At 40.3% G+C, this 144,179-nt stretch overlaps 2 protein-coding genes across 5 annotated transcripts; both read right to left on the reverse strand.

Annotated features, from left to right (window-relative positions):
* Window positions 1-2,902: 2,902 nt before the first annotated feature.
* On the reverse strand, window positions 2,903-101,214 carry ATF2 (activating transcription factor 2). Of its 4 annotated transcripts, none has more exons than XM_004577040.2 (14): window positions 101,057-101,214; window positions 83,372-83,468; window positions 66,221-66,295; window positions 51,242-51,311; window positions 48,280-48,376; window positions 45,238-45,356; window positions 44,978-45,106; window positions 40,390-40,568; window positions 39,479-39,593; window positions 37,807-37,893; window positions 28,947-29,096; window positions 24,043-24,249; window positions 9,120-9,225; window positions 2,903-5,445 (listed from the first exon to the last, which is right to left on the reverse strand). In XM_004577040.2, the coding sequence occupies exons 3-14, from the start codon at window positions 66,250-66,252 to the stop codon at window positions 5,219-5,221; spliced, it is 1,518 nt and encodes a 505-aa protein (XP_004577097.1). In that variant the 5' UTR covers window positions 66,253-66,295; window positions 83,372-83,468; window positions 101,057-101,214; the 3' UTR covers window positions 2,903-5,218. The 4 variants fall into 4 exon arrangements, with proteins under 4 accessions (XP_004577097.1, XP_058520644.1, XP_058520643.1 ...); XM_058664661.1 differs by lacking the exon at window positions 101,057-101,214 and adding an exon at window positions 100,831-100,853; XM_058664660.1 differs by lacking the exon at window positions 101,057-101,214 and adding an exon at window positions 100,428-100,651.
* Window positions 101,215-111,737: 10,523 nt separating this feature from the next.
* ATP5MC3 (ATP synthase membrane subunit c locus 3) lies at window positions 111,738-114,540 on the reverse strand. Its single transcript, XM_004577039.3, has 4 exons — window positions 114,404-114,540; window positions 113,162-113,239; window positions 112,640-112,833; window positions 111,738-111,997 (listed from the first exon to the last, which is right to left on the reverse strand). The coding sequence occupies exons 1-4, from the start codon at window positions 114,440-114,442 to the stop codon at window positions 111,883-111,885; spliced, it is 426 nt and encodes a 141-aa protein (XP_004577096.1). The 5' UTR covers window positions 114,443-114,540; the 3' UTR covers window positions 111,738-111,882.
* Window positions 114,541-144,179: the final 29,639 nt, after the last annotated feature.

The raw sequence follows: 144,179 nt of genomic DNA on the forward strand, positions 1-144,179 counted from the left end.
TTAATAGATATACTCTAATCCATAAAGAATCGCAGCCAGTTTATCTGAATTGGAGAAGACCTGGGGAGCTTTGTTCGCAGTAAGCTACTCAGGCTACAGATATGGTTATTTATGATGCAGCCGATTGCTTCACAGTGCCGGAAGTTACTTCAGAAACCTCTAGCTGTGCTGAATACATTAGAGATACAGGAGGTATTTTACTAAGAATTCAGCCATTTGGGGAAGTCAGTAAGTATGTGCTGAATAATTTTTTTTTATTGCTCAAATTATGATGAGCTAAGGCGGTTAAATTTCGTTTTCATGAGCTGAAATTAAACCTTAAGATAATGAATTTAAACAAGCACATCTAGAAATGTACAGAGGAACTATCTACCTTTTAAAAATTACATAGACACAAAAAATTACTGGTGGAAGGATAAACAGATGGTAAGGAACTGACATAATGTAAAGGGTTTATTTTTGAAAATTACAACACTGATAAATTTCTTCCTAAACATTATAATGCATTTATTATATAAATTTGTTATATAAACTATATAATGCATTTATCTCCAATCATGAGACACAAATTATAGATAATGCTATCAAGTTAAATGCTTGCTAAATAAATTATATTAGGTCGTTTTGGCTTCATTCTTCTGTTGGGCTAAGAAAAACTCCATCTCTCCTTGATTTAGATTTGTCTGCTTCCACAGAAAGTAAAATGCATTGCAAAATTAAGTAGAAAAAGTCTATTTTCATTTGACCTAATATGGGAAATTTAGAATCACAAAAACTTTGTCAGATAATTGAGGAATGTATTAAAAAGCCATGGCAATTATTTAAGGAATGAAGTATTCAAAGTAAAATTTAATGCAAAATAGAGCAAGCAAAGGGATTGTGCCCATGATGGGGTCAAATAAATTTTCTCAGAAAGCTACTGGGAGACCCTGTACGCCCAAAGGAAAGACACATGCCATCGGCCTATCATGAAAGAACAGAACCCTTCTAGCTTCATTGTTGTAACGTATTTGATGATTTTATAATTAATCTTTGATTTCATTCTTTGAACTGCTATACTAGAATAAAACTGCACTTACCCTCCATTTTTAAAAATAGGTTTCAAATATTGGCCTGTTCTATTTCAGGGTAAGTCCTTAAATTCTAGGAACATTTTCACTGACTGCACTTTTCCTATGGCAATATTTGTAACATACAGCTTACCTTTTAAATAGCAGAACTATTGTTTCCTTCAGAGAGATCTTTTTTTTTTTCCTACATTTTCCTCCCACACAGGATGCTGGTTTTCTAGGATCTTAATGCTTGGCCTCTAATAGCACATGTTTTTTGATTTGTAGTCACTGGTAATCTGCAAAGACCTATGTATTTTTTTTTTTTTGAACCATGAAGAGAATTATGGAAAAAGTTCATTTGAATTTAAATGCTCTTTCATATATACACAGGATTCCAATGAAACAGTAAAAACTCACTTACCTCAAAATTAAGTATTTCGTAGTCAAGTTAATCTAGAGAAAGTCAGATTTAAGAATTATGCCTCCAGAGATGTCTGTTTTAGAACTACTTGTATTAATAACTCTAAGTTCTCTAAGTATTTTGTGAGTATATTGTGCCTGTGTGTATTTATCTAAGATGAAGGCCTAGAGGTAGATGAGATTCCCCCATAATTATATTCTCAAAAAGAAAGTCAGTCATTAATCTCTGCCATCTTGTACATGTGGAATTAGCAAAACTACATTTTTAAAGAGTAAGTGTATACCAGAGTGGGAGAGAGTGTTCTTGTTCTATGAAACAGGTCAAACAGTAACAATGACTTTTTTTTCACGTACCCATTTGTTGAATCTTGTTTGTTATAGAAATGGATCAGGCTTGGTTTCACAAACCTTTTCATCATCACACAATACATCTTTAAGCACATTAGTAGAATGTGCTCATTTACAAAGTAGCTATGGACTTCTTTCCCTTTCCTCAGACTGGTTCCATTTCACAGACATGACTAACACGTACTCCCCAGCAAAACTGCTGTTAAGTCTTTTTTCTCATTTAGCACGTACCACTTAATACACAATTGGTTTATGTATTGATCATGTTCTCCAATACCTCCTCTGCTCATAGGTGGGGATTTGGTTTAGAACACTGGGGTTTATTTCAAGTGTCTGGAACAATGTTGGGTATCTACTAGCACTCCTATGTTCAAACATCATGATGGGAGTTGAGATCAGAAATGTCATGGGATGGGATGGGGTAGGACCTTGAAGCCATTGCCAGGATGCAGCACTCACTGAGTGATGTGTGAAACCAGCCAGGCTTCTGAAGAGAGTGGTGCTATGCCTTGACATGGTCATAGAAGCAGCTGGTGTGGGCCATTGGGGAGGTGACAGAAAGCTGAGACAACCAGAGTAATCTGGGGGATGGGAGAAGGGAGGAAGCCGCCACATGTGCTGAGAAGCGGTTGACATCTAGAGAGTGGGAAGGTGAAGCAACAGTGTTTCTTTATGGGCTGGATGTGAGTTGGGAGACAAACGGGAATCCAGGGCACTGCCAAGGTGGCTGCCTTTAGCACCTGCCAGAACCGTGCTGTTACTAACTGACTTCCGAAAGATTCTGTGTGTGTCGTGAAGCAAAGTGTAGTTCAGTGATGGACATTTCTGCTTAAAATGTTGTGCTAGGCGGCTACATGAGGGCATGTGGGTCTGTGACTGAAATCTGGGAGTGTCTCAGATGGGGGACACGCTGCAGCTGGAGGTGTTTCAAGAGAGATTTAATTTTATCACAAAAACACAAGGAATATTGTATCACAAAAATACAAAGCCTCTCAGTTCAGGTAATAAATACCCTAAAGGGGGAGAAAAGAACAAAAACCAAACAAAGCGTGAAAGAGGTAAGAACAAGCAAATTATAAACATAATTTAAAGATAGAATTTATTCTCTGATGGTTTACTCATGCAAACTGCACATAAAAGAAAATAGTACAGTTTGTGTAACATTGCAAATATAAGGACTCAAAATGCTAGTTACAGAAGTAGTGTGACATCCTGAAAGTCAAAATGGAATTTGTGTTTATACAACTGATAATGATTTTTATTTGCTGAGTACAGATTGATTTACAATGAAAGTTTTGCTAACCTTGGTAAGCTCATTAACCGTTTACATAACTTCTTACATCTATATAGATTTATTTTACAGTTGCAAGAATTCTGTTACCGAAGAATGTTAACTTGCATAAATAATAAAATAAAAGAAATGCATTGAAGGACTCAGGAGACTGAAAAATTGAGGCTTTTCCTAACCTACCCAAACTACAATAAAAAATAGCCTTCTTGCAGAATTCATATTTTGTGCCTTTGAGATCAACTCCTTAGCATAACTACAGCAAAATCATCATGAGAAATTGATTACTTTAAAATTATGAAGTTGGTGAAAAATAAAAAAAAATTAAAAGGATTATCAAGTAACAGTGCTCTCATTTTGAATAAGTCAAACAATAAAATGCCTATTATCTTCATACTTAAAAGTCCTGAAATGTCGTTTGTATAATTTGAATGTTTCCCAGTTTGGAACTTAGGCAGGTGGGCTATTTCCCTGAATTATCAAGGATATTCCATACAGGCTTTTTAAATGTCAGTCTCATTAGGAGATGGCTCTGAGACTTTAGCAAATGGTGTAGTATGGATGCAGAACAAACTACACAACTTATTATAAATGCATCAGATATTTACATAATGGAATCCTGCTTGAATTGTTGCTACTGGGTAGGACTCATAACTATTTTACAAAGTTTTCTTACGCACATCTACTTTATTTTTTGTTTAACAATTTTGTCTATTTTAAAATATTGTACGGTAGTTTGAACGTAACTGCAGAATAAAAATAGATAATGGCACATTAGAAAACTCAGTATCCCACAGATGACTGGATAATGAGAAAAGTGTACCTACAATCATCTCATCAAGAAACAAGCTACACCATGGAATGTTAGTTATCCAAGCCTGCACAGTAATGACATTTTAAACTGCAATCATCTATAGGCCAGCATCACACTGAAGGCATCGTTAAACATTCAAGCAAAGATTGCTGGCATAAACTACTGACAGACACACATACACGCTACAAGCACACCCTTTCTCACACACACACTCACATTCCTCACATTATAATTACATTGTTCTAAAGATAGATACTGATTTTTTTCCACGAGAAACATTATCAAAATTTGCTACTAAAAGATGACAGTGCTTTCACAAGAATAAGTACAAGTTAGCTCGCAAGTACAAGACAATGGGGGTAAACAGTCTTAACTTGTCTAAGTAATAAGTTTAGGCTTCTCTGGCAACCGTATCATACTTGATTTATGCATCAATTCCTCAGTTTGTCACCTGAAATCTGCAAAAACAAAAAAGCCTGGGGAAGAAAAAGCTAATTTCAAAAATTACTAGACATCTGATAACCCTGTATCATACATCATATAATTTCATATTGTTAGCCTCAAAACATAGGTTTAAAATACTGAATTTAAGACTTGAGAAATAGTCATTTCTGAAATGCTTATGACTGAAAAATTTATGCCTACCTTAAATTCTTTAAAAGAAAATGTACTATTAGCAATGATCCTGATTTAGTTTTCAGAATGTGCATGAAAGCACTGTCTTTCATCATGCTTCACTAAAAAAGAGTGTTTGTTCATTCTTTTGTTTAATGTGCAAAATAAAGGGCAAAAAGATGAAAAGCAAATTCTTTCTCTTGCCTAGTTCTTTTTGACTTTGTTCAACATTACCAAGTCAACAGGGACTAGGCAGACCTTTGGTATAAACGATGACAATACCACCATCACAGCTGAGGGATAAAGAGTGGTCAAAAGAAATGGAAGTGGGAAGAGAGCTTCAGTAACACCCCCATTTATAAAAACACCACTAAATTAAAGGTGAAAAGAAACCACAATGAATTATAATACAATTTACACATAGAGCACAGAAAAATTAATAAATCTAACAATATTTATTTAAAAAAAAGCCAAGTCAGTCAGTCTTCTTCCAGAGACTATAAACTGCTGCTCAGTCTGATCATCCACTGCTGCTACACCAACTTTTAGAGCCAAATTTAATTTCAAGTAAAAAAAAAATTTACAACCACAGATTTCACATAAATGGAAAACTGGTCTTTCCTTGATTTCCCTTTGAAGTCACTAATGAGTATCTAAAACTGTCATACTGATGGTTTTTAATCAACTTCCTGAGGGCTGTGCCTGGGAGGAGGGAGCCAGGACAATCTGTGAGAGTGCAGGCTCTGAGCTCTGGTCTGCCATCTGAGTGAGGACTGACGTGGCTACCGCTTCGGCTTTGGAGGTGGAACTGACCCCGTTGGATGTGCTGACCGAACTATGTTGTATTGCTTCTGTATGCGGGCTGCTTGGCACTGAGAGGTCTTCTGAACTATCGTCTTTATCAGCAGCTGAGTGGAAACAGAAAAAAGGATTCGTGTTCTTAAAATATCTGTAGAAAGCTGATCATTTAGACAATTCAGTCTGGCTGAAACTGATGAACTAAAATGTGGCTAAGAAGGCAACTTCACAGAAACCCGCAAGTGTCTTATTGTCTCAGAGAACAGGATGAAGAAATTTGCTAAGTGGTGTTCAGGACACAAATGAGGCAGGAATTTGGGAGATAGCTTCTTACAGACATAATCAAACACTGTGTAAAGACATTTGCTAAAAGCATTGCTTGCTTACACACCATTCTCTTTAAAAGATTTAAAAAAAAAAGGGCTCATAACTACATGCATAAACAGAATGGATTCTTACATACAAATTATATTTTCAAATTATCCCCTCTGCATTCTCCATGACTATATTTATTCTGGCTGACTTCCCATCTACAGGATGATCATAACACCTGATTCTAATGATGCATACATGTGAGAATAAGCAATATTTAGAGTCTAAATGCCACCAGCTGTTATGACTGCATGTATTAATTAGGACTCAAATAAAAGTCCATAAAAATTTCTAGACTTGATAACTGAAAAGATATTCAGAAAAGGGCATTGTAAATATTTATGAAAATAAATCTACCAATATTCATGCCTGAACAACAAATCACTTATATTTTTCTCACTTCATTAGGACAGATTCCAGTCATTTAATTTTTTTGAAAAATTTGGTATGAAAAATACAGGTAAATATTTATAACATATCTATGTTAGGAGTTCCCACACTGATCTAGACACCTGTGAACCCAAGGCCCTAACTGCAGAGAGCACTGCTGGGCACAGGACGGCTTCTTGGAGGCTCCTCTCCAGAGCTCATGACCACTTCCGAAGGCAGTCCCTTGTTTTTCCTTTGCAGATGTACTGTTTAGGTCTGCTCTCAGACTCCTAAGCAATATGAGTTAACTTTGTCTGTTTGTAAGCATCCAAAAGACGGTGGTGTATATTTCATTCATTCTTTGGCACCTGGATTTTTTCACTTGGCATTAAAAATAGTTTTTATTGAGTGTCTAGACTTCATATTTTGCAATATATGTGAGAATGTACACCTGTTAGCTAGTAGTTTTTATGTCTGTTTATAGAAAACAACACAGGCTTTTTAAGACTTAAAACTGAGCAGGACGTTAAAATTGAGAATGTGTAACTGACTTAGTACTGTTAACTGTTACCTACAAAATGTTGTAATATTCATTAATTTCCACTAAATCTTAGTTCTCTTTTATGGATGTTTTGAAAGACTTAGTTGGAATTACAGCTCATCATCATTAACAATTTTTGTGTGCTAGAACATGAGTTTGTGAATTTCTTCACAATATAAACACTGACTTATTCAATCCATCTATATCTACCTTAAGTATTGAACAGAGAAGTCAGATTTATTTCAAATCTTTCAAGCTTAGAAATTACTTGAACATTTCTACAAGTGGGGCTAGCACTGAGGCTTAGTGCATTCATCTGCCATCTGCAGTGCCTGCATCCATGTGGGAGATCTGCAGCCTTACGCAGCCTCGACCACTACAGTCATTTCGGGAGTGAACGAGGGAGACAGTCCTCTCTCCATTTCCTTATCCGCTATTCTGCCTTTCAAGTGAATACATGAAATATATTTTAAAAAAATCCATAAGTTACAATTATCTTTCAAGAGCTAAAGAAAATTAAATTTATGACAGTTAACTCTTTACTTCAGTTAATTTGATTAACTAAATCAGTGGATAGCAACCTAAATGAATCAGTTTTTGAATTCTCACAATCTAGTGTAATATATAACCATTAAAAATTTATTCAAGTAGATTTTAAGATTTATTTATTTTATTACAAAGTCAGATATATAGAGAGGACAGAGAGGAGGAGAGACAGAGAGGAAGATCTTCCGTCCAACGATTCACTCCCCAAGTGAGCCGCAACGGGCTGGTACTGCGCTGATCCAAAGCCGGGAACCAGGAACTTCTTCCAGGTCTCCCACACGGGTGCAGGGTCCCAAAGCTTTGGGCCATCCTCGACTGCTTTCCCAGGCCACAAGCAGGGAGCTGGATGGGAAGTGGAGCTGCCGGGATTAGAACCAGTGCCCATATGGGATCCCGGGGCTTTCAAGGCAAGGACTTTAGCCGCTAGGCCACGCCGCCGGGCCCTCAAGTAGATTTTCATTTTTTAAGCTCATGGTATATAAAATCTCAACATCTACACAACTAAAAATACATTCATAATTCATTTAAGTAAATAGTTGACATTTGCTGAGCATTTACTTCCTAACATAATTAAAACTGTTGGGATTATCTAATAACTTACCAAAGGTTAGAAATAGCAGCTGATTTTGAACAGAATGCAATTAAAAAGTTAATTTACTCTAATTTTATGAAATCATTTGTATGTTTCCTTTTAAACTACTGAATCAAGACAGCATTCCTGCTTAAGAAAATCATGTATGCATAATGCTGCACTCAGTTACTTCTCCAGGGAAGTCTGTTAAGTCAGATGCGAACAATAACGGCCTCCTCCCTGCGGCAATCATTGTTAACACAAATCCCAAACATATTTCCACATGGTTCCAATTTACTCCACAATGTGTTTTACCTTCTTGTCAAAATGACTAGATACCAAATAACTGAGATTTATATACACAAAACTGACAAAAATCAGTGTCCTAAATATATATGGCAATTGAGAGCTGCTAAATCTACTGAATCTCTTAAATTAAAAAATATTGCCATTGCTTACAATGACTACAAGTAAAGATGGTGGCCATTAAGTTTTATGGTGAACACCTGAGGAACTGCTTGTACCCAATACAAACTGTTTCTTCTGAATTACTGACACTGGCAAATTAAAACAAAGTGGATACATATGGCTGAAACAATCTTCACATTTACAAATATCCTGAAATATCACTAAATCATAAAAATGAAAGCTATGGGTTACATATTATGAATGTTGCCTAACGCATTCCCAACTCTTGTTATTTGTTACAAATTTGTGCACGATGGACAAAATTGGCCATTTATTCAAGAGTAACAGCTGGTTCCAACATTGTGCATCTTATCAAAAAGGGACATTACAAAAAGAAAAAAGCAAAATTAATCTCTAAAATGCTGAAAACAGAGGAATCTCATTTTTGGGGGGAAAGCCTTTAGGAAGATGCTTATAAGCAGATAATTTAAACGTTGTTCTGTTTTAGTATTTTTATGACCATGAGGCTCAATATAAAGGTTCACAACAATACAAACACTGCATGATGCTGACAAGTGAAAAGGACAATAGGATCTGACCCTGAACAGGCAGTGCATGTGGTTAAGTGAAGATAGCTGAGCTAAAGAAAGCCCCAGCATCACTAAATGGAGGCTAGAATGAAAGTAATGTTCTGCCATGTCAATCTAACTGTTACTCCAGGAGATAAGATATCATCAGTTACAAACATCAGTTACTTATTTATTAAAGAAATCTGTGATAACATCTATAAAAAAAGCCAGAAAAACAAAACTCAAAAATTTTCTAGGGTTTCAAAAGTATATACTCCCCACCCCATTCCCTAATAACTTTGCAGCAATTCTGACATTTCATCTTGAGTATTGGAACTGCAATTCTAGTCACTGCGGCAGTAACTCAACGCTGCAGCCTAAGGCCATGGGTGATGGAGCATTACTCACCATGATAGCCAGATTTCTTCTGCATGGCGGTTACAGGGCAATCTTTATGAGCCAGAAGCAGCTGCTTCAGCTGTGCCACTTCATTTCTCAGCAGGGTGACTTCGCTCTGCAGAAGAAACAACTCTGTACCTTACCAGCATTAAACCACACATCTCACTGTTTGAAACAAGCACAGATTAAGACAGGAAAACTGGATAGCTGTGGCAGAATAAAAACACGCTATTCAAATGTCTCCTACTGAGCGTACATTTTTATATTATAGCATTTATGCAAAACATATAAATTTTTAAAAAGATAACACAAGTGAAGTTTAAAAACCTTTAAAAAGTTTTTTGTTTGGGCCCGGCGGCCTGGCCTAGCGGCTTAAGTCCTTGCCTTGAAAGCCCCGGGATCCCATATGGGCGCCGGTTCTAAACCCAGCAGCTCCACTTCCCATCCAGCTCCCTGCTTGTGGCCTGGGAAAGCAGTTGAGGACGGCCCAATGCATTGGGACCCTGCACCCGCGTGAGACCTGGAAGAGGTTCCTGGTTCCCGGCTTCGGGTCGGCGCGCACCGGCCCGTTGCGGCTCACTTGGGGAGTGAAACATCGGATGGAAGATCTTCCTCTCTGTCTCTCCTCCTCTCTGTATATCCGGCTTTCCAATAATAATAAATCATTAAAAAAAATTTTTTTTTTGTTTGAGAGCAGTGTGTGTGTGTGTGTGTGTGTGTGTGTGTGTGAGAGAGAGAGAGAGAGAGAGAGAGAGAGAGAGAGAGAGAGAGAGAGAGATATCAAACTCCTCCCCAACTGGTTCACTCCTCAAATGCTCGCCTGGGTGTGGACCAGGCTGAAGCCAGAAGCCAGGATCTAGCAACCTAGGTTTCTTTCATGTATGGCTACTTAAGTTATCACTGTGCCTCCCAGGATTGTGTTGCTTAGAAGCAGAAGTCGGGTGCAGGGCCAGGTATTGAACCCAGGCACTGACTCAGGACATGGGTGTCTTAACTGTTAGGTCAAATGTTCATCCCTATTTTAAAGTTATTACATTACCCTTTGCTGTGGGAGTTCTCATATATCAGTTAACAGATAAAGGTATCTTTATTACACACACATTACATGCTTTTTTAATTATCTAGAAAACTGACATGTCAAGGGAGTCTGATGTCAGGGATGATTAATTCTAATTACTTGATAACAAAAAAAACATTCAAGGATATTAAGCAAGCTTCCAGTTTTCTTAAACTAGGGAAATCTGTAGGAGAAACCACAATCATCCAAGAATCATGGGTAATACCTAAATTTGCAAGCTTTACAATGGCTCAGCTGCCTTTGACTCAGGCAAATATATTTTGTATAAATTTAAATCTGGTAAGTCAGTGGTGGTTTGTCCCATACTTTGTGATAGAGTGAGTACTTCCTCATTTTTAATTTATTAATCTGATAAATTCTATGTGAAGTTTCAAATGGAGCGAGTCCAATTAATTCCCCTGGGTCATCCTCAAATATTCAAAACACATGAATTAGTTATCATCACCAATACTCAAAAGTTAGACTTAATGTAACAGGTTATAACATGAGAAAGTTTATTAACACGTTTATTAATCTGGAATTACCAATAACTATTGAGACTTCACCTATGAACCCAAAAGTATTGAGAAAATATAGCTGAGAGTCATACATAAAAGCTCAGGTACATCAATTTCTATCCTCATAACCAGAAAGCTGAATGTACCAAAGCAGGCTCTTTAAGTCTCCTACAGTGATCATGAACAGAAAAAGAAAAACAAAAACAATAAAAGCTAAGCAATTTAAAGGCAAGTCTGCTGGGCCAAATAGCTCCACATACTTAAAAAATAATGAACTGCAATGCTGTATTAAAGCGTGGAGTAAAAGCTGATGCTCCTAACTCTGAAATCATGAAAGAAAAGGCTAAATTTCACTTAAGAACACTGCTTTGAGATAAGAGTGGGTGGAGAGTGATCAAACTACTAAAGGGACAACATCCTTTTAAAGGATAAGCTGTTATTCAGAAAGCTCATTTCCATGGAATAATGCAGTGGTGTCAATATTATTAATTGTGATTTATTAGTAATATTATTGATGAGAAATTTATTATCTAAGATCCCCCAACTCCATCAGCTTGACTTTAACACTGGTATCTACAAGCATCTCTCTTTAACTTCTCTAAGATGAAATGGGACTCTTAATTTACTTTTAGACAAGTATATTAAATCAGTCATAATCTGGCAATTGTGACCATATTGCTTTTCAGCTTTCATTGCTCTTCCACTGTAATCCAATATTTAACTGTCTTGACCCAATAAAAGATAACTACATACTATTTTCTCTATGTAGAAAACCTTTCTTTTTCAGATTGCTAATTACTTCACTTTTCTTTAAAACTCCACTATGTACAGTACAAAATGTATGGGAAAAGAGCTGAAGCCCCAGTTGTTGTATGTGATAAAATCACTGAAGACAGTTATAAGTTTATTATCTAATCATAAAAACAGTTGCTTTAAGTAATTTAGAGAAGTAAAAAATAAAAGTCTTTGGGGGAAGTGTTGTGTACTACCTAGAGTGTTGGCATTCAGTACTGCAGCACTGCCTGGAGTCCTGGTGGCTTCAATTCTTATCCACCTCCCTGCTAACGTGCCTGAAAGGCAACAGAGGCTGGCCTGAATACTTGGGTCTCTGCCATTTATGTGAGAGACCTGGATGGAGCTCCACGCTCCTGGCTTTGGCCTAGACCAGTTCCATTCAAGGTGGCAATTTGGAGATTGAACAAATGGATAGAAGATCTCTCTTCTTCTATTACTCTTTTTTTTTTAATTAATTGATTAATTTGAAAGAAACTCCTATGCACTCAAATAAAATTGATAATATGTACTCAAATTCTCTCCCTAAAAAGGCTGCCTTGAAACTAAAGAACAGGAAAGGAATTTCTACAAATACATGAGTAGACAAGTCCAGGTCAACCAGAGGTTGAAAACAGGATGCTGGGCCTGGCACGACGGCTCAGTGGTTAAATCCTCACCTTCCAAGTGCCGGGATCCCATATGGGCACTGGTTAATCCTGGCTGCTCCACTTTCCATCCACTTCCCTTCTTACGGCTTGGGAAAGCAGTAGAGGACAGCCCAAAGCCTTGGGACCATGTACCCACATGGGAGACCCAGAAGAGGCTCCTGGTTCCTGATCAGCTCAGCAATGTTGCAGCCACTTGGGGAGTGAACCAGTAAATAGAAGATCTTTCTCTGTTTCTCCTTCTCTCTGTAAATTCACCTTTCCAATGGGGGAAAACAATATTTAAAAAGAAAACAAAATAGGATGTTTATCAGGTAAAGGTTACTCCATGAAATCAGACCAAAGCTGCATGGTCCTAAGTCATTCACGGTAAAAATAATAAAATTCAAGTCAAGAAAGTAATTTAGGAATTTCAACATTCAGATATATAAGTATAATGTATAAAGTAGATAGGTATGACTAGGGTCTGGTGTGGTAGCCTCGTGGCTGAATCCTTGCCTTGCAAGCACCAGGATCCAATATGGGCACTGGTTACTCCTGGCTGATCCATTTCCCATCCAGCTCCCTGCTTGTGGCCTGGGAGAGCAGTCGAGGACGACCAAGATCCTTGGGACCCTGTACCCACTTGGGAGACCTGGAGGAGGCTCCTGACTCCTGGTTTTGGATCGGCCCAGCTCCTGCTGTGGCAGCCACTTGGTGAGTGAACCAGTGGATGGAAGATCTTTCTCTGTTCCTCTATGTAAATCTGCCTTTTCAATAAAAATAAATAAATCTGTTACCATTTAAAATACACTTTATCTTACCCAAAAGGTCAAGAAGTGATTAGTATTTAAACCAGTTGCCTAATTAATGACTGTGTTCTGAAACTCTGTGCAGAAATGTCAGGAGATAGGAAGAAAAGGGGCTGTTACAAGATTCTATACAAAGAACTCAGAATGCAAAAACAAGAAAGATATTTACTCACTGCAGGTATACACAAACTAGTTTACTTGTGCTGAAGGAAATCTGAAGGGAATGTTAAGTCAGATGTAATTTAACATTAATGAAATTTTATTATTTAACATTACCTGAAAAAAATATTTATACCGCTTCTAAAAAGATTATGTTGGTTATTATTATTATTATTTAAATTATTTATTTGAAAGGGTTAGGGAGAAAAGAGAGAGAGAGAGAGAGAGAGAATTTTCCATCTGCTGGTTCACTCTCTAAAAGCCTACAACAGCTAGTTTGGTCCAGGCCAAAGCCAAGAGCAAGGAGTGTCATTTGGGTGTTTGGCATGGGCGGCAGAGGCCAAGCACCATGCCTGCACTTTTCCTAGGCCACAAGCAGGGGGTGGACGAGAAGTGGAGCAGTAGGACACAAACTAGAACCCACAGGGGACACTGAATTCACAGGCTGTGGCTCTACGCGCTGCACTACAATGTGAGTAACTATGTGGATTACTTTAGATGAGAGCTTAACTGGATTCAGTCTTGGAGTTAGTATGCTCACAGACTATCAATTATCTTGCTGGGTGATTCTGAAGATGAAATAAGGGACACAGAAGAACTCTGAAAACATAGAAGTGCAACGTAAACGTAAGCAATTCTTATTTTTGTCAAAGCAAAACATTTTAGAAAAACAGAGCACATACCTAAAAGCAACCATTATCCTGGCCTGAAGTTTAGTGTTAATGACTTTGGCATCAAATATACCATTGCTCTACTTTAACAATATGGGTATCCCAAGGTAAATCATACTTCCTATTTTAGCAGACACTTCCAAAATTTAAAAATACTGGACACTTTCTTCTTCAGGGGAAGTTCTCATTGTTACAGATAAGAATCTTTAAAATACTTAGTCCTTATGAAAGTCACTGATTATCAGGAGTCTCAACACACACATTTCTTCAAAGGTTACTGTGGCTGCAAAACATACTTGGCAACAAACTAGTTCTTTAATTTGTATCTATAACAACAGAGAAAAAAATGACAGAGTCTTACTAGAGCAGTAAGATATTTTGAAAATACTCTGCAAAATCAATGGGAATGACCCTTCTCTTATTCCTCTTACTCTGATTTATTTATTTATTTATGGGATACAGGAGCAAATATATTTCTCTTTTTGTTTCTTATTAAACATTTTATTATTATTAGTATTTTATGATACAGTTCCATAGGCTCCTGGCATTTCCCTTATCCCCTCCCCAATTCCCTCCCCTCCAACCTAGTTCCTCTATATCATTACTAAAGTATAGTTCTTCATACACAGTCATATGTCCATTATTGCGGGTATGGACAATGACAGAGAGTCCAGCAACCTATTGTCAAGATAGAGTGAACAGTTTCATTGTAAGTCCATCTTTGCCTGGAAGTAGAAATGCATACTACATTGTATCCTCACATCTGGATGTTAGTCTCCATTTCACAACTACTGCACATTCCCTTAAATGAAAAGTCGTAATACAAAATCAATAGAAAGAAAAACAGAAATTTACAATGTCTTCCTCAGTTAACTCTGAGGTTGGCATAGGGTTTTCCTCCTTTGCAGGGGAGTTTTCAGTAATATTCATTGTGCCTTTGTCTCTTCTTTTGCTCTTGGTCACTATACTTCTGGTTAGCAGAGTCTTCTTGGGGCAGGTTTCTAAGCTGTGTCACCCACAGGGCTACAATGTGATTTTACTTACTGTGGTTGGCACACAACTTTTTGCTTGCAGCCACTTGTGCCACAACCTCCAGCGAGTTCCAGGTCTGGGTTCTTATGTTAGATTTCCATCGTGGTCTCCACAGCTCCAGCTCCTGGCTCACCACTCTCCACCTCCTGTGATACTGTGCTGAGGCTGCACCGTTGTCTCTGCAACCTTTCTCCCACTTTTGGTTGGAGCAGGTCCCAGGATTAGAGAGACACCAGGTGTCCTATATAGTTAGGTTGGTGGTGGCGCTGATCTTGCCGGAACCTGTTGGATGTTAGGTCTGGGTGCCACATGGACCTATTTTGACCTGGTTGCTGATGGAGTTCTGGCTGCTGGTGGAGTTCAGATGGCCGTTAGCTGAATGCCGCTGGAGTATCAGTCACTGCAACACCACACCGTTGTGTCCGCTGCTTTCCTGTGTCTGTCAGTCTCCAGGGACCCCTCTGCTGTTGTTCTGTCCTTTCCTATTTCCTGGAATGTGTCCTGTCTGCTTCATCCTGATTAAATATTTTTCCATCCGTTTAAACGTGTCCTTACCCTATTCCACCATCTTGATTCTCCGAGCAAATATATTTCTTTAGACAGGTTTAGGATTGGAGAATCATTTTCAGTGTCACAGAGAAAAGAAGGGCATTAATATGCCAAAAAATATTTTGCAAAACATAAACAGTATTTTTATAGTTTTTTTACAGGACCAAAGATGGTTTAAGCTGGTGAAAATCCTATTCTGATTCTTAAAGTACTTGTCTCCGGTCTGTGTCCTTGTTAGTATACAAGTTCAGTAAGCAAAAAAAGATCTCTTTCATTATTACAGCCCATGTGCCTAAAACATGCACTATACACCATAGATGGATGTATGATGACAGAATGAATAATATATAATTATCATTTGCACAGTACTGTCTAGTTATGAACACTGTACTCTGCCCAGTAACTGATCTTGGTAATAGCAGCACTGATTTTATCAGTATGACAGATGGAGGAGGCTCAGAAAGACTTTTAGTAAAGACTAGTACAAACCAGTGCTGGATCTAAAATCCAGGTGAACAGTCCTGAAGTAGAGGCAGTCACTAGTACTGCTCTCCCATTTCTAGAGTTAATTAAAAACTCAGGCATAACAAGGAAAGACAGCTATAAAATATTTCAGGAATTCAAACTGGTGTTGTATAGCATCTTCCATTGTTGCTATTCCTTCCTATTCCATGCAATGGATATGAAAATATTTTTTATACCATGACTAAAAGATTTGGTATTATTTTCTGTAAGTCAATGAACCAATAAACAAAATATTTTCCATATCACTAAATTAGCCTATAGGTGAAAAATTTCATGCATGCATCTTTAAAATTATGCTTCTGGTTCACACATATTTTGCAATGTTAAGTTTCAAAGCTAAAATCCACAATGAATTTCCAAGTTTTACTCACAAAATAATGTTTAATGAATTTTCCTTCGCTCAAAAAGGAAATGTAGTAAATTTGTAATTTAAACACTAAATCCCATAGTGAGTGTAACTGAAAAAGAGGGTTAAGCTGCCACTTGAGACTTGGGCATCCCTCAGGGGTGCCAAGTCCCAGCTTCTTCACCTCTAACCAAGTTCCCTGCTAGTGTGCCTGAGAAAAACATGGTCCTGGCTTTTCCTGGCACAGCCCCAGACACTGCAGCCATCTGGGATTTGAGAGAAGGGAGTTCTTTCTCTCTCTCTCTTTTTGTAACTAGGCCTTTCAAATAAATGAATGAATGAATGAATGAATAAATAAATAAATAAATAAAATGTTTTTTAAAAAGTAAGGGTTTGAACAAATTAAAATGATTTCAAGTAAAAAATGATAAAATTAACAGAACAGTATTTAAAAGTAATTTATAAGCACAGTATTTCATTCTTGGGTTACACTGTCATAAATCACGTCAGTATAAATTCATGAAAATAGTTTAGAATTATTTTAGAAAATTAAAACATGGGGCTGGCATGGCGGCATAGGATTCTAATCTTCCACCTGCAATGCCAGCATCCCATATGGAGCACCAGTTCAATGTTCTGGCTGCTTCACTTTCCACCCACTTCCCTGCTTGTGGCATTGGAAAGCAGCTAAAGAGGGCCCAAAGCCTTGGGACATTGCACTCATGTGGGAGACCCTGAGGGTTCTCCTGGCTTTGGATCGACTCAGTTCCAACCATTGAAGCCATTTGGGGAGTGAACCAGCGGCAGATGGAAGGTCTCTCTCTCTCTCTGTCCATGCACTCAGACCATCTTTTTCCTGAGGCACATTAGCAAGGAGCTGGATTAGAAGTGAAGAAGCCAGAACTTGGGGGCACACATGATGGCTCAACAGGCTAATCCATCTGCAAGTGTTGGCATCCCATATGGGTGCTGGTTCATTCCCTGGCTGCCCCACTTCCCATCCAGCTCCTGTTTATAGACTAAGAAAGCAATAGAGGATGGCTCAAGTCCTTGGGCCCTTGCACCCACATGGGACACAAAAGTAGTTCTTGGCTCCTAGCTTCAGATCAGCTGGCTCAGCTCTGGACATTGCAGCAATTTGGGGTGTGAATCAATGGATGGGAGACCTCTCTTTCTTTATGTCTCTCTGTAATCTGCCTTTCCAATAAAAATAAATATTTTTAAATAAAGAAGCCAATATTCGAACTAGCACCCTTAGGGATGCAGGATTCTGAGGTGGCAGCTGCAGCCCCTGCACCGCAATGCTGGTCCCCTGTTTTTCAGTTATGCTCACTACGGGGGTTAATTTTCAAATTTTAGTCTTATCATATTTCCTTTGTGAAAGAAATGAAAAAAGACAAACTCTTTACTAACAATAGCTCATTAACCATTATTTTTCTCTGTAAATCTGTCTTTAAAATAAAAATAAAAGTCTTTTAAAAAAAAGAAAGTTAAGACATGATCATATTCACTGAACAGGGCAATAACACTGAATAATTAATATTTTCTTGAGAGACATGTATTCAGTAAAAATATGAATAATCACATTTCAACGCGCTAAGCCTATTAGATATAAGTAACCATGGGTGATTATTGATCACTACCATTGATCAGCCAAGGCTTTATGCCTCATGAAGGATTATTAAGGAAATATGGAATCAGTGAATGTTTTCACATAAAACCACAGTTTAATTATTTCTCTAACACATGATTTTCTTTACAAGTCATTTTGTTCATTATAGTTAATTACTTTGCTATAAGTGGATTAAAATTTTTGTAATCTGTTTTATGATAAGCATATTAATTTTCCATCTGAAAAATATTACTTTTAAAACATTTGATTTTATTGGACAAATAGCTAAAAAAAAACAATCAAAAGTAAAAAGATATTCACTTGCAACAACAGAAAGCCATCACTGAAGGACACTTTCTCCCCAAACCTTCCATGCTTTTCACTCACATTACTATTGTTTGCATATTGGTTCATGTCATTCCGAAAATCTTTATCTATACTCAAGCGAATAAATTCTTCTGCATTAAAAATACTGATTTATTTATTTGAAATTGGGCTGAGGGGAAGAGACCTTGCATCCTGTGGTTTACTACCTAAAAGATTAAATGGGCAGGGCCAGGCTAAAGCCAGAAGGCAAAAGCTCTATCTGGGTGTCCATGCTGCCTCCCAGGAGCATGAGAGATGGACGGGAGTGGGACTCTGGGCATCTGAACTGGCACTCTAATACAGCATGCAGCTGACCCAAGTGGCAGTTTAACCTGCCATGCCACAAAACATAATGCAAGGGAGTCATTTCATACCAATTTCTATACTTACATTTACCTAATTGTAAATAATTAATAAAAGGATTAATATGCATGAAATTTAAGAGTGACATTTTGTAAGTTATGAGTTGAAATCACATAACACAAAGAGTTTTCTCAAGGGGACATTTAGTATATGTACAAAGTTACACAGCCACCACCCTCCATCTAAGGGTAAAACTTCAAAATAAAACTCTTTACCTAATAAGCAGTTTCTCCCCATTTTCTCCTCCTTCCCCCAAAACATGAATTTTGATTTGATGGATTTAAGGTACTCAGGATATTTCTTGTAAATAGGTTACACAATATATGATGTTCTGGTTGGGTTTTTACTTAGCGTAACTTGTGGGTATTCATTTATTTGTAACATACTTTATGCCTTTTTATGGTGTGGTTGAGTACTCTTCCAATGCACATACATACCATAATTTTTTTATTCATTCATTCCTGATGAACATTTAGGCTATCTCCAACAACTTCCTTTTAGCCCATAAAAATATACTACTGATAATTTTGCAAATTAAAGATGTTAGCCTTTTTTTGAGAAATATTTTAAATACCATTCCCCTCATAATACATTTCATCTTCCTATAGCTTCAAATGAATTTCTGAAATCACTCCAATTTACAATGATTAAAAATACTGACTCCACTCATTTGTAATGTAAAATATCAACAAAACTCATCTTCAATTTTACAGCTTTGATTTAACTTCCTGAATTTAACTTCAAGTAAGAAGTCTCACACTTTAACAATGATATACCAGCTAACTTCTATCTTGGTGAAAACTCTTGCCTTCCCTTCTTCAACTTAAGAGATTCCCACGGTGGGCCTTTAGCTCGGTGGCTGGGATCCAGCCTGATACCTGTAGTCTGTATTCTTGCTACTTCCTTTCCAATCCAACTTCCTTCTCAGGCATCCCGAGAGTCAGCAGGTGATGACTTGAGGAGTTACGCCCTGGCCACCCATGTGAAGACCTGGATTGAGTTTTGGGTTCCTGGCTTTGACAGACCAACTCAGTCATCTATCACGGGCACCCGGGGAGTGAATCAGTCAACAGACGACTTCTCTCTTTCAAATTCAAGTGGAGGGCTCAGCAGCGTGGCCTGGTGGCTAAGGTCCTCGCCTTGATCCCATATAGTCGCTGGTTCTAATCCCGGAAGCTCCACTTCCTCTCTATCTCTCCTCCTCTCAGTATATCTGACTTTGTAATAAAAATAAATCTTAAAAAAAAAAATTCAAGTGGAAATAAGTAAACAAAAAACTTTGAAGAAATATCTACCCAAATTAGAAAATACAAAAAGGTGCCATTACACAAATAATATTTTGGGTCAAAGGATAAACTATCTAATTTGAAGATCCTGTAAATGATTATTATGTATCTATAGACTTCATAGCTTTTAAACATTTTCACTTCTTAAAGCACAGTAAACCAAATTATAAAGGGAAACATTAATAAATTTGTCTTGCTAATTAAAACTGTATGCAAAATACCTTGAATATTTTCATGGGACTTGCTTATGCAACAAGCCTGAGAGTAGTACCAGGAGGCATCATTAACTTTATTCTACGCAGGATTCAGACATTGCTTTATGTCACACAACTATAAAATAGCCAAGTTGTTAAAGATCTTTCTAGTTAAGAATAAAAACTATAAAAATTAGATCTACCTAAATAAATTCATTACTGTAATATCAGATTATAATAATGCAAATTAAAATGTACATAATAACAGAACTTGTCTCTGAGAACTTGTCTCCTTTGTGGATAGCAGGGGTCCAAGCATTTGGGCTATCTTCTGCAGTTTTTCTCAGGCCATTAGCAGGGAGCTGGATTGGAAGTGAAATAGCTGGGAATCGAACCACTATTGAGAGGGGGTACCAGCATCACAGGCAAGAGCTTTACTCACTACAGCACAACACTGGTCCCTAAATATTCTTAGACAAAAATTTACCAGATGATAATGCTAATATGCATATGCATATTTCCTTTTAAAAAAGATTTAGTTATTTATTTAAAGATTTATTTATTTTTATTGGAAAGTCAGACATACAGAGAGGAGGAGAGACAGAGAGGAAGATCTTTCATCTGCTGATTCTCTCTCCAACTGGCTGCAACCACTGGAGCTGATCAATCCACAGCCAGGAGCCAGGAGCCTCTTCCGGGTCTCCCATGCAGGTACAGGGTCCCAAGGCTTTGAACCATTCTCAACTGTTTTCCCAGGCCACAAACAGGGAACTGGATGGGAAGCTGGGCTGCCAGGATTAGAAATGGCAGCCATATAGGATTCCCACACTTGCAAGGTGAGGACTTTAGCCACTAGGCCACCATGCTGGGCCCATAAGGACATATTAAAAAAAAAAGATTATTTATTTATTTATTGAAAGGTCACCTATAGAGAGAGGAAGATCTTCCGTCCGATGGTTCACTCCCAAATGGGTGCAGGGTCCCAAGGCTTTGGACCGTCCTTCACTGCTTTCCCAGGCCACAGGCAGGGAGCTGGATGGGAAGCGGGGTCACTGGGATTAGAATTGGTGCCCATATGGGATCCTGGTGCGTGTAAGGCGAGGACTTTAGCTGCTAGGCTACCACATCATGCTTCCATATGCATATTTCTTAATAAACTTTGGTATATTTGTGGTTTTTAAAGTTCCTGATATATTCTAGCTATTAATCCTTTGTCAGGTAAATACCTTACAAATATTTTCTCTCATTCTGTTGGTGGTCTCTGCACTCCACAGATTATTTCCTTTGCTGTGCAGAGATTTCAAATTTGATAAGATCCCTTCTGTCTACTTATGCTTTTGTTGCCTGTGTCTTTTAGGTCTTATCCCAAAAAGTTGCTGCCTATATCTATGCTTTTTTTTTTTGCTAAATAGTTATTTATTTATCTATCAGAAATGTAGGTATACAGAGAATGAGAAAGGGAAAGATGGAAGTGGAGGAGTAGAGAAAGAGAAAGAGAGATGTATTTTCCATTTGCTGGTTTATTCTCCACAAGATTGCAACAGTCGGGACTGGGTCAGGCTGTAACCAGGAGTCTGCAGAACTCCCATCCAGGTCTCCTCCCTCATGCGAGGCAGGGGCTTGAACATTGAGGCCATCCTTTGCTGCTTTGCCAGGCATATTAGCAGGGCGCTAGATGAGAAGTGGAGTAGCCAGATGTCCTTATGGGACATTGGTGTTGTAAGCCAGGCCTTAACCTGTTAGCCCCAAAACACCAATGTCTTAGAATGTGTCCCCATTTCCCGTAGCAATTTCGTAGTTTCAGGTCTTACACTAAGTTTTTGATACGCATTGAGTTGATTTTTTTAATATATGGTGAGGGGCAGGGATCTAATTTCATTTTTCTACTTATGCATATCCAACAATTCCAGAACCATTTATTGAAAAAGACAATTCTGTTTCCAATATATGTGTCCAGTACTTTTGTCAAAAATCAGAAGGCTGGGGTAACTATTCATTAGCCATAAAAGAATGAAATGTGTCACAAAAATGGAAGGAACTGGAGGGCATCATGCTAAGTGAAATAAGCCAGATATAGAAACATATGTAATTCCTCACACGGGGAGCAAAACAAAACAAAACAAAACACATCCACAACTGAACATGGTGGTTTCTAGAGACCTGAAGGAGTGAGGTATAGAGCCAGTGTAAATCAGAGTTGGATCAAAGGAGTAAGTCTGTGGTGTTAGTTGGCAAAGCCGGACAGATGATAGTTTGCAGTAACTTACTACGTATTGCATGAACAGATAGAAGAAAGATCATAAGGTAATATTAAAAAAGGGGAAATGCTGATCCCTGCTTTCACCATTACACACTGGATACCTGTATTGCAATATGAAACTGTGGCCCATAAATGTCAATTACTCTTAATAAAAATGTAAAACCTCAATAAAAGGAAAAGATTCCACAAACAAATAAATGAAGAAAAAGTAGCACATACAATAGATTGCTATCCAGGCTTACAAAGAAGAAATTTTGCTACATTCAGCAACATGGACAGATCTTGAGAATGCTATGCCAGTACAATGAGCCTATCACAGACGGGCAGTACTGCATGATCCCACTGGGGTGAGGTCTTTGTAAGAATGTAATTCCCAGAACCAAAGGGTGCAACAGTAGATGCCAGAAGTTGCAGCAGGGAAAACGGAAGTTGCTAATTATGACTATGAGGCTTCATTTAGGTATGAAAAATAAGTTTCAAGTATATGTTATACAACATTGTATTCACAGTCAACAGTAATGTACTGTACACTTGAAAATGTGTTGAAGGTCTTATAGTAAGTGCCCTCACCACACACACACACACAACCTTAAAACCAAAAACCAAAAGCCTAGTATGTAAGACCATATTTGAAGTCTATGTATTGCACTGTTGTATTAACTTTTTCGAAGTAATTAAAACTTTTGCAAGGCAATCTTTTTGTTCTACAGCTGCCATATTGATAAAAACGGAGAGCCAAGACTTTAAAATGATATTTGCCTCTCAAAACGGAAAATTTTAAGTTACAAAATTTATGTTTGCTTAAATGTTACATCTCACTGGTTTTAAAAAAAACTTCTTCCTAAGCATTTAAACAGATACACTGATGACATTTTCAGAGATACAGCTAAGAAGACAGCAGGCCTTTTACAATTATGATTGTATAGACTCATTTTTATTTGAGAAAAGGATAATTCAGGCTATTGATCCATATCAACAATTACAATTCATTAATATCTCTTTTTTAGCAGGTGTTCACCACCAGGACCTTAAAATAGTTTACTGAAGAATATTTCAAATGTTTAAAAAAATTATAGAAAAGAAAGAAAGAAAGAACAGAAGGAAAGAAATATATTTGGTGGTAATACGGTCAGTAGAAATGTACAAAGACTGCATGGAGAGGGTGCCTTCATCTCCAAGGCGCATGAGGTTCTAACAGATGCACCCGAGGCACACTGGCAGGGCAGGAGGGATGACTGGACTGCCACTGGCCATATTGTACCTGTTCTGTGGATAATTAGAGTCCTTCAGTTTCCAAAGCTGTCAATCTGGCACCTCTCACGGGCACTACATTCACTTTGAATAAAACAAAAGAACAAAATTTATAATTTAAGGAATGAAAGAATTTAAAAATAAAACTATTGCTGAAGAAACTTTATAGTTGTGATATAAAGCCAAAACTAACATGAAAATAATGTACAAGTGCTGTTTCTTAGTTTTAAAAATTCTTTGGACTTTATATCACAACATAATAAAGTTTGAGTACTTTTGTGCCTAACAGGTAAAAGTTAACACTTCAAATTCCTTCATCGCATCAATGTTGATTTTTACATTACATCTCAGCATTTCAACAAATTTACAAAACTATGATTTACTACAGATTCTCTTTATATCCAATATTATGTCCTAAAATACCTGGATGATCAACTAGAAAAAATAAGGAAAAGGCTATGTTCACAAATATGAAAAATAAATAAGAATAAACTTTTCATGAATGCACCATACCTGCAGCTGGCCATTTAGTGAGCTCAGGTCTTCTGCTTTCTTCTCTAAAGACTGAACCCAGACTTTCCTTTTTTGTCGGCATCTTGAAGCCGCTGCTCTATTTCTTTCTAGAAACTTTCTCCTTTTCTCATCAGGATCTTCATTAGCTGCTCTTCTTCGACGACCACTTGTATTTTGGGTCTGTGGAGCTGTGTGAGCCGGTGAAGCCTAGAATAAACAAAGTCGGATGCTTGTTACACTCACATTTGTAGTTTGTGACTGAATTAACATAGACAGTAAAAGGCTTTATACGGGGAAGAGTTGCTTCCTTTACATTCTAAGTCGTGTTGAATTCATCAGTATTTTGTGGCAACATGAAAATCACCCTATGTGTCCCGGCGGCATGGCCTAGCAGCTAAAGTCCTCGCCTTGAACGCACCGGGATCCCATAAGGGTGCCGGTTCTAATCCCGGCAGCTCCACTTCCCATCCAGCTCCCTGCTTGTGGCCTGGGAAAGCAGTCGAGGATGGCCCAATGCTTTGGGACCCTGCACCCGCGTGGGAGACCTGGAAGAGATTCCAGGTTCCCAGCTTCGGGTAAGCACAGCACCGGGCCGTTGCAGTCACTTCGGGAGTGAATCATCAGACGGAAGATCTTCCTCTCTGTCTCTCCTCCTCTCTGTAAATCTGACTTTGTAATAAAAATAAATCTTAAAAAAAAAAATCACCCTGTGATTTAACTCGTCTCTTGAAATAAAGACAAGGTATGACAAATTCCCACTGACACAGTATTACAGTGAAAGCATTTTAAAACATGTAACATTTTCAATTACATAGTAATTCCATGGAAAAATTGAAATTACAACACAATTATTATATATGTATATTTTTACTAAGTATATTTAAATTACTTTTTTTTTATTTAAAAGGCAGAGATGGGGGGGGGGGGGAAGAGACAGAAATATTCCATCGGATGGTTCATTCCACAAATGAACTGCAGTGTAAGGAGATGAGCCATTCTGAAGCCAGTAGCTTCTTCTGGGTCTCCCCAAGTGGGTGCAGTGGCCCAAGCACTTGGGTCATCTTTCAATGTTTTATTAGGCACATTAGCAGGGACTGGATGAGAAGCAGAGCTGCCGAAAGTCAAACAGGCACTCACGTGGGATGCAAGTGCTGCTGATGGCAGCTTTATCCACTAGACCCCAATATCAGCCTCTAAAAAATTTTTTAAGTCTTCTTGAAAGGAAGAGATACAGACCGATAGAGCAAACAGCATCTGATGGTTCACTCTCCCATTGCCTATGATGGCTCAAGAGCCAGAATCACAATCTAGGTGTTCCACATGGTTGGCAGTTGAACTATCACTGTTGATTTCTGCACACTGTACTGCTGAAGAGTTAGGATAAGAGCTGAAGCTGGAAATGACCCAGGCACTCTGATGTGGGATGCAGTTATCTTAATGCTAGATCAATGTTGGCTTCCAAACCTATGTTATAACTGACTTTGGTATATCACTTGCTTTAGTGATTGCGACGTACACATGTACAAATTATTTTCTGGGGCCAGCATGGTGGCTTAGCAAGTTAAGTCACTGCCTGAGATGGCCGGAATAGCATACTTGTACCAGTTCAAGACCCGGGGATTCAACTTCCAATCCAGTTCCCTGCTAACGCACTAGGTGAAACAGTGAACCTAGGAGACCCAGAAGCAGCTGTGTGATCTTGGCTTTGGTCTGACACAGCCTTGGCTCTTGTGGCCATCTGGGGAACCAGCAGATGGAAGATTCTCTCTAGCTCTGCTTTTCAAATACATAAAAATTAAACCTTTAAATTTATTTTCCTAATTAAACTCATGACAGGAAACTAGCATGCTTTTTCTATGCTATTTTTGAAATAAAAATATAGCTTACACTAAATCTTAATTCTCTTCAAAAGCTGGCTTCTCTCAAATTAAGGAATGAAAGTGTGTATATAATTAGCTTTACTTAGCTTTTTTTCAATTTCTGTAAGTTAGAGCCAGTGATTCTTTCAATTTTTAAAATAATTATTAACAATCATTTTTCTTGGGCCCGGCGGCATGGCCTAGCGGCTAAAGTCCTCGCCTTGAAAGCCCCGGGATCCCATATGGGCGCCGGTTCTAATCCCGGCAGCTCCACTTCCCATCCAGCTCCCTGCTGTGGCCTGGGAAAGCAGTCGAGGATGGCCCAATGCTTTGGGACCCTGCACCCGCGTGGGAGACCTGGAAGAGGTTCCTGGTTCCCAGCTTCGGATCAGCGCGCACCGGCCATTGCGCCTCACTTGGGGAGTGAATCATCGGATGGAGGATCTTCCTCTCTGTCTCTGCTCCTCTCTGTGTATCTGACTTTGCAGTAAAAATAAATAAATCTTTAAAAAAAAACCAATCATTTTCCTTAGATGTAGAACCTAACAGGAGCTTCAATTTTCAATGTAAGAGATGCCTGATCTCCCAATTGATGAGTCTGGCTATCTCAGATCAGCTAAAGTCAGAAATATCTTTGGTCATAAGCTACACCGCTTGGTGTACAGGACTACAGAATAGTAAGTAGTATCTCAAAACTTCTAATGAAACTCCCAACTGTGCCACAGAACACTTGAATAACAGGCATTTGAGGCTGCTCAGAGGCTTCCACTATTCCCTCCTTCTCATCCCCAGTAATTCGTTCATCCACTTCATTTAGAAAATACTTATAGAACCTATTCTAGAAACATTTAAAGTCCTGCTTTTACCTGGCTCCCATCCAATGCAATACAATAAAAAGTAATAAAAATTAGATCCAAGGGAAACTACAGCTATTAAAGGAAAGTGAAGACTTAATTAAAATAAATTAGGTTAATTTCTTTCCTTTAAAAAAAAAATCCTGGGGCAGATCTGGCAGACAGGGTTAAGCTACCACCTGTAATGCTGTCATCTCTATTGATGCACCAGTAGGGTGTTCTGGCTGCTGTACTTCCTATCCAGCTCCCTGCTAATGCACCTTGGAAAGGCAGCTGAAGATGGATGGCCCAAATCCTTGGGTCACTGTTAACCAAATGGGAGACATGAATCAAGTTCCAGGCTCCTGGCTTCAGCTTGGTTGAGACCTTGCTGTTGTAGCTATTTGGGAGTAACCAGATGATGAAAGATCTTTTTCTCCCTTAGTCTCTCTGCCAGTCTATCTTTAAAGAAATGAATCTTAAAAAAATTCTTAAAAACGTGGAAGTCATACTTAGCTTGCTGATTACACAAAATCCGCCATGGGCTAACTTTAGCCTTTGAACTACATTTTGCTAGCCCTGGAATCACATTAAAATATCTGCATGCGCTGAGCCTCCTCAGAGGTTCAGACGGAGCAGTGGACACCTGGTACCACAACAGAGGATGCAGGACAGAACAAATCAACCAACTACCCCAGCCATGTGTTGGCAGTGAAAATCTGGGCAAAAGGAGACTATAAGGTGAACTATGTCAGCCAGTGCATTCTGGAGTGACTTTTATCGTGCTTGGAATGGCGAGACTGGCAGCAATTCAAAACTGTTGCACTATCAAAACCACTTGAGCAGGACCCTTGGAGCATGCCCCATTCGGGGACCTGGGATGCGTGGGAAGCTGGGTGAGCCTTCTCCCTTTATCTCCTCCCTTATCCCAGACACAGAAAAAAATAATAATAGTGTGGAAACAATGGTCTTACCCACTTTCCCGTAGCCCTTGACTCTTTGTGTCCTAATCAACTATGTAAAGATGATCAAAATAATTACAAATATATATATATATATACACACACACACATATATACATACACATACGCACAAACACACACACTCATCTCCCTTCTCTGGCCTCTACATCAAGCTAGCAACCACAATCACATGATGTTGTATCTTAAGTTTGGTAAAGATAAAATACAGTTATATAAACATTTAAGCTTAGACGGCAATTTAAAACTTGCTGTTTACATGTTTTTTTCATTGCAAAATTATGCTTTTAAAATGCTAATGCTAATACTCTTCAAGCAGGGAATACAGAAGGTCTAAACAGTTCTGAAATATCTAACAGAAATATGGTAACCTTTGCCTGTAAAGATACACTACAGATATACCAATCTTCAGATAGGCAGTTGCAAACCAGAGATAAGTGACAAGGGTTTGTAATATAAACAGCCATCATCAAGAGCTTATCTGCTTCTTTGGTGATGGTTCACAAGTCTGAATTAGAAAAACCACTTGATTTATGTCAGTAATATGAAACCACACACACATGTATGCACATGTGTATGAATTTAAATGTATTTCTCTTAGAGATTTCTTAGTACCTAAAGTAAGAAAAGAATACTACAAATAAGTAAAGAGGAGTAATGTTTTACAATTAAAACATTAAAAGCAGAAACAAAAAACTGCTACAGGATAAAGGTTTGCCTCTTTGTGACACATGAAACAGTAAAAATAGCCTTACACTCTCTTTCTAATGGGCTTCTTAACACGACTACGATATTTACATAATCATGAACACATGGCATTTTAGGAAACAGGAAGATCAATGATAATTTTAATTAGATTCAAAAAGATTCAGAAAAACAAACACTCTTTAGTTGAAAGGGAAAGTTACAGAGGAAGAAACAAAGAGAAATCTTTCATTTGCTAGTTCACTCCCGAAATGGCTACACTGGCCCAAGCTGGGCCAGTCCAAAGTCAGGATCAGATCAACATTTATAAGCACTCAAAGAAACATTCACAGGGTGTCAAACAGTAATAATTGCTTTGTTACTTTTACCTGTTTTTATGTCAATATTTGTACACTGAAATATTTATCCTAAGGCTTCTGATACCCTTTTGGAATAATGACACCAGAAATAGTTTTATCAAAAATATATTAAAAAACCTCTCTCTCTCTCTGGATGATGGAATACTGAGTGATAAACAGTACACATACCGGAGTTTCTGTAGTGGATGTGGCTGGCTGTTGTAAAGACTGTGGTCGTGATTCCTCCGATTGAGTCCTAACCAATCCACTACCATGACCTTTGACGCTATCACCATTGGTAACTGGAGGATGTTGCTGGGTCAGAGCAGCTTTTAATCTCTGAAATACAAACATTATTGAACAAAATAAGAATCAAAAACCAGTTCCCTATTTTGTATCAAAATGCAACTCTCAATGTAGTCTAGTACTACCAGAGGATTCTTACACTTGGCTGTTTATAATCAACTTTAATAGTAAAACAACAACAACATTGTTAACAAGAAATAACCACCTTTGCTCAACTAAAGCAACAAGCATATCATTAGCTTCCCTTCACCTTTTCTCTTTTAGTTCATTCCTGTCCCTCACATCCCAATCTTGTTAGGCTCCATACATATTCTTTTTTTTTTTTAAGATTTATTCATTTTATTACAGCCAGATATACAGAGAGGAGAGACAGAGAGGAAGATCTTCCATCCGATGATTCACTCCCCAAGTGAGCCGCAACGGGCCGGTGCGCGCCGATCCGAAGCCGGGAACCAGGAACCTCTTCCGGGCCTCCCACGCGGGTGCAGTGTCCCAATGCATTGGGCCGTCCTCAACTGCTTTCCCAGGCCATAAGCAGGGAGCTGGATGGGAAGCGGAGCTGCAGGGATTAGAACCGGCGCCCATATGGGATCCCCGGGCGTTCAAGGCGAAGACTTTAGCCGCTAGGCCACGCTGCCGGGCCAGCTCCATCCATATTCTAAGACCTAACCCTCTTTTCCAGATTGTTTGATGCCAATAGTACTTCCATGGACAATGACTCGAGGTTGCATTTTTAGGTCACAGTGCTGCTATAGCTGGGCATTTTGTCTTTAGATCTTCCCTGTTCAAAGATCTAATACCAGGTCTATCCCTTTAATCAGATTCTTATATTCTGTTTTGCTAGTAAACAGAATTCTATCTGACTTTGGGAATATGACAGATAGTGTTATAAAGAGGCTTTACACACTTAGCACTTACCTCCAATAAGATGCAATTAGAATGAAGCTTCTTATCCTATCTCCAAAACTCTCATACATGACTACCTTATCTCCCAACCAGGCAGTCTGTCAAGAATAGAAGTTGTTTTATATCTTCATACATCCCTTTTAGCATTTGGTATATTGATTTGCTATCCAGGTACATAAGAAACATACTTGCTAAAGACAGGAGTGGGTTTTGAGGAGAACTGGAACTTGTAAATTTTAAGATACTTTTACTGTTAGGATCTATAAATAAGAAGTAATCACTACAAACTAATCACACTGTAGCATCTCAGCAGTGGAAGAGATTTCAGGCAGCTGAGCAATCTATGTCTACTACCGCTGAGACTGCTCTTAATAACGGGGATGGTGTTATTGCATCTTGAGACCAAAAGAAGTGCTATTACAAAAATCTGAGTCAGATAATGTTTGTCACATCTTCTTAAGATCCAGCCTCAGGGGCCCGTCAGCGTGGCCTAGCGGCTAAAGTCCTCGCCTTGAAAGCCCCGGGATCCCATATGGGCGCCAGTTCTAATCCCGGCAGCTCCACTTCCCATCCAGCTCCCTGCTTGTGGCCTGGGAAAGCAGTCGAGGACGGCCCAATGCATTGGGACACTACACCCGCGTGGGAGGCCCGGAAGAGGTTCCTGGTTCCTGGCTTCGGATTGGCCCGTACCGGCCCGTTGCGGCTCACTTGGGGAGTGAATCATCGGATGGAAGATCTTCCTCTCTGTCTCTCCTCCTCTCTGTATATCTGGCTATAATAAAAAAAATGAATACATCTTTAAAAAAAAAAAGAGATCCAGCCTCAGGTGTGTAATTGGGAAAAGGGAGGCTACAGAAAAGAAATGATGGTGTAAGAACACACTGCAGTCCTCCTACTGTTTCTCAAACTTCTCAAAAGTAAAAACAAACAAAAAATCTGGAATGTTAAATGCAAAAAATGCCAATTCTTAGCAATCTTGCCTTTCTTCCTTCCTGAGTATTAAAAAAAAAAATGTAGCAGAGAACAGCTTTTGAAAAAGGTCTCCAAACAATTCCAGTATAACTGCTTTCATTTTCATAGCAATTCAACAAACTTTAGAAACAAAAATTCACAATTTTAAAATTTTCCTTCTACATTTATCTTCTATAAATCTTCTATTTGGCTCAGATTGCTTTAAAAAAACATATATAAAACGGCAATAAGAATTTCACCTCAGCTCATAATGCCACCTGAATGCTAGTGGGTAGTTTCTGGGGGGGAAGCCCAAAAATCAGATGAGATTCTACCCTGGTGTATTTTTATAATTGTTCTTATGGGGCATCTTAAGCACTGGTTTGGCCACAGATGTATTTAGCATGTAAAATATGTTAAAGACCACATCATACATTGTATTTCTCACAATACAGACAAGATTGCTAGTTCCTTCCTTCCTGTCTTCTTTTCTAAGGTATCACAGAAAAAGTTGGCAGAACTGAAAGGTGAAGTTATTCTGGTACAAAAAAATGATATGTCGGCATGGTTTGTTCATAATACATAATTCCCATGAACTTTCTGAAGACCCTGTTTCAGTAGCTAGGAGACAGGAAATTAGAAAATCAATAACTGATTAGACAATGTGGAAGCTGATGAATGGAAACTTAAGTTACAGGAATTTTCAAATAAGTAGCTCACTGGCATCAGATTAGAATATTTAGGGAAATGATCAAGAAGAATGTTTTCATACAAAGACAGAAATTCACAGGTCTGGGCATTGTAAACAGAGCCCAGGAGAAGAGTCCAGAGAAGTGGTCAGGCTGCAGAGTTGCATATTTTATAAGTCGACTATTAGAGATCAAAATAGACTAGATGCAGCTTCTCAGCCTCAACACTGCACATAAATACAACTAGAAGCTGAGATGTAAGGCTTTGTAAATTATGTCCTGGTGAAACATTCTTAAGTCCTTAGGTAGAAAACAGAATGGAAGAGCATTTAAAGTTTCAGAATGAAGAGCTTAACTCTTAGAATGAATGAAATACAGTAACTGTACCTAGGGGAGTCTGAAGTACATAAACATCACTCTCTTGAACAGTCGTCAGTGGGGAACATGACTACCTCACAGAGCACTTAACAACAGCACCAGTATTCATTTACTATCCTCCCTTGCCTGCCCAAGGGTATACAGCACTCATCCAGTGAGGCAGTGCTAATGTTTGCTCCATGCTGTTGCTTGCAATGATTACAATGAATCTGACTCTAAAACTGTGCCAGAGTATAAAATGTAAGAAAACGTCTTTAAGGGTTAACTAACATAGCTCCATAGTATAATAATATTTGTAATCTAAAAGATTTTAAAATGAGTTAGGTGAAAAAAGTTGTTATTTTCATTCACAGATTTTATAATTAACATAAGGATATTTGCCCTTGTAAATTTGTTACAGTATCTTGAACAACAATGACATTCTAAAAATTGATACTTTTTTCTCAATAGAGAAATTTAATACAAGGTGAATACTTAGAGAAATTAGTTTTAAAAGGTGCACTTTCCAACACATACAATGAAATCTGCCTATTTTAAATATAAAGGCACGCAACATTTTAAAGAAAACATTACTAAGAAGTATGCTAATACTTTAATATTATTTACAGTTACTGTTTAGTCATGTAAAGTTTAGCTACTATAGTAAAAACTTTTCTTTTCTAGAGATGTAAACGGTGTCAATTCAAGCATGAGTGGTTTGTTATATTGATCAATCTGATATATCCACATTAAGAGGTGATCTGCTAAAAATTAATTTTTCTATATTGTACCCTTGAAAATAATTTTTTCCACATCTGTCAGAACTTGGAAGGAACAAACTACTCCATCATAGTTCAAAGAAAAAAAATTTTTTTGAAAAACAATTTATGAAAAAGTCAGATCCATATTTCATATCTGCCACAAAAGCTCATCGGAGTAATAACCCTCCTTCTCCTGGGTGTTATCCTACCATCTGCTGCTCTATTACTTATCTTTATTTTGCAACTAATTAACAGCATAATCTTCTAAATTCAGCAAGTTAATTATCATTATTGTGGTCTTTGCAGCATCATCAGTCCTCATGAAGTCTTGTCTCCCTACCCCCAGAGAACATATGAAAATGAAGGAGGTTGGAAGAGGGTCTGTTTCTATGGAGTGGGCTCATTAGGTGTTTGCTGATTAGCCTGGCATGCAGAGGCAGGTCAGAAGAATTCTGCTGAACATGAGGTTCCATGCAGGGCCCCAACCAAGTTAATGCGGGTTTCTGAACATTTGCCAAGATGCCCTCTGCTAGCTCTTGGTAGAAACCCTCTGCAGAAAACCTACTGACTGCCCACTGTGTGCAAGGATATTTCTCAGTTTGTCACACAAGTCTTAAAGCAATGATGCCTTACTTTACTGAATCTTGTTGAACAAAATTCCTAGATGATTAACATCTAAAACAATTTGGCAAGGTACGATGTAACTCTGTATAAAACAGCAGGTTATGCAATTTTTCTGTACCATTAAAAAGTACTACATAATTTTGTATCTGTGGGGCCTCATCCCCATTTCTTTATCACATTCTCACTTTTCCAAAGACTGAAAAAACTGTTATTTAAAAAAAAAGCTGAAATATTTTCCTGTAGTGAAACAAAAGTAAACGTCTTATTTCAATATTTGCAGTAAGCAAAAACATGATACATATATAACATTTTCCTGTAAGCACTGGACATGTATAAGTCAGGTAATACTAAAGGCACCATTGGTTATCTCAGCATACAAGATACATTTCTCTTCAGCTCTTCTAATCTGGCATTTCTCTCATATTATTTTTCAACCACTAGTCACTTTAGCATAATTAACAGCTATACTACACAGTACGTCACTAGCAGATTGTGACTGCAAAGGTCAAATAAATTTTTGACAAAGATGAAGAACTCCAAAAGCATCCTGTTTAAAATATTTTCAGAGCTGAAAACCAGTAGCACCACCAGCAATACAAAATCCAACTGAAACAGTAAAAGAAATGATAGGTATGAAGTGGGCTTGGGGGCTGTGGATGGATGAACAGGCAGAAGAAATGCTTAATGATTAACAAGAATCTAGGCAGGGTTGGGGGAATATCCAGCTCACCAGTTGTGTAAGGCCTGTAAAATAATGTGGTCTTGCCCTGCCACAGTAACCACAGGTGGGACCTGAAATTCCCTAAATATATGGCAGGCTTATTTCAAAATTGATACTTTCGTATGGTTCATTAATGCTGTTCCCAACATCCATATGGTCTTTGGCAGAAAACGGGCTCTTTACCCTGATACGATGTGTGAGTTGGGAATCAGGCATTTGGTGAGTTTGTTTCTGGAATTCTGTTACAGGAAAGAACCAAGTTCTAGGATCATTCTTCTGCTCATTAAGAAAGCTCTGTGCATGGGATACAAATCAACATACCTTTCTGCAGTTGGGATGGCAGGCCTTTCCATTTGGAAAGTCCACTGAGACCTTGGAAACTTAATACACTGATGACACTGATGTTCTAACTTCAAACTTACAAATAAACTGTAACTATTTGCATTTTATGCTGTAAAAGTGTCCAAAATAATTTTCACACTAAGAAATAGATTCCACTTGGATTTCCATTTCAAATATTTAATAGATGATTTTAGTTTTAAGCAATTTCAAAGTCTTTTTACTTAATCACAACTGGACACTCTTGTTTATTATGTCAATGAAACAGGCAATCACCTAAGACAGCTTTTTTATATTGGAACGATTCTAATAAGAAAGTTAACTGGATTGTTAAATTTCAGTGGAGCATTCTGTGACTCTCCATGCTAACTGTGGGTCTTTGACCAGTGATTGTTGTTCATACATAAACTTAAAGTTACTGTTTTAAGTTTTTAATATACAAGTATTATAACACATATTCTTCTTAATTGAATTTCCTAGCAGCCTAGAAGAAGAAATTATTCCGGTTAGAGTTCTGTTTGATGGCTTATAGCAATATGGTCTACTGTAGGAATCCAAAGTAATTCCTTGAACTGAATTTGTTTCTTTTGAATTAACATAAGTCTACTCAATATGTAAACATATGATGTTTCTATATTTCTGTTTAATCCATAGTCACTGTATGGCAAATTAAACTGCATTTTCCATTAATCAGTATGTTTAATACAAAGCATAAAAAACATCTCTAGAGAAGCTCTTCTGTTATTGGGTGAAGAAAAGTCACCTTAATATCACCAAAAATCTGATCCGAACACTCAATGAATGATGTAACAAATTTCACCCTTGGGCCTTATTATTATTATCCTTCTTTCTTCCCTCCTTCCTCCCTCCCTCCTTCCCTCCCTTCCTTTTTTTTTTTTAGAGATTTATTTATTTTTATTACAAAGTCAGATATACAGAGAGGAGAGACAGGAAGATCTTCTGTCCAATGATTCACTCCCCAAGTGACTGCAACGGCCAGTGCTGTGCTGATCCGAAGCTGGGAACCTGGAACCTCTACCGGTTCTCTCACGTGGGTGCAGGGTCCCAAATCTTTGGGCCATCCTCGACAGCTTTCCCAGGCCACAAGCAGGATGGGAAGTGGAGCTGCCAGGATTAGAACTGGTGCCCATATGGGATCCTGGCGCGTTCAAGGTGAGGACTTTAGCTGCTAGGCCACGCCGCCGGGCCCCCCTTCCTTATTATTATCTTCCTCTTTCCTTCCTTCCTTCCTTCCTTCCTTCCTTCCTTCCTTCCTTCCTCCTTCCCTCCCTCCCTCCCTTCCTTCCTTCATCTGAAAGACAGAGACCCAGATCTTCCATCTGTTGCTTCACTTCTCTTCTGCCACAACAGCTGGGGCCGTCCTGGCCTAGGCTGAAGCCAGGAGGCTGGAACTCAACCTGAGTCTCCTAGGTGACAAGGACTTGGGTACTTGAGGCATCCCGTTACCTTCTAGGGTGTGCAATAGCAGGAAGCTGGAATTGGAAATGAAGCTAAGAACTGAAGCCAGACACTCTTAATACGAGATTCAGGTGTCCTAAGGGCATCGTCCTCTCTCTATCTGTCCTTCATCTTAAAACTAATTTTCTCTCTTTTCTGTCTCTACTGCTCTGCCTCTAAAGTACATGAAAATAAATAAATAAACATTTAAAAATGTATGTATTTATGTATCTGAAAGAGACTAAGGACAAGAGTTCCCATCTGCCAGTTCATTCTCCAATACCGATCATGGCTGACATGGACTGGGACAGAACTGGAGCCAGGAATCTTTGCAGGCCTCTTTCCTGAGTAGTAGGAATACCAATCATTTGATAATCACCACTATCCTAAATGCTGGCCAAATGCATGCATCTCATCCCCACTCTCTTGGGTTTTTATGTTCTTTTTCACCATGCTTGATAACCAGGGCTGGTGTTGTGGCATACTGGGCAAAGCCAATGCCTCAAATGCCAGCATCCCATGTGGGCAACAGTTCAATTTCTGTCTGCTTTGTTTTCATCCCAGATCCCTGCTAATGGTCTGGGAAAAGCACAGAAGATGATTCAAAAGCTTAGGCCCCTGCCATCCACGTGAGAGCCCCAGATGAGTACCCAGCTCCTGGCTTCGGCCTGCTTCAGTCCCACTGTCGTGGTCACCTGAGGAGTGAACCAGAGGTTGGAAGATCTGTCTCTATCTCTCTCTGGAACTCTGAATTTTAACTAATTAAATAAACCTTTACAGAATCCAAAATGATTTTACACTTCTCAACTACCTGTTCATTTAGAATTCAGGATTAGGAATGCCACCTCACAAATCATATAAAGCCTGAGAAATCATCTGTCTGGCCCTGCCAGGCAACTGCAGGTGGCACTTGGAATCTGATAAAGCTATAGCATAGTAATGTTTAAGTTGATAATTTTGTATAGTCAATGAAAAATGTTATAAACATTCAAATGGTCCTTGCCAGAAAAGGGTTCCCTATGCAACAGATGGTTAGATAAGTTTTCCGATTATTTGCACCAAAGGAGAATAGCTCTAAACATTTTAAAGCCTTGCAATACATAATTTTTCATGTGTAAAAATTAATGTTACCAGTATGGTACCTGGAGAAGAACTAAAACAAACACTGTCTAATAATTACTTATGCACTGACTTCCTAAGGAAATAAAATTGTATTAAGAATTAGCCTGCATTTTATTTCACTGTTACTAGTTTTTAGTAGTAGCTTCAGACATTACACCAAGAAAATCAGGAAGTTTATATGGCTAAGCATGGCCATGGACATGAAAGCTTAATCCATTTACTTTGTAGATGAGGATATATTTCAGAAAAGTTATACTGGATCTTGATTAAAGATGGTGAATAGCAGAAATGGATTAAAATTAAAACACATGTCTTTCAATTCCTACTACAGCTTATTTCTTCAAATAACACTAATTAGTATTTGAAGCACAAAAGAAAAACATGTGATTTTCATTTTATGTACCATGCATAAATGCGTGACAATTTGAATACTATTTGCAAGTTAGAAAAAAAAACCTGTACAACCACTTATTTCAGTACTGTACTGGTGATCAGATCTAGCATCAGCTGTAATACCCCTGGCTTCCAGCAGGAGGAGAAAGAGCTTGTGCAAAAAGTCACAGCAAGAAACCAAGTCAATCAAAAACAGTAACTTTACTCCCAATTTACCTAATTTATTTAACTACCACTAACAAGTGGCACTTACTAACTATACTGACTGGAAGCTTTTCTTCACCAATTTTCTTTCTACAGCACGGCCAGAGTCCATAACTTCTGAAAAATGTGACATAAACTGCATTTTAAACAACTTTTCATGGAAACAAAACCACTTTCGAAACAGGCTCAAGAGAGTTACAGAATAAAAACCTGCTTACCATTTTTGCTTCTGACTGCACTGGCTGGGGAGAGGAAGGACCTGGGATTCCTGGAACACTAGGCACCATGGTGACTGGCCGAACAAGCTACACAAAGGAAATGTAAAGGAGAATTGCTGGAGAATACCTTCAAAATAAGATGTGTATTTCATTGGTACAATGGTTGTTACAACACTTTAAGATTTTATAACAGATCATTATAAGTCTATTTCTGCTTGATTATATATCTACATCACACTCTTTGTGATTTTACATGCTCTTTTATCCTTCAAAAGTCATCAATTTCTCAGGACGTGTGCATCCCACGCTTTCATTTTCTAAATGTGCTTCTTGCTGCTTCCTTTTCAGAGAGTCTCATAATATTTGGTGACTGAAGTTACATTTATCATAGACCTGTCACACTTTCATTTTGATTTCAACAAAGGTTAAACCGTGTGACAATGAGTTATAAAAGCAATTTCCCAGTACACCTTGCTTTTCTAAAATAGATATCCTAGGTCCGGCACAGTGGCATACATAGTAAGCTGAGTCTCCACCTGCAGTGCCAGCATCTCATACAGATATGTTTGTGTTCTGGTTGTTCCACTTTCAATCCAACTCGCTGCTTATGGTCCAAGTCTTCGGGCCCTGCATCCACATGGCAGACCACAGGGCAGACGCCTGTGGCCCAAATTCGGCCTGGCCCAACCCCAAGCACATCAGGAGTGAAGCAGCAGATGGAACATCTTAAGTCTATCATTACAATAAACAATAAATCTTATAAAAACATTTTTTAAAATAGGTTTTCAATGTATTAATATACTGTACACTGAAAACCAAAGTCCAGTAATTTCTCAAATAATTTATCCCTTTTTTATTTGTCTTTCCACTGAAAGAATAGCTATTATATAAACTGTATCTTTCATGTCCAGTTGCTTTCATCACAAGTACATTTAACCAAGTCATCTTAAATATAGCGTAATAAAATTTCTTCCCTCATAAACGAAGAAGCAGACATACTATGAGTCTTTAAAAATCTTTCTAATGATGCATTTTGTAAGCAAAGTCTCTATGAAAAGATGTACTATCTAAATTAACCTCAATGTTAATTTTGGATATTTAGAACACTTGGAAGAATTAGTGAATTCTTAAAATATAAAAATATAGTTTTATTATATTCTTGGAAGTAAAACCTCACCAACAGTGTGGAATGCTATTGTAAGTAGGCTGTTACAAATAAGCTCAGAAAACTATATCATAAATGATTACAATGTAGTGACCAATGATACATATCTACAAGAAAAAAATTATCATTTTATATAATTATATAATATCTAAAGCTTGGAATAAGATTTCCAGGAAGAGAATAATAGATTAAAAAATTGTCATGTTATAAATAATTTAGATGAAAATGTAAATCTGAATTTTGCAAAATTAGTTAATTAAAAATGTGAATAAATAGTGAAAATGTTGATGTAAAAAAAAAAAAGGAAAACAAGATTACTGAACTATGTGCCCTTGAATCATAGAGGCTATTAAACAAATAGCAATGAATAACTACTACTTACCATTAAAACGTACTTTCCTAAATTCAGCTTCATAAGTCAACCAAGTAGCTTCAGTTCTACTTCTAATTACTTAATACAGGCCATTTTCATTATAAAAATTTAAACAGTCTAAACTTGTAACTTACTGGGACTGCAGCTGGAACATGCACATTAGAACTTGTAATTGATGCAGGAATAGCAACAGGCATGGTTTGTCCATTAGGAAGATGTAACAGAAGAGGAAATGGGCCTGGCACAGGACTAAGGAAAACAAAAGAAGGGAAATGAAAGAAAACAGATTCATAGCAACCATCTCTTAAAAACACAGTGATATTTTTACTTCTGTTATTATAGCATTTACAAATAAATTTCATGAGCACTACAACCTGCGAAAACAAAATTACCATTAATTAAATCTTAAACGTATTGTGTGTGTGTATCAGTGTTTAAAAAAAAATGGGGGCAAATTCCAGTTTGCAAGATTAGAAAAATCCTTACCAGAGAGGTCTTGGGAATTAATATTTTTTAAAAGGCTTATTATTATTATTTTTTTAAGATTTATTTACTTTATTACAAAGTCAGATATACAGAGAGGAGGAGAGACAGAGAGGAAGATCTTCTGTCCGATGATTCACTCCCCAAAAGGCTTATTACTTATTTGGAAGGCAGAGGGGTGCAGAGAGGGAGAAGCAGAGGTGGAGACACAAGGATCTTCCATCGATTCATTAACTCCTCAGAGGCCACAGTAGCCAGGGCTAGGGCAGGTCATAGGCAGGAGCCAGGAATCCCATCCTGATCTTTCCACAGGAGTGGCAGGGATCCAAATACTTGGGACACCTTCTGTAGCCTTCCCAGGCACATTAGCAGAAAGCTGGATAGGAAGTGGAGAGTATTCAGGACTTGAATTGCGATACGGATAGTGGTAATTTAATTGGCAGCATCGCCAAACTGCTGGTGGGTCCTAGAAATTTCATTTAAGAACTGAAAGACATGTCATCGTGTGATAATTTCATACTTTTGTCTGAAATAGCAGGAAGACAAAAGAGCCATCACTTACACAATTGGCCTGTTGGAGGACGGTGCCTGTGTGATTACAGTACTAGAGGTTGGTGAAGGTACTGCCTGCTGAATAATTACACTTGAATCAGAACTTGTAAGCAACACATTGGGAACTTGTAATGATGCTGGACGAACAATAGCTGATGTGGGCTGTGCAGTTTGTGCCAATGGTACTTCCTGTTTAAGAGAGAACCAAAGGGTGGCATTTAAAATGACATTCATTTAAAATGTACCTTAGTGAACACAATATAACACACACTTGTGAACACATCCACAGGGTAATGCTTAAGTTCTCAAAGTAAATTACTATCTGAAAAACCTAAAAGGAAGTTTTGGAAATAGCTCTAAAGGTTCAAAGGCAATATTCAATTAATAATAACCCTAATTTTTAAAAAAATTTTTTTATCAAGCACAGCTTGTTTTACTGTAAATTCATAACTATGTTATGTTGGATTATTTGGCAATGATTCTGTGAGAATATTAGTCAAAAAACAAAAATATAATCCATTCCCATGGATTGTAAAACTTAAAATCCAGAAAATACTGCCTAGGTCTCATCTTCACTTTACTGTACATGGAGAAAACAGGTCCAGACAGACTGTACTATGACTAAAACAAATTCAGTGACAGAAATGTTACATTGCTTGCTAATCTGAGGTAGGTTGTTCTTTCTATAGCAAAAACTTCTCAATATCAAAAAATTCAAGTAATAAATCCAGTAATAAAAACAAGAATGAGGACAATCCAAATCATGGAAGCTAGAATTTGTGATGTGGCCAGTAACCTCAAGATAAACTCACTGGAGTTTAACAGATAACTAAACACAGATATTAAGTACCTTATCTGAAATTCCTTAACCAGTTAGTATAAAATCTAGTCTCCTGAGATCTTTTGAATATGCTTTTATGCTACCATTTACTTTTAAATCTTACAAACGATACCAGAAGGATAAACTAGTCCTACTATAGCTTCACTTATTCAACATGTTTGAGAACTTACATCCTTAAGGAACAAGAGATGATAGAGACAGTAAATAGGAAACAAACAAGAAAATAACAGACTAATAAATGTTATAGAATAAATGCAACATGGTAAAACAGTGAAAAGAGAGTTGGTGCAACTGGAGGAAACAGTGAGAGTAGGTATCTCTCACAACAATGGCATTTAAATCAATACTAAAAAAGCATAAAGAATAACACATTCTAGGGTGAAGAACATAAAATAAAAAGCTAGTAATGTTTGATGAACTCAACAGAATGGTACATGTGTAGGCAGATAATCCAGATCACAAAGGGTAAATGCTAAAGAATGAAATTAAAATGGCAAAGGAGATAGAAGTGGGAAGTCCAATTGCCAAGCTAAGTGCTAATACTCCAAGTAAAAAATGATGCTCAAAGTGGTGACACTGAACACAAACTGAAGAGGACAAAATTTGACATATATTTTGCAAGTAGGGCTCATAAATTTTGCTGTTGGTTTTAGTGTGAACAAAAAGAAGGAATTAGGATGCTCTCTCAACCCCTGGCTTGAGGAACTAGGAAGAAAAAGAAAACTTATCAAGTTGAACAAAATGGGAGAATAACTTAGGGCTCTGACGGATGTCTGAAGTTTAAGAAGTCTATGAAACATAGAAGTATCTAGATGGAGTTGATTTATGTTATCAGTACAGACTTCTTTTTTTAAGATTTTCTTTCATTTTTATAAGATTTACAGAGAAAAGGAAAGATGGAGAAAGATCTTCCACTCACTGGTTCACTCCCCAAGTGGCAGCAATGGCTTTGAGACTTAGTTATACCTGTGACAGACTTTGAAAATGCTCCTGCTCAGAAGAAGCCTGTCACCTGGCATGTGTTACAGGAGGTGACTTATCAGATTTACAGAGCAAAGGAAAGACGGAGAGACATCTTCCACTCACTGGTTCACTCCACAAGTGGCAGCAATGGCTAGAGCTTAGCCATTCTGAACTTAGAAGCCAGGAGCCTCCTCTAGATCTCCCACATGGGTACAGGGGTCCAAGGACTGGAGCCTTCCTTTGCTGCTTTCGCACGCTTAAGCAGGAAATGGGACAGGAAATGCAACAGCTGGGCCATGAACTGGCACACATGGGATACTGGCACTGCAGGTGGAGGATTAGTGCCAGTCCCTAGAGATATGTTTTAAATATAGGGTCTGGATGGCATCATTTGGGGACTAGGCTCAGAGTTGATTTTTTACAACTTATCATAGCTATGATCTACCCAGTGAAAGTCCTGAGTGACTGAGGAATATGGAAAAAAGGAACGCCTCCAAAACGATGCAGAAGCAGCCACACTGAAAAACTGGAAGTGTGGAGGGAGTGAAATGTTTTCTAAGAAAGTGGATCTCAAAGATTTAATAGCAATGTTAGTAACTATAACAATGTGGAAAAAATTTTATGTTCAAACCCAACAGAATTAAATATATGAAGATAATGATAACATAGGGTACAGGTATTAAGCATGTATGCAATAGCCAGGATTTATTCAGGCAGAAGCTAAAAGCTATGGACTCATTTACTTAAACCATCATCTGCTGCCTCCTAGGTGCCTTAGCAGGAAGCTGGATTGGAAGCAAAGTAGCTGGTACTCAAACCAGGTACTCCATGTCGGGGTGGATCCCAAGTGCTGGTTTAACCTGATGTGCCACAATACCTGCCACCTCATTTGTTTCTATTGTTCAAGTGTTTATATGAGCATGCTTTTAAAATCAGAAGAATAAAATGAAAAAAAAAACCTTAAAAAAAAAACCCTGTAAGATCAAATTCCTAGGTGAGAAGTTACTTCAGACAGCAGGCATTGCTATCATCACAGGAAATAACAGTTCCATGTGTGTTACTCCACCTAAAGACTTCTCAATGGGATAAGATGTGAAGGGTGATGTCAGTGATATTAAGGATTTTGATATGGTGCCTGGGCTAATGTGTGTGTACTGTAACAGAAAAGTTAAAAAGCAAACAAGAATAAATAGAAACAAAAGCCTTATAGAATAAGGATATAGAGAATATTTATACAATTGCACACTATGTGTTTCACATTAACTGTTATTAGAAACAGTAAAAAAGTTAAAAAAAAAAAAATCCCGAAATTTATGAAGTAAAAAAAACTATAGTAGATCAGGCTGATTTACTGAAGAAACAGGTAATTCTACATACCTTTTATATGTACACTATGCCACCAACAGCCTATGTGTAGAGGTTGCTGAACGCACATTCTATGATATTCACACATTAAAAAAAACATCAACTGAACATGTCCCATTTGTTCAATGACACAAAACTACAACTGTTTTTCCTCATAAGTAACTGCCCAGCCATGGTGGGTGGAGTCCAAAAAATTACGGCTTTAGGAAAAACTTATATAAGAATATCATCTCTTTTTATGCCCCATTATCTCCTCATTTGTAAACACATGGTACTCCTAAATTAGTGTACTTTCTATGTGCTCATGAACAAAAAGCTAAACAAGGAGTACCCATAACCACAACTGTAGCCCAGGTGGTCCCAGGTTAGAGGGTCCTCCAGATGGTATCATCATCTCAGTTGCTGCTACCCAATATCCACGGATGAGAATAACTAGTCCTTTTCCCTTTGAAATCCTAAATAATCACTGTTCATATAACTTACTAGTTAATTACGCTGCTGATATGAAATTCTTGGATACCAGCAGTCTTCAAAAAAAACTCATGAAGAAGGTATGTTATGGAAAAAATCAAACACATTCATATTGAACTATTCATCAAAATAAATTTCTCCATAAACTTAAGTAATTTCATCTAAAAGTAACTAACCAGCAAATTCAGAAAAACTAAGTGACACATTTACATTCCCCTTTCAAAACAAATTTTACCTAACATAACTATTCTCCCCTACAATTTCTTTCTTTTTTTTTTTTTTTTTAAGATTTATTTATTTTTATTACAAAGTCAGATACACAGAGAGGAGGAGAGACAGAGAGGAAGATCCTCCATCCAATGATTCACTCCCCAAGTGAGCGCAATGGCCGGTGCTGCACCAAGCCAAAGCCGGGTACCAGGAACTTCCTCCAGGTCTCCCACGCAGGTGCAAGGTCCCAAGGCTTTGGGGCTGTTCTCGACTGCTTTCCCAGGCCACAAGCAGGGAGCTGGATGGGAAGTGGAGCTGCCAGGATTAGAACCGGCGCCCATATGAGATCCCGGCACGTTCAAGGTGAGGACTTTAGCCGCTAGACCACGCTGCCGGGCCCTACAATTTCTTTGTAAGTTGATTATTTATAACACGGTGGGTAACAGCCAGGCTGTGGACCACATAAGGCCTGTGAAATCATTTCATTCAGCCCTGCCAAGGCAAACACTAGTGAGACCTGAAAATCAGTAAGTCTACAGAAGACTAGTGTGTAAATTGATAATTTTGTATGATCCACAAATATTATAAATATCCAAATGGCAGAAAAAAGGTTTCCCACTCCTGAAAAGAGAGAATCTTTCCCTGAAATAGTTGGCTATTTACAGGCTTTTACACATTAAGTACTAAATTTTACTTGGGTACCAACTTTTCCCCCTTAGTTTCTATTTCTATTACAAACATCACTCACCTTTTCATCGCTGGTTGTTGACTCTGGGTGAGGTAAAGGACTATCCTGGTGAGTTGTTTCTACAACAGAAGGCTCCTCAATTTTACTTCTTATGATGGGTGTTGCAAGAGGAGATAAATCTAGAGGCATCTAAAATGTAAACAATAAAGAAATAAATTCAAACACAGCCAATCACTAAGCCTACGGTAACAAAGTCTGAAGTATATGCTAGCATTACTTCTACCAAAAGTACTTTCTAAATTCCATGATTAACAACATACTTTTTTAATGTCATCTTCTGAAGCTTTCTTGAATTCATTCTCAAATGGACTTGCCAACTCATTAAATAAACCAACTTCTTCACAGTTTTTCAAGAATCTTGTAGGTGTTGGGGTCTGATCTGAAATAAATGTTAACAAATAATCACATAGATTTAAATATTGTCCATATCAAGAAGCTAAAATACAATAACAAATTAGCACGACTGGTTCAGTCACAGCTGTTAATGCTCTCTTTGCAATGACCTCTTCCCTTTAAAGCAAACAAAAATCTGTTAAATTTTTGTTGTGTTTCCAGGTATTTCTTCCAACTTCGAGAACACAAAGTATGAAAGAAGTCCTCTTTTGCTCTTTGTCCACCTCTCCAGACCCTCCCTCTGAGTAGAATGGCAAACCATCTTCTCAAGAGATAAACTGCTATTGTCTGTAACAGTGATAAGAACTTTTTTCAAAACTTGGCATTAAAAATTACTGTCTCAATACATGTAATTGGGGAATACTTGACTAGGAGTATGCATATTCACTTTAACTTGGCACTTTTGCTAGCTGCTCATAATACATCATGAAAGCAAGCTTAAATTAAAACATATCTGTAGTAGGTAGATTAAAATATAAGTTAGAAAAAGAAAGTGAAAGCCTTAAAAACAAAATAAACCTCTCCATATTAGTATTTACTAGATCTATTGTTCAATTTTGATGCATTTTAAAAGCTTGGCCTGAGTTATACAGAATGTCTAAGTAACATTTTAGTTAATTTTTAGGCAATAAAAGAATAATTACCTACATTTTTGGAACTTAAAATATTTAAGCTGTACTTCAAATTGCAGCTTATGTGTGTCTATGTATTGTTTACAGAACAAATGTCAGTTAAAAACAATGTTCAAAGAAAGAAAAACTTAAGAATTTGGCTTTAGTTGTATTATTTCCAAAGCTGTTTGTTTATACTGACTAGAGTGGTAGCATATTCAAACTCTGTTTTCTCTACTTTAGGGCATCAATTTTATAGGTTAAGAATCTAGCTTAATCTCCTCCCCTTCCAAAGAAAGAAAGAAAGAGATAGAAAGAGAAGAAAGAAAAAAAGAAAGATAGAAGAGAAATAGAAAGAAAGAGAGAAAAGAAAAGAGAAAAAAAAGAAAAAGGTATTCTACTAAAGATTATCTCTTCAGGTTTAGAAAAGAATACTCATGAGCTCATTTATGACATCAAAATGAGCATTCTTGTTAACTATTGTGTCATGCAGTGGTAACTACTAGTTTACCTTTGACCCTAACATATACAGAGTATTAACATTGTTACTACATGAAAATATAATAGCCACCAATGGGACTCATTTTCCTATTCAGTCGACAGACCTCAGGCCTGGCTTGATCACTAATCATCACATCAGAAGTGCTGCCCATCAGTTTGTCTTTAGCCTGCATCCTACTCCTATCTCCAAAATCATATTACATTAAGGACCCTAAGTACATATATCAGCTTACGTACCTCATGACTGAATTGGTATGTCAAACATAAATTTGACCCATCTCAAACTCAAAGGGTCTCTAAGCTCTTTAGCAAGCTTACGTTAAACAGAATGAAGTCTTAAAATATGTAAGCACAAATCACTTTTATTAATGACTACTGGAACTGTCAAACTTAAAGAAAGACCAACATAGACACACTGTGCTACATGCAGATTGTATATGGCTACTGATCAAACATCCTGCACATATCATGTAATAAATGCTAGTCAACATGTTAGTAAAAATCATCACATGCTGTGTTTGAATGTACTATGTTTTCTATTCCAATTCATATTATAAATTATATATTTATATAAATAGTAAAATAATGTCTAGAAAGCAAATTCAAGATATTTTTGAGTTAAAATATTATACACAACAGGCACTGAGATTCAGAGAAAGGAGACCTACATGTCTAAGAAGGTGAATTTCTCTTGTTATTTTTTGTTGTTCTAGTTCTTATTATCTGATACACAGAACTGCAAAGAAATGCATTATTCATTCTTCTGTGCTTCCTTTCATTTATGAAACTATCTTTCCAACATAAATTATTTTTGATAAATTATGTACTTTTTGTTACTCCCAATTTCATTACAAAAGTTTTGATACTGAAAGTACAGGAAAAACCAACCAATATCTGCTGTGCTATCTATCCCAGCTATTGGATATGACAATTTGATGCATGCACTTACAGTTTAAAAGTACTAGTATTAGTAATTCCAGACTCACAAAGAGTGTAACTTAAGTTTTACAGGAGAAAAGAGAACTTAGAGTTAATTTCAGTATTTATGAAATGTAAATTTATGATTATGATAGAAAAATGTCTAAAATCTATAAAATTTTCTATAGCAATCCTTATTTATAAGAAATATAAATGTACTAAAATTATACATATTTTATATACATGTACATAGATGTGTGTATAAATACTTACGTAGACTGTAATGCAGCATGAAATGACAATAAACCAATGCATGAACTGTTTTTCTTTTCACATATTATGAAGAATAATTGTCTACTTGGCCAATACTGCATATATGTGGGGCCAACATGCACAAAAAAGCACCAAGTGAATTTAGGACACCTTTCATAGTGTGCTACTAAGACAGATATTTTGCATGAAAAGAAACAAAATCCTAATGCAAAAGTAGGTCTTGCTCTCTACCAGAACTTCATCTTTTTCTCTCTTCACACAGCCTTGTAAACCAGGTACAAGACAGCTAAAAGAAACAATGACTAGATATATCAGTTCAATTATCAGCAAGCTGTAAATTTTATAGATGGTATGAATGTTCTCAGAGTTCTAATTAACTTCCATGAAGCTGATACTGAAAGCTACATGAAAACCACATAGAAAGGTGAAATGAATGGTCAGAAGGAAACATGAAAATGTAATGGGTAAAATACATGTTGTCAACATTTACTGAAAATGAAGTCACTGGGGTATCACCAGACTAGAGTATTTACAGAGAATACACAAAAATTGTGCACATTCCAGGTGAAATATGTATATAAGCTATTAATAAAAGTATATACTAACCAGCCACAATGACACTGTCATTACGTGCTGGACCAAATTTCAGTGTCATCTCATGTTTATGTTTATGGACAGCCAAATGATCCTCGTTGGTAAAACGCTGTGGCAAAAAGTTTTAAAATATAGTTAAGATTTTCAATTGGACCAAATAAGTAAAATGATAAGGAAATTCATTTCCACAACATGTAAAACCACCATTAACAGTGAAATAGCCGTTTCTAAACTATAAAAGAATTTGTTGTTAGTATATACATATCAGATTTCAAATACTTGCAGAGAAACCCAAGAATATACAACACCATTAGGTCACATAATTGATTTAAAAACACACCACTAGCATTAAGTCCTTAACTGTAATGCAACTGGAAGGTAATTTACCTCAAAAGTAAGAAAGAGAGAGAAGAGAGGAAAGGGAGAAACAGGGAAAGAATGGAAAGGAGGCAGGCTGGTAGGGAGAAAGCAAATATCATTATATTCTTGGAATTGTATCTATGAACTATATTGAACCTGTTAAAAATGAAAAAAGTAAAACTAAAAATTTTCTAAAAAATATTAAATTTTTATCACATAGTATTAGAAATATTCCATGACACAATGACTTTAGAAGAAAGTACTCTATTTACTTAAATTAAGGCTACTTACCACCTCACTAAAAGAAAATCTTTTTAGAATTCTTTTTTTTAATCCAATAAATGACAATCAAATCACTTCATTTTAAAATAAAATTTTTAACTTAAAGCCAAAATAGTTTTCCACCAAAGTTCTTATAAGAAAACAAAACTATCATTCTTAAAATATTTAATTATTTACAAGACTGGTAGAGAGGGAGAGAGAGGAAGTGAGCTCCCATTTGCTGGTTCATTTCCCAAATGGCCACAACAACTAGAGTTATGTCAGGTGGCTGTCAAGAGTTAGGACTCCATCCAGAGTGTCACCTTATCAGAAAAACCTTTCTTGACCAATTTGTTGCTAACAGCACCAATCCAGGTAACTTCTGCTTTTACATTGCTCGACAACATTAGACAACAAGTAAATTACCATAACGTGATACAAGTACACCCTTACCAGTATGACTATAAATTAAAGCTACCAGAACAGTCTTGAGAAAAAAAGAGAACTGAACTGGAGAACATACCCCACCTGCCTGGAATGCTAACTGCAGAGTAATCAAGACCATGTGGTAATGACATAAAAGTTGACAGACTTATGAGTGCTAGGGAATACAAAGCCTAGAAACACATCTACGTCTGCACAAGAGCCAAAGTAATTCAATGGAAAAAGAAAAGTCTTTTCAACAAGGATGCTAGAACATCTGAAAAAATACAGTAAAAAAAGTCTGTTTCAACACCAATGTCATTGCAGAAATGAAAATTCAAGATGAGACAAACCTAAATGAAAAAGCAAGCTTTTAGTAAAAATAAAAGAAATATCTTTGTGACTTAAATGTATACAAAAGTTTATGTCACAAAAGCAATAATCATAAAGGAAAAACCTAATATGCTATATTTCATTAAAATTAGAAATATCTATTCACAAAAACGCACATAAAGATCATCTATAATTCAAAATTAAAAGACAATCCAATCTTCAAAAAATAAAAAACAAGCAAAAGATCTGAAAAAACACCTCATAAAAGACAAGATACTAAATGGGCAACGAACATAGGAAAAAGTGATCATCTTTTCATTAGCCATTAAATACAAATTAAAATTGCAATGAGGTGTCAGCCTACCATACAGAAAATGGTTCAAATTTAAAAGGCTGTCAAGACCAGATCCTGACAAGGATGTGGCATAAGACTTAAATTATTGGTAAGATGTAAAGTGGTATATCCATTTTGTAAAGCAGTTTGATAATTTCCTAAGAGGTTAAACATGTATCTACTACACGATTCCATCACTAATTACACTCCTTAGTAACCAATCCAATAGAAATGCAAGCCTACAACCATAAAAAACCCTGTACATGAATATTCATACCAGCTTTGATTGTAATACCAAAAACTGGAAATAAATCAAATATCCATTAACTTACATTTGGATAAACAAATTATGGAATACAGAAATATTACTCTAACAAAAAGCTTTTATCTACTGATCACATAACAAGGAGGAATCTCAAATCATGTAATGTGAAAGGAGACACATAAATGTACACACTGTATGGTTCTACTTAGATAGCATTCTGGAAAATGAAAACAAAGATACAGTGACAGAAAGTAAATCAGTGATATCCAGATTTGTAAGGGGTGAAAAAAAATCACAACTGGCAGGAGGAAGCTTCTGGGATGATACATGGGTGTAGGTTTTATGAGCATATATATGTTAAAATGTAATGCATTGTATAATATAAGCATATGCAGTTTATTATGTATCAATTATATCTTGATTAAAATATCAAGTAAAAAAATAACCAATGAGCACTGCATTGCTTATGATTCATTGCCTTATGAGTTCGTTGTGATTTTAGTACACATTAAATACATTTGATCTCTTGCTTAGTGTTTAAAATTATTTTAAGATTAGAACTATAAATAGCAGATTAATAGCTTGTCTGTGTACAAAACTGAAATGCTACTTTCTGAAACTGCTTCCATGCTCGTTCTGTATTAAAGATGATGTATTAAAGACTTAAGAACATGATTACATTAGTGATAGTGTCAGACAAGTATCAGCTCACTTCGTAAGAATTCAGTCAGTGAAACGTTCATCCTGGATTTTTGTCCAGTGTCTTCACTTTTCTGGTGCAACAGATAATATCCCTGGCTCCCCACATGAGACAGAACTTTCTAAAATTCAAATGTGCCAATGGGGAAAAAGGAAGATTATCTTATCCACTTTTTCAGATTTTTTTATCCTAACTCTAAAGTTATACAAAATATTGCCAAAAAATGACAGAGTATTTTATTATCAATGTTTCAATAAATGAAAATGCATAACATGATTTAAAATAATTTATATATTACCTGGCCACACCCAGGGGCAGTGCATAGAAAGGGTTTGTCATCACTCATATTCCACAGGTCCTTGTATAGTCTGGAACAGAACACACAGATATGGCCACATACTTATTGCTCACATTATTTAGCAGAGGATACTTTTAGTTATAGAACAAGATTAGATTTCCATAAAGTCTATTAAACAACTTACATATATGAATATAAAGGAAAGTACTTCTGCTTATATTTTAACATCTTCCACTTATTTTGAATTGTGAAATATATGCAAGTTGTAGATTTTGCATATGCACAACAAAGATTAGGAACACTGGTCTGAAGCTTCTTAAAGTACTTGGAGTGTCAGCGCAAAATATGGTGAAAGAGTGTTTATGATATGAAAATACAATAAAATGAATAAATTTCATTCACTGCAAAAAAAGTCAAATGAGCAAGTACTACATAGTTTTGTAAAGATCATATTGTATAAGGACATCTTTTTTAAAAATTAATGAGTACAGTTTTTTAATATTTTATTAATATTTTATTATATTTTTGACAATCTTTACATAGTGTATAAAGACATCTTAAGAGTGCTTAGTGTTAGTAAAATATTTTCATTCATTAGTTTAATATTTCTCTCTAGATATCTCATCAAACAAAAGGCACATGTCTGCAAATTTTTATATCCCTTTTAAATTCCCTGTCTTTCCTATGTGTATCATGGAATATTCGAAGGGAAAACAAAACAAAAGAGAAATACATCTCAGCCTCAGAGAGTCGCTCCTCTCAGTCTAGAGAGCTGGTTTCCAAGACCTCCTGAGGATACTGAAATCCAGGGATGTCCACCTCTCTCATAGAAACTGACACAGTAACTGAATATAATCTTTTAAATCCTCTTGTGTACTTTATATCACATCTATATTACTTATAATAATAAAATACAGGGCCTGGCACAGTAGCCTAGTACCTAAATCCTTGCCTTGCATGTGCCAGGTTCCCATATGGGCGTCGATTCATATCTTGGCTGCTCCAATTCCCTTCCAGCTCTCCGCTTGTAGCCTGGGAAAGCATCTGAGGACGGCCCAAGGCTGAGCGACCCTGCACCCACGTGGGAGAACTGGAAGAAGCTGTTGGCTCCAGACTGGCTCAGCTCTAGCTGTTGTGGTCACTTGGGGAGTGAACCAGCGGATGGAAGATCTTTCTGATTCTCCCTCTCTGTAAATCTGCCTTCCCAATAAAACAAAACAAAAACAAAACAAGCCAACAACAACACACACAAAGGAAAGGTACCATGGCATAGTACGTTAAGCTTCTACATTCAGCATTGGCATCCCATATTGGATGCTGGTTCTACTCCTGGCTGCTCTTCTTCCTATCCAGCTCCCTGCTAATGTGCCTGGGAGAGCAGAGGAAGATGTTCCAAGTCATCGAGCCCCTGCACCTATGTTGGAGACCCAGAAGAAAGTCCAGGCTCCTGGCTCCAGCCTGGGTCATCTCCAGCCACTGAGGTGGTCATTCAGACAATGAACCCAGTGGATTGAAGATCTCTCTCTGTAAATCTGCTTTGCAAATAAAAATAATTTTTAAAAAACAAGCAAAACAACCAAAATGCAAATGCTATGTATACAGATGTGATACAGCTTAATAACAGTGTGTATATGTCCAGTACAAATGATATTTTTAAGAATGTTTCCATTTCATTATGAATTTGTCATATCAACAGATCTAAGCTCCAAGATACAGAAAGTAGGCTGTATTAACATAATGAATATTATATCTCTAATTCTGGTCTTTTTCTAAATCCTAAGATTCCAACTCTGTTGGTGATGTAGCTGGAATCAAAACTAATCGCCTGAATATGGGGGGAATCAGGAGCAATCCTAACAACCTCTTAACAGGAGGTCATATGCACAAAGTGGAGCAGGAGGACAGGAGGAGGCTTGTATCCCAACCCTGAAAACTCCCAGATCCTCACCAAGGACTACCTGTATGAGCACTAAGGACTACATCCCAACTGCCAAGGAGACCACGGGGAATTGGAGTGCCTTCAGAGGCCGAGAACTCTGAGGTCACCCACCCCCATTTGGATCTACCACATGGGATGGAAGAAGTCCCAATCCTGCCTTGCAGGATCCAAGGTCATCAGAATGACAACCAGGAGCACTAAGCAGTCTGCAGAAACAGAACAGTAAACTTCCTTCGGGACTAGGGAGGGGAGCTTTCTCTGGTCCTTGCCTGGTTCTGACTTTGGGTCCCCACCCTCTCTTGCAATGACCATCAGGATCGCTCCACAAACCCCAAACAAACAAACAAACAAACAAAAAATCTAGAATAGATAGAGAACAACAAGGAAAGCTTAGAAACAAACAGGAAACGGTCAGCGTGGATTCACTTATACCTTACTAGGTGGGACACAAAGATTAGTTACTCCTCACTAGGGTATTGAAGATTTCTCTGCACACCACTCCTAAAACTATTCACCTAAACTGTTGACATATGTCTTGTTATAGAGTTAGACTACCCGAAAAACAGCCAGGTTCAGCAAAATCATGCCTCAACGCTATAAACTGCTAAATACTAAAATGAAAATAGACACGAGACAGCTGAATAGTAATCTATAGCCATTTTAAGGTGGATAGAACCCGGTTGTATATAAACTAATAATTGAAATGTCAATGTAGAAGTCACAGGATGTGGTTCAGAACTTACATTCTTTTTCTTTTTTTTTCTTTTTACATATTGGCTACTCAATAACATGTCAACTAATTCTATAACATTATAAATTGTTATTGATGTAATGTTGGGACTTTTAATTGATTGGGATGATACTCTGCCGGCTCTACCTTTAGACTAGAGATGGTCTCCCCAAGAAACCGTTGAACTTATCTGGACAATAAGATGATGGACTTTATGCTTGGTAAATGCTTACAATGAAAGAATCTCGGGCCTGGCAAGTTGGCCTAGCAGCTAAAGTCCTCGTCTTGAACGCCCGGGATCCCATATGGGTGCCGGTTCTGATCCTGGCAGCTCCACTTCCCAACCAGCTCCCTGCTTGTGGCCTGGGAAAGCAGTCAAGGACGGCCCAATGCTTTGGGACACTGCACCTGCATGGGAGACCCGGAGGAGGTTCCTGGTTCCCGGCTTCGGATCGGCGCGCACCGGCCATTGTGGCTCACTTGGGGGGGGTGAATCATCGGACGGAGGATCTCCCTCTCTGTCTTTCCTCCTCTCTCTGTATATCTGACTTTGTAATAAAAATAAATAAATCTTTAAAAAAAAAAAAAAAAAGAATCTCAACTGAATTTGAACTGTGGTAATGCAACAAGGTGGAGGAATCCACCATGGGGGGAGGGTATGGGGAGGGGTTGGGGGAATCCCAGAGCCTATGAAACTGTCACATAATGCAATGTAATCAGTAAAAAACCAAACAAAAAAAACTAATCGCCTGAGATACAGGTCAAAGTTTTTGCCAATATTGTCACACTGCTTTTTCCTAATACATCAGAGGTTTGATACACCTTTTTTTTCTAAAAAACCCACACTGGTCCACAATAGTTATTGAGTTTTGAACATGTAACAAAGATCAATAGCACAAAAGGCTTCCAGGAAGTCTGAATTAACACCATATATATTGGGAACTCAGATTCCTGTCCTCAGAACAACCAAATTTAAAATACCAAGTCCTCTTAGTCCATCTCACCAGAGAACTGAGGTCATAGAGCAAACAAACTTCAGGAGAAAAGTGGAGACGGAGCAGAAGCCTGCTGCTGGAGCCCTTATTCACATGAATACTTCAGCTTTAATTCAGACTGACTGACAGAGGTCAGGGAAGACTCTTTTTGGGAGCTCCTGGGGTGCAGAACCAGAGTAAGGCACGAGCAGAAACACTTTCCTGTTTTACCTAAGGAGTCCTAGGGCCTCAGAACCAAGACTGGAGGAAAAAAAAATCTTGCTTCCAGCAACAGGAAAAAACATTTTAAAATAGTCTACACCATTTGTGTTCTACTTAAACACAGGGCTATTTTACAACAGCCTATTTAGCCTGGGGAAAAATACCCGACTCCAATATGCCCCCCCATTCACCTTAATGGCAGTAGGCAATGACCGCAGGAAGCTTCCCTTTTCCCCATGCCTTAGTCACCCCGACAAACAAATTACTGGTCTTATCACAGTAGCCACAAGGCTGCAAAGCTCAGACCTCATTCAAGAAGGTGCTTTTCTAGACAGACACAGAAACAACACAGCGAAAGAAACCAGGACACCGAAGGGTATTTTAGATTCAGACACCCACAGCTACAGGAAATAGTAAACACAGCCTAACTCCTAGCCGGAAAAAACTCAGGCAGAGGCCTATTTACCTCAGTTCCTTTTACTTGAAGCACCATGTACAGCTTTCAACAAAACAATTACAAGTCATGCTAAGAAGGCAAAAAAAACAAAGAAAATAAAAGCTCCAGCAGGGTAGAGATTTTGGACTTACTGGACTAAAATTTTAAAATAACTATAAATACTATGCAAAGACAAAAATGAGCAACATAAGTGATACAGGTAAAGAGAAAAATTCCCAAAAAGAATAAAAAGAGGATGCTAGAGGTAACAACTGTCACAGAAATAAGCATGGCTCTGATAGCACACGGGACACAACAGAGCAAATAACCAACATCAAGGTTGGCTTCTGAAGCTAAAGTGCAGAGAAAAAAGATCAGAACAGAGAGGCGAGCCGAGGGCTGTGGGAGAGGACGTCTAGCTCGGATCCCGAACCCAGTCCGCCATGTGCCCATGGCTCATGGCGGGCTGGGCCCGGACATGCCTGGGTGCGGGGCCTGCTTCCTTCTGGGGTGAGTACGCCGAGGGGGGAGGCCTCCGTGACTGGGCATGTCCGGGGCCCACCCGCCACCCTCATTGGGTGGTGAACGGGATTGGGGAGGGGCGCAACCTCGGGCCTGCAGGATTACACCTCCGGCTGCCAGAGGCGAGCCGAGGGCTGCGGGAGAGGACGTCTAGCTCGGATCCCGAACCCAGTCCGCCATGTGCCCATGGCTCATGGCGGGCTGGGCCCGGGTGGCCAGTGTGCCATTTGGCGCCAGGCTGAGCCTGCTGGCCGCCCGGCCGGGGAGCTCTGGGGTATTGGACGTCTGAATCGCTGCTGAGATAGCTCTAGAGTGACCCCACTGTTTCTGGGATCTGAGTCAATCCTAAAGATTCCCAATACCAGCAACTCTTCCTTTGAAGAACTTCCAATCCCTTAATAATGCTGAGCTTTGAACACCTATCAAGTAAAAGATAAGCTCCGGCTTGTCTAGCAGGCTGGCACCTAATGGTCCTTGGAGCAACCACGTGCAGGTGCGTGATTTACGGCTAGGAACGGTCCCAATCTGGGATGCCACAGCTGGGATGAGGTTCCCACCAAGGGGTGTATGTGCTGGAATGGGGGCTGCGTTCTATCTAGAAAACAGTTGCAGTCACCCGAGACACTAGTGTGGGCTGGGATTGGATGCACCAGGCCGGTTCAGATCCCAGTACCATCTGGTGTTATGGAGAAACAGGGTAGATGTGGGACTGACTAGGCTGGGTCTCAATCCCCTTCTGAGCCATGTGTGAGCTGTATGTGGGTATGGACGAGCCATGGCCGGGCTGAAACATCCAACAACAAGAGTCAGAATGGGGTGAAAGCCAGCCAGGAAAAGCCACTGTTCCTGCTAGGACAGGAGGTGAACTGGGTAGGGTTGGCTCAAGGACCCCCTGGCAAGCGCAAAATCTGGCATTGGGAGGGGTTCTGATGGAGGAGCCCGGGCAACTCCTCTGGCAGGACACAGTCCCTGCAGGTAAGCGCAAGAAGCATGATAGGAAACAGCCCAGAATAGGCCATGGAAAGTTTCCCACTGGCACACATTCGGCATGGGTCAGGAGCAGACCAGGCTGAATCAGTTCATGTCATCCTCTGGCAAATCCGATCACCAGAACAGAGTGCGGAATGGGCCGGGTTCGGTTGCGACAAAACCAGTACACATTATGGAATGCCAGGGCGTGGTTGCCTGTACTGGATATGAATGCAGCACCCATCCAGCACACGTGAGATCCAGGAAGGGAGGGGCAAAGCTGGCGGGGGGTTAAGGGGCTGGCCCCCTCGCTGGACAGCCACTCCCACTGGAGAGCGTGGGCTGGGATAGAGACAGACACGACTAAGCAAGGCTACATCACCTGTGCGCTGCATGTGGACTAGATCAGGGCCACAGCTTCAGCTGGCAGAAGCTGGCACTGGGGACTAATTCTGTCAAGTCAAATCACAGGACCACCTAAAGAGTGCATAAACCGGGACAGAGAGACCTGGGAGGGAAAAAGTGGGTTCCCCCTTCTTGGGTCACTATTCCCGTGGGAGGGCATGAAAACTAGGACGGGGGCTGGGATGGCTAGATAGAGAGGTACTCAACAATATCTGTGAGGGCTGGATGGTTGAGTTGGTTAGATAAAACTAAGCTTTAATACCCATTGACAAGTACCAGAGCCAAATGGGATGGGGGACAGATTGGTCTTCTGCTACACATACTGGCAAACCAGGATAGGGGGCGGTCTGGTGGGGGTTATTGTGGGTCGCCCCAACTAGGCTGCAGCTCCCACTGGTTGATGTAAGGGCCGAACCAGACTGGACTGCAACACCCATTGGTTCCAGTGCAACTCGGGACTGAAAACAGAACCAACTCAGCAATTGCAACCACCAGCTGATCAGGGTGATGGACTGTGCCGGGCCCTGTGCTTGCTAGAACACACAAGAAACTAATCTGGGAATACCTCAAAGTATCTTTGGAGATCTCCCCACTTGAACTGCTGGACTCAGAATTCTAACCAAGAAAAGACAGAAGACAGAATGGGACAATCATTCATCTCAGCTACATGTTGGCAGCGAAATATGGGACAAATGGAGACTTCATGATGGACCATATCAATCAGTGGACCACCTCATCGAGCGAAACTGGCAGTGACTCATAACTGGAGAACTATTAACTCCACTTGAGCATATATCTCAGAGCATGCCCCACATCAGGGACTCGGGGTGGGCGGGAAACCAGGTGGGGCTTCTCCCTCAATATCCCCCTTTACCTCAGATACATGATGGAAACAATATGGACATAATAGCATTGCCCACCTCCCTATCCCCCTGAACCTTTTTTTTTCTTTTTCTTGTTTTTCCTTCAACTATAGTTAACTATGTAAAGATTGTCAACAACAATACAATAAAATGGATAAAAAAAAAAAAAAGATCAGAACAAAATATTCAAACTTTTCAGGATAGTGATGAAAGGCAGGACTTGTAATCAAAATGTAAGAAAGAGCAAAAAAGAAAAGGGGAACAAAGAAATATATTAAGTAGCAAGACCTGTTCAGAATTAATGAAAGATACCACCCCACGGATCCTGGAAGCTCAGAGAACGAGAAGAAATATACATAATCCGTACCTAGAATCATCATTTTCAAACTGAAGAAAAATCAAAGACAAAATCCAGAAGCCAGATTAAAAACCAAAGAAAGTAGAAACAGTGTGAAAGGAAGTTCTGTTCTTAACTATCTTTTGTTCACCAAATATAAATTCAACTGTGAGAATTCATAATACACCTCATCTTAGAAAACTTAACTACATATAAAATGACTCCAATGAACATTTAATACTTTTTGATTCTGTAAGGTTTTCATTATTACACTGTAGAGAATAAACCCTAAAATACACGTTATAACTGATATTCATGACTTTTGAACCTCTAAAGGTAGCTTGCAATACATATGGTAGAGCAACTATCATTAATTTTCCCTTTGTACTGAAGATTTTTTCTCCTTAGTAATAAAAGTATTATAGATGCATGGAATCTTGACAGATCAAACTGAGTGTTGTTTAAAAATTACGACTTCAAATGGTAAACAACACTTTAAAAAAGATATATTTATTTGAAAGGTAGAGTTACAGAAACAGAGAGAGAGAGAGAGAGAGAGAGAGAGAGAGAGAGAAGAATCTTCCCCACTTGGTGACTGTCTAAATATCCCCAAGAGCCAGGGCTGAGGCAGCCCAAAGCAAGGAACCAGCAGTTTCTTCCAGGCGTTCCATATTGGGGTGGAGGCGGCCAGGCACTTCAGTCATCTTCTGGTGCTTTCTCAGGCACATCTGCAGACAGCTGGCTCAGAAGAGCAGCTGGGACTTTGAACTAGTGCATATATATGATGACTACACTGCAGGAGTGGCTTAGCACAGTTCTCCACATGCTGGCCCCCAAATGGACAATTATTCTGTATAACTTCAGTGAGGTGAAAATGTCAATATTCTTTAATTTTTTTGACAGCTGTACTAAACACCTTGGTGAATTAACTCCACTCTCAAACTCTCCCATCTGAGAGAGGTACAGGTAGTTTACACAATGCCTGAGAAAGCCGAGCCATCCGCTCCACCACACCTGCCCATCTCTTCTTTCTGATATACAAGCCGTCAGCTAAGAAAATTTGAATGACTGCACACATAATGATGACCCTGACCCAGCCCTTTTGGTTGAAGTAGTTACAAACCCTCTCAAATTCAGGGCATGTTTATGCATTTCTTCTTCTGAGACCTGCCTATTAAAGTCCTCCCCCACCTCTATTTCTTTACTAGACTGGTTATTCTTTTTATTTATTGAGTTTTGAGTTGCTGATATACTGTGGATACTAATCACTTGTCAACTAATTTAGCTTGCAAATATTTTTTCCCATTCTGTCAGCTGTCTCTTCACTCTAGTTCCTTTGATGTTGCAAAGCTTCTGAGTTTGACCTAATGCCAGGTGTGTACTTTCACTTTTTCCTGTGCTTTATGGGTGAGAGGCCTCATCCAACAAGTCATCACCTACACCAATGTCTTGAAGTGTTTCCCCTATATTTTCTTCCACATGAAAAAGGCTTTTCAATTAGTAAGTCAATCAGAATTTCTGTAATAAATCATCTTGGACATGAATATTTATCACTCCAATATTTTCTTCGGGAAAATCACATTTGTTTCTCATTGTAATAACCATGCCAGGTATAAAGTTTATGATGACTTAATAAAAAAGAGCTGCAACTTGTTCATTCTGCTCTACTGTAAAATTGGCACTAATTCTTTAAATGTTGGAGGAATTCCGTAGAGAAAATGAGACTGGGTTTTCTCTGTGAAGAGGTTTTAGTATCTTCAGTATCTCTTAACAAAACCCAAGGTTAGAATTTTTTTATCCATTTTTATTCTCTAGGAAATTATTAATTACACTTACAATTTGATGTCTTTTAGGTTGTCTAGTTCTGTGATGACGTATTCTTTTAAATCTTTAATACTGCTAATTTTCTTTTAATCACTCTTGCTAAGGGCGTTTATGCACTTCATTGTTTAACATCTTGTTTACTTTTCTCATTTATTCACTGAACTTTGGCTTTCTAGATCAACAATTCCATTTAAAACATCAAAAGCAAATACCTAAGAATAAATCTAATGAAAAATACACCCCATATATTAAAAAATTTAAAACATTTGCATAAAATAATTAAAAATGGCTAAATAAATGCATAATGCAATATATTCATGAACTGGAAAACTTGATGCCAACATGCTAATTCTATCCAAATCCATCTATTACAGATAAAGTATAATCCCAATCAAAATCCCAGCAGGTTTTCTATATATACAGAAACTGATTCTCAAATTTACTGGAAATGCAAAACTCAGAATAAGCCAGACAATCCTTAAAAACAGTTACCAACGGTCCGGCACAGTAGCAAAGCACCTAAAGTCCTCGCCTTGCATGCCCTCTGGGATCCCATATGGGTACCGGTTCTAATCCCATCAGCCCTGCTTCCCATCCAGCTCCCTGCTTGTAGCCTAGGAAAGCAGTCGAGGGTGGCGGAAAGCCTTGGGACCCTGCACCCATGTGGGAGACCCGGAAGAAGCTCCTGGCTCCTGGCTCTGGATCAGTGTAACTCTGGCCATTGAAGCCACTTGGGGAGTGAATCAATGGATGGAAGATCTTCCTCTCTGTCTCTCCTCCTCTCTGTATATCTGCCTTTCCAATAAAAATAAATCTTAAAAAAAAGACAAAATAACAGTTACCAAGCTAAAGGACCTATAAAACATAGACTTCTTACTATAAAGCTATAGTAATTAAGATGTATGAGTTTAATAACAGTTAAAGCAATGGAACGGGATGGGATCCAGAAATGAACTCTATAGTATGGTCATCTGATTTATACAAAGACTTGACTATAGCTTTTCAACAGTTAGTCCTAAAATTTTTATAAAGAAACCGTATTTTACTCCTAATTGCGTAATGAAATTACACAAATTCCCTTTACAAGTGGCTTATAAATTCTTTAGGTCAGTGTTTCACAGAGCATATTATATTGGGATATAAATATATACTATAGAAAAAAAATACATAGCGTCAAATATATCTGGGAAGAGCTAAGTATATGGGTGTCACTTTTGCAGAACTTGTTCAGAGTCTCTAATGCGAATCAGAAACTATCTCTAAGTGACAAAAGTGCCTTGATGACAATCTCATATCATATATAAAATTGTTACAGTGGATCGCAGATCCAAAAGTAAAAGGCAATGAAAGAATTTCCAGCAGAAAATTTGAAAAACAATTAGTGTGATTTTGGAGTAGGAAAATGATTCTTAAACAGGATGCAAAAGGCAATGTTCCATAGAAAAGATAGGACAGATTTTACTGTAGGTAGTGCATTTTATTTTGTGACGATTATACCCAATTAAAAAGCAAAAAAGAGCAAAATGATTTATGCAACCAAAAACTAACAAATAAGAAAAATTACAAAGTTAATCTTACCTAAGGTATACTTTGTTCCAGGACTTTTTTTTTAAGTATCTTTTTGATTTGAGAAGGGCATAAGCTATCGCTTCTCGACCTTTTGGCTAAGATCAAGTGTGAGAAGGGCATAAGCTAAATAAAGCAGAAAAAACCCTAATATATATATATTATTTTTATATAGTGGCTGCCTCTCACAGCACTCTACAAAGAATTAAAAAAAATAAAAAGAGGCCTGGCTCACAGTGTTTCTATTTCTTTCTGCCTTTCAAAAAGAAATTATTTTTTTTTAAGATTTATTCTTTTTAATTGGAAAGACAGATATACAGAGAGGAGGAGAGACAGAGAGGAAGATCTTCCATCCATTGATTCACTCCCCAAGTGCGGCTACAATGGCTGGAGCTGAGCCAATCCAAAGCCAGGAGCCAGGAGCTCTTCTGGGTCTCCCACATGGGCGCAGGGTCCCAAGGCTTTCAGCCACCCTCGACTGCTTTCCCAGGCCACAAGCAGGGAGCTGGATGGGAAGCAGGGCTGATAGGATTAGAACCGGCAAACATATGGGATCCCAGAGTGTGCAGGGTGAGGACTTTAGCCTCTAGGCCACTCCTGCCAGGCCCCCAAAATAAATTGTTTTAAAATGAAAGAAAATTGAGGGATCGAAGGAATGCTGAAAGAAAGGCAAGGAGAGCCCAGCATTACAGCCTAGTGGCTAACTATTCATCTCGCATCTGCTGTGCAATACAACAGTGCTCATGAAGCTCCAGGATCCAATACTATATTCTGAATGTCTGTATCAACTTTTTTCCATGCCACCTGGGTAAGACCACACCGTACTTGTTTTTATTTGCCTAGCTATTCTCACCATCAATTTCCACCATGTTGATGCAAATGACAAGAGTTCATACTTTTTAGGGCTGAACAGTATTCACTTCTGTATACATATTACAGTTTCTTCATGACTATTTATTTTTATTTCTTGGCTGTTAAGAATGATGTGGCAATAAACATGCGAATATAGAAGCCTCTTAGATTGATCTGATTTCATTTCCCTTGGACATATACCCAAAAGTGGAATGGACAGATCATAAGGCAGGTCTATGAGGAACCTACATACTGTTTTCCATAACAGCTGTACTAATTTATGTTCTCATCAACAGATTGCAAGGGTTTCCCTCTTCTCCATATACTTGCTAGCACTTACCTTTTGTCTTGTTGATAACAACGAACATCTGTAGTGAGGTGATACCTCACTATGGCTTTGATTTGCAATTGTCTGATGAAGTTGAGCATTTTTTTTTTACTTCTGTTGGCCTATCACTAATAACAGAGTTATTAAAACAATTCAAAATTTTTGACTATTAAGATTGCGCATTTTAATTTATGTCTTCTTTTTGGAAGTAGCTGTTTAGATGTACTGATCATTCAAAAATTGGATTATTTGAAATTTTTCTGCTATTGACTTTTTAAGGTTCCTCACATATTTTGGTTAACTTGTCAGATACGTAGCTAGAAAATATTTCTGCCACTCTACAGATATTCTCTTCACAGATGGTTTCCTTTGCTGTGCAGATGCTCTTCAGTTGGATGAAATTTTAGTTGTCTATTTTTGCTTTAATTTCTTGTGCTTTTGGAGTTTAGCCTTGAAATGCCTGGCCAATCCAAAGTCCTGAAGTGGTTCCATGTTATCTAAACATTTCAGTTTTATGTCTTACATTTGGGTCTTTAATCCACTTTGAATTGATTTTTGCATATGGTAAAATTAAGTATTTCATGTTTTGTTCCAGATCTTGCAGATAAAGTTCAGCTTTTCCACATTTACTGTGTTATTGTGGCTTATTTCATATTTCCTTCATTATGCTGAGGCATGTACCTTCTGATCTAATTCACTCAAAATTTTCATCATATGGGCCTGGCGGCGTGGCCTGGCAGCTAAAGTCCTCGCCTTGAACGCCCGGGATCCCATATGGGCACCGGTTCTAATCCCGGCAGCTCCACTTCTCATCCAGCTCCCTGCTTGTGGCCTGGGAAAGCAGTCGAGGACGGCCCAAAGCTTTGGGACCCTGCACCCACATGGGAGACCTGGAAGAGGTTCCTGGCTCCTGGCTTCGGATCGACGCAGTACTGGCCATTGCAGTCACTTGGGGAGTGAATCATTGGACGGAAGATCTTCCTCTCTGTCTCTCCTCCTCTCTATATATTTGACTTTGTAATATAAATAAATTTTTTTAAAAAATTCATCATAAAGTAACATAAGGGTTTTTCTATATCTGTTGAGATGATGATTTTTGTCCCTCCTGCTGTTCATGTGGAACATCATGTTTATTGATTTCATAATTCTTGCATGTTCATTTGATTAAGGTAATTTTTTAATGTGCTGTTGGATTCAATTGGATGGTATTTTGTTAAAGATTTTACATTTATGTTATTCAAAGATCTTGGCTGGTAGCTTTTTACTTTGTTTTTAGAGTGGTATTTATTTCATAGATTTATTTATATAGATAATGATTGCTATAAACTTCCCTCTTGGTACTGCTTTTGCTGCATCCCAACTATTTTATTTCCATTTTTGTTTGAAGAGATTTAAAAATTTCCTTCTTACTGATTTCCTTGACCCACTGCTTGTTCGCGGATAAGCTATTTATCTCCCTCATATTTATATAACTTCCAAAGTTTGGGGTATTGATTTCCATTTCTATTGTACTATGGTCAGAAAAGATATCAATATGATCTCATTTTTAAAATTTATTGAGGTTTGTGTTGTAGCCTATCATATGGTCCCAGAAAACGGTTCATGTGTTGGGTTTTAGTAGTCATGCTCTGAGCCCAATATATAGTTTTGTGGTTCCTTTGTTTTTCATCCAAAATTAGAGGAATGGCGATAAAGGCAGCCCCTTGGCCATTTGAGCTAGCACTAAGCTGCATCACAGTTTAGTGGGCTTTAAAAAGTCCTAAGGGCGAGAAAGGGAGGAAGAGATGGATACCAGGTAAAAGCGAGATACCACTGCAAGTTTTTGGTTCTGGGACAAGTCTGGAGGTTCTGTCTGTGAACACTGGCCTAGGGGTACTGACATTCGGGCTTTATCAGGTACTGGATCTTACTGTGGCAAGTCCAACTCTTGAGTTTTAAGGTAAAAGTTCAAGTTTCTAATCTTGCCCTACTTTCTAGTCACAGGAATTCAGCTTTGCCAACTGCCAGAGGAGACTGGTAGTAAGTAGAATTGGCAGTGATTGGCTATGGAGGGTCCAAAAGCTCAGGCCTTGGTACAGGAGTCATGGTGCCATGTCTATCATGGAGGAACTGGGCCTGGATTTCAAGTCTAAGGTCTATACTCCACTTCCTCGCCCAAACCCCATGCAAGAGGTGAGGTTTCTCCTTTCATGCTATATGTCTTGAGGCTGAGGGAGGTGTGACATGGGTAATTCTTTCTTTGCAGCTTTCTTCAGTGTTTCTCTTCTTAACATTATGCTAAAAACAGACACTGTGATTGCTCACCTGGTTTATTCACCTATTTGGAAGGTGACTTAATGCATGAACAGTTGCTTAATTTTCTCTGTGGGGGAAGAAGATTGCTAGAGCATCTTGGTCAACTGATATGTTGGTCTTCTGGTAAGAACTGATTTTTGAAACCACTAGGAGAAAAGGTGATGGGAATTTTAAGATGGTTGGATCAGGCTAACAGTATCTGAACTTGTAGGTCAGTAATTAATTAACAACACTATACATGGGACAGACATGCAAGAAAAATCAGTGAAATATTTCTTGGCATGTGTGTATTTGTGTGTGTGTGTGAGACAGAGACAGAGAGAGAGAGAGAGAGAGAGAGAGAGAGAGAGAGAGAGAAATCTGCATGTAATGAAGTCTATTTTCCAACTACAAGAAAACATGAGTGCAGAAGATAAACACCATGGTATCACCACAGAAGCAGTGAAATTCAATATGCAGAAAAACCTATGACAAACTACTTGATCTTTTTAGCAAATAAATACCATGGGAGGAAAACGGAAGAGCTAAAATGTGGAGAAAATGCTTTAAAGAAACTTTTAATTAACAGGATAACCAAATGTAATAAGGATAATCACTGTTTCTGATTTGAACATAACAAGCACAGAAAGATAACTGGTTTCATAAATGTGGGAAAAAACAGATATATGAAAGAATTAATTTTAAAAAATGTTAAAAATTCCAAACATTTTCACATACCTGGCAGAATTGACATGTAACTTGAATTTCATAAGTTGAACAGCTTATCACATCCTCTTTTTCATGGCAAGCATACTGAAAAATGAAGTAGTTTCACATTGTTAAAAATATTTTGGAAACATGGCTTGAATAGAAAATAAAAGTGCTCAAAGTATTTACTGTAACATTATTGTTACCAAAAAACCTAGTTACTATGAAGAATTTTTTTTAGCTTTGTAGGGGCCAGTACCATAGAGTAACAGAATAAGGCTTCACCTATGGTGCTGGCATCACATAACGGGGCTGGTTGGGTCCCAGTTGCTCCTCTTTCAGTATCACTCTTTGCTTATGGCCTGGGAAAGTAGCAGAGGATGGCTCAAATACCTGGACCCCTGGACCCATGGGGGAGATTTGAAAGAAGTTCCAGTCTCAGCTCTGATCATTACAGACTTCTGAGGAGTGAATCACTGGATGGAAAATCTTTCTGTCTCTCCTCTCTGTAAACTGCCTTTCTAATGAAAATAAAAAATAAATCTTCATTTTAAAAAAAAGACTTATTTATTTTTATTGTTAAGTCAGATACACAGAAAGGAGAAGAGACAGACAGGAAGACCTTAAGTCTGATGATTCACTCCCCAAGTGACCACAACAGCTGGAACTGTGCCAATCCGAAGCCAGGAGCTTCTTCCAGATCTCCCATGTGGGTGCAGGGACCCAAGGCTTTAGGCCATCTTCGACTGCTTTCCCAAGCCACAGCAGGGAGCTGGATGAGAAGTGGAGCAACCAGGACATGAATCGGCACATGCAAGGTGAGGACTTAAGCCAGTAGGCTACCATGCTGGGTCACTAAACTTTCATTTTTAAAAAAGGAATACAGAAGTATAAATACCAGGAGTATAAAGGTAGTACCAGGACCAATCAGAATGCTCTAGACAAGATTTCTGAGTTAACCTTTGATATCTTTCTTTCTAATCTCTTCTGCTATCTATCATTTACAACTGTCTTGCTCCTCAACAAACAAGTTCCTTAGTTTCATAAGGCTTTATTTCCTAGTCAATTAATAAAAGTTTCCATTCCCTTGCCACTACAGCCTAATATCTAGCTGAGGTGGCTGTGCATCATCTGTTAAGTCATCTTGAGATATAAACAAAAGCAAATATTCTGGGAGGCCTCACTGTTACCTTGTGGCCAATCTACTTGAATCTCTCTTTTGACAGCAAAATTTGAAATATGCCACTAGATTTCTGCAAGGGAGTTTATTTCATTTTAAAATTTTATTTTGAATTTTATGCTACAATTCCATATGGTCTGGGATTTCTCTCCCTGCCCCAAGTTCCCACCGCCCAACTGATTTTCCCCATATTGCTACAATGGTATAGTCCTTCAGAAGCAGTCATGATTCCAGCAGTCAGTATGCCCTGACACTGCTAGTACCAACAATGTCAGACAGTCCAGCATCCCAATGTCTAGATGTGTCCAACAGTTTCATTGGGAGTAGGGATGCATATTGCATTGTATCTTCACATCTGGATATGGAGGTCTCTACTGCACCAACAAGGGAGATTTTTAAGCTATAAATTGTTGGGGAAATCAATGATTACAGAGACAGAACTATTAACATTTCACTATGAAGTTCATGAAAAGTTTATAATATCTTACTTTAAATTTTCTGTTAATTTTTTGAAGCCTCCTCATATAAATCATATCAATGTCTAGGCAAGCATCAACAACCTGTACTTGCAGAAAAATCACTTTTATGAATAGTATTCAGGAGGGCTTTAAGTAAAGTTTAAAAAAATCAGCTTTCACTTTCCTTGCCCTCATGTTCTAGTGTCACTGAAGTTCCTTGTCTTCTATCAACAAACATTTGGGAATCTACTCTGCTGAACCTATGCTGGATCCCGGGGATGGGGAGGTCCATTCAAACAGATCTTGCCTCCATGGCACTTCCAGGATAGTAATGGTGCCCATTTGCTGGCCAGGCACACAACTCTGACTTCTGTAATTTGTAACAAATTAAGAATGCAACTCAGTTAATAATAAATTGATCTCTGAGTGCTTTAAGGACAAATGTGATCATTTACTTGGCAAAACTGACCAGATTTGGCCTGTTAGGGTTTATATTCACACCTAACAAGCAAAAATCTGAATTACCCCTCCTTTGAAACTCTGCATCCTACTGGGTACTACCTCCCATTTAAGAATGTCAGGCTGCTTGTCACTGTGAAAATGACCCTTAGCTTGCATGCTATCTTCATACTGAGGTTCGCCATCTTCCAGATGAATGTCTCACTCACTCACGCTAGAGCATTAAAGCCCAACTCAAATTACGCTTCCTTTGTGATACCTTCACCATAACCCAAATGAAAAATATCTTAGACTACTTGGTCTATGTTATGCTTTCAGATAGTACTATTATTTTCTGAAACATAACCTACTACATAATCTGTGCGGTTCTCTCACACCTACACACTGCCTACCTACTCCTTGAAGAGTCACAACAGAGCAAGAAGAATGTGAATTTTTGAGTCAGAACTGGCTGGAAGCCTGGTTGTGACATTCACAAGATTAAGCGGCCCTGAACAAGTTTCTATATGATTTTGAGCTTCAGGTCTTCCTACAATGAAATAAGGGTAATATCACTTACTGTACTAAATTGATATAAGCAGTAAAAACAGCGTATGTATGAAGCAGGCATTTAGCACCACAGCACGCAACTGCTGCTCGGTATACCTGCATGCCATGAGTGAATGGTTTGAGTCCTGGTTTCACTTCAATTCCAGCATCCTTCTAACGTACACCTTGACACAGCAGATGATGGCTAAAGTACTTGGTCACTGTCATCCATATGGGAGGAAGGGCCAGAATTCTAGGCTCCTGCCCTAGCCTGGACTCAGCTATCACGAACATTAAGGAGGGATGCAGTAGGTGGAAGATCTCTGTCTCTGTCTCTCTGCTTTTCAAACGAAACTTAAAAACAAGGACAATTTAATAATTTTAAATGGTCTATGTAAAGTGACTAGCAGACTATTTGGCACACTAATAGTTTTCTATTTGTCCGTATAGCCCTGCAGTATCTTACCACAAAGAGCAAGCATAAGGCAAATACTGAATTAACCCACAAGGAACTATAACTTGTAATTTATTTCTTATAAAAGTGTAAATTCTGTACCTTACTTCAAAAAGGCTGCCAGACACTATGATCTAAAGGAAAATATTAAATATCTTTCAATCAGAAAAGCTACTATCGAATGACTTGTTAAAGAGATAGTTGACTAAATTTGATCATCTGAAGTTCAAATATTATAAAGGCTCCAAAACATGACTTTTCTCAGCAAACTGTAAATACTTGCATTCCAAGCCTTGCACTGGTTTAAGAGGTTGGAGAATAGCTATAGCAGCTATAAAGTATAGAATCAAGCCTATACCAAGATTCTTTTAATAGTTACAAGGTGCTGAGATCCTCACAGATGAGATAAAAACGGAACACTAGCCTTGTAACTTACAAAAACAGAGTAAATGTCATTTGTATAGACGGTAGCAGCACCTGGAGAAGCCTGGCAGTATTTAACAGCTTCATTTACATCTGAGAGCATACTGCTTTGAGAGCCCAAGTGTTTACTCCATCACTATGAAGTTTAGTAAATAGGAATAAATACACCACAGTTACTTAAGGGTAAATGAAACATTGCACTAAAACCCAGTTCAATAACTTGTTTATGTTAAGTATTTAAATGACAGTTGCCATGATTCTTTAAAATATAAAGATGTACTAAAGCTGGCTTAGATGATCAAGAAAGATTAACCAAGCTTCTAATTAATTTTTACTCATTTTAAGAGGCTTTTATTCTCCAGAGTAGTACTAATCAGAAAGCCATTTATCCAAATTTGGATACTGAAAATAGACAGTAACAATTTCAAATAAAAATATTTCATAGTTACTCTGAATAATCATTCCATACTCAATAGTCATCAACATTTTTCTAAATGATTTATGTACCTGTATATTTGGCCTTTGAAAATGCCATGAAGTGTGCTTTATTATTCCCATTTTCCTGATGCACAGATTGTAAGAGATGGATAAAATATAATAACTTTATTGCAGAGCTAGGAATTCACTATATTAAAGTATATACCACCACAGTAAATTATGAAATATATTCATTCATGAGCATAGAGTAAAATGAGGATCTACACAAAATGCCCACAAGGTAAGCTAAAATTAAAGTGACTTGCTGGTGAGTGTGAGAATAATTAAAGAAGACAATAAAAGAAAATAATATGCAGTATAATAATCCATTATGTAATCATTACATAATTTGCATCCTGTAAGTTTCAGTTATATGATTACTGAGACAGACCCTATAAAATATAAGGGATTCTCTCTGCTTGTTTCTGTTTATGATTTTCATAATACATATCAAAAATAGGAAAACTACATTTTGCATTGTAAGGTTAAAAAAACCCATAATCTTACTGTAGTAGAACAACTTCTAAATCTGAAAAAAACTCAAGGGATGACAGCAGCCAATCTCCTTGATCCCTTTATTAAAACATGAAGTACATGTGAGTTCTGTAAGACAAGACAGAAGGTCCATTTGGCTGGAGTGTCAATTTTTTTTTTTTTTTAAGATTTATTCGTTTTATTACAGCCAGATATACACAGAGGAGGAGAGACAGAGAGGAAGATCTTCCGTCCGATGATTCACTCCCTAAGTGAGCCGCAACGGGCCGGTGCACGCTGATCCGATGCCGGGAACCAGGAACCTCTTCCAGGTCTCCCACGCGGGTGCAGTGTCCCAATGCATTGGGCCGTCCTCGACTGCTTTCCCAGGCCACAAACAGGGAGCTGGATGGGAAGTGGAGCTGCCGGGATTAGAACCGGCGCCCATATGGGATCCCGGGGCTTTCAAGGCAAGGACTTTAGCCGCTAGGCCACGGCCGCCGGGCCTGGAGTGTCAATTTTTCATGTCATTTTGAACTCTGCCATTCAAATGATTTAGTAGATAAAAAGTAGCTACTTTTCTTATACCTCTTTCAAAAACAAGACAATAATTCATTTCACAGAAAGTACTTCTGAGAAGCAAAAATACGAAAGAGCACTGTGTCAATTTCTTATGATTAAATTCAGAAATCTGTTTTTTTCTTTAAGATTTATTGGAAAGGCAGATACACCAACAGAAGAAGAGACAGAGAGAAAGATCTTCCATCCCCTGGTTCACTCCAAGTGGCTGCAACGGCTGGAGATGAACCAATCAAAAGCCAAGATCCAGAAGCCAGAAGCTTCTTCTGGGTATCCCACATGGGTGGAGGGTCCCAAGGCCTTGAGCCATCCTCTATTGCTTTCCCAAGCCACAAGCAGGGAGCTGGATGGGAAGTGGAGCAGCCGGTACACAAACCGGTGCCCACATGGGATCTTGGCAGATGCAAGGCAAGGATTTAGCTTCTAGGCCATTGCACCGGACCCTGGAAATTTCTAAATTTTTAAATGTGTATTTGATTTTCTAACTTGTTGGTTATTGAACTATGAATGTTGCAAATCCTTACTGTCAAGCATATATGTGAGTTTCAAACCCAATTTCTGAAACTCAGTAACATTAAAGATTACAGATAATATAAAGCATTCTCAAACATTCCCAACACAAATAATTCACTTTATGAATTTTTATTTTAACACAAGGATAGAGACAGAAAGGGAGAGAGTGACCAGTCAGCTGTTGGTTTACTTCCCAATTGCCCACAACAGTTAGTATGGATCCAAGGCCTAAACCAAGAGACAGGAGCTGAACCTCATGTGGGTGGCAGAATGACCTTAATCATCGCTGTCACTTGCCATGGTCTGCATTAGCAGCAAGCCGGATGGAGTCAGGAACCTGACAGAGTCAGGTACCAAACACAGGAACTCTGACAGGGATGTGTGGGTGTGTGTGGGGGGGATGGCGGGTGTCTCAACCAGCATCTTAACTGCCTGCTCCTACATTGTGAAATTTGGAAAATGTCTGATTGCCTGTTTTGTACCCCAAAGCATGTGAAAAAAAGGGAGATGGCCTCTACCCTTAAAATCAGTCTAGCAGACAAATAACTAAAAATAAGTTACATACATATAACAATAAACACAGGTGCCATGGGAGAATAAGGAGAGTAGTGCAACTGGTCATTTCTTGTACACAACATATTCTCATTTTCCTGAAAACCTGATGTGCCATCAGTAAAGGGCAATCCCACATATTTATGCCCCTAATATACAAGCCTCAGATAAATTGGGAAAAACAACTAAGTCAATCAGACTACTTCTTAGGAAATCTGTAAAATGGTAAAGAATCCAACAGAGTTAGGCACTAGAGACTCAAACTCATACAAAGAAAGGACTGGTGATCATTTGGTATTTTGTTCATACTAACAAAGTGAAAGCTGAACAGAACATGTGTGCGTGCACACACACACACACACATATCAAGAAACCATACAGTCAAAGTAAATTCTGCAGTGTCCAGCTATGCCTTCTGTGACTGGTCCTCTGACAGTCTCCAATATTATATCTGAGGTCCTCTAAAAAGGGAAAAAACAAAACAGGAATTTTTCTGAAAGAGTTGCTGCATCTCAACTACCAAGCTAATCCTGGAGAGGGCTTTGGAAAAAGACAGGGATCCTGCCTCAGCTACATCTTCTCAAAAGAGGCATCAGTCACTCAGGGATGACCTTTTAGGAAGAGAAGACGGCACCCCAATGAGGCACAATAAACCCAAGCACAAGGAGGGATATTCTGATGGCGGATACATGGCATATAAGGTTGAGGGAAGAGAAGCAAACCAAACTTGAAGGGACTGCAAGATCAGGTAAATGTTTAGATTCTACTCTCAGTCCACTGCCACCCACCCCTCTCATTCCCCACCCCAGGATTATGAACTGTGGCCCTGGCTCATAAGAAAAGTTTCTCATGATTTGAAATTTGGGGGGAGGGTGAAAGGCAAAGGAAGAATGCAACAGAGACTATATGTGGCCCTCACATATCCTAACATACTCCTATTTACAATCAGGTGCCCTTTAAAGAGAAGGGTTACTACATCCTGTTTGAAAAAGGGAAAGATTTCTGATAGGTGAAATAGATAATCAGATAAGCATATTTTCCCAAGATCACTAACCCACATGTAGAAGATGGGTTAAAGCTGGAAACACCATACCCCCAAAAAACCAAGCCCCAAACACTATTAATTCAAGAGAATGAGGATGATCTGAACTCAAGCAGTGTCTCTCCAACATGAGAACAAAGGAGCAGAGAGGAAAAAAAGCCCTCTTGGGAAGAAGAAGTCTCTAATCTTTAACCTTTTCCAGACCCCTGCAAGCAGTAACAACAGCCTCCCACCCAGTCTTACTATCCTATCTCTGGCATATTCTCTGGCTACCCCACAGGCTTCTTGCCCTCTTTTTTTTTTTTTAGATGTATTTATTTGAAAGGCAGAGTAAGAGAAGACAGAGAGATAGCTGTCCTCCATAAGCAGCACAATGGTAACCTGGCACCCTAGCCCATTTAGCACTTCATACCATTAGGATCCTGTACCACTCAGGACCTTCACCTCCATTCACTGGGATCTGTAAGGTTTCTGCGACACAAGTGGTTGACATGCCCACCACTTCTAAGTGTTGTACATGCATTGGGGATATTGTTCAGGATTATGCCTACACCCAGCCTGCTCACAGTGGCAGTGCTGCTACTGCAGCTTTGGTACTGCATAACAGCACCACCTGGAAGGACCTGTCCTGCAGCTTCAGGTCCACCAACGCTGGGATTCTGATCACCTCATGCAGATACAGCGAGATTTTGGGTGTCTATGTGTCCCACTCATCCCAGCACCAGCCAATCACCTGACTTACAGCCATTAGATGGCAGAGGTTGTTTTTGTGCACCCTACCATTCTAGCATCCACATAGGTCCCAAAGCTTCAGGCTCTCCACAGAAACTGAGCAGTACTGTGTACATCTGCCCATCCAGGTTGACCCTAAGGCTTTGGGACTTTGCTCAGGCATTAGTAGTGTGGTCCACAAGCTAGGGAATCAAGCGACCCTCCTGGGTCCAACAGGTACCTTTGAACCGTTCCTTACCATGCACACAATTTTGCAACTCACTACACTGAAAGACAGGACAGTGTCTAATTGGAACAGAAGCCATAGTAGCTCATCAACCCAACATCAGATTTATCTTTATTTTTTAAAAAAAGGCTAAAATATAAGAAAGTGTCTCCCCTCCCTTTTTAAGGATTTCTTTATTTGAAAGAGTTACAGAGAAAAACAGACAAAGGTCTTCCACCTGCTGGTTCACTCCCCCAGACAGCTGCAGCAGCAAGGGCTGGCCCAGGCTGTAGCTGGCAGTTTCTGCTAGGTCTCTCACATGGAGGAAGGGACTCAAACACTTGGGAAATCCTCTGCTTCCTTCCTAAGCCATTAGCAAGAGGCTAGGTTAGAAGGGAAGTAGCTGGGAATTGAAACAGTCCATACAGGTCGCCAGCACTGCAGCTGGTGGCTTTGCTCACTATATTACAACACTGCTGCCAAAAGTCACTCTAAAAAGCAACCCAGGCGGCACTTCTTTGACTTACTGGTTAAGATGCCCACATCACATTGCAGAGGGCTGGGATTTAAGTCCTGGCTGTGCTCCTATTTTAATGCCAGCCAGAGGCAGAGAGTGATGATTCAGGTAGTTGGATCACTATCACCCACATGGAAGACCCAGAATCAATTCTGGCATTGTGACCCAAAAGGTCAAATGGCTATTGGGATGCCCACATCTTCTCTTAGAGTGCCTGGCTTGAATAAAGTCTCTACCTCTGATCCAGCTTCCTGCTAATGTACCCCACAGGCAGATGATAGCAGAGGTACCTGGATTTCTGCCTCCCACAATGGGACATTGGGACGGAGCTCCTGGCTTCTGGTTGTTGCAGGCTTTAGAGAATGAACCAGCAGATGAAATTCTCTCTCTCTCTGACACTCTGCCAAACAATCAAGTAAATAAAATACGGGTTGACTGACTAAATTAAAAAAATCCTGTGGTGGGGCCAGGGTGGTGGCACAGGAGGCGAATCTCCCACCTGCAAGTGCCGGCATCCCATATGGATGCCCGTTCATAGACAGGTGGCTTCACTTCCAATCAAGCTCCCTGCTTGTGGCCTGGGAAAACAATGGAAAACACCCAGCACCTTGGCCCCCTTACCCACATGAGGGGATAGGAAAAAGCTCCTGGTTCCCAGCTTCAGATCAGCTCAGCTCTGGCCTTTGCAACCAGCTGGGGGGTGAACCAGCAGATGGAATACTTCTCTTTGTCTCTCTTCTCACTGTAAAAATCTGCCTTTCAAAAATAAATAAATAAATAAATAAATATTCTCAAAAAATAGATCTGCTGACATATCGCTTACAAGAAACTCACTTTTCTTCTAAAGACATCAACTGCCTGCCTCCAAAGTATTCAATTTTATAGAACAAACATTGTTAGATCTAAATGGAGATACGCCCTGCAAAACAAAAGTGTGAGGATTTCCAGTACTCCTGTCTCATTAATGGACAGATTATTCCAACAAAAACACAAAAGAAATATAAACTGTCCTACAAACTAACTAGATCTAACAGGTAATTATACAACATTTAATCCAACAGCTGTAGAATATACCTACTTTCCATTAACACGTGAAACATTCTCTAGACCATACACTATGTTAAAGAAGTAGTCTGACAAAAAAATTGAATTAAATCATATATTTTTTCCTGATAGTATTCGGAATGATATTGGAATAATATCACAAACACAAGGAACTCAAGAAATGAGACAAATACAAGGAAACTGAACAACACGTTTCTGAGTAAACAATGAGTTGTTAAAAAAATCAAATACGAACTTCAAAAATTCCTTGAAACTAATGAAATGGAAATGTACTCAAACTTGCGAGATACAGCAGAAACAGTACTAAGTGGGAAAGTTAACAACCAGACGCTCTAAGCTGTCACATGGAAACAGCAAAAACAGAAACAGAACAAACAGCCTAACACTCTACCCAGGAACTCAGAAAGTAAGAACAAACCATAAGCAAGAAAAGGTATCCTCATAGTCAACAGAAGGAAAGATAAAAAATCACAGTGGAAATAATGAAATGGGAACTAAGGAACAACAGAAAAGAATAATGAAATAAAGAGTAGGCTTTCTAAAGACAAACTGAATTAATATACTTTTAGCCTAGGTTAAAAAAAAAAAGAAAACGTGAATAAAATCAGAGATGAAAACAGAGATATTACAATCGACACCAAGGACATACAAAGGATCATTAGGGACTATTATGAACATCTACTATATATTAACAAAGAGAAAAACTTAGAAGAAATGGATAAATTTATTGACACATTTAACCTAAACAAAATTGAATCATGAAGACACACAAAACCCTAATAGCACAACTAACAAAAGTGAGTCAATAAACTTCCAATTGAGAAAAGCACAGGATGGATGACTTCACTGCCCAATCCTTTTAAAGCTTTTTTTCTTCATTGCCCACAGTTTTTTTTAAAAAATTCTTATTCATCGTTCTCAAGATATCAAAATATAACAAAACAAAACAAAACAAAACACAAACAAAAACATCCTGAAAAAGAGGGAACCCTTCCAATCTCACTCTACAAAGGCCCTGTTGTCTTGATTCCAAAATCAGACAAGGATACAAAAAAGAAATCTAATGGACACAAATACAAAATTCTTCAACCGGGCCTGGCATGATGGCGGTTAAAGTCCTGGCCTTGGACACACTGGGATCCCATATGGGCGCCAGTTCCAGTCCTGGTGGCCCTGCTTCCCATCCAGCTCCCCGGTTGGGGCCTGGGAAAGCAGGAGAGAATGGCCCAAAGCTTTGGGACCCTGCACCCACGTGGGAGACCCAGAAGAGGCTCCTGGCTTCGGATCGGTTCAGCACCAGCCATTGCAGCCACTTAGGGAGTGAGCCATCAGACGGAGGATCGTCCTCTCTGTCTCTCCTCCTCTCTGTATATCTGCCTTTCCAATAAAAAATAAAATAAATCTTTTTTAAAAAATCTTCAACACGCTATTAGCAAACTGAATTTAACAACACATCCAAAAATAATTCATCCTGATCAGTGGGATTTATACCAGGGATACATGCACAGCTCAACAAGTAGAAGCCAATAAATATACTATATAAACACAATGAAGGATAAAAATCATGTGATCATCTCAATGGTTGAATAAAAAGTATTCAATAAAATTTTACACTTACCCATAAAAAAAACCTTGAACAAATTAGTATAGGCGAAAGTTACCTCCACACAATAAAGGCTACACATGACAAAGCCACAGACAACCTTTTTTTAAAAAATATTTATTTATTTTTATTGCAAAGTCAGATATACAGAGAGGAGAGACAGAGAGGAAGATCTCCCGTCCAATGATTCACTCCCCACGTAGCTGCAATAGCCAGAGTTGTGTCGATCCAAAGCCAGGAGCCAGGAGCTTCTTCTGGTTCTCCCATGTGGGTGCAGGGTCCCAAGGCTTTGGGCTATCCTTGACCGCCTTCCCAGGTCACAAGCAGGGAGCCGGATGGGAAGCGGGGCTGCTGGGAATAGAACTGGTACCTGTATGGGATCCTGACACGTGCAAAATGAGGACTTTAGCTTCTAGGCTACTGCGCCAGGCCCCACAGAAAACCTTATATTGAATGGAGAAAACTGAAAGAATTACCTTTAAGATGTGCAACTTGAGAAGGATTATCACTGCTCTTAATTAAAGCAGTAATGCTGCAACTTTTAACAATATTAGGCATGAGTAGGAAATACAAAGCATCCAAGTTGGAAACGAAGAAGTCAAACTACCCTGCTGACAGACTATTTGGTTCTATTCAAACAGAAATGAAAAGACTACAAAAACAGATCAAAAAATTCACTAGTTGCAGAATACAAAATAAATTCTCAAAAACCAGAAGCATTTTTACATGCAAATAACAAATTTGCTGAGAAAGTTATACAACCAACTCTATATGTGGCTGGCATTGGGATGCAGCAAGATAAATCATTTGCAATTCCACTTGGGAGTGCTGGTTCGAGTCCTGACTGCTCTGCTCTCAATGCAGCTTTCAGCTGATGTGTCTAGCAAAGCAGCAGACTATGGCCCAAGTACTGAGCCCTGCACCCATTTGGCTCCTGGTTTTGGCCTCCCCAACTCTGGGCTGTAGCAACTATCTGATAAGTCAATCAACAAATCAAACATATTTGTCTCTGGCTTCTGCTACTCTACCATCCAAATATATTTTTAAAAACCAAAAGAGCAATCCCCTTCACAGTCACTACCAAAAAGTACCTTGGAATAAATTTAACTGGGATATAAGAGACTCCTAGAAGGAAAACTACGAAAACATTTGTCTTGGAAATTAAATAAAATGGAAATAACTTCCATATTCATGACTTGGTAGAACATTTTTACAAACATCTATTACTCTAAGTGACTTACAGATTCAAGACAATTCCCATAAAAGTATCAGCGATATTCGCATACACTAGGAAAAAAATCCTGTAATTCCAATGGAAACAAGATGAAACTTGCATAGTTAGAGCAATTTTAAACTAACAAATCAACGAAAAGCAGGGCAAGCATTTTCTACAGTGGTCGGGACACAATTTGGGATGCTGCATCCTATATTGGAGTAACTGAGTTTGTGTTCCAGCTCTGCTCCGTATTGGGGTTCCTGGTTAAGCCTACTGCAGGTTCCTTCCTCCACACATCAAAGAATTCAAAGCAGCAGGCACAGAGATGTACAGGAGAGCAGGGTTTGCTTGGAGTAAAAGTGCAGGCTCAAGAACTAAGTCATTCGTGAATAAAACAGACAAAAAGGCCAAAGGTCCCAAAGAAACACCTTTCTCTAAGGAAAAACTTCCAACAATTGAAAAAGCATCCATGGAGGGAAAAGCCTTGACGAAAAAGAAAAAAGCCCCCCACAAAGATAAAGCCTGGTCATGCGGGAGGAAAAAGGCCTGATTACAATAAAGTCTCAATCCCATATAGAAAGCTCTATCAACAAACTTAGGCCTACCTTTCAGACCCTCCAGAGAGGCATTCGGGGTGATGTCCTGGGTGAAGCTCTGTTTAATATTCAAAGAGGACAGTGGGCTCAAGCACCACCTACTTCAATCACACTGCTGAAGACTGAAGAAATGTCATAGTGTCATGTGTGGTGGGAGTGGGCATGCCCCCAGGGTAATTTTGTTATAATGACCCACATTGAGGGTACACATGCCACAGCTCTGTAGGCTCTTGCCAGCAAGAGCTGGCCAATTCCCATTGTGGAACTTGCTACTGGCAAAATGGTGGGGCTTATTGGTGCATGGGAACACACGAGCAGGCCTGGCCTGTGCATAGGACAAGAAGGAAGTCTGCATGTGTAGTCCCAGGCAGAACGTGACAGGGGCTAGGGCAAGCTGGCTGCAGCCTGTGTGAAGGTGACCCATACGAGCTGTCAACCTGTCAAGCCATCACATTGTCTGTGGGGCTCAATCATGAATCCTCACCACGCATGATTTGGCCAGGGCTGTCAAATTCTGCTAGAATTATCAGGCAATGACCCACGGTTACTCACTGACCCAGCCTGCAGGGTCAGGTGGCAAGCAGCTGTCAGACTTGTGCTCCGACAGGTGTTAAACTCCAGCGAGGTGTCTTCCTTTAGCTATGTACATTCCCACAACACTAGCAGGCAGAGGGTGACGGTTCCAGAAGTTGGGTCCTTGCTACCTGTCTGTGAAACCTGGATTGAGTCTTGACTCCTGGCTCTGACCAGGCCCAATTCCGGCAACTGTGGGCATTTAGGAGTGAACCAACAGAAATCCAGTCTTTCTCTGTCTCTCCAGTAACAAAAAGAACAACCAAACCAGGGAATTTTTTTTTTTAGTTATAAAGCAGGAGGCATCACAGTAGCATAAACAAAAATAGCATGGTACTGGCTTATAACAGGTAAAGGAACCAAAGAGGCAGGACAGATAACTCAAAAAATAAATCCCTGTATCTACAGTCAATACATCTTTGACAAAGGAGTTAAAAACTTATCCTGGAGAAAAAGATCTTTTCATGCTGGCAAAAGTAAATACTTCTATGCAAAAGACTAAAAAAAAGATCCTCAGAGATATTCCCCTCCTTACTTTAAAACAACAACCTCTACCACCACCATCAACCAGAATGAATTACATACTAGCAGAAAATACAGGAGAAAACACTGGATTTATACCAAACTAAGATGCTTCTGCACAGCAAAACCAAAAAGAGTGAAGACCCAACCAACAAGATGGGGTTAAATATTTGAAATTTTTCATTTGAGAAAATATTAATACTCAGAATGAATAAGGAACTGAAAAAATTCAACAGCAAAACAACCAATCCAACCATAGAATAACAAAAGAATTTGAATATATCGTTCACAAGATTATAAAAAGTTAACTAAGACATGAAAAAAAGCAAAATATTATTAGTCATCAGGGAAATGCAAATCAAAATCACAATGCAGTATCATCCCACTCCAATTAGAATGGCAATTAACACAATGACAAAAATAACAAATGCTGGCAATGATGTGGAGAAAGGAAACCTTTATATAATACTGGTAGGAACGCAAATTAGTACAACCATTACGGAGAACAGTATGGAGTTTCCTCAAAGAACATGAAAATAGATCTACCTTATGACTTAGCAATCCCTTTCCTGGGTATATATCCTAAGAAAACTAAAACAACATACCAAAGAGATACAAACTCCCAATTCATTGCAGCATTTCTCAAAATAGCCAAGATATGCAATCAACTTATATGTATACACATGCATAAAAAATGTGGCAAATACACACAATGGAATAATACTCTACCATTAAAAAAGAATAAAACTGGGCTAACAGACCAATCCTGTGGTACTGGCAGCCTTTATTGATCACTTCCCAGCTGCTGCACTTCTAATCCAACTCCCTGATTATGGCCTAGGAAAGCAGTGAAGGATGGCCCAAGGCCTCGGGCTCCTGAACACACATGGAAGATCTAGAAATTCCCGGCTCCTGGTTTTGGATCAGACCAGCTCTGGCCATCAAGACTATTTGGGAGGTGATCCAGTGGATGCAAGGCCTCTGTCTCTAACTTCGACTTTCAAGGAAAAATAAGTACATCTTAAACAAAAAGAATAAAATGCTGATGTTTGCAGCAGAACGAATGGAACTGGAGATTGTTACAGTAAGTGATAAACCAGACACAGAACAATAAACACTGCCGGTGTCTTCTCTTTTTAGTGTGTGAGGCACATTATCTAAACTTAAAACAGTGATTACTAGAGGCCAGGAAGGGTAGGGCAGGGGACTGGAGAACGCTAGACAGTAGGTTCCAAGTGGGATGGGTGAAGGTAAGTGGTTTTGGAGTTTTGCAGCACAGTGGAGTAACTAAAGCTCACTATAATGTATTCTATTTAGTATAAAGAACTGGAATAATAGGACCCGCTGAGTTTCAAACACAGAGAAAAGACAGGCAAATGGAAAAGCTGGTTGCTAAATATGGTTGATCTATGCTGAATCTATGGATTAAAATGTTGCATTGGCACACAAATGTGAAAGTATTAAATGCTAATCTGACATTTGTAAATAAAATAAATTTAAATAGAGAAATTTTAACTTTACATATATATACATTTCAATTATTTCCTGACTTAAGAAAAGACAGTAATTGTGCACATATGCAGTTTCTCTTCTGACCTGAATCTTCAGATTTAGGTACAACAGTACTGGCCAATTTGCTTGTGTATCTTAATATACCTACCAAAGTCTATAGTGAGGTCCCCATGTTTTCACAGATTTTACATGCTAGATCACATTTATTAAGTTGACAGCTTCCTTCCGTATTCAGAAGCAGTATATGCAAAGTATAAATGACTGAGACCAAAAAGCACTGTGCTTCCAGTTGGTTTTATTTTTTCCAAGATTTATTTTTTTAATTATTTGAAAGGCAGAGTTACAGAGCAAGAAAGAATCTTCCACTCTCTGGTTCACATCCCAAATGGCCGCAATGGCCATGATTGGGCCAAGCTGAAGCCAGGAGCTTCCTCTGGGTCTTCCATATAGGCATAGGGGCCCAAATACTTGTGGCATTCTCTGCTACTTTGTCAGGCACATTAGCAGGTAGCTAGATTGGAAGCAGGGCAGCTAAACTCAAACTGGCACCCATATGGGATGCTGGGGTTGCAGATGGTAGTCTAACTTGATATACCACAATGCTGGTCTCTGTACTTTGCATTTCTAACATCAAAATGTGGTTAGAACACAAATTCTCGGGCCCGGTGGCGTGGCCTAGCAGCTAAAGTCCTCGCCTTCAACGCCCGGGGATCCCATATGGGCGCCGGTTCTAATCCCGGCAGCTCCACTTCCCATCCAGCTCCCTGCTTGTGGCTTGGGAAAGCAGTCAAGGATGGCCCAATGCATTGGGACACTGCACCCGCGTGGCAGACCCGGAAGAGGTTCCTGGTTCCTGGCTTCGGATCGGCGCGCATCGGTCATTGTGGCTCACTTGGGGAGTGAATCATTGGATGGAAGATCTTCCTCTCTGTCTCTCCTCCTCTCTGTATATCTGACTTTGTAATAAAATAAATAAATCTTTAAAAAAAAACCACAAATTCTCCGTATAGCTATATAACTTTCAATTGATGTTTCTAGTCAGTATGAGAGGATCATGGTCATAAACTTAGCAGATATTATTCAAAAGTAAAAAAATCTGACATTTTGGTTAGCTTGTACAGTCTTAGACTACATAAATTTTTGCTCAAAATATTTTTGAAATCAAGAAAGCATCTTACAAATTAACTTGTTACTATTCCTATACAACACTAAGAAAATTTGGACCATTATGTGGTGAATCCTTTGCTAAACAAGGTTCTCTTCTCAGATCAGTTTAGAAATCTCTAGTTTACACAAAATGAAACACTTTAACATAAGATTTCCATACGCTTTTATATGCTGAGATGCATTCTATCTTCAAGAAGACATTTATAAAATTTGCTGATCATCAAAATCTGAAAAATTACAATCTGAAAACAACTACTGAATTCAGTAATGACTGAGAAACAGCCACAAAATAAAAAGGTATTTTATATTATTAAGCTACTATAAAAACCCTTACCTTTCTCGTTGGTGGGCCATGAGCTTGATTCACTCGGCTGCCAGGAATCTCTCAGCTCTTATTAAGTTAGTGGTTTTCAAGTTTCCATCTAGTATTCCTAAGGAAAAGGAGACAAAAAGCAGTGAACATTAACCTGCAAGATGTAAAGAAGCAGCCACATACAGTTACCAAAAGGAAATACTGTGAATGCTTCCTTTATTGTTAAAATGCATGTGAATTTTGTTTTCACGCTAAATATTAAAAAAACCCTGTACTTTCTCTATTTCAAAGACAGACACCGAGACAGAACATGCAAACTGGCATGTGCTTCCATCATCTGGTTCACTCTTCAAATACCTGTAATGGCTGATACTAGACTGACCTGAAGCCAACCACTTGAGCCATTACCACTGCTTCACAGGGGCCGTATTAGCTCAAAGCTGGATTCAGGGGCCAAACCCAGACACTGGATTCAAGCACATTATAACACCTTGATTGATATAACTGTCCTTCATTCTATATTTTTTAAAATATAAAGGTTTCCCTCAAAATCTTCAAAATTTTAGGAAGTAGGACAATGGAACCTTGGTGAAAAGAGGAAAATGTAACTTTTCACCAAAATAAATTGGTGCTGATGGTGAATAAAAGATGGATAGGTTGTGCTGAATATGAGCACCAAAATTTTTATAATGGAGATTAATGTTTTTGCTTGTACCGCTGTTGCATCAAAACATCTATGGTATTTTTTTCTATAGCTGAATGTTGGATCAGATTCAACTACTGGTGACACATAGCTCAAAATAACAATGGCTTAAATGATTCATAAGCTTATTTCTCTCATGTAAACACAGCAAGTCCAGAACTATGATAAGAAACTCAGTCTTTTGATTTTGTTGCTTCATCATCCTCAATCTATGGTTTTCCCTCTGTGGTTTAAAACAACTCATGTTTTAGTCACATCTGCTCACTAGACAGCAAGAACAGAAAGGGAAGAGGAGCACATAGCCTCCCCTTGGCTTCAGATATTGTCCAGAAAATTTCTCTTTACATTTCACAGGCCAGACCTTAGTCACACAGCCAAAGCTAGCAAGCAGAGAAGATAGGAAAGAAATTGTTTGTGTCACTGGCTTAAGTATGAATTGGAATATCCACCAACAAGGAAAAAAAAGAGAAGGAATGCTGGTGGAGAATGAATTATTTCTGTCATCATACTCAATTCATTCTAAAATATAAAATGGCCAGATACGTCAAAGACATGCCTTGGCATTATGCTGAATGGAGCTGCCAAATGCAGAAGATCTTGCCAGTGGTACAGCAAGACCAGTGTTTGTAAGAACTTCTGTAAACATGCCAGTCCGTAGACAAAGAGGGAGAAGAGAAAAAAAAAAAATCGGAAGATGATGACAATGTATTAGAGGAAAGAAAAAGCCTAAATCATTATTTGGGTGGGTAAATTTACACAAGCAGTACACCAAACTCAGAAATGATTACACAGAGCCATCCTGTCCTCATTTTCCAAGGCGAGATGGAGAATCTGGCAAAAATCTCAGCTACCTATTGCATTAGGAAGGGTGCTACTCCTGGGAGCATGTGGGAAAGCCCACTTTCCTTTACCCTTACCCCTGGAATGCACGCCACTAACGTCACGTGTGCACTTGGGAGAGTTCCCTCTTACACACACTGCTGGAAAGAAAAGTTATACTTTAAGTTCCATAAGGTTGGATGAAACATTCTGCAAATATTTAGAACTGATATAAACACCAAAATTAGAAAGACTCTCATTTCAAAGTTGATAATAAAAGTCAGTTGCATACACAGAATATTCCTTAGAAGAAAAAGAACTTGAATAGGACATTTAGCTATGTAAATGTAAAATAGGGACTACAAGTGAAAAAGTAACTCAAAGGACAAATTGCTATGGGAGCTAATGCAAATGTTCATATTTTCCAAGTTAAAGGTAAATTTCTACAAATCATTTTTTGGGGAGAAATGTCTTTTGTTTTACATATGGCTTTGGGTTTTCCTTTTTGTATAAAGACATTGTGTCCTTATTTTTAATTTCAGCAGTTGCTTACCAAAGCTTAGAAAATCACCCTAACATACTGCAAGACAGATATCTTCTATTAGTATTTCAAGCAAAAGGGAACAAGATTAAGCTTCTGCTTAGCCTGCGTAGAGTACGTCTTACCTACACATGCAATGTTTATGGTATCTGGGCTTTGAAAACCTTGAAAATAATGTCCTTATTCTTGTACTTGAAAGGCAGAGATTTAAGGATCCGGTCCTCTACCACAGTCACACTACCTACTGCACATATATTCCTTACATTTGGGTACAACCGACTTGAGCAGGGCTCTCCAAACAAAGGAAGACACTGCTAACTCCAAATACCCATCTAACAGCCACACAGCATGGCAGGAAATAGGGCCAAAAAGGTAGGCACGAGTGAGAGAAAGGAATTCAGTTTCTCCTGGGCATGAACTCAAAATGAGTTTAACAAACCCAAGGGCAATCCTGGGTGGTGGAGAAAAGCTGACTTCTGGTGTTGTGGGAGAAAAAGTGCTAGACAGAAAGAGGGGGCAGTCTTCCAGGGTGGCAGTCTTCAAACCAGGTACACATCACAAAGGCTTTCCAAACCATACATGAGCATCCAGGTCTTCATCTTTTCCTAAAAAATGATCTGTTTACTTTTCCTGAGTCTTCATTTTCCTACTTTTCAACAGAAGCTCATCTCTTGGGGCCAGCATTATGGCACAGCAAGTTAAGCTTCAGCCTGTAGTGCCAACATCCCATATGGGTGCCAGTTTGAGTCCTGGCTGATCTACTTCTGATTCAGCTCCCTGGTAATGTGCCTGGGAGAGCAGCAGCAGAGGGTGCAAGTGCTTGGACCCTTGCATCCTTGTGGACACAGAGGCAGCTTTGGGCCAGCCATCTGGAGAGGGATACAGCAGATGGATGATCTCCTTCCCTCCAACTCTGCCTTTCAAATAATAAATGAAGAAATCATTAAAAAAAAAAAAAGTCCACCTTTCTCATCCATTCCAAACCATAAGAGAATACACTGCCCTTTGGGGATGGCACGAAGGCACATTGGCAGAAGTGCTTGGGACTCTGCACCCATGTGGGAGACCAGGAAGAAGCCCCTGGCTCCCAGCTTTGGAAAAATTCAGCTCTGGCTACTGTGGCTGTTTGGGGAGTCAACCAGTGGATGGAAGAACTTTCTCCCTCTGTTTCTCCTTCTCTGTAAAATCTGCCTTTAAAAAAAAAAAAAAAAAGATGCAATGCCCCAGGTTATTCAAATTTCCCAACAAATGATGGCCTATCTCCCATCTCCCCCTTCCCCCCAGAAATGGGAAGAAATGTAAAGCTTGGAAACAATGATCACCTCCATTCTCCCTAACTTTAGATTCTTCCCACCCTGATCGACTATGTAAACATCCTCTAGAAAAAAAGAAAGAAGTTTTCCAACAAATGAATAATTTAAAACAGCAGTATCTTTGAAGCCTTCAGTGATCAAGGCACCATGAACCAAAATTTTGGCATGTCTTTCCCAATCCTCTCTTTTTTGTTACGAGTTACTTTATTTGAAAGGCAAAGTAAGAGAGAGAGGGAGAAACAGAGATCTTCCATTTGCTGATTTATTCCCCAAAAGACCACAAAGGCTAAACTGAACAAAGTGAAGTCAGTAGCCAGGAGTTTCACCTGGGTCTCCCACACGGGTGAAAGGCCCCAAGCATTTGGGCCATCTTCTGCTGTTTTCCCAGGCACATCAACAGGAAGCTGGATTGGAAGTAGAAAAGTAGGATTTGAATTGGTGCCCATATTGAATGCCAGCATCACAGGCCTTTCCTGATATGCCAGAATGTCAAGCCCCTTTTCCGGCTTTTTAAAAAAAGTTTATTTATTTTTATTGGCAAGTCAGATTTACAGAGAGAGGGGAGACAGAGAGAAAGATCTTTTGTCTGCTGGTCCACACCAGAGTGGCTGCAATGGCTGGAGCTGAGCTGATCCGAAGCCAGGAGCCAGGAGCTTCTTCTGGGTCTCCCATGTGAGTACAGGGTCCCAAGGGTCCCAAACTGTCAGGACACAAGCAGGGAGCTGGATGGGAAGTGGAGCAGCAGGGACACAAACCAGCTCCCATATAATATCCTGACACATGCAAGGTGAGGATTTTAGCCTCCCAATCTTAAATATCTCTGCTCTTTAACATAAACACACAGCTTTAAGAATGCCACTCTGCCCTGTTGAGAAATACTCTGAATTCAAATATATTGTACCGTGTGAATGCAAAAACAATAATTCTCAATAATTTCTCTCATTATGGAACTATTAGCCTTAAAAACAAAAATGTATTACCTTGGCAGAGTTACAAGAGACCAAAAAAAAAAAGCCAAGAAGAAATTTTGAAAAGATTGGTATAATGGTTTAAGCTGCTTCGTACAATGCTTCATACGGTTACTGGTTCAAGCCCCACATGCCCCATTTCCAGTCCAGCTAACGTGTCTGCAAAATCAGCAGATGGTCCAAGTGCTTCGACTCCTGCAACCGTGTCAGAGACCCAGAAGAAGCGCCTGGCCCCAATTAGGGCTGGCCCAACCCCAGCCATTTAGGGAGCAAACTAGCAGATGGAAGATCTCTCCCCTTCTCTTTTTCAAATACACACACACACACACACACACACAGAGAATATTTTTTAAAAGCTAAGTTTATACTTATTACAAAGAAGTATAATAAATTAAATATATTTTAAAGCAAAGTACAACTAGATTCAAGTAGGGAGAAAATAAACATATTAAGAAAAAGAACAATAAGCATTGCTAACTATAAAAGGTGAGTTTTTAGAAGCTAACAATAGTACTGGATATTATGAGATTGGATGATTGTTTCCACTAAGTCTATGTGCTTGAGGAACAGTTCTCATTTTTTTTCTTTCTATTGTTGAATTCTTTACCTAGTGGAGGGTTACCTGCAATTGTTCAGGGAACTGAAAGTATGTCATTGTAAAAACTAAAAAGATTTTAAAAAGAAGCAGAGGGAGAGATTTCACTTTCTCTCAATCTGTATCACAAAATATATGATATACTTTCACCTTATAAAATTTTTGAGAAAACATAGTGAAGTAACCATATTTACTTATAAGAGTGATGTCAATAATCAGAAAAACTAAAAATTAAAACTTTTCAACTATTAAACCTTACAATAAAAAAATATGGGAATAAAGTTAGGAATGTGCAAGAGTACAGTTTATCAAATTTCTTTTTGGGAGAATGTGAGGATAGTAGACAAAATGGTTTCCTAAACATGTCCAGGCCCTAGCCCCTGCAGTCTGTGAACAGGTTCAATTACATGGCACAAAGGAATATGCAGATATAAAAGGACTGAAGACCCTGAAACAGGGAGCTAACCAGGTGGGCTTAACCTAAAATGAGCTTTCCAGGAGAGAACTTTTCCATCTAGAATCAGATTTATCCAGAAAGCCAGCCTGAAAGCATGACAAGGGCCTGATCTGTCATTACTAGAGTGGTTGACCTGGAGCAAAACCAGCCCTTGGCTGCTAACAAGGATAGGAGAAAAACCTTAAAAGGCCAGAGATTATACAGCCTAAACCTCAAAGAACCTGGAAGCGGGTTCTTTCCCAGAATCATCAAGGAACGCAGCTCAGCCAAAACACTATCGTGGCATGGCAAAATCTGAAGCAGAGGACTTGCTGCGCATACCTGCATGTCTCACTCACAAAAACTGTGAGGTAATAATTTGTGGTAAGAAGTTAAGCATGTAGGCACCAGGGTGCCTGCAGTGGCCTTCTCATGGGAGCCTGGGGTGCAGGATTGCGGGGGAGACAAAGCGATGGTGACGGCAGGGCTGTACAGGCACCTAGGGGCTCACATCCAGGCAGGCAGAGCAAGCCTGGGGGTTTTCCAAATGCATGGTCTAGGGCACGGTGGGGGTAGGGGAGGGGAGAGCCCTAGGTTAGCATGCTGGTGGACTTGGCTTGCGGAACTCTGAAAGGGCATGGATCTTGGGTGTGTGAGGGGTAAGGTCCTAGGCCAGCACACATGCCACGAGTTTGGGGTCACTAGAGGGCAGATAGAGATCCAGGACAGCACACCACTCTACCAGATCAGGATTCAGAAGGCTGGGCTGAGAAACTCATGTGCTTCTGAACGCAGGGTCTGTGCATTGATCAGGGAAAGGGACGATGGAAGTGTTGGAGAGAAAACCACTGAGGGAGTGTGTTGCAGGTGAGGAGTGACTTCTGAGGGACTTCCATCAACAAGGCCACTGTACTTGCAGGTAATCGAGGGGGCTGAGACTGAGCAGTTTGGAGGGGGGAAGCTGGAGGGCCTTTATGGGTCAGACCAATGCACCAGCCCATATAGGAAATCTGAGCTGGGCTAGTAAGCATGGCTCACTGGCAATAACCACACTCTGGTCCACACTAAAGCTAGGGCTGGGGAGCCAACATGGCAGGGCTAGATCATAGTAATTGCCAGTGTGAGTTGGACCCGGGAACAAGCAATGTTAGGCTGCACCATGACAATAACCAGCACACAAGAGAACCAGGTCTGGAGGCAAAATCTGTATGGGATTTGTGGGGCCACCCCAGTGGAACCATAATTTCTGCTGGTTTGCTTAAGAGCTGGGGTGGTGATGGGGTGAAATAGGCATGACCATGGAACCTTCTGACACTCACAGGTACTGGGGTTTGAATCAGTCTGGGATGGCCCAGGTTGCAGCACTTCTAGGTGCACCCAAGAGTAGGGTGTAGAATAGGCCAGGCTACAACATCCATCAGCTCACACAAAGGCCAGAATGGAGGGTGCAGATTATGCCAGGTAAGGCCTACTACCCAACAGAACATGTAAGATTTGGATCTGGGTCTGGGAATGAGCCTGGAGGACCAGAGGTCCCACTAGTGAGCCATGTGATTCAGACCTGGGTGTTGGTCAGGCCAGGAAAGGTAGCTCCATTGATTGCAAAGTGTGTGGGTTGGTTCTGGAGTGGGGGTGGACCAGGCAGGGCCAGGCCAAACTTAGCCCACTGACAGGTGCAGGAGCCAGGCTGGAGTATGGGTCACACTTACTGTTTTGCATGAGCCAGGAATGGGAGCAGACTAGGTAGGGCTGGGGTGCAGCACCCACCAACATGTATTAGGACTGGTGTTGGGGCAGGACACCATAGCATTCAAAGGCCAAGATGGGGAGTGGGCTATGCCAAACCGGGTCAGAACAACCAGTGGCACACATAAGATCTGTGGCTGGGAACAGGCCTCATTGTGGAGCTAAGGAACCATCCCAACTGGGTTGAGGTTCCCACCTGTGAGCATGAGAGTTGGTATGGGGGAGGCAATCTGGGCTGGACATGAATGTTGTTCTAAGGCATGCGTGTGTTCTGGGTCTGGGGTGTGCCAGACTGGGTTTGACTCGTGAGAGCCAGAGTTGAAGTAAGACACGCTGGGTGTGGGTTGGTCATGCAAGGTTGCTGTTCCTGCCAGGACAGGAGGTGGACTAATTCAGTCTGGGCAAAAGACCCACCCATATGCGTTAAGATCTGCCATTGGGAGAAGACCTGATAGAGGAGTTTGGGGAACTGCTCCATCAGGACGCAGTCATTGCAGGTGAGCACAAGAACCAAGACTGAGAGTAGCCCAAATCAGGCCAGCTTACAGTGCTCACTGGCATACGTGTGGCTCAGGTCTGGCAGCAGGCCAGGCTGAGCCAGTTCATAACAACCCATTGGCAAACCTGAGAACAAGGATGGGATGCTGGACAGGTCAGATCAGACCACAACACCAGTTCAGATTAAGGCCAGGACTGGAGGCTGGCTGGGCTGGGCTAGGCTGCAACATGCACTAGTATGAACTGGAACTGGGGGAAAAGTGGGTCAGGCCAGGCCAGGCTATAGTTAGTACCCACTGGCAAATGCTGAGGTGAGGCAGGCCATGCTAGACTGGGCTGCAGCATCATCCAGCATATGTGAGATTCAGGGATGGGGATTATGAGCTGAACAGGCGGCTGCAGCGCCCTGCGGCTGGGCCACTGCTCCCACTGGTGACCGTTGAGAACTAGAACTACAGACCAGACCAGACCAGGTAGGGCTACAACACCTGTTGGACTGCAGGTGAACAGGGTTAGGGGGAAAGCCTGGGATAATTGATTGTACCCACTGGTGCATGGGTGAGGCAGAGTAACTGCAACATGAACTAGCAAGTGCTGGAACTGAGGGAAATCCTATCAAGCTGGACTGCTGAACCTCCTGGAGAGTGCAAACCTGGGATTGGGAGTGGGCCCAATAGGGAGGCTGTGGGCACCTCTCTGATGGGTTGCAACTCCCACTGGTGAGCATGACAACCAGGGCAGATGGTGGGACTGGCTAGGGAGGCAATGGCACCCGCTGGCATGAGTGTAGACTAGATAGTAGGGCTGGCTGTGTTGAGTTAGGATTCAATGCCCATTAACATGCAGGAGAGCTGAATAGGATGTAGGACAGACTGGACCAGTCTGCTGCACATTCTGGCATCACAGGAACCAGGGCTTGGGGGCAGGCTGGGGGGATACTGGGGTTGCTCTGACTAGGCTGCAGTTTCTGCTGATGTACGTGATGGTGGAGTGTGTGGTGGGCAGGGTTGGGCTGGACCACAGCATTCATAAGTGATGGGACTGGAGGCAGAACTGACCCAACAATTGCAAATACCAGTGTGCATGTAGGTGGATGTGGGTGACAGACTGAGCCAGACCCCATACTGGAAAGCACAAACAAGAGTCAGGCCTGGAATCACTTCAGACAAGGTTTCTTTGGTGATTCCCTCAATGAACTGCTAGACTCAGAACTGCAACTATGGGGAGAATTGCAGGATCTCTGTGTGGTCTGACCATGAACTGTGTGTCAGAACTGGGCCTCTTAAGTGAGTAAGATGGAGCAGTGGATGGCATGCCCAGATGGAGAATACGGCAGTCCATTGAGGCCTGTAGAGGACATCTGGTACCAGCACAAAGGACAGAACAAATTGCTCAACTACCCCAGCCAAACGTTGACAGCAAACATCTGGGTGAATGCAGATCTGGGACTGTACCAGCAAATCGACCTTGAAGGACTGGTGAGACTGACAGCATTTCAGAACTACCTAAGACACCTGAGCAGAACCCTCAGTGCATGCTCCACATCGGGGACCCTGGGTTGATATTGGGTGGCCATTCGATATCTTCAGGTACTGAGGCTGTTGGGAGGCTGGGTGCAGCTTCTCCTCTTATTTTCCCCCTTCCTCCAGATAAAGGAAGAAGAAAAAGGAAATTTGAAAACAATGGTTTCACTCACTTTTCCCTAATCCTCAACCCTTCCCACCCTAATCAACTATGTAAACAACTTCAAAAATAAAATCAAAAGTACGTGGTAATTTGTAAGGCAGGAATTGAAAACATAGTGAGCAAAGTCCTTGTAAGCTACTAGGAGGATGGGCCTCCACTGCAGCAACACCTGACAGCTTTCTCCATGCTATAATTTACTTATTTATTGGCCAAGTGTCACAAAGTCCTGATCTTAAAGCTCACGTTGGGAACAGCAATATGATTATGATAAACCTAAATCCAGTAGTTTGAAAACCTGTAGCTACCCATTAGTAGGACTTCATTCCCTTTTCAGGGTTAAAGGAGCTTTGAGTTCATACATTATGAAAAACTGAGTGGTATATTCCACTATGAAACACAAACAATGTAGAAAACAATACCCATTTCTGGGTTGTCAAAAATGAATACATGTAAATACAAGGTATATTGCATGGCTTTTAAAATAACATTAACTTTGCAAGTTTCATTACATATCACCTTGACTTTACATGCTTAATAACCTAATCTTATGATCTCCCCTATTTTAAAGTTCAGACTGAGAACCATAAATTTAGTTTAACTTTTAGGTAGTGTTTTTCATTAATCTCTAATCCACAGATTTGATATTACCCATAATTTTGACATTTACGTTCATCCATGAAGAGAAATTAAACTACTCAGAAGAAAAATATAATCCTATCTCTGATGAGCAATGCAGCAGTTTTGATTTTTTCCCAACTCACAATATACATGACAGATGTCCTTCACACATATCACAATGCCTTCAGACTACACTAAGGCTTTGATCAAATCCCACAAAGCTGACAGGAAATGTAAGAGCATCACAGATTACTGGAGACTTCATTCTGAGCAATCAACAGTGAAATCAGTCCAGTATCTTAAAAAAAATATTCTTTAATAACAATTATCCAATTTTAAGTTAAGTTTTATTTTAAAACTTTCATTTTATTCCTTAGCAATATAAGGTACAAAATTTTCTTGCGCTACTGTGTGAAGTTACAATAGACTAGATTAATAAATACAAAGAACTTACAGCTTAGCATTAATGCATACGAAAGCGCTAGTGCAAATTTTACTGGTAATATTTTAGATTTGGTAATGGGATCAATTATGTTACAAAATAGCCATTGCATTGTTACTCAAGTCAGATTAAAAATTATTCTTGTAACAGTGAAAAGAAATTCACAGGTCATCAAGAATTATAGTAATTTATAGTTAGCACAACTCTCAAGAGCACAACATGTAGAAGGCACAAAACTTGTATATATATATATATACTTTTTTTTTTTTTCCCATTACAACACTAGTAAATTCACCCCTCTCCTCAAGGTATGTCAAAATCTAAGTGAAAAGGGCTGATCGTGTTAATGGGTAAGGTCACAGCCTGCAGCCTGGCATCCCATATGAGCGCAGATTCCAGTCCCAGTTGCTCCACTAATGAACCAGCTCCCTGCTAAATGTACCTGGGAAAGTAGTGGAGAATGGCCAAGTGCATAGGAAACCTGAAAGAAGCTCCAGCCCGTGTGGCCATTTGGGGAAGAAACCAACAGATGGAAGATCTTTGTCCTGCCACTCCCTCTCTCTAACTCATTCAAATACATAAATCATAAATAAAAATTTAAATGAAAGTTATATTACTAAAGGAATAACCTTCAATCCAGTGACACTTCACTTACTTACAAACAGATGCAGTTATACTAGTTGAGTAATTAGAAAAAAACTGAATTGTGGGTGTTCAAAAAAATTAATTTTTAATTGCTCACACGGCAGAGGTGTTACAGGCAGGGTATAGGGTGGTTGGAAAGGGGGTAAAGAGACAGGGAGCTCCCATCTATCAGTTCATACCCCAAATACCTGTTATGGCCAGGGCCAGGGCCAGGGCCAGGGCCAAAGCTGGGAGTCAGGAATGCAGTTCAGTTCCTCCACACAGGCGGCAGGAACCTGCTGCCCTGAGCATAACCCCTCCTCCCAGGTTTTGCACTGGTGGGCTGCTGGAACCAGGAACTAGCAACTGAATGCAGGCACTCCCGATGTGGGAGTTGGGTGCCTCAACCACTGTGATAACCACCCACTCCACAATGGTGATATTTTAACTTATTTTATTTTAATTTATTTAAAATTTTAATTAAATTTAATTTAAATTTTAATTTATTTAATTACCATTATGAGGAAGAAACGAAAAATCTCACAAGAATATTTATAGTGGAAATGTTATAGCAAAAAAGAAAACTAAACTTTATGGAAATCAGTGTGTCAACATTTCTTAACAAAGTATAGATAAGCTATATAAATTTGATAAAGAAAAATCTGGCTTAGGCCAATGTGTATATGATGTGGTGTAAAACAAAAATGAGAAAATCTCTCGAGTGGAATGAAAATGTTGAGGTGGATAATTCTGCCACAAATTATAAATCCTTAGGGAAAACTCAACTTTTACCAAAGCTCCCAAGAAGCTGGTTGCCAGACTGTCTTGCGGCCACATCCCAAGCACGCCTGGAGAGGGTGTCTGTCCCAGACTATTGTTACTACTTTTGAATGCCAACAACAATAATCACTATTCTTTACCCTGGGTCCTCATTAAGTTCCTGGCTCTAATAGCATTGTATATACATTATTTAAATGTTCACAACACAGCTGAGTTAAATATCAGTCTCCTTAAAGATAAGGAAACTAAAGCACAGAAACGTTCTATAATTTGCTTAAGTTACCACAGCTAATAATTAAGTAGCAGTCTCACAACAGTCTGGCTCCTAATAACCACCCTTTAGCATTGATTACGTGCTATGTGCCAGAGGAAGTTACTGAGGAAACAAAAACCCGTTCAATTTGGCTATAACACATTCTCATTGAAGGGTTATTGATCAGGAAATTAGTTTGTCATTATGATTTAAGAATGCATAATTACAAATACAGAAATCCTATAAAAACTATAGTTCAGAAAGTAGCTCTTAAACAATAAAAAGTAGCAGATATTCAACGTGCCAACCACACAAAACTTAAGGAAGATTGTTAGTAGACTGTCAAATTTTTCAATAAAGCTTAAGAGAAACAAGGTAAGTGAAATTACAATTTGTTCCAAAAGATCAGGAGCAGGTAACTTCAGAATGATCAAGTCAACTAAGTAACCTTAATACTGCTAAATGGAGGCCAGCTTGTGGCACAGCATGTTAAATCACTGCCTACTACATCAGCATCTCAACTCTTATCAGACCACCAATTAGTGTCCTGGCTGTTTTGCTTCCTATCCAGTTCCCTGTTAATGAGCCTGGGAGAGCAGTAGAAGATGGCCCAAGTACGTGGGCCCATCACTCCTGTGGAACATCTGAAGTTCTAAGCTCCTGGCTTAGGCCTTGGCCGTGGCATTTAGGGAGAGAAACAGCAGATAGAAAAATCTGCCACTCATACAAATAAATAAAAAAATTTTTTTTAAATCCTGCAAAATAACACAACTTGTTACTATTAGTATTTCTCAATGAAGAAATCACATTTTATTAATAATCACAACTTTCAAGTTGGAAAAATTATAGAATATATAGTGAATTAATACTTTTATAACAGTATAAATTTGCTCAACATTTTGAAGAGGTCAAAATTTGGCCACCATAGAAACATTTTTAAGCCCTTGGGATTACTATTTATTAGTATTTAACCCACCTGGGACTAGTATTCTATGGGAACAAATAAGACATGCGCACAGAAATGTCCAAATCAATGCTACAGTAGTCAAAAACAGGAAATAATTATGTTGCTGTTGGGCATGTAAAACTGCAGTCTTGGATAGTGGCTTCGTTAGCTATAGAGAACTATCAAATATTACAAAGGTTATAGAACATGGGAAAACACAATGCTGCAAAACAACACATGTATAACCTCATGAAAATAACACGTGTAATAGAAGGAAGTACAAATAACAAAACACTTGCTGTTAGTATGGCACTACTGCAGCTGATTTCTACCACTTTCTAAAGTGTTCAAACAAGTGCAAAAAATATACTAGCCCAAACCTTAACTGGGAAAAACAAAGCTTTTTGTTTTTCAAAAACTGTAGACCAAAGCAGTAAAGCCAGAATGATGATGACTTAGGTTCCATTAGGCAAACTAAAGAACATTTAGAGAACATACTTATAAGTTTAAGGTCAATGTTATTAAGGCAAAAAAAAAAAAAAACACAAGCAAGTTTGAGGCTCACTATCTTGAACATACAGAGTGCAGACTTGATTAGGCCAAGACCCCAAGCACTTCATGAGTATCCCTTCTTGTAAATATTTTAAATCAAAATTTATTGTAATTGCTAAAATGTCAAGGAGGAAAAGACAAACAAATGCTAAAGGTATTTAAAAATGAATACACTAGTTTCAAGATAGCCAAAAATGAGAGATCTAAGACATATTTATATTTACTTTTTATGAAAAATTTTTATAATTATTGGTGACTAATAATTCATAAGTTTCCTGAATATAGAATGATATGCAATTTTTTAATCTTGAGAAACAGAAAAAAGAAAATAAATAAATGGGGGGGTTCTCCCTTGGTATTATAAATAGGTGAATATGATCCTTACTATGCAAATATTAAATTGCATTAAGTGGGGCTTGGTGCAGTAGCCTGGTGACTAAAGTCCTCACCTTGCAAACACCAGGATCCCATGTGGGCACTGGTTCTAATCCCCAGCAACCCTGTGTCCCATCCAGCTCCCTGCTTGTGGCCTGGGAAAGCAGTCAAGGATGGCCCAAAGCCTTGGGACCCTGCACCCACATGAGAGAACTCTGAGGAGGCTCCTGGTTTTGGATAGGCTCAGCCCCAGCCGTTGTGGCCACTTGGGGATGGAAGATCTTCCTCTCTGTCTTTCCTCCTCTCTGTGTATCTGACTTTGCAATAAAAATAAATATTTTTAGAAAATTGCATAAAGTGGGGTCAATGAGGTGGTAGAGCTAGCTAACCCTCTATTTGCAGCACTGGCATCCCACATGGGCACCAGCTCTAGTCCCAGCTGCTCAACTTGCATTCCAGCTTCCTGCTTATAGCCTGGGAAAGCAGCAAAGAATGGCTCAAGTGCTTAGCTCTCTGTACCCACAGGGGAGATCAAGAAGAAGCTTTCGGCTTCAAACTAGCTCAGCTTTGGTCGTTATTGCCATTTAGGGTCGACCATTGAATGGAAGATCTCTGTTTCTCCCTCACTTTCTGTAGCTCCTTCACATAAATAAATATTTTAAAAAATTGTATAAAGAGAATATGCAGCACTTAACTTTTTGGCCTCCAAGAACAAGAAAGAATACTAAATTACTGACTTAATGCAAAGTTGTTTCTTTTAAATATATTTAAATTATAAACAATAGTATAATCAACATTACATACATTAATTTTTATAAGGATGAGTTGATACTCAAATATTGTCATTCACTGGGTTTTAAACAGGGAGGTTCTGGTTAAATATCTGGTTGTAAAGAAGACTTCAACTACTTAATTTTCACTAAGGCAATTCAGTAAGAAAAACAAAGAAATAGACACCAGCTTATACATCAGAATGGAAGGAAGAACCTGAAGACAAAATAAGTGAAATACATGTAGCAAGGACAGTGGAATCTTGATTTGATCTAACAATTTATCAGCAGAGAACACCTAAATCATTAAACACCCAAGTTTTCCAAAATTCAAAATTTTTGAGAGGCAGAGATGTAAAGTGAGCTCTCACCTGCTGATTTACTCCCCAAATGCCTGCAACAGCTGGGACTGGACCACACTCAAGTTAGGAGCTGGGAACTCCTCCCAAGTCTCCTGTCTTCACTCATGAGTGGCAAGAGTCAACTATTTTGACAATAATCTATTGTCTTGCCTGCTCCCAAAACACAAAAATTCAGGTAAAAATACAGGTGATTTCTTCTGGCTGATGTTAAAGTTAACAGATGTTTGATAGAAAGCATATCTTTCAAAAATTTTATTTGAGAGTCAAAGAGCCAGAGAACATTCTCATCCACTGCTTCACTCCCCAAACGGCCACAAGGGTGAGGGGTGGGGAGGGTCAAAAAGGAGTTAACACTAGGAGCCAGCAACTCCATTCAATTCTCCCACAAGCAGACAGAAGCCCACCTACTTAGCCAAGTAGCAAAGGTACAATCTACCAAAGGTAGAATCTGGAGTTTACAATTGAACCCAAGTAATCTGTTGTAACATATGGGCCTAAATGGTGCCTTAACTATTTGGCCAAAATGCCCAGCATATATCATTTTTAAAAGAAAGTCGCATAACTTCAAAATCCTGAAAACCAATGAAAAGGACTCCCTTAATTTTTTGCTAAGGGGTTGAGGTATAGCCACTTCTACTCTTCGGTTTAAAAATAAAGACAGGTGGATATCTACCTCACTGGTTAACCCAGGTGCTGTGAATCCCATACCATGATTCACAGCACCTGGGTTTGATAACTGGCGCCAGCTTCTAATTCCAGCTAATGTGTACCCTAGAACGCAGGGGAAGGTGGCTAAAGTAGCGGGGTCCCTGCTACCCATATGGGATAACTAGACTGACTTCTAGACTTCCAACCTCTTCCTGACCCAGTCCAGGATACTGCAGGGATTTGGGGAGTGAACCAGCAGACGGAAGCCCTATCTCCCTAATAAACACAAACTCCAAAAGAAAAAGTTTATGCAGCAATTTCTACATTGTTTTTGATAATACCCCCAATACAAAACATATTATAATAAGGTATTCGAAAAAAAAGGATTTACATGAATCTCAACCAGATCTACAAAAGTATTGCTTATCTTAAACAGAGAAAAAGTCACTGAAAACTCCTATTTTACTGACAATTCTAATTTTAAAATCTGAAGCTCTAAATTAGAAAAACACATTTCAAATAATTTTTTAAAAGTTATCAGCCGCAACACCCTCTCAGAGCAAGATTAAACAAGTCTAGGGAAGGCAGCATACACATCATCACAGATGTATTTTACAAAGACTAGCATTGTTCAATTACTGATAAAGATTCAGGAGCTAATTGTTTTTGACCTGAGAAGGGTGTATTTTTTTAACATCCTGTGCATAATGTTCCCATCATTTTGTTTAAGTGTTTACAGTGGGCTCTTCAAATTAATGAAACAAATTTAAATACAAGATAAAATTACAACCGTTTTTCTATTTCAGAGCACTTAACCCTGCAGAGTTATTTTTTAACAAGCTTTTATTTAAAAAAAAAATCTTACTTTCACAATTTGATACAATAGGCCTGGACATTTTGGCTATTAAAGATTATGTTTCTCATGGTTATTACTGACAACAGCAATGCCAGTGGTTATTAGTGGTTATGAATTTCTTTAAATAAGAAGTTCGCTCAGAGGACAGTTTTTTTTGATTGCAAATACATACTTTAAGTGTATACACGTGTGACTGCCTCTCAATCCAGTAACTTTCATTATTATCATTTATCAATTAGCCAATAGGTGTGCGGTCCATCAGAAGCAATTCCTTTTACCATACTACACTCCCCGATAAGTAAAGGTAGTGTTACACTATTTGGGAGCACAAATCGTCCCCATCTCCTCCAGGGACGCGCGCGCGCGCACACACACACACACACACACACACACACCCTCGTGTAGCCCTGCTTCCTAGAATATTGATTTTTAAAAGGCACTGATTTCCCTACAGAAGATCTGCAGTCCACACTGGTAAGCCTAAAATGGGGGGAGGGGAGGGAACTATCAGAATCAAGCTGCACCCACACCTTGACCCCACCCCACCTGGAGAAAGGGGGAGGGGTGCAGCGAATGTGCGGGTGGCGGAAAGGACAGAGTAGGGCCGAGACTAGCAGCTCCCAGGTCTTCCTAGCCGTTCAGGTTCCGCCCAACACAACGACCCTGGACCCTATTTGCGGTGTCGCCTCCTCCTCTCCCTCTCTGCCACCATCACCAACCCACGGTCCTCCACCGCCTGAGTCCCTGGGTGGAGCGAGGCCAAAGTGGGCCCTCTTTCTGCTCCATCTCCCCGCGTCCTCATCGGATCCGACACCTCGGGGACCACCGGCCCGAGCCGGGAAGGGGAAGCAGCATCGGAGGGAGGGGTCTAAGGGGAGTCGTTATCCCTTTCCTCCTCGTCAAGGAAAGCGCGCGCGAGGGAGGGACCGGAACAACGAACGCTAGTTACCTAACGGTCCGGCCCGGCGGGTCAGGCTCCTGCCGCCGCCGCGCGCCGCCGGCCGAGCGGGCAGCGCCGCCTCCGTCGCCCACGGGGCCGGGGACCGCGACGGCGGCGCCTGAGGGGATGGGAGGCGGGGGGTGGGGACTGGCTGAACGACGTCGCCATGTTAGCGCTTTTCTTTCCCTTTCCCCACAGTCTCCAGCCCTGAGGCCCTCTCTCCATCTCCACTCACCTCTCCAGGTCACTGGCTCATGATCTTTTTGGTGGCCCAGCAGCCCCGCGAGCAGCCGTGTTTACAAACTACCCCGGAGGAAAGGGCTGAACCGCACTTTAAAGGCCACGGGCTCCCACAGGCTTCCGTCCTCTCTCGCGAGATCAGACTGACAACCCTTCTCTCCGCCCCACTCCCGGCATCCCCCTTTTCTTCTCGCGTCCCTGCTCGCCACGCAACACGCCCCTTCTTGGCTTCCTCGAGAGGCAGCGCCTCCGGGTCAGGTGATTCCGTCAAGTTTAAGGAAAGGGGCGGGGCGGGGGCGGGGAGGGCCGGAAAGGAGGGGCGGGAACACAAGACCACCCGGGCGCTGAGGATTGGAGAAAGCGCCTTAAGGGCGGGATCGGAGAGCCTCCGGAGCGTCGTCGTGGTAACCCCGGAGCTGCGACGGGCCGTGCTGGCCGCCCTGCTGGAAGCGGGAGCCGGGAGCAGGTGGCAGAGGGCGCGGCAAGGTGTCAGGCTTGGCCTGCGAGACGGCTAGTGGCTGGAAAGCAAGCAGGACGAGGTGTTCTAGGTGTTCGAGTCCAGCTCCAAGCGCTCACTCTGTTTCCGCTGCTGTCATTTCCTGGTCCCTGGTAAGGGAGGTGGGAAATGAAGGGGAGGTGCGCCTCTAACCCACCTCCCGGCCATCCTGAAACCTGGGAGGGGGAAGCTTCGGTTAGACTGAGGTCTGGCAGAGGCAGAGATCGCCGATAATAAAACGAGTAGGTTCTGAAGGGAAAAAGAAAAAAGCCTTTACCCCGAATGGGTTTTCTTTGAATGTTACTAGGCCATAACCTATAACTGGTTTTTCCTAGCTCCTGGTTTCGGTATGGCATTAGCATGTAATTACGTTTAAAGTCATTTACCAAAAGAAAATACATTGTCTGTTACTGTATCACCATCATTTAAAAGTATGCAATGATTTGTGTGTAAGAGCATACATATTACAGTATTCCATTTTATGCATTTTCCGGTGCAGATAAAACGGTTTCAGTTTGAACAAATCACTTTAACCCTTTACAACTGCAACAATCCCTTACTCATGTTTCCTAAAGGTCCAAAGCACACCAAATTAGAAAATGACACAGCAGCCGCACCCTTTGCCTACAATGCTGTCTCTAGATGCTTGGGTCTTGGTAAGGTCAAAGAAATGTCAAGTTGTTTGTTTTTAAGTAGGTATAGAAAGATCATTTGATCAGTTTAACATGAGAACAAAAGAAACCATCTTTACAACTCTGTAATTGGGCTCGGCAGCGTGGCCTAGTGGCTAAGGTCCTCGCCTTGATCCCATATGGCTGCTGGTTCTAATCCCGGCAGCTCCACTTCCTCTCTATCTCTCCTCCTCTCAGTATATCTGACTTTGTAATGAAAATAAAATAAATCTTTAAAAAAAAAAAAAAAAAAAAAAAAAAGAATGGGTGTCTTTGGGCCCGGCGGCTTGGTCTAGCGGCTAAAGTCCTCGCCTTGGAGGCCCATGTGGGCGCCGGTTCTGGTCCCGGCAGCTCCACTTCCCATCCAGCTCCCTGCTTGTGGCCTGGGAAAGCAGTCGAGGACGGCCCAATGCATTGGGACACTGCACCCGCGTGGGAGACCCGGAGGAGGTTCCGGGTTCCCGGCTTCGGATCGGCGCGCATCGGCCCGTTGCGGCTCACTTGGGGAGTGGATCATCGGATGGAGGATCTTCCTCTCTGTCTCTCCTCCTCTGTGTATATCTGGCTGTAATAAAAATGAATAAATCTTTAAAAAAAAAAAAACTCTGTAATTGATACAGGTACACTCCTAAGAACTCAGAAGGAAGGGAAATAATTCTTACTATTACTTTTTGATTCTTATACAATGTAAAGCTTTTAGTGTTAACTGTAGGGATGTTGGTTGTTAAATTAGGCACAAATTAAAAAGTATGATATAACGCTTCTGTGAAAATTTGCATCATCTACTAAATGAGCTTTTCTCAGTGCCTAGTTTTTAAAATATATATAGATATAGGTTTCTAAGCTGCAGCAAAATAATGACTCCACACCATATATTCGTTTCTGGTCCACATACTTGTAGAAGAGGCAACTCATTCTTACAAAATCAGTTGTGAACTACCCATGAAGCCTGAAAGAAACCGTATTATTAATGAATCAATTGATTGGAAAGAATTATTTATTGGAAAGTTAGAGATCTTCCATCTACTTGTTTACTCCCCAAGGGGCCGCAATGGTCAGGGCTGAGCCAGGCGAAAGGCAGGAGCCAGGCCAAAGGCAGGAGCCAGGAGCTTCATCCAAATCTTCCTTGGGGGCAGGAGATGTTCTGCTGCTTTTCCCAGGCCATTCATGGGAGCTGGATTGGAATTAGAGTAGCCAAGACTTCTCTATGGATGAACTGGTGGTATCCATATGGGATACTGGCCTCATAGGTATTAGCTTTGCTCACTGTGCCACAATGCTGGCACCAAAAATCAAACAGTTAACAATTTAGTTCTTAAGTTAAAATGAGGGTAGGGTACCATCCCAATATCATGTTTGTCACATTATATTAGTGTCAATTTAATGATGATAAAACAACAAAACCTTAGCAATTCAGATTGTTGATGAAAATGATATTGGACATAATGTGTTATTGACAATCACAAACTGTTAGGTGTAGAAAACATTGATTAACATGGTACTCTCCTTTATCCCCAAAACATCTAATGCAAGAAAAAGAAATATCACTCAATTAGAGCAGATTTTAAAATTTCCTCTCCTTGTTCCTGCTTCTTCACTCTGTTGTCAAGTATGTGATAATGTCATGCTCTACCTAGACTGGATGGAAACACTTGCAACATGGATCATGCCACAGCTGAGAGCTGAAAACACAATCCAGGTCACCCTGTGGGTGACAGGAATTGTCTGAGCTGTGGCTCAGCGCCTGCGTCTGCATTAGCAGATGCCAACATCAGATATCAAAGTCAGGTACTCAGATGTGGGATGAGCGTCTTAACTACCAGGTTAAATGCCAAGCCCACTAAAGTGCTGGTTATGAAAAATCCCAGGAATCAGCAGTCAGTTCTAAATGCTTTCAGAGCCTTGCAAATGCCTCCATATGTGGTCTTTTCACCTTGCTTAGAAGCATGATAGAGTTGTTAATCCATTAATCTGTACTGCTCATAAATATTCTAGAATTCTGCACCATGTGCAAGCTAGGGCAAAGAGAAAGAATGAAAATTTTAAATAATAACTTTCCCTTTTTCTTGATATTTTCATCTTTTTGAAAGGCAGTGTGAAAAAAAACAGAGGTAGAGAGATATTCTACCAGTTTAGTCACTCCCTAAATACCAGCAACAGTCAGGGCTGGGTCAGGCTGAAGCCAGGAGCCAGGAGCTCCATCCAGGTCTCCCGGCTGGGTGGCAGGGGCGCAGGCACACAGCCGTCATCTGCCTCCCAGGATACGTTAGCACAGAGCTGGCACTCAGAGCTGGGATGTGAGCTTCCCAGACAGCTTAATGTGCTGCACCCCGCTGCCCATTCCAGAATTCATTATTCAAACATAGTTTCTGAGGTGGCATTTGGTGTAGCAAATAAGACGCCCACCTTTAGAGGCCCAGCTTCAGCTGCTACAAGCATCTGGTGAAATCAACAGTTGGGCGCTCTGTCTGCCTCTTATAGAAGTAATACATTTTAAAAAGACACCTACCTCACCCGTGGGATGCACCCTGTGTGAAGTCACAGAGCCAGCAGCACGGGAGGGGCAGGTGGGGCCTCACGCGTGCACCTGGCTGCAGCTCCAGGGGCCCTAGCCTCTCCCTGGCTGCGCAGCATGGGGCCCACCCACCCTCTGGTGCCTCGGCTCCCACTGTGAGGGACACCCCCGGCCCCACCGCGCAGGGCCTCACCAGCCCGAAGTCAGCCTGCTGAGCCGTGTTTAGGGCATGTATTCCTGTCCCACACACCAGTGTTTAAAGAGAAAAAAGTGACCTTTCATTTTTTTTTCTTGAGACTTGAGTGAGCAAACTGCATACTACTGATTTTCCTAAGAACAGACTGATGGCTGCGGAGTGGGGCAGGTGGCTGCTTGCTGGGCCAGTGGCAGTGCTGGGTCTGGCCATGCCCCGAGACCCAGGGCCACCCACCTGTCTGCCATGGACACTAGCCCCTTTCTACCTTCTGTTGAACCACTACGATTTGGGGAGAGAAACAAATAGAGCTTTTTGATAGTGCGGTAAACAATGATCTGAACTATTTTAGTAACAGAGTACTGGGCCTGGTTGTGATAGTGTCTACTTTGATGAGCTAGAGAAATAAAGGCCTCCTGGCTCGCAAAAAAAAAAAAAAAAGACACCTACCTCCTACATTTTGGAGTACCTGGTTTGCTTCCTGGCTCAGCTGTTGATTCCTGCTCCCTGCTAATGGGCTCTTGGAGGCAATAGTAATGGTTTAATAATTAGGTTCCTGCTGCCCACATGAAGACCCAGATTGAGTTTCCAGCTCTGTGGCCCTGACCCAGGCCAATGCATTGCAGACAACTGAGCCGTGGACGAGTAGAGGAAGCTGTCATTGTCTCACAAATAATTTTAAAAAATGAAAAAGCAAACAAAGGTTCTGCTTGTCTATAGCTAAAACTCAGAATATAATAACAGGGCATCACCTATGTCTTCCTTGCACAGCCTTTCCTGGGCTGAGGGGAACGAACCTCTTCATTTTTCTCTTCAAGATACAGCCTAATTCAATGGACGAATTGGGATTTTATCAGTGGGCTCAAGAGATAGGGGTGTGTGTGTGTGTGTGTGTGTGTGTGGGCTTGGGGAAGCAGGGCATAATTATAGCCAATTGAATCCTAGGGATGACATTTTGCAGCACAGCCTCAAGACATTTTAATTGATTTTCTTGGCAACTTCTGTCTCATGGCAGATCTTCTTGGCCCACTGACAGCCCAAGGTTTTCCTGAACATTTCTGAATGGCTCATGTTAAAGTTACCTCCTCAGTACCTGTCCTCATTGTGCAAATTTCTATTCAGAATATTTCAAGTATAGAGAAGTCCAGCCCAAATCCTTGGGTTATCAAAAGAATGTATAATGTATATAATCAATCATGGGGCAAAAACTAAAGATCTGTATTTATCTTCACAGCATTCCCATGAGTTTAAGCTAGCTTCAGTACAACCATCCTAGAGGGAAAACAGAATTTAACATTGTTTTTATGTTAGCTCTCACCTAAATCTATAGTGATCACCATAATTATATTCTGCTCTCCACATACCACCAAGTTATCAGTAAGAGTGAGTGAAACCCTTTCTGGTATAGCATTCTCTGGCATTCCAGTATCTACCCTTTTATGCTTCCCGTAACCAGTCTATTTTGCCAAGCTGATGCCTACATGGTATCCAAAGCCATGGATTTCTTATGCCAGAAGCCAGATCATGTCTGGGGGTGGTCCCATGGGTCCTCTTGGGTCCTTGGACTATGTTCGTTCCAGTTACCTTCCTACTGCAGTTAGGTCAAGTGTCAACTGATAGCTTTGTCTCTTTGCTCTTAGAGTATCAATATGTATTAGGCATAAACATACCAGGCACTGTTCTTGGCTCTGGAGTTACCACTACAAATAAGGCAGAGTCCCTTAAGGAGGATCTTATGGGAGGAGGGGTGAGGAGACACATTACATCTATCAAGAAGCAGATCATTTACCTACTAGCAAGTACTGTGGAGAAACCAGCATGAGAACAGAAAGTACTGAAAGTTTGTGTTGTTTGATAGAGAGCTCTGGAGGGGTGGGCAGTTCTGTGAGCTGTCCCGAGAAGATAATGCTGAGTTTCCAGTAGCTGGAGACTCGGTCAACCTATGTAGCTACTTGAGGAAGCAAATCCTGGGACTCAACTACAAGAGGAGATCCTGGCATCTCCATGGCTGGGCGGTGCTGACTGAAAGCCATTGCTAAAGCAACAGCCACTGCCAGCAACTTCTGATCCTCTGGGTGCCTGTGAAGACCAGTTGTACGGTGCTAGCTCTTGCTAACAGGAGCAACCGCGAGAGCCCTGGGATTTATGAGTCTGTCTTGCTTGCTGGCAATATTTATGATCCCTCGAGGAGGAAGACCTCAGTTACTAAACATCCCTGAGGAGATAACGTTACTTACTTGCGTCATTCAGGAGAAAATACACATTCTTGTCTGGAACCTGGACCAGTTTTTAGAGATTATAAACAGATTGTTGGCTGAAAGTATGTGACCTAAAGTGATGGGGTGGGGGAAGGGGTATAAAGGTGGGCAGAAAAAAGAGAGGAGTATACATAAATTCATGCCATCTGCTTCTTAAAAGTCTGTACAAGCAAAGGTATTAAATAAATCCTGCACAATGGGTAAGCTTTGGCTACTAGTAGCTATACCAAAGCAAGTCAAAAGCACAGTGTTGCTTTTGGTAGAGAATCCAAATACCACATTTGTGGCAGCAGGAGAGGATGGTATTACATGTGGCAGAGATTCGTCCTCAATGTGAAGAATTGGGCAAGTAACTGGCAGGCCATGTGTTTGAGCCCCAAGTCCATCGTATGAGGAGCAGACATGAAAACACCTTACCTTCCAAGATTTTGAACTCCAGAATTCTTTACATTTCTTATCTCTTGAATCTTACAGAACTGGATGTTCCACTTGAGACCCCTGAGCCCTTGAGTCATCTTATAGCCCAATGTGTCACCCTGCTGTCTTCATGTGTTCCTTATCCTGCTTGGGGTTCTTAGTCATTTCGTTGAACACTGTGCCTGTTTACCATCCGCCCAGTGTCCTCTCAACATTTTCTAGTGCCAATGACAGGCCCCCCAAATCTCTATCATTCTATGCATCAGTTCATACTAATGAGCTCTCCAGCATTGCTGGAGTCACAAAACTAGGTTGGTGGTTTTGTGTACAGAGGTCCTTACTGTTCCTCTGTACATCATTTATTTGCCATCTGTTAAGAACTCATCACATCACCCAAATTTGCCTTTTCCTTGTCATTCCTAAAAGTCATATTAAAATAATTAAAACATAGGTTTTGTAACAAAAAGGTCTGGAGTTTGGTCCCAACTACCACTTACTGGCCTGTGACTTTGGGAACTGCTAAACCCTCCTTAGGCCTATTTTTCTTGAGTTTGAAAATGAGAAAAAATCCTAATTTTGCAGGGTTATAGTAAGGGCTAAATGACTGTTTTAAGGTATCTTGAAAAATTGATGCAAATTGTGAAAAAAAAAAAAACTATATACAGATTTCAAAACTTTGTTGTTCCCTAAACTTTTCAGCTGTTTTCCCAAGAATTCTAGATGTTAGAATTACTTGAGACACAGAGCTCTCATGTGCTGGTTCTTCTCCCCACATGCCCACCGTGGCCTGCGCGTGATCTCACCCAGAAGGTGGGAGTGCAATCCAGGTCTCCCACGTAGGTGGCTGGTACCAAATTACCTGAGGCATCATTGCTGCCACTCCATTGGCAAGAAACTGGAGTCTGGAGCTGGAGCTGGGAAGCAAACCCAGGTACCATGATGTGGCCAAGTCGGCTCTTCCCTCTAGCAGACTGCACTTACTATTTTATCTCCTCTCCTCTATTCAGTTCCCAAGATCAAGTTCTTTGGCAGACTTTGGCAGACTGGATTTGATTGCTGGCTCGAACTCCTGATCCCAGCTTCCCCTGGGAGGCAGTGATAATGGGTTAAGGATTTGGGTACTGTCTCCCATGTGACTGCATTCCTGGCTCCCAGCTTCAACCCCAGCCACTGCAGGCATTTGGGAGTAAATTGGCAGGCATGAGCTTCTTCCCATTGGTCTGTTTCTGCCTTTTAAATAAGAGTTAAAACACACAATATGCTCATTACACCATCCTCGGCTTGGCCCTCATTACTTCTTAGGAAAGCTGTGCCAACCACTGGTCACTGCTGAGCCCCAGCCTATCCCACACTGCTCTCCAACTAACCTTTACAGAATAGCTCTGAACTTTGAATGGCTGCCTGTGGCTCCAGTCTACCTTTGCTGCCTTACCTCGCACTACAATAGCATGCTTCTCACGCTGCCCACTTGGCAAAATACTCTTCTGGCCTGTCATTACACCAGTTCCTCAAAGTTTCAATTTTTCACAGGCATCCTTCACTGAAAAGTGCCTCTGCCCTGAATGAGCATTGTGGAATTCACCACTTCACTCTGAACTTTATTTGCAAACATGTCATATTCGTAGCTAGAAGATAAGCTTCTCTTTAGTTCAAAGACTGACTTCATCCTCCAGCTTACTATTTTTTGTTATTCTCAGAGGCATTAAAATTAAGTCTTAAGGGAATGAAAACCTGAAATAACTTTGGGAATCACATTCCAAGTAAATAGAGTTGAACTGGCACTTTACCACTGTAGAATGCTTTTGTCTGCCAGTTTATTTCCCATTTGATGTGAAAGTAACATCTTTATCAGCCTCCATTTGGAAATTTAAGCAGTTAGCAAAAGCATTTACTATCAGTATTTGTTTCCAAAGCTCATAAATGAAAGATGGTACTCCCTATAAAAATGATGCACAACAAATTTTTCTCTTGAGTTGATGTATTCCAGTGACACATTTTCAATGTCAGAAAAATTTTTGTTACTAGAAATAAAACTTGGAAAGATATATTCCATGATATTGAACCTTCTTTTGATGCTGTTATTTTCTTTCCCCTCCTGGTTTGCAGTCATACCAGTTGCACTTACAGTTGTTGTTTCTTGTTCAGTAACCTGAAGACCATGCAGCAGTTTTAAATATAAACATTCTTTTCATTTTCAGATATTCCCTAGCTGGGCATCTCTTGTAAAAACCTGTTCCAGAATTAATGTTTCAGGCCTTTTAACCACCAAGCCAGCACCAATGAGTCATCAATAACTTATGACTGATTTTATTTAATATTAACTTGAAAGAGACTAGTTAACCTAGGTATTCTAAATGATTTTGCTGAGATTTTGTACTAGATACTGTTACAAAGTACAGTACTTTTAAACTGTAGTAAAAACAGGTGGAATTTGCCACTTAAATCATACTAAAGCATATACAACTCTGATAATTATTAGTACATTTACAATGTCATACATCCATTACCACTGTCTAATTACCAATCTTTCATCATCCCAAAACACCACCTACACATGAAGCAGTCACTCTTCCCTTCCTTGCTTGCTGATAACCAACTGGTATTTTTTTTCTATAATCCATATAAATGGAACATAAAATACATGGCCATTTATATCTGGCTGCTTTCATGTAGGGTTCACTCGAACACTCACCAACATTTAACATGTCAATCATCTCATTCCTTTTTATGGCTGAATAATATTCCGCCATATGGACATACCACATGGTGTTTATCCATTCATTAATTGATGAACATTAGGCTATTTTCACTTTTTGGTTGTTGTGGTTAGTGAACCTGTGAACATTTGAGAACCAGGTTTTGCTTGAACAACTGCCAACTCTTTTGGCACATAACCAGACCTGATATTACTGGTCATGTAACAGTAGTGCTGTTTAAGAAAAGTCTAGGTTCCAGGAATTTACATAATAAAGCAAATAAAAGCTCAGAGTGGTTCTAACTCTAGCTTTTGGGAGTCTCATTTTACTTCATAAAATGTAGCAAGTTTTTGTGTAAGTTAGTCATTTTCTCATGTAAGCATAAAAATTACCTGGGAAGCCTTTTTAAAAATGCAGACTTCTAAATCCAGTGCCAAAGATATAATTCAGTAGTTTTGGATGCTGAGCAATTGTATTTTAAACAAGCATCCTGGTTCAATCTGATGAACATGGTCTTCCCACTTGAGAAATTCTGAACAGCTCTCTCACAGCTGAAATCAAATTAGGCAGAAGACATTAAAGGAATAAACTGCAACTTCCCTGTCTTCTTAATCTTCAAATAAACCCTGAAACTTAAAATGGGAAAATAATATGATACAGTATATTGGCCAGGAGAAAAATTCAGTCTTTGTATAGGAAACATTTTTTTGTATTTTACTAGAAGTGAGACCAAGAAGAGACATGTAATGTTAGAAGTAAAATTCCACAAAATTACCATTCTGAAGACTCCTACCATAAAATGTCAACATTAATAATTAAATATTGCTTTGGCATCTGTTGGGTTTTTAAAAGCTTTCAATCCAGCTTATTCTTTGATAATCATTTTTAAAATAAGAATTCTGTTCCAGTATGAAACTAGCTGCTAACTAAATTGAATCCTTTCTTTGAAGAGGCATCATATATTCACAGCTGTTAACATGAGATTTACTGAGCAACATTCCTCTCAGATCTACAGCTTTAGACTCGGGGGCAGGTGAGGGTGGGTCCTAAAAAGCCAACAGGCGTTATTTCTAGATCTAGCTATTTAAAGGCAGCTAAGTTAATCCTGGAAGATGGTTCTGCTTTCAAATATTTTAACTCATTTTGGCCCTAAAAAAAAAAAATCTTGAGCAATTTAGGAATCTTGGTTTAATTAATCGTATTTAACATAAGCTTCAGTTATTTCTCCTTTACATAAATCAACAAAAGCCCTGTTAACTACAATGTGAAGAATACTCTACAAAAAATAATTTCCATAGAAATGACAGTGAGGCCTTTCTCATCACTGGGGGCAGCTGCTGCAGCTTCTTCTGCATTAGACAGCCGCAGCCTGAATGCATGTTCTTCATTATGATGATCTAGATTTAGGGAAGTACAAATCACAGCAAAAATTAAAGTTTTCATCTTTAATGAAATGACTTTGGAAATAACGCACATTTCCATGACACCAACACTACAGTTTTCGGAGTCACATTAAAGATACACAGAATTACATCCGTAATTAATATGAATGCCAACATTTCAAGCAGTAATTTGTTACATGGCAAACAAAATCAAGAAAGCAACCATCAAACAAAAGAGACCCATGGCTTCAGACAAGGCAAATCCCAGGATAGCATATGAGAACAGCTGCTGCTTCAGCGAAGGGTTTCTAGAAGAAACACAATACAGGACTGTTACTCTGAAAATAGTGGTCTTCACATGTTTGGTCAATGTCAGAGAATCAGGGGGCTTCTACGGGCATCTGTAAATTGGAAAGCCTTTAGAAGATTTACCGGGACCCTTTTTGCTGCTGTCTCTGCTATTCCTATCTCCCTAACACCAACCACGTGACACAAGGCTATGGCACTGTCTCCAGGTGTCATTTTAAGTGGTTAGCTTAGATTCATTAGAAGGGGTTCTGACAGCCTTCTTATCCCTATGAAAAATATGTTCTAAACCTTCTAAGACAGTTTAGAAATAAGACCTTAAATCAGATACAATTGCTGCTTTCCAAGAATTTGCTCTATTAATCATTCCCAATACACGTAAGCAGTTAAAGGCTGCAGATCCTGAACTCAGACTGCATTAAAGTTCATTTCCTGCCACTCACCAGCTACAACTCTAGGCAGGTGGTTTAACCCCTACAACGCTGGTCTTTAGAGTTGTTAGGGTTAAGCAAGATGATGCACAGAAAGCCCTCATAATGGAATGCAAGACAGAGCAACACTTAACAAATTTGCTACTATTATCTCGCTAGCTTTCTAAGTTTCCAGCTTTTTCTACATTAACTTACTGGGAGGAGAATGATTACCTGGCATAACCAATGATGAGGCTGCCAAAAACTGTTCCAATACCAGCACCAGAACCAGCCACTCCTACTGTTGCAGCCCCTGCACCAATAAATTTGGCAGCAGTATCAATGTCTCTGCTGATTGCACTGGTCTGAAACTCCCTTCGGATTAGTTGAGACACACCATTCTGGGCCCCATTAAACACTGTAGAGCCCTAGGGAACAGGAAATAAAGGCAAAGGTCAACTCAGCATTCACACTTGTCAGTGATTTCAATTACGGTCAAAATGATAATTACTTATTTTTGTAGCTGAATGTGAATAGGGAGTGGAATGGGTATAACAGGAAAGAAAAAAAAATCAAGAGCTTATTAATTCCAACCCCAAAGTTGAAAATCAATAAACAGTATGTATGCTTTTCAGTGGAGCAGGTTTTTCAACAATCATGGCTATCATAATCTTAAATATAGGCAACTCAAACACTATCTCATGAAAACCATAGATTGAGTATAGCTATCTCATTTCTACTGTTACCACCTCTTACCTCTCCAGTCCTGGCCTCTGGCCGGGACAACACTGATGCAGAAATTGGTCTGTATGCAACTCTGGATCCAATTCGGATCTAGTAAGGAAAAAAAAAATGGTTCCAAGTTCAAGAATACAGGTGAGACTTCACTGACTTCCAAAGAATTAGAGACCTTCCTGTACTGGCTCTTCCCTTGGCTGTCATTCTCAATGTATGGAATTTTAAGAAAATGTCATGCTAATGAAACTGTCAAACCTGCTACATAACTAATTTGTAATACAAAAAGCCAAGGAACAAAATTGGTCCCCTAACAAGCATTATCCTTAACATTTTAATTATTCTACTGCCATAATTCAGGCCAGAAACAAAAGCAATAAACACCCCAACTTCTTTGGTGGGTTCAGGAGGATCAGCAAGCATTCCTGGGAGGGTCACACTTGTCATTTAAAATAGCTCAACAGTTTATAGCAGCCCTCACCACCTCCCAGCTATTCCTGCATATCCATTAAACATAAAGTTTTAAAAGGGGTTTAATCAATTGCACACCAGCTTAATAACTGAAGAAATACTTTGGCCATAAGGACAGATTCCGCTCTGGCTTCCCTGCCCTTGACTGTCCACTACAGTAAGGTCACAGAATAACCCTTTCAGAAGCAAGTCCTGATTCTCTTAAAGACAAATCCTGCAGACGAACACGTCACCGAAAAGCCTGCAAAATGATTAAGGAGGGGGGAAAAAAGTCTGTATCCCACCGCTGAGCAGACAGTGGGCTCCCCCTCCCCCACGCGATTCCTCCGCCCACACATGGCGAGGCGAAGGCCCTCCCTCTTGCAGCAGCCAGTTTGACCTACAGCTAAGCACCGGAGTGCACTACTGCAGACAACTAGGCCTCCCCGGCCCCCCTGCAGCCTCAGCGGGACCCTAACCCTCTCGTGGCCCCTAACCCGACAGCAACCCGCGGAGACGGGGCATGGGCTGGGGCTGGGGCCGGGGCATGGGAGGATTTGACCTACACAGAGCAGGAGCGGGGCCTGACAGCTAGGCCTCAGCTGCCCCGCACCGCTCTGGCAGTGGGGCAAACGGCGGTGTGAGACAATCCAGGACTCGGAGAACAGGAAAGGGCATTGGGCTAAAGGGCGAGGGCCCGCGGATCCCCGGGAAGACGGTGCACCCGCCAGCAGGTTGCCCCAGTCAACCACGCGGACACTGCAGGCCGGGAGGCCCGGCCCTCAGGTGCCAGGGCCAGCCCGGGCTACGCACCAGAGCAGGGGTGCAGGCGAGCTTGGCGCAGGCGAACATCTTACAGTCTTCGGGGCGGCGCGGCAGGAGGATGTGGGTGATAGGCGACGTGGGATCCTCTCTGCGGGAGGCAAAGAGGCTTAAGGTCAAGTGCCCTCCAGGGTCCTGTCCTTCCCACCCGGGCCCCAAGGGTTCCCGTGCACGCCGTCACCTCGGGCCCCGTGCCCGCTGAGGTGGCAGCAGAATGAATGGGTCCCTCCTGAGCGCTGCTCCGCCCCGGCCAGGCCGGACTCCCGCGCCTTCGCTTACCTTCCCCGGCACAGGCGGCGGCGGCGGCGGCAGAGGTCGAAGGAGTGGGGCTAAGCGCGCAGGCGCACACCGGCTCTTATCCGCGCCCCAGCACCCGGATGGAGAAGGCGGGGTATCGGACGCGCAGGGGGAGACGCTCAAGGTCACTTTGGAGTAACTTTATTGGTAAACGGCGCCGGAAGGACTAGGACGGCCGTCCGGTGTTGGTGGGCGGGGGAGCTGAAAAGTGTAAGACCAAATTCCTCGGCAGAAAGGACTGCAGAACCTCTTTGGCTTTTGGTTTTTCCTGGCTTAAGGACGGTGGATCTTCTGCTTAGGATGACAACCTGTGAAACTCGGCCTTTACTTCTGTTTAGGGACGCCTTTCCCGGTCCTCCCCTGTAGAATAGAACTGGAGTGCTGGGGTAGGAGAGAGCTCAAGGGGGTGTAGCTCACCACTCCAGGAGAAATTAGGGTCCGCAACAACAGGAAGTTGTATTCCTCCCAAATAACCCGCGATAGGATCCCAGAAGTCCGACTAACCCTTCAGGTGAGAGGGGCCCGCCCTAGAAGTACTGGGACACAGGGTTGAGAAAGTTAAGACAGAGCTTTGTGACTTTGGACACGAAAGTGCTTTCCTATAAAGTGAGGGTGTGTGCAGTGTTTATCTTCCAACCCTGTGATTGTTAGAATTAAGGGATTAAAGGAAAGGAAAGAAAAGAAAAGAAAAAAGAAAAGAAAAAGGTGGGGCTTGCAGTGTATTTTTTTTGTAAAATTTGGAACGCAAACATATTTTCAAATTTTACTCAGCCTTTTAAATTTGAGATTGTAAATGTTCTGTATTTTTGTTTTTCTGTGACACAATCACAAGATTTGGCTCAAAAAAAGGATATCACAGAAGAACACATGCAATGCCAATACCTGTTTTTACCAACTTTGGAGAAAAAAGTTTAAGGTTTATTTTGTTTTTTATTTAAAAGGCAGAGTTACTGAGAGAAAGATACTATGTTAGTTCAAGCCCCCAAAGGGTTGCAATGTCCAGTCTCAAAGCCGGAGCCAGGAGCTTCCTCCAGGTCTTCCATATGGGGGCCATCTTCTGCTGCTTTCCCAGGCACATTAACAGGAAGCTGGATCAGAAATGGAGTAGCATATGGGATGCTGGCATTGCAGGGGCTGACTTAACCCATTAGCCACCATACAGGCCCTCAAAATGTTTTCTTAAAAGGAATGTAGAAAGTAGCTGTTAATAAACCTGTTTTCATCTTAGCTCCTTGAAAATTTCATTTAATCTAGTAGTTTTCACAAATTTCATTTAGTTGTTCTGACAAATGTCTACTACTTCCAGTAACATAAGTCATCATAAGAGGTTAAATTTTTAGGATGTCCAGCCCAGGAGATGGCTGGGGACCAAGCTCGATCCTACACTGCCAAGAGCCCTGGCACGAGACATCAGTCTAGAAGATCAGCCTTGAACTAGTTATCTCAAGAGGGCACTAACAGAAACCCCGCAGAGGATGCTCTTAGAACTGAAAATTGAAAAATTAGGAAAACCTTGTCACTGACTCAACCTCAAGTGCAAATTGTTCAAAAATTACATGACTTTAATCATTTTAGGCTCAATCTTTAGCCCCTGCCTCTCCTTCCCCCACCTCCAATAGAGAAAATTCACATGAATAAGAGAGCGCAAGTGCTAAATTCTAACCTGCAGTTATGTGGTGGCTAAGTGGAACAAGCAATAAAGCCTTGGGCTTCAACAATAGATTTTTTTAAGAGAAAAAGTTATTTTAAGTGGATTTGAGTGCAGAGGTGGTTTAAATGACTTTCCTATTTATTCAGCACTGAATTAGTGGAAGCCACAGTTGAAGAGGAAGTGAAAAAAAAAGCTGGACTATCTAGCAGGGTTGTTTCCAGATGGCACATGATCCAGTTGCCTCTGCTAAGGAAGATGTTGAATCTCGATCTCTAACTCCAAGTCCTGCCTGTTCTGTCCTGTTGAGGGCTCTCACTGTGGCCATGCTGCCATAGTACTATTCTAGATAGATTGGCTTAGTTTTTGTTTGCTTTTATATCCTAAGACTTTTTATTAACAGCAGGTGGGGAGTAGATCTTTTTTCCTTTTTTTTTTTTTGCCAGTAAAGATTGTTTATTTAAAAGGCAGAATTATCGAGAAAAAGAAAGAAACCTTCCTTCTGTTGTTTTGTTCCCCAGATGGCCAGCACTGCCAGAGCTGGGCCAGGCTGAAGCCAGTAGCCCAGAACTCTTATCCAGGTCTCCCACAGGACCCCAAACATCTGGACCAGTTCCTGCTGCTTTCCAAGACACATTAGCAGGCAGCTGGCTAGGAAGTAGAACATCCAGGACTCAAAACAGCGATCAAATGAGATCAAATAGGATGCTGGTGTTGCAGATGGTGAATTATGATGCTATTCCTGGGAAATGGATCTTGGATCTTGGAGTGACATCCATGTTGGTTTGAGGGGAACATTTGCATAGAGAAAACTTAAAGTAAAAAAAAACAAAAAAAACACCTTCTATGAGGACATAAAGAACAAGGGCCCTGAAATTATTTATCTCTGTATATCCATGGACTCTTGTGTGAGGAGGAGGCAGTCTAATAAGTTATGATACATCATAATTTGACAATAAATCACAAGCCTGCATAATAGCATGGTGAAGAAAGGAATGGGGTTAGTGAAGAGAACCATGCTGGAGAGAACTTCCAAATATAGCCCTGCTTGCCCTTTCACACTGTGATTTCAACACTCATCAAGCAGTAGACTCTACTTCACCTCTTACTTCTAGGCTGGCCCTATGACTTGCGTTGATTGAGACAATGCGTTGGGAATGAAGCAGTGTGGTTTCTGGGCCTAGATCCCAAGAGACCTTGCAGCTCGCTTTCTTTGGAGAAGCCAGTCAACATATTTAGACATGGGTCACATGGCTCACAGATAGAAAAGAAGAGCCTGTGAAAGATAGCAGAGGCCATCTTGGATTTTCTAGTTTCAGTCAAGCCTTCCCTGTCTCCAGCAAGGGGAATACAATTGAACCATCACCTTGGCCCATATTCCTGATTCAAAGCGAAGAATCATCAAAGCGTTGTTGAGCTGTTATATTTCAGGATTGCTTGTTGTGAATACATAGTTAAAACAGGAAATGTGGAGACAACAGCACTTAAATATGGGAAATGTGTGTTTTCAAAGTGTAGCCCTTAGCAGAGCAGATAGAAGCCTGTGTCTTCCTGGCTCCCCTTGCTTCAAGTACTAAGGCAGAGTTATGCTGAACTTTGTAATGCTAATTAATCTAGCTACAGGGAAAGGTTTTTTTTAAACTGATGAATTTTGATTTATTTAAAAAATTAAAAAGTTCATTTTCATTTTATTTGAAAGGCAGAGTGGTAAATCTACTATTTGCTGGTTGGCGTGCCAAAAACCTGCAACAACCAGGGCTAGGGAAGGCCAAAGCTGTGAGTCTGGAATTACATCTTCTTGTTTAGGGACCCAAGTATTTGAAACATCATTGGATGCCTCCCAGCATGTGTGCATTAGCAGGAAGCTGGATCCAAAGTGGCGTAGCTGGGATGCATGCCAAATGCTCTGATATGGGGTACAGGCATCACAAGCTCTGACCCCCAAATTTAAATTTTCATAGCCTGTGAAATTTCCACCATCCTTTGCATACCACTGTGGTAAGAAAACATAAGTTACTTGTTAGAGTGAAACAAATTTTAAAATATTATGCTCTCTGTTAGAACATTTCATTTTTCTTACACAAATTTTTATTTCTTACCATGGACTTCAGTTTTGGTATCGGTTTGTCTTTTTAATAAAGTCTCCAGGAGTAGGCAGTTGTGGTCCTGCATTCCTGATTGGAGAGCCTGGGCTCATAAGACTGCAGCTTCCCGTTACTCTACACCCTGGGAGGGGGCAGTGATGATAGCTGAAGTAATTGGGTTCCTGCCACTGGCACGGGAGGCCTTGGATTGAGTTTGCATTGGCGCCATTGCAGGCATTTGGGTAGTGAAGCCCAGAGGATGCAAACACTCTTTCTCATCACTCTCACAAGCAAGCATATAATATAAAAAATAATTGCTTAAAAATCCCTAAGCCTGTGCTAATTTTTTTAGATTTATTTTATTTTATTTATTGGAAAGTCAGATATACAGAGAGAAGGAGAGGCAAAGAGGAAGATTTCCATCTGTTGATTCACTCCCCAAGTGCCTGCAATGGCTGGAGCTGAGCTGAGCTGAAGCAAGGAGCCAGAGGCCAGGAGCCAGGAGCTTCTTCTGGGTCTCCCATGTAGAGGGTAGGGTCCCAAGGCTTTGTGTCTCCCTCCACTGCTTTTCCAGGCCACAGGCAGGGAGCTGGATGGGAAGCAGGGCCGCTGAGGCAAAAACCAGTTCTCCGGGATGAAGAGCAGCCACCTAATATCAACCCAGGATCCCCAGGGTGGTGCATATTCCAAGGGTTCTGCTTAAGTTGTTTCAGTAGTTCTGAAATGCTGTCAATCTTGCTGATCCAAGGATGAGAAATCCTTCTAATGTCCATTGGCTGACATAGTCAGCCTTAGAATCTCCATTCACCGAGATATTGTCTGTCATCGCTTGGCTGGAGTAGTTAACCAATTTGTTCTGCCCTCCTTCCTCTGCTATAGTACCAGATGTCATGTAAAGGCCCCAGTGGGCTGCCATAGCCTCTGTGTGCATCTGGGCTCCTTTTTTTCCATTGATGAGGCCAGGTTCTGACGCATGCACTCTACAGTCACAGGACCGGTCCTAGATGTCAACCCTCAGGTCCCTGCATGCCCTCACCTGTACCATCCCCCAGACCCACTGCAACCCCACAGTCAAGTGCCCATAGGAACGCTGTTGGGTGCACCAGTGGGCTTTGCCCAGCACGACTGGCATCCCAGGCCACCCACCCCAGGCCCTGCTGGACTCCCACACCTGGGGCTCATGGACACACTGCACAGTCCATTCACTGCGCAGTCCATCCACAGTGTAGGTGGGCCAAAGGCCCCAGGCAGGTGACTTGGGCTCCACCTCCAGGGCTGACAAACTTGACAGCCACCCCATCCCCCGCACTTCGCGTTAGGAAAAAAAAGAATAAGGCAACTACTAGCACACTGCTATGGTTAACACAGATTTGACATTAACCAGGCCCAGGATGCCCACCAGTTATTAGCTGCTTCTCCCCCTGCAGTGTAACACTTGCCTAGATATGATACAACCTAGGCCAGTGCCCAAAGATGGGATAAAAATTTGTAACATTTTAATAAAGTTTTATGTGAATAAACTTATCTTGAATATATATTATTTAAATAAAGTTTATAACATAAAATTTATGTAGTTTATAAAATACAAAATCATAGTTTATATAACATAAAATGTTAATTTTAATAAATTTCTAAAAAGTGTATAATTCCATTAAAATTCATATAAAATTTATTAAAATATGATTTCTGTAAGTATACAGGAATTTTAAAATTTTTACATAAAATTTTATCAGTTTCTCATAAAATCTATATAAATGTATGTTTCACATGTTTTATATATTACATGTAAATATATACATTTATATAAACATTTCTATAAGATGCATATACATTTAAATAGAATTTTTAAAATTATTAAAAATTTAACAAAATATATAAATGTATGTAAAACAGATATAAACTTAAAAAACTTATTTAAAATTTTTATAAATTTAATTTTAAATTTTTATAAAATTTGTATACAATTTTAATGAAATTTTATAAAATTCTAATAGTTTTTAAAAATTGTATATTAAGGACCCGGCAAGTTGGCCTAGCGGCTAAAGTACTCACCTTGAACGCCCCGGGATCCCATATGGGCGCCAGTTCTAATCCCGGCAGCTCCACTTCCCATCCAGCTCCCTGCTTGTGGCCTGGGAAAGCAGTCGAGGATGGCACAATGCATTGGGACACTGCACCCGCGTGGGAGACCTGGAGGAGGTTCCTGGCTCCTGGCTTCGGATCGGCGCATCAGCCCGTTGCGGTTCACTTGGGGAGTGAATCATCGGATGGAAGATCTTCCTCTCTGTCTCTACTCCTCTCTCTGTATATCTGACTTTGTAATAAAAATAAATCTTTAAAAAAAATTGTATATTAAATGTTTTACATTTAAAATTTATATGATATTTTAATAAAGTATATACAATTTAAATGTATCTTAAATATATAATACAAAATGTGTGACATTTCTACAATGTAGTTTTAAATATCTAAAAAATTTTTAAAAATTTAAATAAATTATTTCAAATAAAAAGTGAAGTCAAAATTCTGTTTTATTATGACTTTTATAAAATATTTGAAATTTCATACAAATTTTAGATAAATTTTGGTATTTTACATAAATCATAGCTTTATATAAATTTTATAAATTTCATATAAATTTTATTTTAAAATTTTAACAAAATTTTAAAATTCACATACTCAATTTACATAAAATTCATACAAAAATTTAATTTTTATGAAATTTATGTGCAAGTTTACTAAAATTTATATTGATAATATAAAATGCATATATTTAATTTAAATATAATTTTATTAACATTTAAAAAATTTTATGGATTCTATGTGTATATAAACCTTACAGTTTCTATTTTTAATTTCTATAATTTCTATAATTTAATATTCTACAATCCAGTTTGTTATATTCCCCAAATGTATTATAGCCTCTTTTTGCTATATCCTTATTATTTCAAAGAGGAGGACATAGAATAATCATGTAAAACTAGTGCCGGTGGGCCTGGCACAGTGCCTAGTGGCTAAAGTCTTTGTCTTGCATGTGCCAGGATCTCATATGGACGCTGGTCCGTGTCCTGGAAGCTCTACTTCCTTTCCAGCTCCCTGAGTGTGGCCTGGAAAAGCAGTCAAGGGCAGCCCAAAAATCTTGGTACCCTGCACCTGTGTGGGAGACCTCAAAAAAGCTCCTGGCTTTGGATTGGCTTGGCGCTGGCTATTGCGGCTGTTTGGGGAGTTAACCAGCCGATGGAAGATCTTCCTTTTTGTCTTTCCTTCCGTGTAGGTCTGACTGAAAAAGAACATTTGCTTTCTACAACAGAGTAGCTGGTTTCAATTCCTCCGTCTGTCTCCTGACTCTGTCTTCCTACCAATTCAGACTCTGAGAGACAATGGTGACAGCCCAAATGTTTTAATTCCTGTCACTGAATTGAGAGAGCTGGAATGAGCTCCCAGCTCCTGACGGGCTCCAGCCGTGCCTGGGCCCTTGGGAAGTGAACCAGGGGATGGGCACTCTCTCTGCCTCTCATATGAATAAATACTTAAAAAGAAAAAAAGTAAAAAATGACACCCTGAATTTCCAACAAACTTGTTTGAGTAGTATTTTAACTTCAGAAATCTTATATCCCCAACCTTTTATGGAAATTTAAAACATATTCAAAAGTAAGGTGAACAGTACAACAGATCCCTACCTGTGTCTCAGCCTCAACAACGATCAGTCTTGCGTCGTCTCTTCTTCGTCTCATCAACTCTTTTCCTCACCACTACATGTTATTTTGAACAAATTCCAGAAATCATATTTAAATAGGTGCTTAAGCATGATCTCCTAAGAACTCTTTTTCTGAAAATACAACCACAATACCATAATCACACAAAAATATTTAGTAATTCCTTACTAGCATCAAACATCCCTGCTTGTCTCATAGTATTTTTTTTTAATAGTTGGCTTGTTAAAATGAAGGATCTAAACATGTCTACATATAATAATCAGGCATGTACCTTTTAAGCCTCTTTCAACTTACCCGTTTTTTCCCCTGTTTTAGATTTATTAGTTGAAGAAACTGGATTATCTATCTTATAGTTTCCCCACATTCTAGATTTTGCTAATTTTCATCCTCATGATGTCATTTGACATATCATTTGATCCCTGCATTTCCTAAAAAGTGGTAATTAGGGATATAGATTTCATCAGATCTGAGTTTTTACTTTCATTAAACAGATATTGCAGGCAGTGCTGGTGGGCACTTCCTGTGTGTATCACTTTGGAGGCATATCTGGTTTCTAATTTTCCTGTTGCTAATACTGATCGGTGTGGTCATCCTGATTTCGATGTTATGAAGTTCCCCATAACTTTGGCATTTAGTGATTCTCATGGTCATTGATGATGATTGCTTAGATCCATTATTTCACTGAAATTGAAAAATGATAGTATCTTCCCATAATTTCCTCTTCATTTGTTGGCTGGAATTACTTTCTATTTATTTATTTTTTAATTAGTTACATTACATTATGTGACACAGTTTCATAGGTTCTGAGATTCCCTCAACCCCTCCCGGTACCCTCCCCCCATGGTGGATTCCTCCACCTTGGTGCAGTATTGCAGTTCAAATGCTGACTGGAATTACTTTCACACAAAAATCCCCTCATTATTTTTGTTAACCCATATTATGATTAGGACAGAAAAAGCAGGATAATTGGATTTTTTCACTTGCCAGTTTTTGGAATATTGGGTCCTAAATGTTAAACCATCAGGAAATGAGTATGGACTGATTTAGCTCATAGAGTAAAAGTAGGCAATATATCCTTAAGGAAATTTGGATGATTTTCTGCCTTTGAAAGAAAATTGGACTGGGCAAGCTCTATATCTCTTCAGAATGCTTAACAGTCCATAATTTTTTCTTGCTCCTTAAAAACATTTATGCTTTCAATATTAATTTTCAAAGATAATTATTTTAACATGCTTTGCCAAAGAATGTGCAACAATATCCTGAGTTGGTCTCAAAGTTCTGCATGCTAGTATTTGTTTAGGAATTACTTCAGTATTAAAAAAATGCCAAAATTTTAATTTTAGGTAAAAACCCCCAATTTTAAACTTGACACTTTAAATAACAGAAAACTATAGTATGTAGAACTCTTTTTCACCCTTTTCCTTGATTCATTAGTTTATACCTTTTTTTTTTGCAGCTCCTTCTTTCGCTGTGTACACTCTCTCATACACACAGACATGCAAACACATATGTATGGTAATGTCTGTATACACTGACATCTGGGAGCATGTGTCTATAAACAAAAGCACAGCTGTATTATCCACATTAAGATTTTTTCTCAGCCATTTGAAATTACTTCTTTAACATTTCTGTGCTTGTTTGTCAGAACAAGATTCTCTTGCATTGCCACCATGAAGTTATCATATTTGATAAATCTAACACTGATGTAAGACTTTTATCCTATTTATAGTCCATATTCAGATTCATTAATTGTCCTACTTTTTAAAAATTTTCAGTAAAGTATATATATATATTTTTTAAAGATTTTATTATTATTATTGGAAAGCCGGATATACAGAGAGGAGGAGAGACAGACAGGAAGATCTTCCATCCGATGTTTCACTCCCCAAGTGAGCCGCAACGGGCCGGTACGCGCCGATCCGAAGCCAGGAACCAGGAACCTCTTCTGGGTCTCCCACGCGGGTGCAGGGTCCCAAAGCTTTGGGCCGTCCTCGACTGCTTTCCCAGGCCACAAGCAGGGAGCTGGATGGGAAGTGGAGCTGCCGGGATTAGAACCGGCGCCCGTATGGGATCCCGGGGCTTTCAAGGCGAGGACTTTAGCCGCTAGGCCACGCCGCCGGGCCCAGTAAAGTATATTTAAACATTCATAGGAGAATCTTTTCAAATGTGACTGATCTGATACATTATCAGCTGCTACTTCCCTAAAGCACTTCTTACTATCAAGAACGCTCTTCTGCACAAATGCAATGGGATATTTTCTATTATTTCCCTTTCTCCAGTTACCAATTTTTTAAAAATTTTATTTTTGCTGATATTTCCATAGTTGATTAGGGTGGGAAGGTTTGAGGATTAGGGGACAGTGGGTGAGGCCACTGCTTATCAGACTCTCAAAGGAGTTAAAGGGAAAGCAACTTTATAAGAAAATGGAAATCATATGGCATAGGAGATTATATATTAGGAATGCATGACATGTATGAAAATTCCACAACTTAAAAGCAATAATAACAGATTCCAAAATGGACAAAGAAATACACAGACATGTCTACAAAGAAAACCAAATGGCTAATTAGCACAGGAAGATTCTCAGCATGATTTATCATTAGTTGAATGAAAATGGCAACCATAATGAGATACCATTTTATATCCATTGCAAAGTTCTTCATAAAAAATGTTCACAAAGAGACACTGAAATTAGGCATTACTGATGTTAAGTGTAAAATGATGAAACTACTATTAAAAATGGTACTCAAGGGGCAAGTGCCGTTCCTCACAGTGTGGTGGCTGTGGGGAGTGCCCCTGCCGGGTCGGACCCAATGCTGGGGGCTCACGCCAAAGACACTGCCGCAAGGCAGTGAACGAGTCCTCGGCCTCCGCCAGGGCGGCCAGGGCACCATGTGGTGCCAGGCTCTGCCTGCTGGCCACCCGGCCAGGGAGCTCTGGGGTATTGATTGTCTGAATCACTGCTTAGGTAGCTACTTGAGTCAAGGACGCTAAGTCACACTGTCTAAGGCAGAGGCCAGGGCAAGTGAGGGACTGAGATAAGCTGAGTCAGAGCAACCACTGGCAGGCGCATGATCTACGGCTAGGAACAGGCCCAGTTGGGGAGGCTTGTGGACACCCTAACTGGGTTGAGGTTCCCACCAAGGGGCGCGTGTGCTGGAATGGGGGCTGCATTCTATCTAGGAAACAGTTGTAGTCACCCGAGGCACTAGTGTGGGCTGGGATTGGATGCACCAGGCCAGTTCAGACCCCAACACCATCTGGTGTCATGGAGAACCAGAGGGTAGATGTGGGACTGACTAGGCTGGGTCTCACTCCTCTTCTGAGCCATGTGTGAGCTGTATGTGGGTATGGACGAGCCATGGCCGGGCTGAAACATCCAACAACAAGAACCAGAATGGGGTGAAGGCCAGCCAGGAAAAGCCACTGTTCCTGCTAGGACAGGAGGTGAACTGGGTAGGGTTGGCTCAAGGACCCCCTGGCATGCGCAAAACCTGCCATTGGGAGGGGTTCTGATGGAGGAGCCCGGGCAACTCCTCTGGCAGGACACAGTCCCTGCAGGTAAGCGCAAGAAGCATGATAGGAAACAGCCCAGAATAGGCCATGGAAAGTTTCCCACTGACACACATTCAGCATGGGTCAGGAGCAGACCAGGCTGAATCAGTTCATGTCATCCACTGGCAAATCCGAACACCAGAACAGAGTGTGGGATGAGCCGGGTTTGGTCGCGACAAAACAAGTACACATTCTGGAATGCCAGGGCGTGGTTGCCTGTACTGGATATGAATGCAGCACCCAACCAGCACACGTGAGATCCAGGAAGGGAGGGGCAGATCCAGCAGGGGGATTGAGGGGCTGGTCCCCTTGCTGGACAGCCACTCCCACTGGAGAGCGTGGGCTGGGATAGAGACAGACCAGACTAGGCAAGGCTACATCACCTGTGCGCTGCATGTGGACTAGACCAGGGAAAAGCCAGGCTGGGCTGATTATTCCTGCTGGTGCAAGAATAAATTAGAGTGGGTGAGGAATGTATGGGCATAGCCGCAGAGGCTGGCGCTGGGGACTGATTCTATCAAGTCAAATCACAGAACCACCTAAAGAGTGCATAAACCGGGACAGAGAGACCTGGGAGGGAAAAAGTGGGTTCCCCCTTCTTGGGTCACTATTCCCGTGGGAGGGCCTGAAAACTAGGACGGGAGCTGGGATGGCTAGATAGAGAGGCACTCAACAACACCCGTGAGGGCTGGATGGTTGAGTTGGTTAGATAGAACTAAGCTTTAATACCCATTGACAAGTACAAGAGCCAAATGGGATGGGGGACAGACTGGTCTTCTGCTACACATACTGGCAAACCAGGGTAGGGGGCGGGCTTGGTGGGGGTTATTGTGGGTCGCCCCAACTAGGCTGCAGCTCCCACTGGTTGATGTAAGGGCCGAACCAAACTGGACTGCAACACCCATTGGTTCCAGTGCAACTCGGGACTGAAAACAGAACCAACCCAGCAATTGAAACCACCAGCTGATCGGGGTGATCAGCTGGACTGTGCTGGGCCCTGTGCTTGCTAGAACATACAAGAAACTAGTCTGGGAATACCTCAAAGTTTCTTTGAAGATCTCCCCAATCGAACTGCTGGACTCAGAACTCTAATCAAGAAAAGACAGAGGACAGAGAAGATCAATCATTCATCTCAGCTATATGTTGGCAGCGAAATATGGGGCAAACGGAGAGTTTATGATGGACCAAATCAATCAGTGGACGACCTCATCGAGCGAAACTGGCAGCGATTCATAACCGGAGAACTATTAACACCACTCGAGCACATATCTCAGAGCATGCCCCACATCCGGGACTCAGGGTGGGCGGGAAACCGGGTGGGGCTTCTCCCTCAATATCCCCCTTTACCTCAGATACATGATGGAAACAATATGGACATAATGGTATTACCCACTTCCCTATCCCCCTGAACCTTTTTTTCTTTTTCTTTTTCTTTCTTTAACTGTAATTAACTATGTAAAGATTGTCAACAACAACACAATAAAATAGATAAAAAAAAATGGTATTCAAGGACTGCACGTGCTGTTAACCTTCTGACAGAGTTTAGAACTGGCACAGGGCATTACCTGGAAGAAGCAGGGAACAAGTAAGTGTTTTCATGATCTGCCTCTGTTTTCTTTTAAAGCTGTCAGTATCTGTGGACTGAACTGTGGCATGACCTGGGTGTTCCACTTCCAATCCAGTTTCTTGCTTTGGCCTGAAGGTGTGTTTGTGTTCTCTAGCCTTGCAAGCATGCTGGCTTCAGGGCTATGCCACTTTCCAGCTTCTAAGCAGTTGGGTGTCCTCCACAGGGCTGCTGCGGTGAAAGAAGCTCACAGGGCAGCAATGGCTGAGCCACCTGGGGCCTGTCTCATGAGCAAAACCAGAAATGTGGGTAAGGTGGCACCAGAAAAGATCCCCCCAAAAGGTATTTATAGATTTTTTTCAACTAATACAGGATCTAGTCCAAAATAACATATTACATTTAGTTTTTGTGTCTCTTTAGTCTATGACATTGAGAACATTTTTTTCTTTATTTTTCATGACATTAACATTTTCAAAGAGTACAGGACAACTTCATTCTTTTCCATTGCTATAGTCAACACATTGCTCAGTTTTAGTTGTAAATAATAGAAACTGTCTCAGCTAATTTAAGTAGGAAGAAATTATTGAAAGAGAATAGGGAACCCTTAGAATTTTATTATATCAATGTATCTATACACACACACATATATATACTAAATAGAATTATTTTTAAAAATACATACAAATAATATTATTTAGCATTTGTAATATGCTGGACATTATATTTGTTGTATTACATATATTGTCTTAACCAACACATAATTCTGTATTTTCTTTCTGGAACTCCTAAATTCATTTTTTAACCATGAGACAACTATGGATTAGGGAGGTTAGGTGGATTGCCCAGGGTCACACAGCTAATAAGGGACTGAGTTAATGTTCAAAGTCAAGTTTTGTCTGCTTCTAAAGTGTATCCTTTTTCTTCTTAGCCTCTTACTTAATAGCATGACTTGGAAAAGTTGCCCTGTTAGATATTTGTTAGAAGATTAACAATCGGTGATCATCCAAAACATTAAGAATTTTTTCAGTTGGAATTATGATCCAATAAAAGATATTGCCAATAGCATCCACACTTTTCAGCAGACATGACCTAATGCTGGAGTTGAATGGAAAATGTTCAACATGCACATCAAAATGTACCCACTTGGGGGCACCCACAATGCAGCTTTTCTGCTTGTTCTGTCTGGCAGCTTCAAGCCCTGAAGAATTAGAGGTGGGCTGGCTGATGAGTTCAGTCTGTTCTGTTGGACTCAGACAGCCAGATCTGATGTCTCAAGAAATAGCTTCCCTAAATCTCCAAATCTGGGGAATATCTTAGTTTGTTGCCCACACAATAAACTATGATGTGCAGCATAAAACATTAATAATTAGTATATTTGCTGTAAGCCAAATGATGTAGATATATTGTTGGGATTTAATGACCAAGGACTAAAAATAATTTGCTGATTAAAAATGATATGTGAGTCCCGAGGATTGTTAGGATTTATGCTATGCCAAAATTAGGAACATGATACTTGTAATTAACCAGCAGCAGTAAAAATAAGTGCTATAAAATCAAGCTAAATATTTTCAATTGCTCTTGCATGTGTCCTTACCTGGAACATGCTCTGTGCATGGGTTGGTGGTCCTCCCAGTAGGGAAGGCCTCTGAAAATGTGGCAGCTGATGTTGCTACCAGGTCAGTCAGCTCCATCTCACAGGGAAGATTCTCCCGAGTAACACTGACATCCAAGATGCCACTGATCCAGAATGTAACTGGAGATGGCCACATTTTGTGTTACATAAAGCCCCCCCCCCCTCCATTTGGCTGATTGGAGGAGAGGGAGCCAAAATGCAGACTAGAGAGCAGTGGATGGAGTGGCCAGACTCAGAGGGACAAGCTGAACCAATCATTTGTTCACTAATGAGAATCTGATTTGTGGGCAGATGTTTGAATTAGCAGTTAAGATACTGCATCCCATATCTGAGTGCCTGGGTTTGATCCCAGCTTCCTGCTAACATGGACTATGGGAAAGCAATGATAGCTCCACTAGTTGGGTCCCTGCCACACGCACAGTATTGCTGGAGACAACTGAATCAGAGGTCTTTGTCTTTGCACAAAAAAACAAAAAACAAACAAACAAAAAAACTTCAGACCTGAAACAGAAGCAGTAGGCAAGGTGGCAGCATTTAGTGAGGTAAGTATACCAGATAGGTCAGACAGGCATCTCAGCATAGAACGTAGAGTCCAGGCTGCATTCAGACTGGAGTTGTCATCAATATATATGAGTCCACCGGTTCTCCTCCCATCTCTCTCATCTGCGATATTGCTAAATGGAGACCTTTCTGGAAATGGTATTCATGAAGTTCCTCCGGGTACTAAATCAGCATAATGTGTTTGGAACCTAGTAGCATCTCTCATACCATACTTACAAAATGGGGAAGACTCCCTTAGGCTGCCCCAGGGAAAGGGCTGGGACCCAGCTAACAAAGTTCTTAGGTTTGGACAAGACTTTTGATGTGCAAATGTTGGTCTGTTTCTAAAGCATGTCTCTTGATTTCTTCCCTCTATCACAAGAAATTCTCATTTTTGTTCTTTAGCCCCTCATATACATGTAGGCTAAAATATAACTTCTTACCTACCAACCAGAGACTTGGACTAAGTTCCTGGCTTTTCGTTTTAGCTTGGCCCAGCCCACACTGTTGTGGGCATTTGGGGAGGGAAGCAATGGATAGAGAGCTCTGTGTGTGTATGTGTGTGTGTGTGTGTGTGTGTGTGTGTACGCGTGTATGTGCAAATGCACATCTCTAACTAAAAAAAGAGAGTCTGATTTGGGAAATAGAATATGAGGTGAGTGATAGCAGGCACTGCTATAAGAGGAGGCACAGAAGTGGCATCAAATAGAGGCCAGAGCAAGGCCAGCTTATGAGGAAGCTAAGCTTGGAAGAAGTGCACCAAACATCCGGCAGCTAGGATAAGAAAGGGAAAAAGTAGAGTATCATCATCCAGAATTTGGTGGAAGATGACCCAGAAAGACACACCAAGAGGAGCAGGAACAGAGAACCTGAGTCCTGTGTCTGTTGGAGCACCTAGGAGTATATTTACAGTTGCTGCTCTGCTAGATGCTTGGGTATAGTCCCAGTTTCTATCCCTGTCCTAGTCCCTGCTCACTGAGTGCCACGAGAGCTAGTTCCATCATAAGTCATATATATATACAGTCATTACTTACTTGTGGAGACTTGAGGGAATACTTTGCCCCTTCCAACCAAATTAATCAACTAGAATAGGCCTAATGTGGGAGAACACCAGCACCGCTTCCTATTCTCAGAGTTCTTTCATTAAAAAAATGTGGAAAACCATATATAACACAAAAATAAAACACTTATTCATTGTTGTGAAATGATCAGCACCACCCACCTCTAGAACTTTTTCATTTTCCCAAACTGAAATGTCATACCCATTAAAGAGTAAGTCGTTGCTTTATGCAACCCCTGGTAATCATTATTCTACTTTTTAAAAATTTTTACTTTTATTACTTTAAATTTTTTATTACTTTTTCTTTATTACTAAAGATTTATTAATTTTCCCCATGACACTGACTTACATGCACAGGAGATTATTCCTCTCATCATTCTGCTTTTGATCTCTATGAAGAGTACGCTTTGGCTGAATAATATTGATATAAAATGGTTCAGCTGTATTTACACAATAAGCCTATAAGTTACAAAGTTACTGCTTGGAGTTTGGGAGGTGCAGGAGTTACTCAATACAATCTAAAAAATACAGACTATTTATGGCATGCCATCAATTGCAGAAAGAATATGCATCAGATAGGAAACCAGATTTGAATGGGAAGTCCCAAGGGGATCTGGTATAGTCTGTGGTCTTTTGCCATATTCTAACAAAGGGATTGATTTGTCCAAAAGAACACTCCTTTATGTACAAGGCAAAATGATTCTAATCTGCAGGAGATTGGTATTGGGGAAGAAGGGAAGCCAAGGAAATTGTGGATTAAGGTCTATGTGACTGCAATGGAATTGCTATAATAATGTGGTTCCTTTAAGCTGTACTTTGCAAAGATTCTTCTAAGTATTTCTGAAGTATTACAGAATGTATGTGGGTTCTTCCAAAAGTTTGTGAAAAATGAAGTTGAAAGAAAAGTTTATTTTAGTTCAAAATATTTTCAAAACCATGCATATAATGGGTCCTCAAAAAGTTCACAGAAAATAGATACTATGAAAAAAACCTGTGGATTTCAAACATTCTTTTTTGCACTAAAATAAATTCAGCTTAATTCAATTTTCCATGGATTTTTTTGGGAGGAACCCACGTCTAATTTGCCAATAATCATCCCTGGTCCTCAACAGTGGGTCTATAAAGATATCAAAGTAAACATTAGTGGCTGTTGTAGCATAGCGGTTAAACCACTGCCTGCGATGCTGGCATCCCATAGAAGCACCACTTTGGCTGCTCTACTTCTGACCCATCTTCCTGCTAATGAACCTGGAAAAGCATCAGAAGATGGTCCAAGTCTTTGGGCCCCTGCACCCACATGTGAGATCCTGGTCTCCTGGTTTCAGTCTGGCCTTGTCATTGCTGTTGTGGCTGAGGAATAAACCAGCTGGCGGGAGACCGCTATCTCTGTCATTCTCTCTGTCTCTTTCTGTGACTCTCTCTCACTCTAACTCTACCTTTCAAATATGTAAATCTTTAAAAAAATATAATTCATGGAGAAATAGCTTGCGGAATTGATATAACAAGTTACCAAGGAAGTTAAACCAAAGAACAAAATCCAGATGAAAGTTTCAATTAAGGAGAGCTGAGACACTGTAATGAGTTTCTCTGAGTAGTGGCTGTGAATCAGAATGTAATAATGGTTCAAGACACAACAAGACCCTAGAAGTGTGGAGATCAGGCAAGTGGTCCAGGTCCTGCGGAAACAGATTGACCAACGTTAGATGGATGTAAGGAGTTCATTCAAGCAAGCAAATTCAAGGTAGGAACAGGCTTGAGTAAACCAGAACTGGTGTTAAAAGCCCACTGGTTGGGCCATCAATGTGATACCATGAGTTAAGTCAGCCCCTGCAACACCAGCATCCCATATCAGAGAGCCAGTTTGAACCTGAGTTGCACTGCATCCAATCTAGCTAATATACTTGCACCCATCCATGTTGGAGACCTGAATTAAGTTTCAAGGTCCTGACTAACTTTATTCAGTCCTGGCTGTTGTAGCCATTTAGGGAATAAACCAGTTGATTTGGGATATCTTTCTCCTGCTCGTTTTTTCTTCTCTCTTTCTCTCCGTTGCCCTATGGTTAAATACATAAATTAAGTCTTAAAAAGAATAAAACCCTCTAGGGCTTTGTGTCTAAGTGTGCTTCTTGTTCCTTCCAGCCAAAGCTGATGAAAGGAGAGAGAAGCAGCCCCTAAAACACAGCCAGGCTTTTTTTGGTTTTTAAGCCTAACAGTTGAATGAGACAGAAGTGGGGGCTGACCATATGCACTGCTTACTGCTTTATCTCACAGGGCAACAAGTACTGGGACAATCAACATCTTGTAAGAGCTGGGCAAGTTCCATAGCTTTATTTGCTAATATCCCTTTTCAGACAACTCCAAGGAAGGTTTGATAGGCTTTATTCTGAGAACATGCAACATCTCTATATCAGAGACAACAGCTGTGCCCTGGACATGTACTTCTGCATTCTGTCTTTTTTTTTAAGAATTATTTTATTTTTGTTGGAAAGTCAGCTATACAGAGAGGGAAGAGACAGAGAGGAAGATCTTCTGTCCAATGAATCACTCCCTAAGTGGCCACAACGACTGGAACTGAGCCAGGAACCTGGAGCCTCCTCCGGGGCTCCCACGCGGGTGAAGTGTCCCAAAGCTTTGGACAATCCTTGACTTCCTTCCCAGGCCATCAGCAGGGAGCTGGATGGGAAGCGGGGCTGCCAGGATTAGAACTGGTGTCCATATGGGATCCCAATGTTTGTAAGGTGAGGACTTAAGCTGCTAGGCTACCACACCGGGCCCCACTTCTGCATTCTGAACAAGGCACTGTACTGATGACTGACCTGGGCACAGTGCAGTACGACTGACCATTAAAGAGTCATGCTATTTTACCTCCCTGTGATGCAAAGCCCCAATTCGTCTTTGATGAAGGATTTGCTAACCCAGCTTCTAGGAGTTTTACTGGTAAAGAGCCTCCACCTGCCAGTCCCATCCAGGGATAATGGCTTCACCTTGGCCACATCCTTCCATGGCAGCTAATATGCAATGACTTGTTAATAGGGAATACAAAGCTTGTACCATTTCTACCCAAATTAAGATAAATGTGGTTTGGCCACTGGCCCATTGCACCTGGCAGATACAACCTTGTTGACTGAGGGCAAAGGTTTCCACATGGCTTCCTTGGACTATAATGTGCCCTGTTCTGTACATCTATTAGAGTTGCTGAATGTCTATTTCTTTAGTAGATTCATCTGCTAGTCAATCTGGGGACATGGAGACAAGGGAAACATGGCTGTGGGCTAGTAATAGGTCCACCTCCTACTCTCATTAAATGTAACCATGTAATATATAGCAACCACTTGATTATGGCTATCCATATGCTTCAAATGGTTAACTCATTCACATCAAACCTATGAGACAGTTACTATCTTTTCTCTCAAGTAGAGAAATAGAGGTAGACCACAATTAAGTTATTTACCCAAGACCACATAGCTGTTGACATAGTGACTGCCACTTCAGGAAGCTAACACCAGTCACTTCACTTCTCATTTCACATCATTTCTCATCAATGTCAAGTTGAACCTCAGCAGTGTCAATAATGGTAAAAATGGCCATCATTGTCATAATACATTTGTGGCTGAAAAGCTGAAAGAAAACAAATATTTACTTGTCAAATCTCATTTTCCATACCACTACAGTAATATTTCAACTGTGTATATGAATTTTCTTCAATTCAGCTCTTCCCAACAGTGAGTGGGGCATGTAAGTTCTCTGTGTCCTCTCTCCAGTGTGGCCAAATAGTCAGTGATTGACTCTTCCATTCACTCCAGTGAGATGTGCAAATGTGCTTTTGGCTGGGAAATGGGTTGGGAAAGCTCAGCAAATGAGTTGTTTCAGGTTTTCCTGCCTTCTTAGTCCACTACTTGTGAATACTAAATATGCTAGGTAGCTGATGTGGCTTTCAAAGAGCCCTTTTTGCTTTTTATTATTTCTATTTGGCTATTTGGGACTTTACATTGTCTCTTATCAGGTCTCACCCAGACTAGGAAGAAGGTAAGGTTCAGTGTTTGGAAAACACAGAAGGGAGTGGGGCACCAGTAAGAGAGTGGTTTGGGACATTACATCAGAAATTATACAGTTCATTAAGATGGAAAAAAAAGTACCCTGAAACCTGAAGTCAGAAGCAAATTTACATGTGGTACTGGGAGAAAGGATGAGCTTAAAAAGTAAGGGCCTCACAGAACACACAGGGCTGGAGTACAAGAGGGAAATCACATAAATGTTAGCTAATTTAAGAGATTTGAATGAAGTGATTTGCCAGTCAGTTATTCAAATGAAAATCTATACATCAGCTCTTTAAGTAGACTGGCTTGCAGCTATGAAGGCTTGAGGGATTTCTTCTAGCAGCTGTATTGTACATTCTGATCAGACAGGACAAAGCTTCTCAAACTTTGCTGCATATTAGAATCATGTGAAGAGGGCCCCACGGGATGGCCCAGTGGCTAAAATCCTTGTCTTGCAAACACTATGATCCCACATGGGCGCTGGTCATGTCCCGGCTACTCCACTTCCCATCCAGCTCCCAGCTTGTGGCTGGGAAAGCAGTAAAGGATGGCCCAAAGACTTGGGACCCTGCACCTACGTGGGAGACCTGAAAGAAGCTCCTGGCTTCCGGCTTCAGATTGGCTCGGCTCCGGTCACTGCAGCCACTTGGGGACTTAACCAGTGGATGGAAGATCTTTCTGTCTCTCCTCTCTGTAAAGCTGCTTTTCCAATAAAAGTAAATAGACAAAAAGCAAATCAATCAATCAATCAATCAATCACCTGAGGAGACACGAAAACTGATGCTTAGGTGTGCCTTGAGCATCTCTTAAATCAGAATCTCTGGGGCAGAAACATGTATTAGTACTTAGATTAAAAAAAATTCCAAGTAATTCTGACATTTGGAAATCTGTGCTTTAGAACAATGAGTTGTAATAGAATCATCTGCCTGCTGTATAAAACTGCACATGTGCCAGGTTCCAACCCCTCAAATTTTCTGATTCAGTAGACTTAGGGTAGCTCCTGAAAACTTGCATTTCTAACAATCTTCCAGATGACGCGGATACTACTGGCTCAGGGAATCACACTTGGAGAACTAATGATTTGACGAATTATTTCTATCTTGTGTAAAGCCATTTGAAGACATGAAAGTCATACATTTTTGCTGGGTAACCTAAGACGTTACAACATCCTTGAAAGAAGACTCTAACCACAGTTGTAAACTTATTGCACACACTGATCCTCTGGCAGGGTTACACTGAGGCCATCTGTTAGGCTGGCAGCATGCCCACAGAGAATGTGCTATGCCAGTTTCAGCAGGACATAGGTGCTAACCAAACACAGTTTGGAAGGAACGGCTTTCATCACACAGTAAGTGCCATTTCATGGGCCAGGCAATCCTGCTGTCTGCAAACAGCTACAGCTTGAGCCCACATGCCTCCTTACATCTGTAGATGCTCAAGGACATGATTAAAAAATAAATAATTAACAAATGGCTGATTGTATTTTTGCCTCAATCTGCCTGCACACTGTAATTTGGCATGTAGAGGAGCGTGCCCTCTTTGGTGACTTAGAAGCCATGCTAAAGGACTACACATATGTAATGTTTCAGCACAGCAGGATTTGGATCAACTGTATTTGTTCCTTTGAAGACATCAGACTTTGCTTTATTTAGATTTCCACTCTATTTCTGAAATAATCTTTCTCTTCTTTTATTGCCAATATTCTGAACTCTTCTTTAAATTTAATTTTTAAAAATTACATAATTTTGGGCCCGGCGGCATGGCCTAGCGGCTAAAGTCCTCGCCTTGAACGCCCCGGGATCCCATATGGGCGCCGGTTCTAATCCCGGCAGCTCCACTTCCCATCCAGCTCCCTGCTTGTGGCCTGGGAAAGCAGTTGAGGACGGCCCAAAGCTTTGGGACTCTGCACCCGCGTGGGAGACCCTCAGGAGGTTCCTGGTTCCCGGCATCGGATCAGCGTACCGGCCGGTTGTGGCTCACTTGGGGAGTGAATCATCGGACGGAAGATCTTCCTCTCTGTCTCTCCTCCTCTCTGTATATCTGCCTTTCCAATAATAATAAAATCTTTAAAAAAAAATTACATAATTTTTGTACTAGACTTTCTAAGTGTGATTTTAGGCTCACAGCAAAACTGAGCAGAAGGTACAGAAATTTCCCACATGTGCTTAGCTTTCCCTATGATCGCTACACCCCACCACAGAGCTATCTCAGCATATCATCATTACTCAAAGGCCATAGTAGACTGTGGTTCACTTATAGTAAAATGCATCTTGGGTTTGGAAAATGCATAATAGCATGGACCCATCATTATGGTGTGAGTATCCTCCAAGATCCATCATTTCATCCCTCCTTCTCCTCTAATCCGAGAATCACTGACACTTTTACCATGTCCCCAATTCTGCCATTTTCATAACGTCCTATAGTTAGAAACTAATAGTGTTCCTAGAAGAACCTCTTTTATTCAATGATATGCATTTAACTTTCTTCCATGTTTTTTTAAGATTTATTTATTTTTATTACAAAGTCAGATATACATAGAGGAGGAGAGACAGAGAGGAAGATCTTCCGTCCAATGATTCACAGCCGGTGCTGTGCTGAACCGGAGCCTGGAGCCAGGAACTTCTTCCAGGTCTCACACATGGGTGCAGGGTCCCAAGGCTTTGGGCCATCCTCGACTGCTTTCCCAGGCCACAGGCAGGGAGCTGGATGGGAAGTGGAGCAGCCAGGATACGAACTGGCGCCCATATGGGATCCTGGCCCGTTCAAGGTGAGGAATTCAGCCACTAGGCCATGCCACCGGGCCCCTTCCATATATTTTTATGGCTTATGACTCTTTGGGTTTTTTTTGTTTATTTGTTTGTTTGTTTTTGGTGCTAAATGATATTTGATTATCTGGATGCGTGACAGTTTATCATTCGCTCACCTGCTGAGGGACATCTTGGTTGTTTTTCGGTTTGGCAGTTGTGAGTTAAAGCTGTCATAAACACTCCCTGTGCAGTTTCTTGTGTGGAGATATGTTTTTAGCTCCTTAGGTCAAATATTACTGAGCATGAAGGCTGGATTATGTAGGAAGAGTATGTTTAGTTTCGTGGGAAATCCTCAAACCATCTTGCGAAGTGGCTATGGCATTCTGCATTCCCATAAGCAACAGATGAGAGTTCCTATTGTTCCACACATTTTGTGTTTGTACTGTCCTAGGTTTGGCCTGTACTTCCTCATGCTTGTACCCCAAGTCAGAGTCCATGACTTGAGCCCTGACTATTCTACTTCTGATCCAGATATCTGTTGGTGCACATCCTGAGAGGTAGTGGGTGATGGCTTGGTACTCTGTTGCTTGCATCCCACAGCTGGGGAAACTGAATGGAATTCTAGGTTCTTGGCTTCAGCCTGGCCCAGCTCTGGCTGTTACTGTTATTTTGGGAGCAAACCAACAGATGAAAAATCTTTCAGGTAAAACAAAAACTAAAAAAAAAAAAAACCAAAAACTTCAGCTTTATTGGTGCAGGGTGTGGGGAAGTGACATACAATAAATTCCACATATTTAATATGTAATCTAATAGGTTTGACGTATGTACACTTGCATCCACCATCACAATCATAGTAGTAAAAATATCCATCATGGGCCCGACGTGAAAGACAGTGGCTGAATCTGCGCCTTGTATCTGCAGGGATCCCATGTGGGTACGGCTGTATCCTGGATGTTCCACTTCCCATCCAGCTTCCTGCTTGTGGCCTGAGAAAGCAACTGATGATGGCCCAAAGCCTTGGGACCCTGCACCTATGTGGGAGACCCAGAAGAAGCTTCTGGCTTCTGGCTTTGGATCAGCTCTGGTGAGGAATGAACCAGTGAATGAAAGATCTTCTCTCTGTCCTTTCCTCTAAAAATCTGATATGCCTTTCAAATAAATCTTTAAAAAAATATTGATTACTGAGTTTTTTTTTCGAGCCACCTTAATTTTTGCTTCCCAGATGAGTGCCTCATTTGTTTCATTTCCTAACTGGTTAGAAACTAGGATAGTGCTAGAGTCTAATTAGGAGAAACAGTGTATGTTCTCTTTGAGATAAGGCAGAAGTTTGGGCCAGCTCTCACTGCTTTGACTTTCAATGTTCAAGATTCTAATTCTAAGAAGAGCAAACACTGAATGACCCAACTGGTATTCTAGCCCTGCCCTTCTCTCACTGTCACTGGGAGGTGACAGTTTCATCACAACTACTGTTTTTAACAGATTGTGGATTAGGTATATGATAGGTTTAAATGTTAGTTGCCAGTTAAAGATCCCAGCAAAAAAGAATTGCTTGATGGCAACTTATTGGTCAAATAAAGTCTTTATTGGAAAATGATTGAAGAAAATAATTTATGTGTTGTTCTCATGCAGCAGGGTAATTTGGTTTCTTTTTGGCATTCATATGTTGACCTCTCCTTGCTTCTTGAAAAGGACTTTCTGCATATCAGGCATGGGTTGGTGCTATTATTTGCCTTTTTCTGGCTCCATGTCTTCTGCCTTCTTCTTTAATGCCATTACCCCCACTTCCTCTCCTTGGCCCTATTCTCTTTTACTCTTGGGAATGAGTCCCATTCCCAAGTCAACTTTCTCTGGTTCTTTGTGTGCCAGGATTTAAGAAAGGTAATTTACCAGAAACCTGTTTCCTTGGCTGGTGAGCCATATTCAGTTGAAAACTGGACCTAAATGCCACTTATCCCATACTAAATTTTTTTTCTTATCATTTTTTCTTGTCTCAACCAATGTTCCCACATGCAATCAGTGACTTAAGTATGAGATATGTAAGTTTTCCCAAATGTCCCCTTAGCTAGGTAAACCTCCTTCCTTAGTATATTTCTGGTTTGTTCATTCCCTCTCTGACATAATCTTAGTCTAGAAACCTATCGTCTTTTGTATGAATAAGTCTCATTAGACCTACAACTGGTCTTCCTTTTTCCATAGTTTTCTCTCTGATCCATACCTGGTACTTCTCCCAGGGTGATCTTTCTATAATTTATTTTTTATTTTGTTAAATCCTTTAAAGTTTTTCATGATTTTTGGGATTTAAAGTGTATTCTGCCTCAATACATTCCAAACTGTAGAAACCATGTAAAATAGGTTCTCCAGGGCCCGGCGCCGTGGCTTAGCAGCTAAAGTCCTCGCCTTCAATGCCCTGGGATCCCCTATGGGCGCCGGTTCTAATCCCGGCAGCTCCACTTCCCATCCAGCTCCCTGCTTGTGGCCTGGGAAAGCAGCCGAGGATGGCCCAAAGCTTTGGGACCCTGCACCCGTGTGGGAGACCCGGAAGAGGTTCCTGGTTCCTGGCTTTGGATCGGCGCATCGGCCATTGTGGCTCACTTGGGGAGTGAATCATTGGACGGAAGATCTTCCTCTCTGTCTCTCCTCTCTGTATATCTGACTTTGTAATAAAATAAATAAATCTTTAAAAAAAAACAGGTTCTCCAACTCCAATGGAATTACATTAAAATCAACAGGGGCTGGCATGGTGATGTATTATGTTTAATCCTACGCCTGTGGTGCTAGCATCCCATATACACACTGATTCAAGTCCTGGATGCTTCACTTGCTTCACTTTTTTATTATATTTTTATTTTGAGTTTTTGAATTTTGTGGTAGACAATTTCATATAGACTGGGATTCCCCCCACAAAGTCCCACTCCTTGACAGATTTTCCCCATGTTGCTACAATAGTATAGTCCTTCATAAGGAGTCATAATTCCATCAGTCTCTAAGTGTGCACGACATTACTGGTACAGACAATGTCAAACAGTCCAGCACTGGATGTTTCACTTTCAATCCAAGTCACTGCGGATGGCCTGGGAAAGCAGCAGAAGATGGCCCAAGGCTTTGGGCTCCTGCATCATGTAGGAGATTCAGAAGAGGCTCCTGGCTCCCAGCTTTGGAACCATCCAGCTATGGCCTCAGTGGCCATTTGGGGAGTGAACCAGTGGACGAAAGATCTCTCTCTTTCTCCTCTCTATCTCTCTAATTCTGACTTTCAAGTACAAATAAATCTCAAAAAAAAAAAATAAAATCAACAGAAGGAAATTGGGAAATTCAGAAATACACAGAAGTATGTTACATAGTACTACATAATCAATGGGGTAAAGAAGAAATTTAAGGCAAATTAGAAAATACTAAGATGAATGAAAATGAAAAAACAAACACTAAAATAAATGGGGTACTGCTAAAGTAGTCCTTAGTAGTAAACATATAGCTCTAATTGCCTGTATTAACGAGGAAAGATCTTAAATCAATAACTACACCTAAAACAACTAGAAAGGGAAAAAGTAATAAAGATCAGAGGAGAAATAGAGTGGCGAATAGAAAAACAATACCTCCCCCATGCAAACAGAAAGTTATTTGAAATGATCTACAAAATGTACACCCTTTAGCTAAGAGAGATAGAGATAGATTGATGTAGGAGAAGGAGAAAGTGAAGGAGGTAAGGAGAATACGAGAAAGAGACGCTGACTCAGTTTAAAATCAAGAATGAGAGGTGCATGCTGTACTGTAGTTAAGATGTTGCTTGGGATGCCCACATTCTATACCAGAGTATCAGGATCCTTAGCTCTTCTTCTGACAGCAGCTTCCTGCTAATGCCCAAGAGGCAGTAGGTAATGGCTCAAGTAATTGGTCCTTGCCATCTGTGTGAGAGACCTGGATTGTGTTGTTGGTTCCTGACTCCAGCCCTAGCTCTTGAGAACATTTGGTGAATAAACCAGCTGATAGAATCTTTCTCTCCCTCTCTGTCTTTTAAAATTAAATGTATAAATAAACAAAAAATAAAGTGATGGACGAAGGAGAGAGCATCACTACTGATTTTAAAATAACAAAAGAATTATAAGGAGGACCTCATCTGATGGCTCAATGGTTGAATCCTCACCTTGCAAATGCTTGATTTACATATGGGTGCTGGTTAGTATCCCAACTGCTCCACTTCGATCCAGCTCTTTGCTTGTGGCCTGGGGAAGTAGTAGAGGATGGCCCAATGCCTTGGAATCTTGCACCCGCATAGGAGACTCAGAAGAAGCTCTTGGCTCCTGGCTTTGGATTGGCTCAGCTCTGGCTATTGTGGCCATTTGAGAAGTGAACCAGTGGATGAAAGATCTTTTTCTCCAGAAATATGATCTGCCTTTCCAATAAAAATAAATAAATAAATCTTTAAAACAAAACAAGAAAAAAAGAAAAAAGGGTAAAAGGTTGGGGCTGGTGTTATGCATAGTAGTTTAAGATACCGCTTGCAACATTGGTGTATAATAAGCACACCAGTGCATATTGTGGTTTGAATCCTGGTTGTTACATTTTTGATACAGCTCCCTGTTAATGCAGCCTGAGTCCCTGCTATCCAAGTAGGAGACTCTGATGGAGTTACAGTCTGCTGGGTCAGCCCAGCCATGGTGGTCATTTGGGGCATGCACTAGTGGGTAGATCTTTTTCAGTCTACCATTCATATTCTCTCTCTGTAATTGTATCATTCAAATAAACACATAAGCCTTTATAAAAGGGCACAGGATTAAACATTTTCCCCAAGAAGATATACAAACAACTTGTAAGTATATGAAAAGATGTTCAATATTAGTAGCTATTAGGGAAATATAATCTCAACTGGCTAATCCTTCACCCTGCAGGGTCAGCATCCCACGTGGGCTCCAGTTTGTGTACTGGCTGCTCCACTTCCCATCCAGCTCCCTGCTGACGGCCTGGGAGAGCAGCAGGGAATGGTCCAAAGATCTGGGACTCTGCACCCACGTGGGAGACCATGAAGAGGCTCCTGGCTTTGGATTGACTCATCTCTTGCTGTTGTGTCCATTTGGGGAGTGAACCAGCAGATGAAAGATCTTTCTCTGTGTCTCGCCTTCTGCCTTTCCAATAAAAATAAATAAATAGTCAAAAAAAAAAAAAAAGGAAGCAAACATCAAAACCACACTAGGATACTACTATGTCTTCCTCTGGGTTAAATTGTGTCCACCTGAATATATATTGAAATTCTAACCCCCCTACTACTTGTAACTCTGACTTTATTTAGAAATAGGGTCTTTATAGATACAATCAAATCCAGATGAGGTCCACTGAATAATGGCAGACCCTCTCCCATGATGAGAAGAGACATGGGGCACGGGACTCATGACTTTGTAAGGACAGAGTCAGAGAACAGCATGAAGACCCCAACAGATCAATGTGCAGTTAGGATTCCCGGTGACACAAGACACTATAGAAAGGCATGTAACAGTGTTTCCAGTAGAGTATTCTGAGACAACATAATTCTGCCTAGACCTTGATTTCAGACATGTAGACACTAGAAGTGTGAGAGGCTCATTTTTGTTGCTCTAAGTCATCCAGGTTGTGGTTATTTTGTTGCAGCAGCTCTAGGAAAGTAATGTGCCATTTCATATCCTGATGGTGGATATGTGATAAAAAAGACACTAATAGGAGTTTGTGGGGAGGCAGACAAACTGGAGTCCTTACACATCACTGCTGGAAGCGTGCAGTTGTGCACCACCTTGGAGAACAGTTTAACAATTCCTCTCAGCAGAGCTGCCATAGGACCCAGTGATTCTGTGTATATATTCAACAGAAATGAATGCATATGTCCATAAAAAAGCATTTGTACACAAATGTTTCTAAATATTTCTTTGTTTATTTGAAAGAGAGAAAGGTCTCCCAATCACTGGTTTACTCCCCAAATGACTACAATACCTGGGGATGGGCCAATTGGAAACTAGAGGCTAGGAGCTCAATCCAGGTCTCTCAAGGTGAGAAAGACAACTACCTAGCTGAACTACCACCTGCTACTCCCGAGGGTACACATTAACAGAAAGCTGAATGGGGATCCGAGCTGGAACTCAAACCGGACTTCAATATGAGATGTGAGTCCCCAACTGCTGCACTCAGCACCTGTCCCATAGAAACGTTAATAACAGACAAAATGTGGGAGGATCCCACATATCCATCAGCAGATGCCTTGAAAATGCAGAGTACGTATACAATGGCAATGAAAAGAAAGTGTAGGTCCATGCTACAACATGGATGAACCATGAACAGATTATGCTAAATGAAAGAATGTAATCACAAAAGATCATATGGTATCTGACTTATTTCATATGCAATCTCCAGAACTGGCAAATCTGTGGAGGTAGAAGTAACTAGGTTAGTGGTTGCTTGGAGCTGAAGGTGGGGTGGGAAAATACTGATGATGGATAGGGGATTTCATCTGGAGGAGGGAAGATGAAAATGTTTTAAAATGAGACAATGATGGTGGTTGTACAACACGGTGAATATACTAAAAACCATTGAAGCGTACCCTTTAAATGGGTGAATTTTATGGTGGGTAAATCATATCCCAATTAAAGCTATTGAAAAAGAGCATTTTTCTGTAGCTGCTCTGCATTTTGGCTGTCCAGAACTCACATTGCCATTTCCCACCTCTAAGCTTTCATACATGCTGGGCCCTTTATGTTGCTCCCAATTTTGTCAGCCTGGCAAATTCCTATTTATTCTTTGCATCTCAGCATATACATTTTGCCTTCAGTGAAGCTCTGTCCTCCTAGGAAAGCTGTTTTTTTTTTTTTTAAATCATTTTATGACACCGTTTGATAGGAACTGGGGTCTTCCTTCCCCCTTCCCAAGT

This window comes from Ochotona princeps, chromosome 5, assembly GCF_030435755.1.
Source record: "Ochotona princeps isolate mOchPri1 chromosome 5, mOchPri1.hap1, whole genome shotgun sequence".
Lineage (NCBI taxonomy): Eukaryota > Metazoa > Chordata > Mammalia > Lagomorpha > Ochotonidae > Ochotona > Ochotona princeps.

What these genes read in the sequence shown, in the direction of transcription:
- ATF2 (XM_004577040.2), bottom strand. Translation starts at nt 66,252, where the DNA reads ATGAAATTCAAGTTACATGTCAATTCTGCCAG. An exon ending in ATGTTCCAGCTGCAGTCCCA is followed by an intron (nt 37,894 to 39,478) that starts GTAAGTTACAAG and finishes TCCTTTGTGTAG; the next exon opens with CTTGTTCGGCCAGTCACCAT. An exon ending in TGCAGTCAGAAGCAAAAATG is followed by an intron (nt 29,097 to 37,806) that starts GTAAGCAGGTTT and finishes TTTGTATTTCAG; the next exon opens with AGATTAAAAGCTGCTCTGAC.
- ATP5MC3 (XM_004577039.3), bottom strand. Translation starts at nt 114,442, where the DNA reads ATGTTCGCCTGCGCCAAGCTCGCCTGCACCCCTGCTCTG. An exon ending in TCGCCTGCACCCCTGCTCTG is followed by an intron (nt 113,240 to 114,403) that starts GTGCGTAGCCCG and finishes TTTCCTTACTAG; the next exon opens with ATCCGAATTGGATCCAGAGT. An exon ending in CTCATCATTGGTTATGCCAG is followed by an intron (nt 111,998 to 112,639) that starts GTAATCATTCTC and finishes TGTTTCTTCTAG; the next exon opens with AAACCCTTCGCTGAAGCAGC.